General features: G+C 43.4%; 1 protein-coding gene across 1 annotated transcript; it reads left to right on the top strand.

Moving 5' to 3' along the window:
* Window positions 1-31973: 31973 nt before the first annotated feature.
* ELOVL2 (ELOVL fatty acid elongase 2) lies at window positions 31974-116180 on the top strand. The gene is made up of 8 exons (XM_075532367.1): window positions 31974-32071; window positions 94631-94694; window positions 99229-99416; window positions 103015-103092; window positions 105616-105787; window positions 108124-108248; window positions 109635-109769; window positions 113240-116180. Exons 1-8 carry the CDS (start codon window positions 31985-31987, stop codon window positions 113369-113371), a joined length of 981 nt encoding a protein of 326 aa, XP_075388482.1. The 5' UTR covers window positions 31974-31984; the 3' UTR covers window positions 113372-116180.
* Window positions 116181-144179: the final 27999 nt, after the last annotated feature.

Below are 144179 nucleotides of genomic sequence, written 5' to 3'. Positions count from 1 at the left end.
TTAACACAAGACTTCCAAGACCTAGAAAAAGGGCAACAACATAAACCTTCCAGCAACACAGGAAAAGAAATCATAAAGATTAAAGCAGAAGTAAGCACACTGGAAAATCGAAAAACAATGGGAAAAAATCAACAAGATAAGAAGTGGTTACTTGAAATGATTAACAAAATTAACACACCACTGGAACACTCAACTAATGAAAAGGAAGAGAAGACGCAAACGCCTAGAAGTAGAGCTGAAGAGGGTGACTTCACAATAGACCAAATGAAATAGAAAGAATAACAAAACATTACTATGTTTGGTAACAAGTTTGATAATTTAGAAGAAATGGACAAATACCCGAAAATACACTATCTACCCAAATTAGCAGATTGATGTAGAAAACTTGAATAAACCCATAAAAAAGAAATAGAGAATCTCATCAAGAAACTTCCAACCGAAAAAAGCCCTGGGCCAGATGGCTTATCAGGGAAATGGTACCAGGGAAGAACTGTCACCAACACTACACAGACTCTTTTATAATATATAAAGGGATAGAAAATTCCCAAATGAAGTCTATGAAAACACCACACAGACAGAAAGCTACAGTTCAATCTGTCCCTCATCAACATAGATGCAAAAAGTTCCCCAAAAATAGTGGCCAATACAGTCCAACAACATAAAAAAAAATTCATCATGACCAAATAAAAAAACAGAATCATCCATCACACAAACAAGACAAAGAACAAAACCATATGACCATATGAATAGATGCAGAAAAGACATTTGACAATATCCAGCACCCATTTCTGATAAAAAGACTAAATAAAATACATATAGAAGGGAAATTCCTCAATATAGTAAAGGCCATATGTGAAAATCTAAAGGTCATTATCATGCTCAATGGGGAAAAACTGAAAATATTTCCCCTGAAAATGGGAACTAGACAAGGGTACTCCTTTTGACCATTCTTATTCAATATACTGGACATCTTAGCTTTCTGGCTAACCATTCAGTAACAGGAAGAAATCGAGGAAATAAAATTGGGCAAAAAAGAAGTGAAACTCTCACTATTTGCAGATGACACGATTTTATATATAGAGAAACTATAGGACTCCACAAAAAGACTGGTGGAAACAGTTGAGGGATCTGGTAAAACAGCAGAATACAAGATTAACACGCAGAAATTAATCATATTCCTATATACCAGGGAAGAGCACTCTGAAAAAGACATCAAGAAAGCAATAGCATTTACAATAGCCACGCAAAAGATGAAATACCTAGGGATAAATCTAACCAAAGAAACAAAAGACCAGTACAAAGAACACTACAGACATGATTACAACAAACCAAAAGTGGAAGAATATCCTGTGTTGATGGATAGGAAGGCTTAATATTGTGAAACTGTCAACATTAGCTAAAGCCATCTATAAAACATATCCCAACTGAATGCGTTAAAGATATGGTAAAACTTCATATGGAGAGGGAAAAAGCCCAGGATAGGCAAAGAGCTTCTCTAGTAGAATTAGGTAGGTAGCTTTGCACTACCTAACCTCAAAACCTACTACACAGCCACAGCAGTCAAAACAACCTGGTACAGGTACAATGCTAGATACATAGAACAACAGAACAGGATAGAAGACCTAGAAATAAAAGCATCCATCTGCAGGCAATTGACTTTTGACAAAAGAAAAAAAATCATTAAATGGGAAAGGGATATTATTTTCAATGAATGGTGCTTAAAAAAATGGATCTTGTCTTGTTTCATTCTTCATGTGCTGAAGAATGAAACAAGACACATACCTTTTCTCATGCACAGGAACAGATTCAAGGTGGATTAAAGATCTAAATGTATCCCCCAGATCCTGGATGCTTCCTCCCCCCCAACTACCATGATCTGAATTCTACCTTGCAAGTCTGGATAGAGCAGAGGTTGTACATTGGTGCATACAGGAGCTGGAGGCACAGGGAATCCAGGGTGGATGATACCTTCAGAACCGGGGGTGAGGGGTGATACTGGGAGAGTGGAGGGTGAGTGGTTTGGAAAGGGGGAACTGATTACAAGGATCTACATGTGACCTCTTCCCTGGGGGATGGACAAACAGAGAAGGGGGTGAAGGGAGACGCCGGATAGGGCAAGATATGACAAAATAATAATCTATAAATTATCAAGGGCTCATGAGGGAAGGGGGAGCGGGGAGGGAGGGAGGGGAAAAAGAGGACCTGATGCAAAGGGCTTAAGTGGAGAGCAAATGCTTTGAAAATGATTAGGGCAAAGAATGTACTGATGTGCTTTATACAATTGATGTATGTATATGTATGGATTGTGATAAGAGTTGTATGAGCCCCTGATAAAATGTTTAAAAAAAGATCTAAATGTAAACCTCCGAGATACATGGATCATCTACGAGAAAATTGGGCCAAACTGAAGGACCTTAATGGAGGCATACACATACTACCAAATATAATAAAGGAAACACAAGTGGAAAACAAGGTAGATGGCTGAGCCCTACTAAAAATCATAAAATACTTATGTACCTCAAAAGAATTTATCCAAAAAGTAAAAGAAAATCCCACAGATTGTGAAAAAAAAATCTTTAGTAATGACACAACAGACAAGGAATGGATTACTAAAATCTATAAAATTCTGTGGCATCTCACAAAGAAAAACAAACAAATAATACAATGCAAAGGAAGGCAAAGGACATAAATAGACAATCAATAAAGGATCAAATGGCTAACAAAACATGAAGAAATGTTCATGATCACAACAATGAGATATTCTTTTATATCCATGATATCCAGTTAAAAAAAAAAAAGACCAACAAATGCCAGCAAGGGTGCTGAGAGACTGGAGCTCATATACACTGCTGGTGGGCTTGTAAACATGTGCAACCATTGTGGAAAACAATATATCACTATCTAAAACAATTGGGAATAGAATTACCATATGAATCAACAACACCTTTGGTGGGCATATACCCCCCCACCCCCCCCAAAAGAGGCAGAACGTGGGCAGAGGCAGAATAGAATCTGCTCCTATGCTCACTGAAGTGCAGTTCACAATAGCAAGAAGCTAGAAACAACGCCAATGTCTATCATTAGAAGAATGGATAAAGAAACTATGGTACATACATGGAATACTATATATTCCTAAAAAAAGCACTTATAGAGGTATAAATATAGGCATGTATACATGCACACATATTAATATTTAATCATAGAGATATAAGTCTATGTACATATATTTATATATTAAGTATCAAGGTAGCAGACAGACATTGGGCCTCTATTAAAGTTGTTGGCAGTTATGTAATCATGTAATTTAGCAATTGGGTTAAAATAGGGTCATCCTCTCTCCATGCAAGGACACTTTGTTCTAATAACGTGGCATTCTGTGATGCTCACCTTCCTGACATGATTGCTGAAGACATAATGAGTGCATAAGCAAATGTAATGAAGAAAGTTAATGGTGCTCAGCTATTAGAAGATGCACCATAAACAAGTTGCCATCTAGCAGGGAAGCAACAAAGCCCACACAGAAGAAGCATACCAGCCTGTGTGATCATGAGGTGTCGATGGGATCAGGTAACAGGCATCAGCACCATCCAAAACTATCATATTGATGCAAACAAGGATGGCTGGTCAGAGTGGAGACCCAAAGCCTATCTGTCGACAACTGGACATCTCCTCACAGAAGGGTCACCAGGAAGGGATGAGCCAGCCAGAGTGAAGTACAGCACTGATGAAACACACATTCCTCTAGTTCTTTAATTTTCCCCCACACACTCTCCCTCCACTATCCTGATCCCAGTTCTACCTTACAAAACTGACTAGATCAGAGCATGTACACTGGTACAGACAAGAGCTCTTAATACATGGAACCCAAGACAGATAAACCCCTCAGGAATAATAATGGGAATAGGGATACCATGAGATAGATGGAAGGTGAGGGGAAAGGGAGAGAAAGAGGGAGCCAATTGCAATGATCAACATATAAACACCCCCCACCCCCAGGGGCCAAACAACAGACACATGGGTGAAGGGAGACAGCGGACAGTGTAAGCTATGAAACAAATGTACAAATGTGCTTGACACAATGGATGGATGTATATATTGTGAGGAGTTGTATGAGCCCCCAATAAAATGATTAAAAAATATATATTCTGGAAGTTAAATACCCTCTTTCTGCATGTTTTAACATTAATTAAAACATTAAATAATTAATTATCAATGTTAAAATATTTTCTTTTTTGGTTTGTTTTATTTTAAATTTTATTTTGTTGAAATATTTTCTTCAAGTTCCCTAATAATAGTAGTTCTCTTCAAAATACAGCAGCCCCCCCTATCAGTGGAGGTTATGTTCCAAGACCCCAGTAGATGCCTGCAACCCTATATATACTATGTTTTTCCTATACGTATTGTGGTAGTTACATAATATCAGACCAACTTGATAAATAAGTATAAAGGTGGAGTCTAGTCTGTCAACCAGGCCACAGCCTGATGATGCCTCCTTGTGGGTGTGGCCTTCTCATGACGTTTCTGGGAACTTCCTCTCTTTCTTCCTGGAGGTGGGCCCCACTCTCTCTACTTCACCTTCCTGTTGAGGAGCCATACTTAGAGAGCTGGAGGATCCACATGAAGATCCACGGCAGCGCTGAGATGCTTCCACCACCACTGGATCCACAAGACTTTTCACCCACTGGCCTGTGATTTTCTTGCATTCGGCATCATTGCATGTGCTGCATGATTCTGAAGAAGGATTTATGGACTAGTATCAGACCTTTTCTCAATATACAATTGCTCTTTGATATAAAGTTCTCTTTTACACACATGTGAGTGTCTCTGGATTTGTTTCTCTAGTCAACCTGAGCGAACACAATATATATCTTTGATTAACTTACAAATGAGCACAGTAAGAGATTCACATTTGTTATGGTGCTGTATCTTAGGTAAGCCTGCCGCAGAAGACTGGTTAGATTATTGAAGAGTAAAGATGTTACCTTGAGGAATAAGGTGGGCCTGACCCAAGCCAAGGAATTTTCAATTGCTTCATATGCATGTGAAAGTGGGACATTGAAGACCAAAGAAGAACTGATGCATTTTAACTTTGGGGTCAGAGAATCTTGAAAGTACCATGGACTGCAAAAGGGACAAACAGATCTGACTTGGAAGTAGTATGGCCAAGTTGCTGCTTAAAGGTAAAGACTTCATCTTACATATTGGTACATGTGGACAGGTGAAATTAGCTCCTGGAGAAGAACATCAGGCTTGGTAAAGTAAGAGGACAGCAAAGGAGAGGAAGGCTCTCAAGGAGATAGGCTGACTCCATGGCTGCAGCAATGGGCTCAGGCATAATGGTGAGGATGGCTCAGGACTGGGCAGTATTTCATTTTGTTTTGTGAGCAAGGCCGTTTTGGGTCAGAACCTAATTGATGGTACCTAATAAGAAAAACAATAACGAGTTTAACAACAATGATTAATAATAAAATAGAACAAGTATAACAACATACTGTAACAAAAGCTATGTAAATATGATTTTAGAAATCTCAGGATATCTTTTTTTTCTTTATTTATCAAGTCAAGAACTTTTACTTTTTAACTTACAGGAAGCACTTTATAGCTTCTCCTTAGTATATCTAAATTGACGGTATCATTACTCTGTGGCCTTGGGGCCATTATTGAATAAGATCAAGGTTACGTGAATACCAATACTACAAATATCCCATCAGTCAACCTGATTATTGAGATAGCCACTAAGAGACTAAATAGGGAGGGAGAGTATAAAAAGTGAATATGCTAGACAAAGGTTGATCCATCACAGTATTCAGACTGGCACACAATTTAAAGCTTATGAATTGTTTACTTCTGGAATTTTCCATTTAATATTTGTAGACTAAAGGCACAGATAAGGGAGCTACATAACACATCCATCTACTATTCATAACATAACATGTTGCACATGCAACAATAGTAAACAATATTCTATTTTGTTCATTAAATGACATGTCTGGTAGTAACACGTGCCAAGATTCAAGGAGAAAAATACTGTTGACTATGATGGTAAAGTTATGGGCTAGGTTGGCTGGGTCATGATTCTTAGTGGCTTGGTATGTAAGTTGGCAGTTATGTAATCATGTAATTTAGCAATTGGGTTAAAATAGGGTCATCCTCTGTTTTGTGGCCTGACGTAATAACCATTTCTGCATAAGGAACTGGTCTCTGGAACCAAACCATGCTGATAAGGAAGGAGGAAGCATACATTAATCAGTAATTTCATCCTTAAATTTACCACACTGATAAAAGAAATGGAGTTTTTTTTAAATGTTCCCATTCAACATAATCTAACTTAGATATAGAAATTATTTTGGAGGTTTTCCGTAATACAAAACCAAAAATCTCAGATATAAAAACCTGATGCCTCTGTGTGTGCTTATAATAGGCTTTCTTCTATACTAAATTTGAATTTCTTGTAGCATCGTTAAGAAAACTGGAAATAAGGTTTGTCATGTCCTATTAAAACAAAATGTGACTTCGTGCTTCTGCTGAGAATGCGTTAAATTGGGAAAGAGTGTCACTCCAAAGCAAACGATAATAAAAGCCAGAGAGCCTACAAATCATAGCACTGCAGTAATCTCTTAGTAATCGTCAAAGAATGTTTCTTTTTCTATATGAAAACATTTTCTTGACCTTTTGTAGTCGTGTAATTTTGTCCTTTTGTGGTTGATTGATTTCACTCAGCATAATAGTCTCCGTGTTCATCCATGGTCAGAGGTGTTTTGTACATACATCCTTATTCTTTAATGCTGAGTGTTATTTGATTGCATGTATGTTCCATACTTGAAAACTGAAATATTTCTTGAACACATAAGATATTTGAAATTGTAGGCCAACTAACTACTTTGAAATCTAAAGAAAAACAGGCAACTTTAAGGGGAGATTGGAGAAAAGTCCTGGCTTAACTTATGATCAGAGAATAAGAGGAAGACAAGATCACCATTCAAGAAGGTAGGCAGGATTTAATTACTTTTAAAAATTAATTTCTAAAGGAAGCATAGAATCCTTAGGAACCACAGACACTTGTGTTTACAACCACACATTGGGTCTTCTCCATGGACCTCCGTTGGGAACCCAACACCCACTCCCAGACAAATATTCTGGATAAAGATGAGGCTGTCTGCTACCATGGAGATTTATAGTCTCAGAACTCCAAAGGTACCTTTCAACTTTGTCCTTTGGCATTGGTATGAGTTGGACTTGGCTCAATGTCAGTGGGTTTTGGTTTGGGTTATTATGACTGCATTAAAATCTTTAGAAAATGAAAATAAAATAATGAAGAACTTTAGCAATGACATTGCACCTATAAGAAAGTACCGATGCCTCCCCCCAACTACCACGATCTGAATTCTACCTTGCAGGGCTGGATAGGGCAGAGGTTGTACACTGGTACATATGGGGGCTGGAGGCACAGGGAATCCAGGGTGGATGATACCTTCAGGACCAAGGGTGTGAGGGGCGATGCTGGGAGAGTGGAGGGTGAGTGGGTTGGAAAGGGGGAACTGATTACAAGGATCCACATGTGACCTCCTCCCTGGGAGATGGAGGGCAGAGAAGGGGGGAAGAGAGACTCCGGATAGGGCAAGATATGACAAAATAACAATGTATAAATTACCAAGGGCACATGAGGGAGGGGGGAGCGGGGAGGGAGGGGAAAAAAAGAGGACCTGATGCAAAGGGCTTAAGTGGAGAGCAAATGCCTTGAGAATGATTGGGGCAGGGATTGTGCGGATGTGCTTTATACAATTGATGTATGTATATGTATGGATTGTGATAAGAGTTGTATGAGCCACTAATAAAATGTTTAAAAAAAGAAAGTACCGATGCTTGGGCTATACCCTACAGAAATAAGGAAGACATAGGCACATGCTCATCACAGCACTAGTCACAGGAGCAAGGAGATGGGGGAAAGCCTAACTGCCCTTTGGTGGAAGAATGGATAAATAAACTTTGGTACATACACAAAGGTTGCATCATGAAAGAATAAAGATGACACTGTGAACCAGCTCGGGACATGGATGGATTTGGGGGATATTATGCTGAGTAAAGTTAGCCAATCACAAAAGACAAATATTGTATGAGACTATCATTATAAAATAAGTCATGAAAACCTTTTTCATACCAAAAGAAATAGACTTTGATGGTTACTAGAGGCTGGAAGGGGGAGGGGAAGTAATAGGCTAGAGCATGGGTCAGGAAACTGCAGCTAGAGAGCCACATGTGGTTCTTTCAGTACAGACATGTGGCTCTGACGTAAAATTGGAAAAAAATTAAAGGGTACTTTTCAGATGATTGTGATTTTGTTTGCAAAAAATATATTTATGGTGTTTGAATAATTTTTAAATTGTTGTGAGGGACAAGACTGGCTCCTCAATCTCAAAAGTTTACCAAGCCCCGGGCTGAGGATAGATGGGTGTTAAGTTGGGTGAAGGGTAAGATACTATCCAACAAGAAGGAATTGGGGGGAGATAGGGGAGGGCAAGGAAAGTCATTGGGATATTTGATAAGTAGTCAAAGTTGTTGGATGAAAAAATGATCTGCTATGCAAATTCCCACTTAATTCACAAGAAAAGGCTGGTGGTTTTTTAAGTACTGGGTGGAAATTCTGGAAATAAAACACAACAACAGAATTGAAGAATGCCTTTGCCACACCCTATAGTATACTTGGCAGAAGTAAGAAAGGAATCAGTGAACTTGAAGATAAGTAGAAATTATTTAAATTGAAATACAGAAAAAAGGCTGAAGTGGCTGAGCTTTCTAAATATAATGGATGCATCTAATCACAGATTCAAGAAGCTCCGACGAGCCCAAGTATACCAACAAAAGTAGTCAATATAGCATAATATTGGTGAAAAGATATTTTCAACAAACGGTGCTGAACAATTGGGCATGGAGATGTTTCCCCATATCATATCCAATATAAACATTCACTGGGGGGAAAAGAGTAACATATGGACCTGAAGGTAAAACCTTAAATTATAAATTACTAAAAGAAAGCATAAGAAAAAAACCATTGTCATCTTGAGAAGGCAAATATTGCTTATATTCAACACTGCGTCAGTCTGGATAAACTAGAGAAGCAAATCCAGGGGACTCATATGTGTATAAAAAAGGAATCATCCCAGCCCAGTCCACATCAAGTCCATAAATTCTATATTACCCCATAGGTCCGATACTAATCTATAAAATCCTCTTCTGACTCACAAAACACATGTAATTATGCCAAATGCAGGAAGATCGCAGGTCAGTGGGTGGGAAGTTCTGTGGATTCAGTGGTGTTGTAAGCATCTCAGCACTGGCAGGAGTCTCCTCCCGACTGCTCCAGCACCCAGGGCTGCATTAGGGTAGGTCCAGGTGGCTTCCCCTTGGGGATGTCTTACAGGGAGTCAGCCTCCTCAATCAAGAGTCTCCAAGGGAGTGAGCAGAGACAAGTGTCTCCCTCCTCCAAGGAGGAAAACACCAGATTCCCCAGACTTCTCATGGGAAGGTCTTTCCAACACAGAGGCCTCATTGGCTATATCTTAATTGACAGCCTAGACTTGACCCCTACACTCTTACTCCGTCAGGGGAGCCAGCCCCTAACAAATCATCACAGGCCTAGCAGGCGCAATTGTACAGTGATAACAAATTAAGATTATAGTAAAGTCATAGAAAATAAGAGAGCTAGCAGAGAAAGTGAAATGAAGGAGTCAGACAGTTCATAGTAGCCTGCTCACCTTAGCCCCGCTAGGTGGTCCACGTGAGGATGTGGAAGGTGGAGATTGCAGGAGAGGGAGAGGGAGAGGGAGAACGAGAGCTTTTTTTACTAACCAAGGCTTATATATCTTTTGGGGGTGTTCAAGCCCCCTAATTGCAGGAAATGACATACATCACAGGAAGGGGTTGTACTATAAGTAATACAATAATGAGAGGGGGGCGATCTAAGCGTATACATGCAATAGGAAGGGGAGGGATAGGGGGCGCACACGTGATAAGATGGGTGGATCCTGGATTCAGGAAGGCCACCTAACTTTGGATGTCACTGATCAGGTTGACCACTTCTCTGGCCCTCCATGGAAACAATTACTATCCTTATCAGTAGGGTATAAGCCCCACCTACAGTGGACCAGACTGATAGCTGAGTGCCTTCAGGGAGAAAATCTCTTAAGCATCTGACCTCCCACCATGTGCTGGCAAACAGCCTTTAATGTTTGGCATATCTATGGGGAAAAGTCTTTTTATATCCCACATTGACCCTCAAATTGACACCAGAATATGTAACAACCACAAACACCAAAAGCACAATTTAAAAATTATAAGTTAAACTTAATCACAATTAAGAACTTGTCTTTGAAAGGCACGATTAAAAGAAAAATCAAGCTATAAACAAGGATCAAATATTTGCAACAGATGCCTTAATATAGGACTTGTAACCGTATCAATGACTTCAGCCGGGAATTGATGAAACTTGCAATCAAGTTGGAAACAAAGGACTTGTATCCATAAAGCTTAAAAATAATAAACAGCCCCCTGGATGCTTCCTCCCCCCAGCTACCATGATCCGAATTCTACCTTGCAGGGCTGGATAGGGCAGAGGTTGTACACTGGTACATATGGGGGCTGGAGGCACAGGGAATCCAGGGTGGATGATACCTTCAGGACCAAGGGTGTGAGGGGCGATGCTGGGAGAGTGGAGGGTGAGTGGGTTGGAAAGGGGGACCTGATTACAAGGATCCACATGTGACCTCCTCCCTGGAAGATGGAGGGCAGAGAAGGGGGGGGAAGGGAGACTCCGGATAGGGCAAGATATGACAAAATAACAATGTATAAATTACCAAGGGCACATGAGGGAGGGGGGAGCGGGGAGGGAGGGAAAAAAAAAAGAGGACCTGATGCAAAGGGCTTAAGTGGAGAGCAAATGCTTTGAGAATGATTGGGGCAGGGAATGTGTGGATGTGCTTTATACAATTGATGTATGTATATGTGTGGATTGTGTTAAGAGTTGTAGGAGCCCCTAATAAAATGTAAAAAAAGAAAAAAAAAGAAAATGATTAGGGAAAAGAATGTACAGATTTGCTTTATACAATTGATGTATGTATATGTATATGTATGGATTGTGATAAGAGTTGTATGAGCCCCTAATAAAATGTTTTAAAAAATAATAATAATAAACAGCCCAATCACAATGGAAAAAAGATTTCAAGAGATTCCTTCCCAAAGAAGACGCACTAATAGGAAATAAACACATGAAAAATGCTGAATGAAGTTGGACATTTCCCAAAGTATTTGCCGCTTGGATAAAGCTTTAAATTTTACCTGGAGGCTTATACTAGAAATCAGAGAAAGTGGAAATTATTTAGCACATTTAGTAAAAAGTGCTAAAGTCAGCTTTAAAAGAGTTTTAAAGTGTCTCTTATGTCCCTTTTGGTGGGGAGGGAAAAAAGATATCTGTATTAAAATAAGCATGATAAGACATTTTTTATTCCATCATTTTATTGGGGGCTCTTACAGGACTTATAACATTCCATACATCAATTGTATGAAGCATATTTGGACATATGTGGCCGTCATCATTTCCAAAACATTTTCGGCTTGAGTCAATATAAACTTCTCTTTTTCCTCTTCCTTTCCCACTCTCATGAATCATGGATCAATTATATGTTATTATTTCATACATTACACCGTATGTTGTCTCTCTTCACCACATTTCTGTTACTCGTCCCCTTCAGGGTGGGGTGCTATATATCCAATCTTGTGATGGGGTCCCCCTTTCTCATCTTTCCGCCACCCTGGCCATCTCCCTACCTTCATGATATCACTACCCCCATTACTGTTCCTGAGGGTTTTATCTTTCCTGAATTCCCTTTGTTGAGAGCTCTTATCTGTACCAATATATGTTCTCCGGTTTAGCCAAATGTGTAAGTTAGAACTGGGTCCTGGTAGCAGGGGGGAAGGAAGCATTCAGGAACTAGAGGAATACTGTGTGATTCGTCGATGCTATACTGCACCTTGGTTGAATCCTTCCTTCCTTATACCACTTCTGTAGCGGGATATCTAACTATCTACAGATGGGCTTTGGGGCTCCACTCCAATCCCCTCCTTTGCATCGATATAGTTGTTTGGAATTTCTGATACCTGTTGCCTGATCCCGTAGACACCTCATGATCACACAGGCTGGTATGCTTCTTCCATGTGGGCTTATTTATGATAAGAAATTTCATAGGGCTGTTTCTTTGTTATTTTTAGGTGCCATCAAGTTGCTTATGACCCACAGTGACCCTGTGCACAACAGAAGGAAACAATCCTCAGTCTTGCATCTCCTTACAACGATTCTTCTGCCTGAGCTCCTTGTTGCAGCCACTGTGTCAACCCATCTTGTAGAGGTCCCTCCTCTTTTCCACTGGCCCTCTGCTTTGGCAGGCATGACATCCTTCTCCAGGGCTGTTTATATAGGTGGTCCTTCATATAACACAATGGAATTGTGTAACCACTCATCGCTACTTGCCTATACTAGGAGTTGCTGCATGGTTTAAGTGCTAACAGTTTATTTCTTCATCTCTGCTTATTTGTAGAAAACACCCAAGTATTAAAAATTGTTCTTCCCCTCTCCCTTAAAGATTTTATTAGATAACCTGTAGAATCTTTTGGGATTATAAGCTTTTTTTTTCTTAGTCTTTATTAATTCATAGTCTTAAATCTTTCACTTGCAAGGTACCTTTGGGCAAAATAAAGTTTCTTAACTCATATTAAAGTGTGTTTCCTGCTTGTTTTTCCTGAAATTGAGCAAAGGCTATTGACCTGTTACCCAGTCAGTTCCAGAGCATATCAGTTGGTTTAAGGGATTACATCTGCAGTCAAGTCTTCTGTTGTGTTTTTTTTTGTGCTTGTTTGTTTGTTTTTTAAGTAGGCTCTGAGTACTTTTATGGGAGCCAATGGAAAAGGCCCAAGAGAAAGCATGGCTATGAATACAGCTTCATCTACATGATAAAGTTGTGCAGAGTCAGTAGCAAGGGTTCATCTAGCAAGGTCCGAGTTTTGCAATACTCACTAAAGAACTGGATTGGGGTGACTTGAGGTGAGGGTTAGGGAAGCAGAATGAGTTCAGATCTGTGTGTAAAAGAGGCTTTCTTCTAGTGTGAGGCTCTCAATGACTGGTTGGTATAAAAGTTCAGGAATTCAATGCCTTAGCTACTTTGGAAAGTAAACTATAGCTTAGTGGCACCACTAATTCTTCAAGCTTGTGTGCTGGCTCCCCTCCCTGCCAGTGAGCCTCAGGCCGAAGGTCCTCATCTCTCTCTCTCTCTCTCTCTCTCTCTCTCTCTCTCTCTCTCTCTCTCTCTCTCTCTCTGGATTAGCTCTCATGCTGTCTTGGCTCAGTTTCCTGGTTCTGCTTTTACCCTTTCTCTGTCTGTTGGTTCTGGTGTTGTAGCGCTCCTCACTTCCTTTTGGGCCCTCACCACAATCATTTTTGATGTTCATGATTCCACCAACAGTCTCTTCCAGGCCACCTAGACTTTACTAGGAGGTACCTACAAGCTCTTTTAGTTGCTATTCATTACATACGTCCAAAACCACTTGCGCATTTAAGACATGTTAGAGCAGCACCCCACTCCCAGTCCTAAATTCTGCTTTAGTTATTTAGTGCTGGGATGACAACAGGCATGCATTCTTTCATAGTTAAGGAAGCCAGAAACTTTGTCCTAAGGGAAGGCTTTCTGGATGTGTTGGCACTGGAGGAAGGTCCTTGTTTCCTGTGGGCTCAGCATTTCTAGGAGATCTAAACATGTGAGCAAGGGTGTTGCATCCTACCCTAACATCCTACCCTACACCTAACTGGCCAATCCCATCACGGAGGTGTTTCTATCATTTCATAACTGACACACCATAGTCTAGGCAGATTGACACATATTTGTGGGGCAAGGGGAACACAAACTTCAAACCAAGACAGTTAACTTGTCATTGTGGATATTGTCAGCTAGTATGAATATTTACAAATGCTATTTATTTTTAACTTGTGTCTATCTAAAAAATTTACACTTATGGTCTGCATTTATAATTGTTAATGAGTCAACTAATTTTAAAACTGCCAAACATCCTGTCTCTCCTATCTATACAAGTTATACTATTTATATAGTCAGTTCATGGATAGAGAAGTTTCTCTTTAAATGTCTTAGCTAATAAATGAAGAAGTAAGAATAGGACTACAATATCACAATTTTGTACTCTTTGATGAGCCAATAAATTTAATCACTTACTCATTCAAAGGAGTCACTGCCATTGAGTCAATTGTGACTAATAGTGACCTTACAGGCTTGAAAGGCTTTAATTTCTTTTTAAAATAATTTTATTGGGGGCTCATACAATCTATCCATCCATCCACTGTGTCAAGCTTATTTGTACATTTGTTGCCATCATCATTCTCAAAACATTTGCTTTCTACTTGAGCCCTTGATATCAGCTTCCCATTTCCCCCCTCCCTTACTGCCCCCTCCCTCATGAACCCTTGATAATTTATAAATTATTTTTTCATGTCTTACACTGTCCAATGTCTCCCTTCACCCACTTTTCTGTTGTCCATCCCCCAGGGAGGGGTTATATGTAGATCCTTGTGATTGGCACCCCCTTCCTACCCCACCTTCCCTCCACCCTCCCAGAATCGCCACTCTCACCACTGGTCCTGAGGGGTTCATCTGTCCTGGATTCCCTGTGTTTCCATTTCCTATCTGTACCAGTGTACATCCTCTGGTCTAGCTGGATTTATAAGGTAGTATTGGGATCATGAGAGTGGTGGGGAGGAAGAATTAAAGAACTAGAGATAAGTTGTGTGTTTCATCACTGCTACCTTGCACCCTGACTGGCTCGTCTCCTCCCCGCAACCCTTCTGTAAGGGGATGTCCAGTTGCCTACAGATGGGCTTTGGGTCTCCACTCTGCACTCTCCCTCATTCATAATGTTTTTGTTCTTTTATGCCTGATACCTGATCCCTTCAACACGTTGTGATCACACAGGCTGGTGTGCTTCTTCCATGTGGGCTTTGTTGCTTCTCAGCTAGATGGCTGCTGGTTTATCTTCAAGGCAAGGCTTTAATTTTTATGGGAGTAGAAAGCCTCATCTTTGTCCCACAGAGCAACTGATGGGTTACAACTGCTGATCTGGAATTTAGCAGCCCAACTTATGGTCATTATCTATGCTTCACAAACAAACAAACCCAAACTCACTGCCATCAAGTCGAGGATGACTCCAGGACAGGGCACAACCGTCCATGTGGATTTCTGAGACTGTACCTCTTTAAAAGAGTAGAAAACTTCATCTTTCTCTCAAGAAGCAACTGCTGGTTTCGAACAGCTGATCTTGCAGTGAGCAGCCAAATGCGTAATCACTACTCCACTATGCTAGTAGGGCTCCTTAATTTAATCACTAACATCACAAAATGATTAATAATCATGGGTGCCTCCTAATGGAAAAGCACGTGTGAGGGCTGATGCTGGGAGAATGGAGGGCGAGTGGGTTGGAAAGGGGGAACTGATTACAAGGATCCACATGTGACCTCCTCCCTGGGAGAGGGACGGCAGGGAAGGGGGGGAAGGGAGACTCCGGATAGGGCAAGATATGACAAAATAACGATGTATAAATTACCAAGGGCACATGAGGGAGGGGGGAGTGGGGAGGGAGGGGAAAAAAAAAGGACCTGATGCAAAGGGCTTAAGTGGAGAGCAAATGCTTTGAGAATGATTGGGGCAGGGAATGTGTGGATGTGCTTTATACAATTGATGTATGCATATGTATGGATTGTGATAAGAGTTGTATGAGTCCCTTAAAAAATGTAAAAAAAGAAAAGAGGAGAAAAAAAAAGAAAATGATTAGGGCAAAGAATGTACAGATGTGCTTTATACAATTGATATATGTATATGTATGGACTGTGATAAGAGTTGTATGAGCCCCTAATAAATTGTTTTAAAAAAAAACAAGAAAAAGTTAGAATTCTCAAACATGAAAAGGTTAGAAAACCAATAGAGAAAACATTCAATGGTGAATCAGAAGTAAAAATATTCCTGTAAGTCTTAGCTACCAAATAGTTCATTTGACTTTGGTACTTAGTTTTCTCATTTTTATAATGAATAGTTGAGATCTGTTGACTTCTTAGGCCATTTCAGCAATAAAAATCATTCTTGGAAAATAAAATAACATATAAATAAATAAAAATGTTACCTGAATCAAATCAAGCCTCTAGAACAAATTACAATAGCACACAAAGTCAGCACACAGGTTAAACTACACTGCAGGGGGTCCTCCACAAAACCTCAGCTGTGGGGGTGGGGGATGTTGTGTGAAAGACATATCAATTGATTACATTGTTAAAAAATTTTTCAGTCAGGCTATTGTGCATTCAATATAATGAATGATAGTAAGAAATTATTGTTAATTTAAAGTGTGATAATGCTATTGTAATTATTTTTTTAAGTTCTTTAGAGATACACACTAAATATTTATAGATAAAATATTATAGTTGATATTTGCTTCAAAATAAATAATGGAGTAAAGTGGGTAGGAATACAGATAAAACAGGATTGACCATCAGCTATTAATCATCGTTGCAGATGAGTGATAGATACATAGGTGTGCATTGTTATTCATTTTCCTCAAATCAAATTCATAGCCATTCAGTCAATTATGACTCATGGTGACCTAGGAGACAGAGTAGAACTGACTCTGTGGGTTCCCAAGACTGACATTTTATTAGAGTGGAAAGAAAGCCTCTTCTTTCTCCTGTGGAGTGTCTGGTGGTTTTGAAGTGCCAACCTTGGAGTGTGCAGGCCAATGTGTCATCACTACGCTACCAGGGCTTCTATCCAACTAGCTGCTTGAAAAAAAAGATTTTTTAATAAATCATTTTACTGGGGGCTCTTACATAGATTACAACAAAAATAAAATATATCCATTATCTCAAGTGGACATGTACAATTATTGGCATGAACAATTTCTAAACATTATATTTCTTCTTAAGCCCTTTGATATCTGCTCCTCCTTTTCTCCCTCCCTCCCCTCCCCTGCCACCCTTGTGAATATATGAAGACACCTTATATATTGTCATTATTATTTATATATATCTTACACCACCCATTCTATCCCTTCACCTGCTATCATGTTGGTGGTCCTGATGCCCTTGCTATCCAGTCCAGTTTCCCTCCCTTCCTCCACCTTCCCTTCTCTTAGCCTCCTGGAATCATTGCTCCCCATACTGTTTCTGAGCGGGGTTGCCTTAAAAAAAAAAAGTCAAACCACTATAATGCTCATACCTTATTTGCTCCTTATTTGCATACAGATCACTGACGAAAGATGAGTGTGACACAGGTTTAAATACTGGATCCCTCAGAAGATTTCTGAAGTCAACTTTTGGTCTTTAACTTCTAAATTAACCTACACCTTTTTTCAAACGTTTTATTAGGGGCTCATACAACTCTTATCACAATTCATACATACATCCATTGTGTAAAGCACATCTGTACATTCTTTGCCCTCATCAATTTCAAAGCATTTGCTCTCCACTTAAGCCCTTGGCATCAGGTCCTCTTTTCTTTTCCCTCCCTCCCCGCACCCCCGTCCATCATGAGCTCTTGATAATTTATAAATTATTATTTTGTCATATCTTGCCCTGTCCGAAGTCTCCCTTCACCCCTTTCCTGTCCGCCCCCAGGGAGGAGGTCACGTGTAGATCCTTGTAATCGGTTCCCTCTTTCCAACCCACCCTCCCTCTACCCTCCCAGTATCGCCACTCACACCCCTGGTCCTGAAGGTATCATCTGCCCTGGATTCCCTGTGCCCCCAGCTCCTATCTGCACCTTCTTTAGACGTTATTTAAGCGAACGGGATGGAGCTGTCCATTGTCCATTGTGCCAATACTATGTGTCTCTCTTGTAGTCACTGTAGACCCGAGCCAAAGAACCAATTGACCCGCAATCAGTGAGTCGGTGACCTTCTGTGGGAAACTGAGGACTGGGAAGAGAGTGTGCACAGACAAATTCTTTATTCTCACATTTAAAATGCCTGGGAGGCCAGGGTTCTGGGTGGAGGGAGATCTTCACACTTGTGGGCTAGAGATAAGTCTCAATCACATTCTCATAATTAAGACTAATCCCCACAATATCCTCCCATAATAGTGCTACCTTAAAATCCCTTCTTAAAAGCGCTTGCTATCTGTCGGCAGCTTTATTTATTGAAGCAGATATGTTGCTATTGTTCTCCTTGCTCAAGGGACAGTCACTCCCCCTTACCTGCCCCCAGCACTGGTGTCAGGTTACTCCTCCAATGAACTTAGGGACCCCTAGGGTTAGGTCCAGCCCATTTTGTTATGTATTTGGTTACCTGCACTTAAGAATATATAAGATGATGTAAGAATACTCTTGGACCTGGCTCCTGATGCCATGGTGGAGGTGAGTACCCCCAAATTTTTGTCTGTCTCTTCATTGCTTCCCTTCAATTACACAACTATCTCTTAGGACCCTTCTGGATGTGGGGCTGGACCTCACGACCTTCAGAAAACAAGGTTTTCTGGCAAGTTTATAAGGATTCTTAAGACGGGCCTAACGTAAACAGAGTTTCACTTATTATGCACTAACAACCTAAAGTGACTCAATAGGACAGGGCAGAACTTCCCTTTGTGAGTTTTGGAGACCATAACTCTTTAAAAAGAGGGTAGCAAGCTCAATTTTTCTCCTGCAGAACAACTGGTGGTTTTAAATTGCTGACCTTGAAGTTAGCACCTCAACAAGTACAGCGTTGTGGAGAGAATCTAATAGACTTCAGACTGCATTTCTGTCCCCCCACTTCTCAAATAAATGCCCGTGAGACAGGTTACTTAGACTCTCTGAGCCTCAGGTTCCTCATCTGTGCTGTCAGGCGAGGATTAACTGTTGTAAGCCATCTACTGTGGTTTTCAGCTTATATTAGCTATCAAATAATCGCTCATAAATACCATATTTAAGAGGATGAAGAGGTCCTGAGATAAGGCTGTCTGCTATGCATTCTAGATTAATCGTAAGATCCTCTTAGTCTCTTTCCCAGATGTTGAAGGTTCCTTGGATTTTAATAATGCACATCATTAAAGCTAGGGCCCAGTAGAAGTCCTCAAACTCAAGCTTCATAGGAGTTTGTCATCTCTGTGCCCTCCGGGAGGCTTCATTTACCAATTCACAGGTAAACTAAAAGTGTTACATCCATTAGGACTGTGCTGACGTCTGCATTCTGACTGAACACCGTGGGGAAATGTAAGAGAACAATGCATTAGCTTTTTTTAAAAAATGAAACTTTACTCCTCCAGCAATTTTAAAAGTAAGCTTATCATCTTCTTAAATCGTCAAATATCTTCATTTTGATGAAATTCACAAATTTTCTGAGCAGAATTTCTTGTTGGCCTCTATCTTCGTTTCTTGGTGCTACAGTAACAGAAATAGCCCAGGGGGATGTTTTTGGTTTTGGTTTTAACAATTTGTTTGGACGGTTTTATTGTCTCTTCATCCACATATTATACAATCCACTAGTTCTATCGTTTAAGAAGAGTTGTATCATCAGGACCTCAATCAATTTTAGAACATTTTCTCCTTCCTTGTACTCCTTGTTATTCATGTCATCATTTTTTTCCAGTTGTGGCAAAAATATACACAACAAACTCTTCTCCCATCCAAACACTTCTCACCAGTGCCATTGATGAGACTCTCATGTTGTACCACCATTATTTATATCCCTCTCCAAAGTTCCTCCACCATTAACATAAACTCAATGCCCCCTAAGCAACAACTCTTCCCCTTCACCCATGGCAATCATAGGTCAAGTTTGGTTTCTTTTTTTTCTTTTAGTAGTTTTCTTGATATAATATTCGCATATCATACACTTCCATAGTTAAACCACTTTTTAAAAAGAGTTGTGTATTGTGGAGGTTACATAATCTCCCGTCCATTTGCAAAGGGAGAGAGCTTAACCTATCAATCAGATCGCAGGTTGATGACCTCATATGAAGGTGCAACGGAGATAAATAGCTCCCTGAAGGCAAGACACACGCTCTCCCTGTGAGACATTCCTGTTGATAAGCCACATGGAGTAATGCTGATGGCAGACTCAGCCTTGGAGCTGGAGGAGCCACGTGGAGACCCACACCAGCGCTCAGAAGCTTCCATCGCCACTGGCTCCACAAGAGTTTCACCCACAGGCCTGTGATCTTCTTGCACTTGGCTTTGTTGTATGTGTTGCTTGAGTCTGAAGGGGAACTTACAGACTGGGATGAGACATATGGGCTAATATTGGATTTATGGACTTGATCTGGACTGGGCTGGGATGTTTTCTCAATATACAATTGCTCTTTTATATAAAGCTTTTGCTTATACACATATTAGTCTTCCTGTTTGGTTTCTATAGTTAACCTGGACTAACACATATATACCTATCATTACAGTCTGTTCTAACGCTCTCTCCCTCCTCTTGCATTCATTGTCTCCCAATTCCACTCACCCTCCTTACCCCACCCGGTTCCTGATAAACCATTGCATCGGTTATTGTCTCTCTGCATCCATCCCTACTGTGCTTCATAAACTGGGAAAACTAACAGAAAAAATGAAACAGAAAGAAGAAAACAATAATAATAATAATCTAAAGATAAAAATAAAGAGTAAGAAAGAAAAGACCACCAACACTATTTTAAAAAGCCAGAGAAGAAATTTCTATCATAAAACAGCGAGAAATATTTGAGCCTAAAATAAAATTCAGGTGGGATCAATATTATATCATGATTGGATCCACCACAATCAAGTGTACAATAATCTCTGTGGACTAGTATCTCCCTCAGCTTTAATATCATTAGACACTCTGCAGATGAATTTTGGGATCCCACTGTCCTCCACAGCTTTCTATAAGTAGAGCATTCACAATTTAAGCTCTCAGACTTTTCCCTTCATCATATTTGGATTTTGTTATTGTCATTTTTGGATTACACAGGCTGGTGAGCTTCTTTCGTGTGGACTTAATTGATGCCTCACTTAGATGGCTGTTTGTTTGAATACAAGCCTTAAAGACCTCAAACGCTATTCCAGTTGATAGACAGGCACCATCTGCTTTCTTCACCCTACTTTTAAAAAAATAATTAAACATTTTATTGGGGGCTTGTACAACTCTTATCACAATCCACGCATACATCCATTGTGTCAAGTACTTTTGTACCTTTGTTTCCCTCATAATTCTCAAAACATTTGCTTTCTACTTGAACTCTTGGTATGAGCTTCTCATTTTTCCCATCCCTCCCCACCCTCTCCTCCCCCATGAATCCTTGATAATTTATAAATTATTATTATTTTTTCATATCTCATACCATCTGACATCTCCCTTCACCCACTTCTCCGTTGTCCGTCCCCCAGGGAGGAGGTTATATGTAGATCCTTGTAATCTATTCCCCCTTTCTCCCTCACCTTCCCTCCATGCGCCTGATATTGCCACTCTCACCACTGGTTCTGAGGGGTTTATTCTGTCCTGGATTCCCTGTGTTTCCAGCTCCCATCGGTACCAGTCTGCACCCTACTTTACTTATCTTCAGTGAGCTCTTCATGAAGGCAAAAATTGCGGTGGGGCTCAGTTTGCCCAGCCAGCTTCTACATCGAGTCCTTCTGGTGTGGCCCTTGGGGGAATACTACCAGCGCCTAAGGTCATTAGAGTGCTTAGTCCATGGCCCCGTTTACTGAGGGTTGGTAGAAACATATTTGAAGTGTTTACCCAGGAACATAGAACCAGTTTGATCCTCCCCTTAGGTTTCTTACAATTATTGTTTAGCATCCTGTAAGGTTGCTCCTCCTTGTTAACCCAGCATACCCACCAACAGAAACATCAGTGCCTCCTTTGAAATGTAGATGCACCCCTCCCCTGGTCTGCACTTGATGTTCCAGTAAGGTCCTCCTCTCCTTCTGTGGAGGGCCCGTTGACTTGTCACAGCTTTGTCTCAATGTGTAATAGCATCAAGTGGATGGCCTGCTCCCTTTTTGAAGACGTGACCCCAGTGAGTGTGAGGTCTCATTTTTTTAGGTGATTCTTATGAAGTGCACATAAGGGAAGTGATGTATGATTCAGGGCCGGGAGGCAGACATTCTAACCTTGTTTGGGAATTGGTCTCTTAAGATTTGTTTAATTGATATTTTTCCTTATAGTAGTGGACTCATACGACATTTGTCCTTTTGTGATTGACTAACTTCAACCAACATAATGATGTTACAGGTCCTTCTACGTTATGTGGTGTTTTGTGCTTTCCTTACTGTTTTATGTGGATGCACACTATTCTATTGTGCGTATGTACCATAGTTTCATTATCCATTCTTCCATTGTTGGGCATTTGGGCTGCTTCCAGTTTCTTGCTAGTGTGAACTGTGCTGCTGTAAGCATGGGAGAGCAGACATCCACTCATGTCGTGTCTCATTTCTTTGGGGTATGTGCCTCACAGTGGCACTGCTGGATCATATGGGAGTTCAATTCCCAGCTGCTTTTGGTAGTGCCATGTTGTCCCACAGTGGTTGTGTGTATTTACAAGTCCACCAACATTGTATCTGATTTCTGGTCTCTCCACATCCTTTCCAGCATTTGTGGTTTTCTGTTGTTGTTTTTTAATTGGCCTAATATTAAAGATGTAAAGTGTTATTCCATTGCGGTTTTAATGACCATCTCCCCGATAGCTAGTGATCATGAGCATTTTTTCATGTGTTAGTCATTTGTACTTTATTTTCGGCGAACTGTCTGTTCATGTCTTTCTCCCATTTCTTAATTGGGTCATTTGTTATATTCTTATTGAGCTGCTTTAGCGTTCTGTATATTTTTGTAATTAGACCCTTGTTCAATGTGTTGTTGGTAAAATTCCCGCCCCAGCCCCCCAATATATGGGTTTTTCTCTCCTGAGGAAGTCTTGTGGTGTGCATAAGTGAGATAATGTCCTCATGTCCCAGTCACTTATCTTGTCTTCTCCTGTGTGTTCCTTCTTCCTTATACTTGGCAGTCTGTGTGCCCTGCAATAGGGCCCTTAAGTTTGTTCCAGATTTCTTTGGGGTTTAGATCTTTGTCTTTAATCCATCTTGAGTTCGTTTTTGTGCATGGGGAGAGACATGGGTCTTGTTTCATTCTTCTGCACATGGAAATCCAGTTTGTCTAACACCATTTATTGAAGTATCTATCTCTGTTCCATTGGATATTTCTAGGTCCTTTGTTGAAGATTAATTGCCTGTAGGCTGATGCATTTATGTCTGGACTTTCTGTGCTGATCCATTGGTCTATATCTCTCTCATTGAACCAGTAACAGGCTGTTTTGACTACTGAGACTACATAGCAGGTTTTTAGGTCAGGTAGTGTGAGACCTACTACTTACTTCTTTTTAAGAAGTTCTTTGCTCATCCTGAATCTTTCGCCTGCCCATAATAAGAATGGTAACTGGTTTTTCCATTTCTTTAAAGAATGTATTTGGGATTTGCTTTGGGATTTCATTGTATCTGTAGATTGTTTTAGGTAGTATTACCATTTTCACAAAATAAAATCTGCCTATCCATGAGCAGGGGATATTCTTTGATTTATGTAGATCTTTTTTGGTTTCTTGTAGTCATGTTCTGTAGATTTCTCTGTATAGGTCTTTTGTTTATCTAGTTAGGTTTATTCCTAAGTGCTTTATCTTTAGTCTGGTTATTGTAATGGTATTGTAGCTCACTTCACTGGTGTACAGCAATTTCATTGTTTTCTGGTTGTTCATTTCAGATCCTGCTACCTGGCTGAATCCCTTGATTTTTTCTAGTCGGCTCTTTGTGGAGACTTTTGGATTCCCTATATATAAAATCATATCACCTGCAAATAGCAAGAGTTTCCACTTCTTTGCCAATTTGTATTCCCTTGACTTCTTTCTGTTGTCTGATGGCTCTAGCTAAGACCTCCAACATGATGTTAAATAAAAGTTGTGATGGGGACTGTTTTCAGTGGAAATGGTTCTATTTTTTCCCCGTTGAGCATGATGTTGGCTGTTGGTTTTTCATATGTGACTTTTATTATGTTGAAGAATTTCCCTTCTATTCCTATTTTGTTGACTGTCTTGATCAAAAATGGTTCTTGGGTATTGTGAAATGTCCTTTGTGCATCTATTAATATGACATGTGGTTTTTATTCCATACCTTGTTTGTGTGGTGGGTTACATGGATTGTTTTACAAAGACTGAACCATCCCTGCATCCCTGGAATGAATCCCGCTTGCTCATGGTAGATTATTATTATTTTAAATTATTTTTAATATGATGTTGGATTCTATTGGCCATAATTTTGAGGATTTTAGCATCTATGTTCATGAAGGACATTGGTCCAAAATTTTCTATCTTTGTGGGGTATTTGCCTGGTCTGGGTATCAGTGTTATGCTGGCTTCATAGAATGAGTTTGTTGTCTTTTTCTATGTTCTGGCATAGTTTGTGTAGGATTGGTGTCAGATCTTCTCTGAATACTTGGTAGAATTCTCCTGTGAGACCATATCGCCCTGGACTTTTCTTGGTTAGTAGTTTCTTCATGACCGGCTGGCTATATATCTCCTTTTTGATAAATCTGTTGAGTTTTTCAATATCTGTCTGCATTAGTTTGAGTGGGTAGCATATTTCTAGGGATCTGTCCATTTCCTTTAGACTGTGAATTTGTTTGAATAGTTTTTCATGATAATGTGGATCTGTTGTAATGTCACTCTTTTCATGTCTTATTCTGGGTATTTGCATCTTTTTTCTCTCTCTCTCTTTTTCTTTTCTTTTTTTAAAAATCATTTTATTAGGGGCTCATACAACTCTTATCACAATCCATACATACATCAATTGTATCAAGCACAATTTTACATTCTTTTTTTTCTTTAAGTTTGCCAGTAGTGTGTCTATTTTGTTACTCCTTTCAAAGAACATTTTATGTTGTTGATTTTTTTTCCTTTTCCCCTGTATTTTCCATATCATTTTCCTCTGCTTTGATCCTTATGATTTCTTTCCCTTTTTTATTGGGGGGTTTATGTTGTTATCCTTGTTCCAATTCTTGAAGGTGTTGTGTTAGAGTGTTGCTATTGGATTTTTATTTTTTCAATGTGTGTGTAGATTGCGATAAATTGACCTATGATTACTGCTTTTGCTGTGATCCCAAGGTTTTGATATGCTGTGTTATCATTCTCACTTTTCTCAAGGATTTAAAAAATTTCATCCTTTATTTGCTTTATTACTCAATCATTTTTAAGTACTGTGTTGTTCAATCTCCATGTGTTTGTCTTTATGTTTCTGTTCATTTTATTGATGATTTCTGATTTTATGCTGTGGTGGTCTGATAAAATAGGTTGTAGGACCTCAATATTTCGGAATTTGGTGAGCCATGCTTTGTGGCCCAATATGTGGTCTATTTTTTTTTAATGTTCTTTGTGTGTTGGAGAAGAAAGTATACTTTGGTTTCGTTAGATGCAGTGCTCTGTATATGTCTGTGAGGTCTATTTTATTGATTGTATTGCTGTAGGGTTTTTTTTTTTTGGTCTTTAATGAGTTTTTTCTTGATGTTCTGTCTTCCCCTAAGAATGGCGAAGTCTCCTATTATTGTTGCTGAGGTGTCTATATCCTTTTTCAAATCTATGAGGATCTGATTGATGTATTTTAAGGGTCTTTCATTGGGTACATATAGGTTTATTATAGTTATGTCTTCTTGGGCTATTGTTTCCTTGATCATTATGCAGTGTCTATTCTTGTCTCTTATTAAATTGTTTGCCTGGAACTCCATTTTCTCATAGATTAATATTGCTACCCTGCTTTCTTTTGGTTGTTGTTGGCTTGGTATGTGTTTGACTAGCCTCTGGTTCTAAGTTTGTTCATGTCTGTGTTTGTGAGATGTGTTTTCCTGTTGATGGATTTTGTTTTCTTATGCATTCTGCTACTGTCTCTCTTGACTAGTATATATGTATGTGTTAGTCACTTTGCTGACATTTGTGCATGTGCTGTCTTTAGTTTCTTTGTTCTCCCTATATTACTTCATTTTTTTTGGATGTTGCTCTGTATATGTTGGTTTGTGAGGATTGTCCTGTACATTGGTTTCCGGCTTCAGAGCTGTTGGTTGTGGTATCCCACTGTTATCTAATGCTTCTGCCCTTGGGGTTGTGGAGAGTGAGGCACACGTGCTCTATTCGACTACTGTTGCCATGTGTCTTTGACTTTCTCTCCCCTCTTCTTTACTCCAAATGAGGAGAGATCACGGGTTGTACTGCGCATGCCCCTCACAAACTTTTAAAACCAAAACCACTATTCAGCAAAGTAGGATGTTGAGCATTATCTTTGTGTACTGTCATACCATTTGACCTGGCCAAAAGGTGAGTTTGTTTGGGTAATATTTCCATCCTTGAGACCTGAAGGGTTGGGTGTAATGATCAATTTCTCTTTCCTAACTTAATTTCTAGACGTTAAGCTTGGTGTCAAGTGGCTTATCAACAAAAATAAGTACCACTCACCTGTCCGTTTGTCATACTGCGATAGTGTGTAGTTGCTATAATGCCTGAAGCTATGTCCTCAGTATTTTAAATACTAGCAGGGTGGCCAATGTGAACTGTTTTCAGTGGAGAGGCTGGACTAACACTGACTAGGAAGATAAAGAGCTGGTGGTTTACTTCCAAATATCTGATATTAAATCATAGTCACAACAGAATATTGATCAATATAGTGCTGGAAGATGAGCTGCAACAATAAAGTCAAACGCATCAACAATCATGAAGGTGGTTCAGGACCAGGCAACATTTCACTCTGTTGTATTGGGGATTGCCATGGTCAGAGTCAACTTCATGACCACGAACCACAAAAATGTTTCAGAGGATGCATCTACCTGAGCAAGTTACATCGATATATAGTGTGGGTGGAGAAAGCTATGGCTGGTTGCTTGGAAGGATCTGGCACCTGAGATTCCTTATGTAATAGGTTTTTCTACTTTATACCTATGTTGCTTGACACATATAAAAGATTAAAATAAAACTGATAAATGAAATTTAGCATATATTAAAGATAAAATAGTGAAGAGAATGAAAGCTGAAATACCACAACTCACTGCCATTGAGTCTACGCCTAGGCGCCGAGTCAAATGTTCCAGTGTTGCCTCTACCAGTTACCACAATTCCATGTGAACTGTTGAATAACTTACTTACATTTTCTAACTTTCAATGTCTTCATCTGTAAGTTGAAAAAGACAATACATGTGAAGATTACTTATATAATCTTTTCTAAGACTAGAATAAAACAAGGTTACCATATATGCTTGTATATAAGCTGAGTTTTTTCAGCACATTTTTAATACAGTTTTTGTGGTAAAATCAGGTGCCTCGGCTGATATCCGGGTCGGCTTATACGTGAGTGTATAGGCACTCCTTCTGCCCCAATGTCGCTTCCTCTTCATTACCCAAGGTAAAAATGCAGCAGTACTGATTAGATTTTTCTTTCCCTTCTTTTTTTTGGTGTGTCGTGTTTAGTACAAAAATATATTCTCTATTTGACTCATCTGCCCCTTCAATTTAGAGCAGACCAATAGGTTGTCATTGGATCTGAAACACACTAGTCTTTAAAAAACCTTAAAGTCTAAATGTGCAAGAACACTGGGTTAGGCTAGGTTTTCTAGAGATCCCAAACCAGTGGCACTCATACATATATAATAAAGACGTTATAGCAAGGAAGTAATTTACACCAAGGAAACTGCGTGGCCCAGTCTAACTCAAGACCATGAGTCCGGTGCTAGCTGTGGACCCCTCCAGACTCACCCAGCTGCCAGCCAATGAAGCAGGAGCGCAAAGACGGAAGCTGGGAGATTACAGGCTGGTGGGTCATGTGGATCCAGGGTCTGCAGGAGCCCAACAATTCCCAGGGTCAGTCACATGAACTGCCAACCCCAGACCCAGACAGAGGGTCCAATCAAGCAAGAGAAGAGGGGCAACATAGAGGCTAGTTTTCTAACAGCACCACAAGGTTATCATCCGGCTGTGACCTGATTGATAGGTTGGACTCCACCTATATCTTGCTAGGTGTGGCCAAGTTGGCACAAAACCTAACCATCATAGATACTAGCACAAATCAATAAAAACTTAAAGGATCCTTCTTTGCTACTATTTTTCTTTTTAAAAAAAAACATTTTATTAGGGGCTCATACAACTCTTATCACAATCCATACATATACATACATCAATTGTATAAAGCACATCTGTACTTTCTTTGCCCTAATCATTTTCTTTTTTTCTTTTCTTATACAATGACTTTTTCCAGGAAGACTAAAATCATATTCACAATAATAACAACAACTGTGTTAGGCTGGGTTGACTAGAGAAACAAATCCAGTGACATATATCTGTATAAGAGCTTTATATCAAGAAGTAATTATACATTAAGAAAACATCCCAGCCCAGTCCAACTCAAGTACATAAGCCCAATACTAGTCCCTAAGTCCCTCTTCAGACTCAAGCAGTGATGCAGAATGAAGGAACATCATAGGTTGCCGGGTGCAGTCATGTGGATTCCATGGCGGTGGTAACGTGGCAGGGCTCTGGCTGTAATCAGGACATGCCAGCAGAAAGGTGAAGGCAGAGAGAGAAGGGGAGGTTCCCAGGATTCTCCTTAGGAGAAGGCCACACCCACAAGGAGGCACCAACAGGCTGTGACCTGATTGACAGGTGGAATACCACCCCTACACTTTTAGATATCTTCAAGTGGACATGAAACTACCACAACTAACATGTAACTAACATGTGCAACTACCACAACAACTAACATGTATTGAGTGCTTGCTGTATTCTAGATGCTTTAAATGAATAGCTCATCCAATCTATTATACAATCCACATACATGCAGACATATTGGCCACCTTCCTTTCTTCCCAGAAGCTCCCCTTTTCTATCCCAGCAAATTTTCAGTTACTGTTTCCTCTGTCTGAAGGACTTCCTGTAGATCTTCTCAGGGCTTGGTGAATGGCTGTCTTCGCAATTCATCTATCAGCTGCTGAAAAAAGGCTGTCCCTGACCAGCCTCTTTAACATGCTCCACAATATAGTTTTATTTCTTCATAGCACTTCTCTATCTAAAATGGTTTTATTGTCTTCTACCAATTCATCAAAGTATATGTGTCATACAAGAAGAGAATCTAGCTATTGTTCAAGACCCATCATCATTTCCTGCCAGTGAGTGGACGCCCACTCACAGTGACCCCACAGGGTAGAATGGCCTCTGGGTGTCTCTGAGATGGTAACTCTCCAGCTGACTCACGGTAATCTCATGTAAAACAAAAGACACAGCGTCCAGCCCTCTTGGCCAACCTGTGATCACTGAAATGTTTGTGGCGTAGCCGTCCTGTAGAGCAGTGGTTCTCAACCTTCCTCATGCCACGACCCTCTCATACAGTTCCTGATGTGCTGGTGACTCCCAACCATAACATTATTTTCATTGCTACTTCATCACTGTAATTTTAGTATTGTGATGAATTGGGTGACCCCTGTGAAAGGGTCACTCGACCCCTCAAGGGGTCGTGACCCCACAGGCTACGAACCGCTGCTGTAGAGTCTTTCTCAGACTGTTGTCTGTCGTGACCCGCAGGGCTTCCTGTTTTAGAAAGAGGTTGCCACGTCTCCCTTTCAGTCTGTCTCAGTACACTGAGATTTCATGCGACAGCATCTCTGAATGCTTAGAAACGAACCCGGTTCTGTGTTCACAAAGGTAGAACTGCTTCCTTTTCCCCCCCCACTACTTAATGAAATATTAGTGGAAAAACATGCCCTTGGGCAGTGGCTGCCTCCTTTGCACCTTTATTGCAGTGACAAGGAAAGCCAGAAACACATCCTTTACCCAATAGATAAGCTATAGGTAAGGTGGTGTTAAGGCTTCCTCCTGGGCTTGCAGGCTGATATGTGGTTTTAGATAATACACATAAAACAATGATTATAATTAAATAGTAGTATGGAAGGATAGAGACAAAGTTTACTAAGCCCTTCCACATGTTAACTAGTGTACTTGTAGGTGACAGCGATGATACGATTCCTACACTCAAGCAGCAGCAGCAGCAAACTTGGAAGGCTGCCTGTCCCACGTATTTTTGTAACCCCCTTAATGTCATGACAAAAGTAATCTGGAGCTTCCCTTGGATAGGCAATGTGCTTGCGTTTCTCAAAATGTGGTACTGGTTAAAACTTCAACTTGCTGGTCTGCATACCTGAGACCACTTGGATGGGTCACAAGGAACTGGATATATTTTACTAAATCTGCAAATGAGAGTAATATGCATTCATTCTGAGAATCATATCTGGATTAAGAATCCACATTCTATCACATCAGATTCCTAGTACTACAGAGAAATTCAGATCCAGAGTGTTCGTATCGGAAGCCAAAGAATATTGAAGCCACTTTATAGCTTTAAAAATAAGAGTATTTAAAAATCTAGAAAATGTTAAGTAAAAAGAAAAAAACTCACCCCATGGTACTGCTATCCTGAAAAAAATGCTGTTAATATTTGGTGGCCATTTGTGTGAATTTCCTTCCAGCCTCTAATGTCATATGTTCTGAAAGCTGCATCAGAGGCTGTGTTCGTGTGTTTTCTCATAAAATTATCCACAACGCCTGGCCTATAGTAAGCACGGAGGAGTCAGTCAGCCCTGGGACATTTTTTAACGTCAGAATTAAATTATTTTCTGATTTCCATAGACTACAATAACTAGTACTTTTGTGTCATTGTTTTGATGGTTTTTGTCATATTGATTAGACTGAAATCAATCTATTTTAAATAGATAAAACTAAATATCAGTGGTGTGAGTGCTATTTTTATCCCTGTTAGGTCAGGAAAATGGGGCAAAGAGATGTACAAGTAACTCAGTATCACACAGCATGTATCAGAATTGATTCCTGAGCCTACTGATAGTGAGATTTTATGAAACGTGGTTAACAAATATCTATCTGTTAATGGCCATAAAATTATCCACCCTCACAAACAAATATATGGTTAGCTGACAGAAAACTCAAAATATGTGATTATATGATAGTAGATTTAGTCCTGGTGTCTATGGCTGCTAACTGTTTTGTTACAAAACTCTGAAAACAGGTGTGCATATTCTCAGCCGTGGAACGCTAAGTGTCGTGCTGGTATCTCTTTGTCATTCCAACCGGAAAAGGCGTAAATATTTATTTTTATATTTCATTTCACCCCATCAGACACGTAAAAAACAAACCAACAAAAAGGCAAGCGTTCACTCTTAGTGCTAAAAACGAGTAAAGTCCCAGCAACACTCAAGAGTCTGCCTTTTGTCGAGGTATTTCGCTTGGGCTACCCAGGCCACGGGATCTCTGCCACATCACACTCCCCGATGCAGACTCACGGCGACCCTCGGGGACAGGGTCGAACTGCCCCAGTGAGTTCCGGAGTAGAGCTCCGGCTTCCTCTGGCAGAGGGCACCTGGCGATTTCGAACTGATGACCTTGCAGGTACCAGCCCAATGCGCAAGGATCCTTCAAATCCAAAAGGCAGGTGTATGGAAGAGTCATCCTCCTTTTAAGCGCCTGAAAATCGCCCACGCTTTGAATCCCCAATTGCAAGCAGACCAGACACCCTCGGATCCCCTTCTCCCAGCACAGCGGCAGGTGGGCGCTCGCTCGATCGCCGCCCGCGAACGTTGGTGGACGGCGGGCGCGAGCTGTGCCTGCAATTCGCCGCCGGCCCTCGAGGGGGCGCCGCGGCCCCGCCCCGCCCCGCGGCCCCGCCCCACGGCCCCGCCCCGCCCCCGCGGCCGTGCAAGCCCCGCGCAGGCTCGGGCGCTTGGGAGGAGCGCGGGGGCCGAAACGGCCTGGAGGGTGTCGCGCGCGGCGCGCGGGCAGCTGCGCGTCAGCTGCGGGGGGCGCTCCCGCGAGGGGCGGAGAGGCGGGGATGCAGGTGGGCGGGAGGGCGCGCGCGCGCGCGGGGGCGGGGTGGGTGTAATGAGAGCGGGCGCCGGGCAGTGTGGGCAGAGGGCCGCTCGCTACCCTGGACAGCGCACCGTCGCCGGCGGCTGGCCGCGCACCATGGTGAGTGGGCGCCGCGCGCGCCGCCGCCGCCGCGCCTTTCTTCCCGGACCAACGCTCTCGGCGGGAAAGGCCGGCGGGCGGCGGCGCGGGCGCCGCGGGTTCGACCGCTGGAACCCGCCTCGGGCGTGAGGCCGTCTCCCGGCCGGGCCCGCGCGGCCTGGGGCAGGGCGGGTGGTCCTTTGGGCGGGAGTTGCCGGCAGCGCTCGGCCGGGCCCGGACCACCTGGCTCTCGGGAACTTTGTCCGGTCCTCGGTCTTCGGTCCCGCCCCAAAGCCCCGGGCCGCCCGGCGCGCTGGCCGCCACTCCCTGTTGCATGCACTCGGGACTCGGGGTGCTGGCGAAACCGCCCCTCCTCGCCCGGCCGCCATCACACCGCAGGCCCTTCGCCTGGGGTCCACACGTCCTCCCCCCGCCCCCCAATACTTTGGCCCCGCCGAGGAGGGGCTTTGGTGGCCGAGAACCGCGTTTCCCCGGCGCAGCGGTGGCGCGACCATGAGAAATTCGATTTCTCTTTTACACCCGCCCCCTCCCCCGGCCCTAACGGTTGTTTTCACGCCTCCATCTCTCCCCTATGGGGAGCCCGCACCCCTCCAGCGGGGGCGTGTCTGTTTGCCTGTGCCTACCTGAGCTGGCCGGTGGGTGTAGGGCCTTTGGGGGGTTCTTTCCAAGTACTCCCAGGCCGGTCCCGACTGCCAATTCCCAATGCTTCCTACTCGACCTGAGGGGCTCCGTTCCTGGGGAGGGTGTTTGTGGGGTGGCCCTTGGCCGTCGGAGAGTTTCAGCAGCGGTTCTGCAACTGCAAACCAGTGGCTTGTGCCCCGCGGACAGGACCAGACCAAGGCAAAATGTGACGCCCAGCCTGCTTTTGTCTTCAGAGGGCCGGATTTGTATGCCCGCGCCCTCCCTGTTGCTTTGACGCTTCTAGGTTGGTTCAAGTGTGCGGATCTCCTTTGTTTCCCCTGCCACGTCTGACACCAGCGGCCTCTTCTCTGACCCTGTGGGCTAAGCTAACAGCAAGGTTGGGGGCCGTGCAGCCCCACTAGCCTGTCTGTGGAGATAAGCGCAGGCTGTCTGGTAAACCGTACGGAGAAGTTCTCTGTATCCCTGCAGGATCACTGGGAATTGCAAACACTGGATTGCCGTTTTCAGGTGCACACTTGAGAGCTGTCTCATTGGTGACTCAGAACGACCTCAGAGGTGCAGACTCGCATTGTGCTCCATACGGGTTTTTAAGACGGGCTCTTGGATGCAGCTCCTCGGGCCTTACTTGCAGGGCACTTTGGGCTGAGCAGGAAGTACCACGTTTTCTGCATCTCTGAGTCATTTGTACCTGATCCCACGGGAAGCTCTTTTAGCCACTTAATTTACAGTTTGAATATTTGCCCCCACGTTATTCATCCCCACTCACCCACCCCTCATTTCACACTTACGATTCAACATAGTGCGTGTTTTATTTACTTATCCTGTTTATTGAACGTCTCTATCAAAAGGTCCATTTCACTAAGGCAGAGATTGTCGTCATTGTGGTGCTCGCTCCAGTTCTGACAGCCGTTCTTGGCATGTATGAGGGGGCTTCACCAAATTCCTAGAAAACTCCCATTTTCTCTTGACTTCCTTTTTCCAGAAATCTTTTGAAATCCTTCCATCGTAGGTGGTAAATACCCAGTGCCATCAGCTCCATTCTGATTCTTAGCAACCCTACAGGCCAGAGTAGAAACTGTGCGCCACGGACTGACTGACCGTGCTGCACACAGCTTCATCTTTCTTCCTCGGAGCAGCTGCACCTTTGCAGGTAGCCGTGGGATGCTTAAGCCATTTCGCCACCAGGGTTCTTTAAATACTCCATAAACTCAAACTCACTGCCATCAGGCCATTGCTGACTCATAGCTACACTGTAGGACAGAACACAACTGCTCTTTGAGTTTCCAGGACTGTAACGGAACTCTCCAGCGGAGCAGCGGTAGTTTTGAACTGCTGACCTTGCAGATTGCAACCCGACTTGGACTTGGAATCCCTAGAGTTTAAAAGGAACTCAGTTAAGCAGCATGCTTTACACTATCATGCAAATAGGAAGTAGCAAAGTAACTGCCAGGATTACCCAAGTGAAGGATGAGTCTCCAGCAAAGTGTGAGGAGAGAGACTGACAAGAGGACTCTACTGAGCAGCTGTCTTTCATGGGCTGTTCTCACGTCAGGCTTTTGGTGCGTTGGCATCTGGGTGGACAGACATTTTTAGGTTGCCTCTATAAGGAGCCCTAGTGACTAGCCATTTTATTTCAAAACACATATTTTTCTTGAGATTTCCTTTTGATTTTCATTCCCAAACTGTAAATTTATGGCTATGTTTAGTATTAGCCTTTTAGTATAATTAGACCAAACCATAATATGCTTGAAGCTCAATAAGTAAAGTAAGCTTAATACAACTTAACGGGAGCAAGTTTTTACAAAGTGTGTAAACATGCCTGTGACCAAACATGTTACGTGGCTCTATGGTTACCCTTGTGCAAATAGGTAGTAGAAATTAAAGGTAAAACAAACCGAATATTTTCAATGAAAGACACCATTATTCTTTGACCCTAATTTATATATGTAGGAGATTTTGCTCTGTTGATTTGTCAAAATATCTAGCCCTGTTTTCTTTCGATTCCCCCAAGTATAGCATTTCCCAGGCTGCAAAACCTAAAGATCCAGTTGGTTAAGCTTAACTTTGGGTTCTAATCTAATGCTTCCTTTGTTTTAGTCAGTTTGGTGTGTTCAAGAGCTAGAAGAGATAGTTTATATTTCAGTGGGATTCACATCCCTTATCTTGGTATTTGAGGAAACCAGGGCCGGCTTCCGTACCCCCCCCCCCCCATTTTTAAGGTTCTGTCCACAACCATCTCTACTGAGGTAATCAGATAAGTACTATCTAACATGAAAGGCTCTAGCCTTTAGGACTAGACATTGGTAAAGAGGAAGGATAAGTTACTTAATGTGAAAATATGCCACTATCACTGTTGGGGTTGATAAGTAGCTTTGAGGCAATTCTGACACCCAGTGTCCCCATGTGACAGAGCAGAACTGCCCCTATAGGGTTTTCTAGGTCAAGATCTTTACAAGAACAGGTCATCAGGCCACCCTCCCACGGAGATGCGGGTTGAGTTGAATTGCCAACCTCTGGGTTAGCAGCTGATCACGTAACCATTAGGCATCACCTGGGCTCCTTGCCGGTATAACTCAACAACAAAATCAACTCGCTGCCCCCAGGCCCTTCCAACGCAGCGCCAACACCACTAGCTCACCTTAACTCTAAAGTGATGACTTTTTATGTATTGGCATTTTTCCTTCAAGGAGCCCGGTGGCACACTGGGTTATGAGTTGGCTGCCAACCACAAGGTCAGCAGTTTGAAACCACCTTACTACTTCTGTGAAGATCGCCTTGGAAACTCACAAGGGTGGTTCTCTCTGTCCTATAGAGCCACTGTAAGTTGGAATGAAATTGATGGCAATGAGTTTAGCTGGCATATCACTGGGTCTGGAAATGGAGCATTGTAATATTGGCAGTTAAATCTAACATTTGAAATCCAGTAATTAGAAAATTACTGTGTAAATTGTTATAGGATTGCAGTGTAGATTGTCCTAGGTGGTGCGACCATTTAGAATTGAGATTTGCAGTCGGTCACACGTGTGAACCCTAACACTTACCTATGTGTTATTGGGCAGATTCATATTTTTAGGTCATTCATTCATATTCTATAAATGAAAATATTGCTTCATGAGGTTTCTTGGAAAAATGAATATGTGCTTGGTGTGTCAAATCTAGTGATGTTTGAGTGTTTGGTAAATAGTTACTGTCAGAATGGATCAGTGTTTCCCAAAGTGGACGAGACACTGGAACAATAAGGAGGGGCCTTAAAAGCAGATATTCACACTTTATCCTGGATTCTGAGCTACAGTACAAAGGTTTTTAATTGCTGAGTAATTTCTTTTTTTCTGAAAAAAGGACTGCGGGTCAAATAGGTTTGGGAGCCTGTGGGATAAAGGGGTTTCCTTTCTTTCATAGCCAAGGATTTAGAGCTGAGATACCTCTGATTCACTTCATTTGGTCACCCCTCTTAAGGCTGTATTTTTTCTAGATCTGCATATTCAATAGACATATAATTGAACATTTTCTACTAGTCACATTAAAAAAGAGAGATGGGTTAAGTTTTAATAGTGTATTTTTTAGCCCAACCCATCCAAATATTTTAGCATGTAATCAGTGTCAGTTCTTAAAGTATTCTGTAATATTTTTGGAAATCTTCACAATCTGGTGTGTATTTCATACTTCCAGCATGTCTCCGCAAGGCCTAGGCTCATTTCAGATGCTCAAGGGCTGCATGCGGCTAGAGGCTACTGTATTGGACAGGACAGGTCTAGGTGACACCCTCTTCCAGATGCATACTTCTTGCCTGCCAGCTCCTTTCCACTCCTGAGCCCCTGCCTGCCACCTTAAACCTAGCATTACAAAAAGAAAATCTACTCATCTTTCACACGCTCCGCTGGCTTCTCTATCACTGCTAGTAATTCCACCAGCTCGGCAGGCTACTGTGTCGGAAATCGGATTCTTCCTGTTTTCTCTTCTATTGTGTATTGCCCAATTTTGTCATATTTTGACCTGGAAAGTTCCTTAAGTGTCTTCTCCCCGTCTCTGCACCCCTCTTCCCACCATCCTGTCCTCTCATTCTCCCACAAAGTTTTCTCTTTTGTGGTCTCTTAGTTTTTAACTTTTTTAAAACTTGAATTTCCTTATTTCTTCAAGACTAGAATCATATCTTTCATTTAGCATTTTAACTGTATGGGGCTTAATTCAAATATATATTTCAAAGACTCCCTCCCATTTCCTACCCCCCTCCTTTTATTTATTTTTTTAACTTTCTGCTCTTCTCTCCTGAAAGCTAGACTTACCCACTTCAGCCACCCTTTTTTCTTTTTAGTTATGTCATAAGTACTTCTTCACTCATGGCCTGGTCCTGTGATTAACACCTTTCCTTGATCAAATATGCAAAGATACACTTTTAGCTGATAAGTCTGACATTAAAATCATCCACTCAAGGGGGAAAACACAGGTGAAGAAGGGAGAAACATAGAACCCAGGAAGGAAAATGAAATTATTCTGAGATTATCTTTCAAGCATTAGCAGCGTACCTGATTTTAATAGCAGCACAAACCACATCTGTGATGACCCTTTTCCTTTCCCTAGTATCAGTCACTACAGAAGACAGGCCACGGACAAGAAAGCTGATTTCTAATCCTGGCTTGTTATTCAGCAGAACTGAATTGCTCATCTGCAAAATGGAGGCAGTAGTACCTTTTCCACACGGTGGTTTTGTCAATCGCATGAGTACCTAGGCCTTTCCTCTGGCCGTTCCCTCTGCCTGGATTGCTCTTCCCTATAAGAGTGTCCGCATTATACCTTAACACCTCCTGGAACCTGCCCTGCCACACTCTCTTGCCCGACCCTTGACATTGCAGGTTCTTTCTCCCAGCACTTGGACCTTTCTGATCATGACTTGTTGTTGTGTTACGTGTTTTTGTGCTTGTCCCTTCCGGCCTGAGTGTGTGCTTCATAAGGACAGAGATTTTGGTCTACTGTTCAGTAATGTTTCTGGGTACCTAAGATGATGCCTGGCATGTATCTCTCTCCCTGCCATTGAGTCAATTCTAACTCAGAGCAACCCTGTAGGACAGGGTTGAACTGCCCCTGTGGGTGTCTGAGACTGTAACTACCTCTTTATGGAAGTAGAAAGCCTCACCTTTCTGTGGCAGAGCAGCTGGTGGTTTTGTACTGCTGATCTTGAGATCCGCAGCCCATTGTGTAGCCCACTGCGCCATCCGGGCCGCTCTCTGGGGATGGACAGTAAGTGCTAAACGAACACGGGCTCATAGTTGCCTGGTGCAGCAGAGCAGTACTGGCCCATAGAGAGAAAATGAGCATGCAAGATGAAGTGCTGTTTAAAATGGATTTGCTCGTCAGACATGGGCCATGTTAAGCTTAATGCACTTACTCATGTGCTGTATAGGGGAATGGCTATGCAATAGACAACTGAATAACTTACCAGGGAAGTTAAGTAGTCACAGCGGCTGAGTAGAATGATTGCAGCAGTAAGATATCGATCAGACTGACCAGTAGTAACTTTGCATATGAATTTTTATTTCATAATGAAAGTTTATCATTTGGTTGTGTTGCCAATACTTTAGGCCTTTTCATGTATTGATTTTTTTGTGTGATTAAGCAGAATTCAGTTAATCCTCAAACTTCAACCTCAAGTTGATCTTTGAAGAGGTGAAAGCAGAATTTGATTAATGGGATTTTTAATTTAACAGAAGGCTCCCCAGTGGCATAGTGGGTAATGTGTGTTGGGCTGCTAATCACAAGGGCAGCAGTTCGAAATCACCAGCTGCTCCTTGAAAAAAGCATGAGGCTTTCTACTTCCAGAAAGAGCTTCAGTCTCAGAGACCCCCTACAGGGAAGTTCTACCCCAGGGCCACTGTGAGTTGGCAGTGACTCGAAGGCAGTGAGGTTGGATGGTTTGGCATGTCTATCTAGGGGCACCCTCCTACCTTCCTTTTTGTTTTTTGGGTTTTTTTCCTCTTTTTGCGGTGTCAAAAATTGATGGACCGTTAATTCATTACACTAGAGTTACAAATTAAGCTAAGGCTTTAGGGAAGATAGAATGTGTCCATAATGCAAACATAAAAATCAAGCTATTTTTACTTTTTCTGAAAAATTAGATTCTCATTTACTGATCTTCTCCCTGTATAAAGCATTCCCCAAGGCATGGTGAGAAGACAGAAGAAGCCTGTACACCAACCCTCTTTGCTTCTATTCTAGAGGATTTTCTTTCCTTTTTTTTTTTTTTACATTTTATTAGGGGCTCATGCAACTCTTACCACAATCCATACATATACATACATCAATCATATAAAGCACATCCGCACATTCCTTGCCCCAATCATTCTCAAAGCATTTGCTCTCCACTTAAGCCCTTTGCATCAGGTCCTCTTTTTTTCCCCTCCCTCCCTGCTCCCCCCTCCCTCATGAGCCCTTGATAATCCACAGATTGTTATTTTGTCATACCTTGCCCTATCCGGAATCTCCCTCCCCCCCCCCACTTCTCTGTCCATCTCCCAGGGAGGAGGTCACATGTGGATCCTTGTAATCAGTTCCCCCTTTCCAACCCACTCACCCTCCACTCTCCCAGCATCGCCCCTCACACCCTTGGTCCTGAAGGTATCATCCACCCTGGATTCCCTGTGCCTCCAGCTCCCATATGCACCAGTGTACAACCTCTGCCCTATCCAGTCCTGCAAGGTAGAATTCGGATCATGGTAGTTGGGGGGAGGAAGCATCCAGGATCTGGGGGAAAGCTGTGTTCTTCATCGGTACTACCTCGCACCCTGACTGACCCATCTCCTTTAGAGAATTTTCTTAAGGGAAAACCATATTCCTATACCAATGACTTCCTCGACTATTGGCAATATTAATGTCATGACTGTTTTAATGTCAACAGTGAAGCTGTGCTTCAGTGGGAGAAGGATTTGGGCTGTCAGAAAAATCCTCTGGTGTATACACTCTACTTTTACTTTCCCCAAGGGCATCCAACTCAGATTTGCACTTTGCAGCTATTTCATTTATCACTGTCCATATCCATTGTTATCCAGTCAGTTCTGACGTAACTCTCTGGGAGTAGAGAGCCTCATCTTTTTCCCACAGAGCAGCTAGTGCTGACTTTGAGGATCACAGCCCACCAAGTAATCATTGTGCCAACAGGGCTGAGAGAGAGAGAGAAAGAGAGAGGAGAGGAGAGGAGAGGAGAAGAGAGGAGAGGAGAGAAGGGGGAGGGAGAGAGAGAAAGAAAAAGAGAGTGAGAGAAAAAGAGAGTGTTAGACTTAAAGGAACAGATTTCCGCCCCCTTTTTCTGCCCCGTCTATCCTAGTACAAGTCAGCAGCTGAACCCTCGCATTGTTCAGGTGACTGGGACATTTCTTTCCCTAACTCTGTGCCATTTCACCCAATAGAAAAGGTTTCATTTAATAAGCCGACTAGCCATGTTATGAGAAAACTAAGTTAATCAATTCAATAGCTCTGAACCCTGCAGCAAGGGTCACTTTTACTTGTTTATCTTTCAAGGATGTGGTCAGGCTAGGAGGTAGGAGGTAGTGGGTAACTGAGGAGCCAGAATCATCAAGATTGATAGGACAGATCTGAGAACAAGATTTAAGTCCTCAGCAGACTAGTCCATTCGGTGGAAGGAGAAAAAGCGAGCCAGCTCTCTGAGCAGTAGTACAAGACAGTAGGAGACTGGACGGCAAGTCTGGCCTCCCCCAGGAGTGTGCATGTCAACACACCTGCCAGATTCCTCAGCAGACGCCAACTCTGGAGGAGGGGCATGCTAGGAATCAGATATACTTCAGTTTGAAATCTCATGCGCTTGGGCAGAGGTTCTCAACCTGTGGGTCACGACCCCTTTGGAGGTTGGACAACCCTTTCACAGGGGTCTCCCGATTCACAACAGTAGCAAAAGTACAGTTATGGCATAGCAATGAAAATAATTTTATGGTTGGGGGGTCACCACAACATGAGGAGCTGTATTAAAGGGTCAAGGCATTAGGAAGGTTGAGAACCACTGCTCTAGGGGCTGGAAGGAATGAGGGGCCACTGTCTTAACAAAGGCTTATTGTATGCTTTATTAAGGAGTTAGGATCACTGCTGGGCCTTGAAGAATGGGTTGGATTCTGATATCTGGGAAAAGAGGTGTGCAGGATCAGGCAGTACATTCCATTCGGGGAAAATAACTTGGTAAGACCCCTAGAACAGATAATGTTTAGAAACAATGCACTGGGCAACTTCTGGGTAGGGCCTGTTTGTTTACAGGTTGTAGTACAGCCTGGGGACTCATGTTCTTGGCGTGGGAAGGCTGTGAAGCAAGGCTATGGTATTCCTTCCTGGGAGATGGATCCAATCTAATTTTGAAGGGCCTGGAATTTGAAGCTCAGAAGGGTCTGCTAGCTTTTGTAGTTAGAGAACAATCATGTTCTTGTTCACCTGACAAAAGCAGCGTTGTTTTCAGATTAGTCTGCTTCCATGATGTAGGTGGGTCTGGGAGAGTCCAGATAAGGAGGGACTGACCTAATGTACCAGTATTTAAAATTTTATTTTGTATTGTCAGCTTGTAAGAAGTGAATCTCTCCAAGCATACCCTCCTGGGTTCAATTCCTTATCCTGTTTATTACTGCCTTCGTCAGGCATCCGTATTTTCAAATACAAAGCAAGTATGGCGACCTACGGTGAGGACTGAGTCAGTGAGATACGGTATATAAAGTGCGTCCTAATAAACTGGTAGTGGGCTCTGAAAACTGGAGCCTGTGACCCACCAAAACGTTAATGTCAAGCTCTTTTCATCAGGCTTGGTAATAATAGCTATATTTTCTTCACTGTCTTGAAAATCTACGTGTACTTCTGTTTTCAAAAGCCATATTCCTGGGATAATGAGTTTTTTCTTAACATTGGAGTTTGTTTTTTCCTAGAGAGAATGAAAAGGTGTTAAGGATGTCACTCTCCAAGCTTTTGTGTCTTTAGGCTGCAAGAATTTTGTTAATTGGTGAAAAATGGGAAACGGAACTGTTTCTAAACAATTGTTTTTACTGAAAAGTTCTCACCGTTAGATAATATATTATAAAACTAAATGTGTTTTGGAAGTTGAAATTCCAAGAGCTTCACAGAATCAGATGAAGCGTTATCAGTTTTCCAGTACCTATATCATATTGCCTGTGTCTTGAGCTTCTTAATAGCATTTAAGGAGCCCTGGTGGTGTAGTGATTACCCATTGGGCTTCAGTCTGCATGGTCAGCAGTTCAAAACCACCAGCCATTCCTCTGGAGAAAGGCTGGGCTAGTTACAGTCTCGGAAACCACAGTGGGGGGCGAGTCAACATTGACTTGATGGCAGTGAGTTTTTTTTTTAAATAGCATTTAACCTAATATATTAACTCCTCAAAATTCACTGTACAGGAAAATGTATCTCCATCCTCTGCCTCTCCCACTGGGTCTTCATCATTTCAATCATGAAAACCCCCAATTTGGCCGGTCATAGGGTTTGTGTACTATATGGAAAAGAAAGAGGGAAGAATAGATATGCATACATACAGATGTGGCTGCGTTTTTCTACTTCCCTCAGTGTGGAAACAATAGACGTAGAAGTTTGTGTGTCAGAACAGACTAAGTATGCATCGGGGACTTGCGTTGAGTGACCGAGGGGGATGCTGTGCCCCGACGTTAAGATTAGGTGGGTAAAGAGGAAGACATGCTGTATATGTCAGACAGTGTATAGGGGACTGGCCAAAGGCGAGACTGGACCAAATTGAACAAAGTTATTTTCCAGCTGTCTGTCGTAGCTCAGCATAAACTTCTTTCCTTCCTGGCGTACTTGTTTTGTTCTGGATGGCCTGACTCCTCAGCAGCTTCTTTTTAAAATAGAATCTTCACTCTTCAATTTGTGGGCAACTTTAGAGGCACTTTCTATACAGTCCTGCAAAGCTCAACTGCCGCCAAGTAGATTCCAACTCATAGCAACCCTGTAGCACAAGGTAGAACTGCCCCTGTGGGCTTCTGAGACTAGAACTCTCACCTTTCTCCAGAGCAGCAGCTGGTGGTTTCGAACTCCTGACCTTGTGTTACCAGCCCAGCATGTAAACAGTACACCACCAGGGCTCCCTTACATTGTTTCTAAAGGGAAATATTATTTTGTCTCTGAATCATTTTATTTTGTGATGCTTCTGCACAAGAACATGCTTGTAAGTTACTTTTTGGCAACTGAAAGTAAGTGTAAATTACCTTAAGGAAAGCTCCCAAGTAAGATATAAAGATCTGTGTGTCTATGTTAAGCGCCTCTAGATTTCCTGTCTCTAGCAACCCTTTCTTACTTTAATGAATGATTCCTCAGTCCAGTCACTAGAATAGAACCTGTATTAACGTTGGGGAAGAGTGGTAGAAATAACAACCATAATGACAATTTAGTGGCATTTTTGCCCATTTGAGAATACTCAAGAATTTAATGCAGTTAAAAACAAAACAACTGCAGCAACAACAAAAGCTATAAAGGTTTTACTTGAGGTCTTAGCATGTTAAATAAGGTTTTACTAGAATGGAATGGGTATCTATCCCCCTTTCTAGAAATCAGTCTGAATGATACTGACCATAAGCTTCCAGATTACTCTTCGCGAACAGTATGCTAAAGGGGACTGCCAGCGGTGCTGTTAAGTGAGTTGCCTTGGACCCTGGGTGCTTAGTAATCATTTGAGGAATATTTGGCTCTTGTGTTTCATTGTGAAAATAAATTTGGCATCTACAATTACTTTCCAGGATTAATTCATGATCTTGTCTGTAGAGTAAAAAAAGTCAGGGGTTTAATCCTAGAATTTATGGCCGTATAGAGCTGCTAGATGTTTGGGTAACACAATTGACCGTGCTTAGTTCTTAATCTAAAGGTTGGAGGCTTGAAACTACCCCATGGTGACATGGAATAATATGGCAATCTGCTTCCAGACGGATTACTGCCAAGAGCCCCCTGGGTGGTCAAGTCCAATCTGTAACATATGAGGTCGCCACGAGTTGGCACTGAGTGATGGCAATGAGTTTGGTTTTGGGTTTGGGTCTAGAATCTTTACTTCAAGCTCCTACCCTGGTTAATTTAAAAAAAAATCATTTTATTTGGGGCTCGTACAACTCTTATCACAATCCATACATATATCCATTGTGTCAAGCACATTTGTACATTTGTTGCCATCATCATTCTCAAATCATTTGGTTTCTACTTGAGCCCTTGGTATCAGCTCCTCATTTTCCCCTCCCTCCCCGCCCCCATCCCTCATGAGCCCTTGATAATTTATAAATTATTATTATTTTGCCATGTCTTATACTGTCTGGTGTCTCCTTTCACCCACTTTTCTGTTGTTTGTCCCCCAGGGAGGGGGTTATATGGAGATCCTTGTGATCGATTCCCCCTTTCTACTCCACCCTCCCAATATCACCACTCTCACCACTGGTCCTGAGGAGTTCATCTGTCCTGGATTTGTAAGGTAGATTGGGATCAGGATAGTTAAGTGGAAGAGGCATTAAAGAACTAGAGGAAAGTTGTATGTTTCATCAGTGCTACTCTGCAGCCTGACAGGCTCGTCTCCTCACCATGACCCTTCTGTAAGTGGATGTCCAGTTGCCTAAAGATGGGCTTTGGGTCTCCACTCCACACTCCCACTCATTCACAATGATATGATTTTTTTGTCGTTTCATGCCTGATACCTGATCCTGTCGACACCTCGTGGTCATGCAGGCTGGTGTGCTTCTTCTATGTGGGCTTTGTTGCTTCTGAGCTGGATGGCTGCTTGTTTACCTTCAAGATTTTAAGACCCCAGACACTATGTCTTTTGATATCAGCTTTCTTTGCCACATTTGCTTATGTACCCGTTTTGTCTTCAGTGATTGTGTTGGGAAGGTGAGCATCATGGGATGCCAGTTTAATAGAACAAAGTGTTCTTGCATTGAGGGAGTACTTGAGTGGGAGGCCCAATGTGCATCTGCTACCTTACTAGTAAACCTATAAATATATGCACATAGATCTATTTCACCATCATTGTATATAAATATATTTACCTATGCATATGCCTATATTTAGACTGGTTTTCAAAGAAAACTTTTATGCAAACTATATAAAAATAACTTTTTACCAAGGGCTCAAGTAGAAAGAAAATGTTTTGAAAATGATGATGGCAACATATGTACAAATGTGCTTGACACAATGGGTATATGTATGGATTGTGATAAGAGCTGTACGAGCCCCCAGTAAAATTATTTTTTAAAATCTCCTTAACTTTGATAAAATTAATTTGGACAGCTATTAGAATTAAGCAGGTAATTCAATAATAGGATGAGAGCACCATTCTCCTGACCTTGAAGTGCTTTTATACATAAAACCTCAACTCTGTGGCAAATGCACAGGTAGAGCCAGGCTGCTGACTTCTAGTTCATTGATCTTCATGAGGGAACAACATCCCTGGTGATGTGGAAAGAGTTCTAACTAAATAACAAAATCAATGGGGCAAAAGGAGAAAGTCCAGGTGCAGGTCCTGCACATATAGATGGCCTCTGGCGATAAGACCAGGTACCTCATTCCAAATCACTGGAAAGGACTGGTTAGAAACGGTCTGGACTAATGGCCTGCCATGTGAAAAAATGAATTATATCATATATTGAAAGGTAGTTTATTTTTATACAGTTAATACTTAAATAATAATAAAAGAGGTACACCAAACTGGATTATGTCATGAAACTTTAAAAATACTAATGAAAAATATTAATACCTAGCAAAAGCAGTAAAACTGTTATTTTAAAGATATTTCCATATTGTGTCTTGATTGGCATCTTCACTTACAATATTCTTTGCTTTTATCCAAGCATCATAGGCTGTGTGATTAATCCTTAGCCTTTTCACTGTAGCAGGATCCCATTCCTTTAGAGGTAGGCCAATAGCCATTGTGTTTGCTATATTAGGAACGTGACTTCTCCTCTATGAATATATTATATGTCTGCATCTGCTGAACTTACAGTAATTGTTCTGACAATATTTTTAGCTCTTTGAACACTTTCAAGAATTGCGTAATTTACTCAAAAAAAAAAAGATCTTGTGGGAATTTGGGGCATAACACAAAGTTGAAATAAGTGAGAGAATTACAAATGCCATGTTAACCAGTTTGCTGAACACAACAACAGCAAAAGTATCGGTAGACTATGAAATGATATGATAGCTGTATTAATTCCCAATAAAATAGTTTTGAAAAAAAATTAGGTATTGGTTCTGCCAAACTGGTGCCAACCAACTGAATCCCAACCCAGACCAAACAAGTTTGCCGTGAAGTCATTCTAGCTCACAGCTGCTCTGTAGGACAAAGCAGAACTGCCATGGGGTCTCTGCAGCCGTCACCTTTATTCAAGCAGACTGCACATCTGCCTCCATGGGGCAGCTAGTGGGTCAAAACCCACTCACTGTTTGCATAACAAGCCCTGAGCCACTAGGGCTCTTGAGAAACACAAGTAAATCCACTGCCATCAAGTTGTTTCTGACTCAGTGATCACTTACAGGGCTTCCAAGCCTCTAACTCCTTACCAGAACACCCAGCTTCATCTTTCTGCTCAACTCCTGGCTTTACTCTTAGCAGCCTAATACCCACCTCTCAGTGCCAACACCGCTCCCTCCCACCACCAGCAAAGAGTATTAAATGGCACCTCACTGAAGAAGAACCAGTGTAGCCAAGCGACATTGAAAATCATATACAACTGCAGCAGCAATATGGAAAAGTAAATTAAACCACGACTTGCCGATCAGCTTTCCCCAAATTAAAATGTCTGGCATTATTAAAGCCCATACATTTTATAAATAGGGCAGTTTTAACTTAAAATTTAAAATATATTCCCCCAAACAGCCTAGCAATTCCACAACTAGATTTATTCCCAAAGAACTTTTTACTCATAAGCATAAGGAGATTTGTATAAAGTAGTATTCTTTGTAATAAAAAATAAGAGTAACCTAACATTGCAGAAATATGTTAAATGAAAAAATTTACTTGCAGAATGGTAAGTATGATATAGTATATAGTATGATATAGTATAATCTAGGTAAATCCTTTAAATTTCAAGATGATGTCTATTTTTTTATTTATGTCTTAAAAATATAAAACCATAGACCAGAAAAATCATATCAAATTTATCCCCGCAGTTGTGTTTAAGGAAGCAGCAAGGGACAAAGGACTAGGCAAAGGGGATTACAACTACGTGGGTTGTGTTTGCACTCTCATTCTCCAGCACAACACTCAGTAATGCTGCTTGAGTTAACAGCTTTTAAAGGCAAACAAGATACAGTTTACACACTCATGTGGCATGTCACCTTTACTCTGTACATTGTTCTGCTTGGATAGTCTACTCCGGATTGAAAACAGGTTTGGATTTGGGATTTGCATTGGAGTCGCAGGTGGGTGGTTTGTTACGAGCAGCAAGTAGAAGTGCAAAGATGAACCAGAGGGTCGGAGTCTTCTCTTGTTTCCTTTGACCACAATCCTTTGCGTCTGCCTTTAAGGCTGTGCTGTTTTACAGAACCAAAGACATTTTATAGGAGGACATGCCCTTGTCAGCCATTTGAATTTCTTTGGTGACATTTCTAGTCAAGTCCTTTGCCGAGGATTTGATTAGATGATCCTTTTTGTTAATCCCTCTCCGTCATTTTTTAAAATGCTACTTTTGGGGGACAACTGTCTTAAGTGACCTTCTCACATACACACGAGTCAAAGGAACAAAACTGCAGTTGTCCTGTAGATTCTGACTCACCGTGCTTGGAGGAAAGAGTAGAACTGTCCCTTCGGGTTCCTTCCAGAGACTATTCATTTTTATAAGTCATTTTATTAGAGGCTCTTACAGCTCTTATAAAAATCCATACATCAGTTGTATCAAGCACATTTGTACATATGCTGCCATCATCATTTTCAAAATATTTTCTTTCTACTTGAGCCCTTGGTATCAGCTCCTCTTTTTTCCCCCTCCCTACCCCCCTTTCCCACCCTCATGAACCCTTGATAAGTTATATATTATTATTATTGTTTCCATATCTTATACCATGCACTGTTTCCCGTCACCCACTTTTGTTCATCTCCCTTGGGTCTGGGTAGGAACAGGAGTTATCCGTTGATCCTTGTGACTGGTTACCCCTTTCTGCCCTTCTCCCCACCCCTTCCCCCTATCCTCATAGTATTGTTACTCCCATTACTGTTCCTGGGGGGCTTAATCTGTCTGAGATTCGTATATTGAGAGCTCTTACCTGTATCCGTGTACATTATCCAGTCTAGCCAGGTTTGTAAGGTAGAATTGGGGTCATGATAGCAGGGGTGGTGGTGGTGGTGGTGGTGTGTGTGAAGACGCTTTAACGAATTAGAGGAATGTCCTGTGTTTCTTCTTCCTTGTGATCCTTCTGTGAGGGGAGGTCTAATTGTCTACAGATGGGTTTTGGGTCTCCACTTGGACCCCACTCATTCACATTGGTAGAGACTGAATCTTTATGGAAAAAGACTGCATCATCTTTCTCTCCCAAATGGGTTCCAACTACACGCTTTTCAATTAGCAGCCCAGAGCTCCACTCACCACAGGACTAGCTAAGAATAATCCCGTGTGAGTGAATGCAAGTATATGCTTCATCATGCTGCTGGTGTGTACATCGCTTGAGCTTTTCTGGTGGATTCTGTCGCCTTGCAATGCTTGAGTTTGTAATCCAATCCAGACCTGCTTCACTACGCTTCTGAGCTGCTGACTGTTGGTGACCAATCCTGCTGTTTGCTGCCTGTGGGCAGACTGCCTGCATTGCCTGAGGGAAGACTCAGCTGTCTGCTTCCTTGACCTTGCATCTAGCATCTCTGTGAGTTGAAGGACGTCTAGTATATTAACTGTTCCACAGGAATGAGTTGAACTGAACCCTCTGTACTGCTGTGTGGACTAATTAGCTGTTATTCCTCAGTGCTGTACAAATATATATATATATATCCTAAGTGTCCTGGTTTTGTTTCCCTAGAGAACCCTGCCTAACACAAGGGACAATTGAAAAGACCATGACTTACTACCTTAGCCCTCAGTGTCATCTTTGTTCTTCGACATGTTGAAAGAGATGCAGCAGGTCGTCCTAATCTTCCTTTGAGCTCTTGACTTCAGCTTTCATGAGCATTGATTGTGGATCCAAGTAAGATGAAAGCCTTGTCAACGTCAATCTTCTCTGTTACCACAGTGGTACCTAGTAGTCGTGAGGATTTTCATTTTCTTTACACTGAATTGTAATCTATACTGAAGGCTGCAGTCCTTGATCTTCATCAGCAAGTGCATCAAGTCCTCCTCACTTTCAGCAAGCAAGGTTGTGTCACCTGCATTTCAAAGGTTGTTCCTAGACCTTCCTCCAATCCTAATCCCAAATTTCCTCTCACATAGTCTAGCTTCTTGTATTGGCTGCACAGCATACACATTAAATAGGTAAAAGGAAAGCCCTACTAAACACCTTTCCTGATTTTAAGCCATGCAACATACCCTTACTCTGCCCCAATGACTGCCTCCTGGTCCCTGTACAGGTTCTGCAAGAGCACAATGAAATGCTGTGGAGTTCTCACTCTTCTCAAGGCTGTCCACAGTTTATTAACAATTCCACAGTCGAATGCCTTTGTATAGTCAATAAAAACAAATATCTGTCTGGAATTCTCTGCTTTGACCCAAGAGCCATCTGGCATCAGGAATGATATCATGTCTGCTTCTGAATCCAGCTTGAATTTCTGGCAGCTTCTTGTCAATGTACTGCTGTAGAATAATCTTCAGCAAAACTTCACTTGCATGTGATATTAATGATATATTGCATAATGTCCACATTCTGTTGGGTCACCTTTCTTTGCCATGGGTACACATATGAATCTCTTCTAGTCAGATGGCCAAGAAATCTTCTGCATTTCTTGTCATAGACAAATGAGGAATCCCAGTGCTTCATTAGCCCATCGTAATGCAATCACACCAATAACAACATCCAGATGTGCTTTTCTTACTGATCCTAAAGTGTAATTGGACATCTTGAAGCATGCCAGTGTTCCATGAATACTTGTGAGGTTTACATTAACTTTACCCAAAGAATTTAGTCTTTGCCCTTGCTTTCTGAAAATAATCACTTGGAATCCTTTAGAATGGAAATGTCCTTGATAAAGATTCAGAATGTGCCTAAGTGACACGTTAGGTGCGGTGATGGTGGTGGTTCTAGGATGGGAGGAGCTCTACGCTGTGCTCCCAACCTCTGTGGAGAGGGGCAGGCGTTCTCATTATGAATGGGGCGCCAGTAAAAGCTCTGTACATGGAAGCTCAGGAACGTCCTGGTTGGTAAGCGACATCTATGCCCATGCAAGAGTAGCAAGTCCTTTGGAGTTTGGAATCTCCACTTTGGGAATCTTCCCAGAGCTTGCTCTGTGCATCCATCCTTTGAATCTTTTTTTTGCCCCTGCTGTAATAAAACCGTAATTGCAAAAGTTGAGCTTTTCTTGAGTTTTGTGAGTTGTTCCAGTGAATGATTGAACTCAGAGCATAGGAGCCAGCAGATTAGAAGGGAGGGGGTCAGGAAACCACTGAAGTTATGGCTGCTATCCTGAGGAGGTAGAAGGGACCACCTGAACTGATAGCCAGCAGCTCAGACGTGAGGTATCAAAGTCTTAGGCCTACTTGGCAGTCTGGAGAACTCTGTCCCTGAATTTGAGAGTGCTGACCTAGCTCCAGGTGGCTAGGGTTCGAAGAAGTGCTGTAAGGGACAGCTGATGTCTCAGGACCCCTTCACAGGCTCACTGTGTGCTGGAATCGACTCGTTGGCAGTGGGTTGGACTGTGGATTTTGACTGTGGTTAACTCGGATGTCGGTGTTGGGGAAGCATTGGACTGCTAACCAGCTGCTGCCCTGGTGAGGCAGCCCTGCTCTCGTACAGGTTCCATCCTGGAACCACGGATAGGGTCTCTGTGCATCAGAATCGACTGGATGGCTATTAAAAAGCCAGACTTGACCGCCATGTGGTCGGTTCTCACGCACACTGACCCTGTGCAGGGTTTCTGGGAGCATCCAGCCTCATCTTTCTCCTGCAAACCAATTACACTGCTGACCTTGAGTTAGTGGTCCAGCGCCCCGGGCTCCCCATTCTTGATTCCAGTATCATTCCGCTGCATGCTTGCAAGCTGTTCTTATCATGGATTTGACAGGAATCTGGGGTTTTTTCCTAAAAATTTTATACTAAGCTGAAGTCATTAACCATCACAGCGTGGAGTTAAATAGCTTTCTGTTTAAATATATTTAAGTGACTTCTATATGAGAGAATCCTCAGGATTGAAAGACTAGCCAGCTACAGTGAAACAATTAGGTGAAAAGCAGAGGACTCCTCTCTCCAGCTTCTCCAAGGGGCGAGTCAGAGCAGCCGTGATGGAGACGCCACGGAGAGCGCATTGTAAGTGCAATCATGAAGGCTTCCCTTTCTGATCGCCACCAGCTGCTGCCTCGCAGGAAGTCTGTAGACTTCAGACTCTCCCAATGAGACAATGGACATGACAAAAATGACTGGTACACTGCTCCGGTATAGTACCAGATTGTCACGTGAAACAAAGGAGGCCCTTTCTGCAAGAGCTGCCTCAGCTGTCTGTAATATAACGCTTCATCTCTGAGTTTAGGACTAATGCATGCGAGAGTAGGTTTGCCCCTCTTGTTACACCAAGGAGGATCACAAAGGATTTCCTACTCAGGCTGCCCAAAATGTCTTGGCAGCCCAGCCTAACAGGGCCTGACCTTTTATCCAGCTTGATAGTTAATAGGGACCCTTTAAATTGTCAATCTTCCAGGGCTGTTTTCAGTGAGATAAAGCAAATTTACAAAAACGTAGAGAAATTTAAGAAGTGGAAGAAATATTTACACCACAACTTTGCAAATGCGTTTCCCAGACTTTCTTAATTAAAAAAAGAAACAAAATAAGAAAACACATAGTCCCACATCTCTCTCTTTAACTCTTTTCTAATATATCTCAATCCAGCCCTCATTTCTCTGTACACAGCCAGACCAAATAGTCTTTACTTCTCTGGGAACTCAGCACCCCTTGAGAACCAGCTAGGGCCCACCAATCAGGCTGAGATCCCTAGCAAAGTGGGAACCACGCTGCAGTGAGCTAGCTACTGCAACTGCTGCCCGCATTGTAATGTTCTGGAAACAGGACTGTATCCATTGTCTTCCTAAAGGAAACTCAGGAATGTTTCTGCCCACTATTCTTAGGACTTTTATCCTTTTAACCTCTTTTACAGGCTGGGAGGGGAAATACTCTTAAGTTCTTGGTAATTGCATTCCCTATGGTAGTTGCCATTTCCATAATAATCAGTTCCAAAAGCTTTATCTAAAAAGAAAAAATCAGTTCAGAGGCTACATACTTAGGTGAGGACTTCTGCCAAGGGAACATTTTAAAAATCACAAAATTATAAAAATAACTATGAATGTATTGTGTTAATGTTATAGACTTCTAGCAGCCTCTAGTAGGCCAGGGAGCAGACTGATGCATATAATTTCTAAAGAGATTTTGGTAATATTCTCTGAAATTATGTATGAAACCTAGAATGGCTGTGAATCTCTCCTTTTTAATTTTGAAATATATTTATTGTTGTTTCAAATAAGCATTGTATAAGGCTTCAAAAAGTTTGTGGAGAACTGGATAAAAGATTAGGAAATTGTTCAACAAACTTTTGGAAGCCCCCCTCACACACAATTAAAACCTTCCTTCTTCTGCCCTCCAAAAAGATACCCCAAAGATACATTTTCTGAAGAGGACTTTGCATTTGCAAAGTTGGCCTAAAACTCTGTTGAAGGAGTGAAATCAATGAACGCACCTCCGGTGGGTGACCCAACAGCAGTCACTGTGTCTACTTTGAAAGCTCCAGCTCGCCGGGTCCCAACTGCGCCTCAGGCCTTCATATATTGGACATTCCAAAATGCACATTTAATGATCATTGTGTTTTATATCCTTATTTCCAATGGAAGCTTCGCATTTTTTTTACATACGTAAAGGGTGGGAGAGGGCCATTTGACTGGAAGCAAACGTGGAAGCCTAGAGTCGGAGATAAGGCTCGAAGCTATATTATTTAGCACTTTAAAGAAAATTGGGGAAATAGAGATGCTCCTTTTCCAGAAACTGCTGGAAGTGATTGGAGGAATGCTCAAGCTCCTCTAAAACTATTTCTCTGGGCTCCCAGTGCGTACTGCCACGTGTGCTTGGCTGTACAAAGCCAATCTTGGCTTTGTAAGAGGGAAAATGTCCGAGATACAGATACGGAAGAAGGTATGTCGAACATGTTGTTCATCTCAAATGTGCAGGCAGGGAACCAAAGCCTCTTTCAGGAACAAAGCCGTCCCTTTTCTTCTCTCAACCGACTAATGTTTATTCTTTGCTCAACTCAGTCTCCAGCAAGAAATTTTGGGCCAAGGTCACTTTAGTGAATTTTGTACTGTTTGCTCCAAAGCCCATGAGAATGTCGTGCAGTTTGGTCTTCAATGTTTTAGAACGGATTCTTCCTCCCCCGCCCCCCCTCTTTTGTATGAATCTGGCACTCTGCCTACTGGCTTTGAAATTGTAGAAGGGAGGAGAGGAGAGGAAAGATTGGACAACAAAGAGATTCATTATTGTTTGTTCAGAACTCTCAAACTAGAACAGGCTTTGGGGATCATTTTATTCAATATTACTAAGCAATTAGAGATATATGTGCATATTGGTGTACCGTATCACAAAATGTAGTGGTGTTAGGAAGCCTAATAGGAGAAATCATCTTTTCTTAAAGAATATTTTACGTTACAAAACGCTTTTAGCTATTCTTTAATGAACAGAAATGATCATCGCTATAAGGAGAAAGGTAATATTTTACAAAGATGTCGATTCAAAATGATAACTCAAGAAGAAGCAGAGGGAAGATTGTGCTGCTGGAAAAAAGGTGGGGTGGGAGATGGACTGGAATGATCAAGGCTTGCTCTTCTTGTAGGTGTAATCAACACAGGTTTTGGCTTACAGCAGCCCGTGGGTCAGCGGAGAACTGCCAGAGGGTTTCCTGGCTGGGTGACCATCTTTCCCCGAGCAGAAGGCCAGGTGTGGCTTCCACAGAGCTGCTTGGTGGGCTGGAGCAAACGTTTCTCTCTTTTGACACAAGATCTTGGCAAGGGCAATGGGGTTTAGCTACATATATATATAGCCTATAGTATCACCTATGTTTGCCCCTCTCTCTCCCCTTACATCATAGAATTGCCTCTCTTTACTTATCAGTTCCATGTTCCAGGGGATTCATAGGGCTGATGAATGAATGCTGACTTAACAGGGATTAAAGTAAGGTGATGTTTGACCCAGAAGGTGCACAACATAGCATGAGATTCAGATGTCTAAATTACAGCCTAGGGAATCCTATGGGGCAGTTTATAAAAATGCTCAAGACTCGCCAAGACAAAGTGGGGCACCCTTCCCATTTTTTTCATAGGCAACCCAGGCTGCGTTTGCCTTTCGATGCTACCCTGCCTTCCCAGACGCTAATGATGCTTCCTTTGACGCGGCACTGTCTGGGCTCCACTCCACTCCTGAGGGGAAGGCGTGCTTGTCTTTCACCTCCTAGAAAGGACTTTGTGCGCGAAGTGGGATCAGTTGTCACTTTGGCGTGGTAATTACTTCTGCACCAAAAGGAGAAGGAGGGAAAAGTTCTGTTCCACAGCTGGAGAAGAAGTGGCACGAATCAACACATCTCCAGAGTAAGTTAGGGTTATAGCCTGAAAGAAGGAAACTATAAACTGATCTATGCATATTGCTCGTAAATCTTTTTGCTCAGTATTAGTGGTCAGAGACTACATCTTTTAGAAAATACTGTAGGCGTGAATGTTGCTTAGAAATCTATAAATAAATCTGGCCCTTCCCCTCTACCCTTTCCCCCACAAAATCATTAAAAGCTCTCTTTTGTTTTCGAATTCTAAAGGATACCACTTGGACATGCAGAATAGCCAACCTGGTTCCCCGCTGTTCCAGTACTTGATAAGCAGAGCACATTCAAACAGAATCTCCTTTCATTGCTGCTGTCAACTGTGAAAGAGTTTTATTCTCCCCCATGTCCCCACACTCAGAAGCTGGTGCAGTTCCAAGGTGTCCTGGAAAAGGATAGCTTTGGATGAAACCTCCAAGGAGTTTTATGTTCACTCCGCACTTCCTGTGAAAGCAGAAATTATAATGAGCTTCACCGACATCTTGAATTGTGACTGTTAGCTGTTGCATCTCTCACACACTCAGTATTAAGCCACTGACTTTATTTTCTAATTGTGAAATTGGAGCTTTTCCTGTATAGTGTGTTTTATTTTCTTCCCTTGAAATCAAGGCAAATTGTTTTATATTTCCCATCTGGACATCATTTTATTTCAGTACACAAGATTCAGATGCATTTAAACATCAAAGAACATTATGAATGGGCAGGGAGGGGAAAAAAGAGGGCTCAATCGAAAGTAAATGTTTAGAAAATAATGATGGCAACATAAGGAGAAATATCCTTGATACAACTGATGTATGGATTGTTGTAAGAACACCCAGCAAAATGATCTTTTAATAATTAAAAAAGAATATTAACAATATAACAAATATTTAAAAAGAGGAAACCAACAAGCAGAGGAATAAACAAATGCTTGCCAAATGTCAACTCCCACTCCCCAAGATTAATCAACGAATTCAGGGATAAACCAGTGAAAACACAAATAAGCCCAGCATGGAATGTGTGATTGTCATTGGTGGTTTTGTTTTTTTAATCATTTTATTGGGGGCTCATACGACTCTTATCACAATCCATACATCCATCCAGTGTGTCAAGCATTTGTGTACATTTGTTGCCATCATCATTCTCAAAGCATCTTCTTTCTACTTGAGCCCTTGGTATCAGCTCCTCATTTTTTTGCCCTCCCTCCCTCCCCCACCCTCCGTCTCTCCCTCCCTCATGAACCCTTGATAATTTATGAATGATTATTTTTTCATGTCTTACATTGACCAATGTTTCCCTTCACCCACTTATCTGTTATCCATCCCCCTGGGAATGGGTTATAGTTAGGTCATTGTGATTGGTTCCCCCTACCTTCCCCAACCTTCCCCTTATCCTCCTGGTATGGCTACTCTCAATATTGGTCCTGAGGGATTTATCTGTCCTGGGTTCCCTGTGTTTCCAGCTCTTAGCTGTACCTGTGTACATGCTCTGGTCTAGCCAGATTTGTAAAGTAGAATTGGGGTCATGATAGTGGAGGGGGGGGGAGCATTAAAGACCTAGAAGAAAGTTGTATGTTTTATTGGTGCTATACTGCACCCTGACTGGCTCATCTCCTCCCCACGACCCTTCTGTAAGGGGGTGTCTAGTTGCCTACAGATGGGCTGTGGGTCTCCACGCCACTCTCTTACTCATTCACAATGATATGATTTTTTTGTTCTGCGTCTTTGATGTCTGATACCTGATCCTATTGACACCTCATAATCACACAGGCTGGTGTGCTTCTTCCATGTGGGCTTTGTTGCTTCTCAGCTAGATGGCCGTTTATTTATCTTCAAGCCTTTAGGACCCCAGACACTCTGTCTTTTGATAACCGGGTACTATCAGCTTTCTTCACCACGTTTGCTTATGCACTCATTTGTCTTCAGTGATCATGTCAGGAAGGTGAGCATCATGGAATTCCAGGTTAATAGAGCAAAGTGTTCTTGCATTGAGGGAGTACTTGAGTAGAGACCCAATGTCCATCTGCAACCCTAACTAAACCTAAAACTATATGTATATAGATCTATTTCACCATTGTCATATATAAATATATTTACCGTTTATGCTCATGTATAAACTGAAATTTTCAGCACATTTTTTAACACAGTGTTTGTGGTAAAATCAGGTGCCTTGACTGGTATTTGGGTCTGCTTATACTCGGGTATATATAATTACGGTGCATATGCACTTCTATAAATGCCCTTTGCCTCCTAGTTCTTTCCTCTTGTCCCACTGTCATGTTCAGCCTTCATTTGGGGTCAGTAATTCTTCTCAGTTACATTGCCCTTGATCAAGCCCTATCAGACCTCCTACACTGTCTTCGCCTTTAGTTTTCAATCACTTGTTCCCTTGCCCCTGGGTTTAACACCCACTTCCTTTCCCCTGCCTCCTCCTCACCTATGTCCCCCCCAGAACTGTAGGTCCCATTGTTTTCCCCTCCAGATTGTTTATCTCGCCTATCTTATCTAGGTAGACATGCAGAAATAATAATATGCACAAAAACAAAGTAACAAAAGAAAATAACAATGACAAGAAAAGAAAAGCCTATAAATAGTTCAAAGTCTGTTTGGAGTGTTTTCCCGTGGAGTCTGATGGGGTGCCATGCCCTGGCCCCAAAGTCTATGGTATTCCCTGGGGACTTCATTGCTCTGTTCCCCTTGCTGTTCTGTTGCATGCCTTTAGTGTTTCGCCTCCATACTGTGCCTCTAGTGTTGTCCCCTGTAGCTCTAAGGGTCAGTGAGGAATGCCATGTCTTGTAGTGGGGCCGGCCTATGGTTCTCTCTGTGCACTGGCTGCTCTGAGCAGGAATATTTGTCCTCAGGGCTTGGTGCACTGTTGGTAGTTTTTTTTTTTTTTTGCATTGTTGTCGTTAAAACCAATCAACTTTTGAGGTAAATTTGAAGTTACGTGTATAGATTTCTTAACATACCGCATAGTCTATAGGCATGGACTTTCAGGTTTCTGGTCCCGTCAGACTTTATATATTATTTAAGTACTAGTATGATTAAATTAAATAGTATTTATTAAATAATTTATTAATAATTATTATTTTAAATAATTTATTAAATAATAGTATGATCATTAAAAGGAATGATTCATCAAATTTAAATATAACACAGTCTAATTCTGTAGGTTCAATGAAATAGAAATATATGTTAAGAATTATATCATCTATACAGGAATTATACTTATATAAAACATATTCAACCAAAGCTATAACCTACTGCCATCATGTTGCTTCCAATGCATAACAACCCAGAGGGTTTTGAAAACTATAAAACTTTATGGGAGCAGACATTTCCCTAGGAGCAACTGGTAGGGTTGAACTGCCAACCTTGCAGCGATTGTACTAGCATCATTAAGAATTTATGTAAGGAGAAAAACAATGCTAGAAGAGACTGTGTTCTACTGGTTGACTGCTGTAAGCCTGGATCAGACCTGGGCTCCTGTGTCCTCACAGCAAATCCCTCCTGCTCTTCTGGGCACCTAAGGATGTGCACATGCTTGGACCCTCTCATCCTCTGCCCGGGCTGTATGTGGCGTACTCGGAAAAACCTCAATTCCAAATCCTAGTTCTGCCAGAAATTGCCTGTTGGTGACCAGTTTTCTTAGACCACGGAACGTTCTCTGAGGATACAGCTGTCAGAGGTGCTTCCTAGCTGCTCTTCAGACTGGAACACCGTCTGTAAGAGCCAAGGTGCTGATGTATAAGGCCGATATTGGGGAAACTGTGCCACCCCCACCCCAGTTGATTTTCTGTGCAGTTACATTTTCTATTGCCCGTGTTGTTTGGCGGGCAGGATCTGGAGTTTCTGTGGACGCTTTTGAATGTCCTTCTCAAAGTGTGTGCATCGTCACTGGTTGGACAGTGGTTGGAGACTTTTGAACTTTGTAAGCTCTTTGGCCATTTTACTTTCTTCATGTAAATGTGTAAGCATTTCTTTGATTCTCTTTTCTCAAGGTTTTTAAGGGCACGTTTCAATTAGCAGCATCACTAAGTTTCTTCAAATTGACTTATAAAGAGTAGAAAAGGTTATATTTCACATACACTGGGGAAAATAGAGAAAGGTGATACAGAAGAGAGTGACCTATGTACTGTGACCCATCTAGGCCACACTGGCCCTACAGCAACCTAGTCAATCTAAGAATGCCAGACCTTGACCATTCCCAAAGCACTGAGAGTGAATAAGCCTAGAATTCCAGTTCTGGTCTGACTCTTCAATAACTTCATGACCTGGGCCTTCGAAATGATGACCAGTATTCAAGGAGGGCAATATTGGAAGTCATCTTCCTACAAAGTACTTAAGCCTTACTGTCCTATGATGCTACAGTACGTTTCTTTTAATGGATAAGTTTGTCCAACAATGCAAACTATTAATTTTTAGGGTTGAACTTCAAATCAAAATCCATTCCCTATAAATATCCGTTGACTTTTTGTTTGGTTTTTAAAAGAATTTTGATATTCCTTAAAGTGTACAACATAGATTAAGCCTCAGGTGAATCCCCTCCGACCATAGTCAAATGAATGTAAAATACCCTTGCTGTCAAGAAAAAGAGCATTTAAAAGTCAATTATGGCAGATATAGTTAGGTTAAGGTGTAATATAACTTGACCTTCCTTTTGACACATTTAAAAGTTATTTCAGTTTTTTTTTTAAAAGTGACGGGGAAATGCATGTGGATTAAACTTCTGTGAATTCCCTTCTGAACATTGACCAGGGGTCGGAATAACCTTGCTATCATGCAGAGTGCATTGGGAGGGAATTATTGCAGATGCAGTTTGGCTAAGATGTAACATCTCATCATTTGATCTCCATTTTGACCTATTTTACATTTGCTCTCATTTTTATTTTTTTGAGGGTTTTTTTGGTTTTACTTTATCATTATTTTTTTCTCTTAAAAAATTTTTTTCTATATATGAAATCCAAGATAGATAAATCTATAGAGCCATTAACTGGATTAAAGATTCCTTTGGAGTATGGCAGAGTCCTGGTGACTTAATGGGCTGCTAACCGCAAGGTTAGCCATTTGAAACACTAGCTGATCCACAGGAGTAACAAGGGCAGATACGAGTGGGCATCGACTTGATGGTAGTGAGTTTGGATTTTGGTTTTGAGGGGTATGGCAGGAGAAGGTGGGGATAACAATGATTATAAGAAAGAAACATATTATAAAATTGATTGTGTTAAAGATGGTACAACCCTTCTTGATATGATTGAATTATTGTATGATATGTGAATTACATGCTAATAAAACTGTTAACTTTTAAAAATATATTTTAAATATGTATAAGTGAACAACACTTCTCCTGCCTTCCCCCCCCCCTCCAAAAAGAGTTGATGAAGCACAGGAGCAGATTTACCCCATTCTGTTGGGTCACTATGAGTTGAAATCCACTTAATGGCAGTGAGTTTGTGTATGTTTTTATCACTACTATCACAAGTAAAATTTTGCCAAAGATCATTCAATAACAGTTGCAGCTAAAGTACATTGAGAGGGAGCTGCCAGAGGTTTAGACTGGATTCAGAAGAGGACATAGAACAAGAAATATTATTGTTGATGCCAGATGGTCTTTGCTGAAAGTGAGAAGACCAGAAAGGCATTCAGCCGTGTAGCTCATAACAAATTGTGGATAGCTTCGTGAAGAATGAGAATCCTTAAGCACTGCATTGTGCTCACGTGGAACCTGCACATGGATCAAGAGGCAGCCGTGGGAACAGAACGAGGGAATCCTGCATGGTTCAAAATCAGGAAAGGTGTGTGTCAGGGATGTAACCATTCACCATACTTAGGCACTCTGTATGCTGAACAAATAACCACAGTAGTTGTATTATATTTAAAAGAATGTGGCATCAGGATTGGAGGAAGGCTTATTAAAACCTTTGACATTCAGATGACACAACCTGGCTTGTTGAAAGTGAGGACGACTTGAAGCACTTGCTGATGAAGATCAAAGATTGTAACCTTCAATGTGGATTACAATTCTTTGTAAAGAAAACTAAAAATCCTCTCAATTGGACCAGTGGTTGACATCATGGTAAACTGAGAAAGGATTGAAGGAGTTTGTCTTTTGGATCCACAGTCAATGCTCACGGAAGCAGCAGTCAAGAGATCAAACGCCACAATGCATTGGGTAAACCTGCTGCATACGTCCTATTTAAAGTGTTGAAAGCAAGAATGTTACTCTGAAGACTACGGTGTGCCTGACCTAAGTCATGGCATTTTCTTTTTAAACATTTTATTAGGGGCTCATACAACTCTTATCACAATCCATACATATACATACATCAATTGTATAAAGCACATCTGTACACTCTTTGCCCTAATCATTTTCTTTTTTTCCCCTTTTCTTTTTTTTCATTTTATTAGGGGCTCATACAACTCTTATCTCAATCAACACATATACATACATCAATTGTATAAAACACATCCGCACATTCCCTGCCCCAATCATTCTCAAAACATTTGCTCTCCACTTAAGCCCTTTGCATCAGGTCCTCTTTTTTTTTTCCCTCCCTCCCTGCTTCCCCCTCCCTCATGTGCCCTTGGTAATTTATACATTGTTATTTTATCATATCTAGCCCTATCCAGAGTCTCCCCCCCCCCTTCTCTGCCGTCCATCTCCCAGGGAGGAGGTCACATGTGGATCCTTGTAATCAGTTCCCCCTTTCCAACCCACTCACCCTACACTCTGCGCCATGGCATTTTCAATTGTCACGTATGCATGTGAAAATCGGACATTAAGGAAGACCATAAAGGAGTCGAAGCATTTAATTATGTTGCTGGCCAAGATTATTGGAAGTATCATGGACTTCCAAAAGAACAAACATATGTCTGTCTTGGAAGGATCATAGCCAGAATGCTCCTTAGAGGCAAGGATGAAGAGGCTTCATCTCACATACTTCCTTTTTTTGTTTGTTTCTCTATTGTCTTTATTGATCGCCTAGTTTCTAAGAGGTTGAAATGTAAAGTCATTGGTAGGAAGTCTCCTGAAGAAATCTCATGAGGTGCGAGATCTGGGAGGAGTCCTGGAGCAATGTAAAGTGTACGGTTTGGAACCAAACACCCTGGGTTTGTATCTTGATGTTGTCATTTACGAGAGAGGTGGTTTGAGATCATCCATTTTCTGAACTTGTTTGTTCAGCTGTAGCTGTAAGGATTAAAGGTACTAAATGATGGTGAATTATGATTCAAATTTCACTATATAGGAAATAGTGTGATAGTAATATTCCAGCATCTTTTGAAAGTTCCCTCTTGCCATCCTAATTGAGCATATTGCCAAATTAATCTGACCTTCTTCCTGGCAGGACAGATATCTGATATGTTTTGTAGACTGATCATCTCACATACTTTCGACATGTTGTCAGGAGAGACCAATCCCTGGGAGGAAATCATGCTTGGAAAAGTAGAGGGACTGCAAAAAAAAGGAAGGCCCTTGACAAGATGGATTGACACGGTGGCAGAAACAATGGGCTCAGATATAAGCACAATTGTAAGAATGGTGCAGGACAGGACAATGTTTCATTCTGTTGTGCATAGGGTTGATAAGAACCGGATGGCATCTGACAACAACAATGTGTTACTTTTTGAGGAACCACCAAACTATTTTACTGTTACACATCACCCATCTGCCAGTTTGTTGAGACTTGGGTATTGTTGTGATGCCGGAAACTATGCCACTGGTATTTCAAAAACCTACTTCTCACTTACATGAGTAAGTTCCAAAGACCTGGCGGTGAAATGAAATTAATATTATGTGAGAGTTGGAGCTGTGCCCTGCCTTCTGAGCCTGCGCCGCTGTCCCTGCCCCAGGAATTCACTGTTTCTCAGGCACCCCTGGTACATTATGAGATGCCAGCAGTGCGATGGACCCCCTTCCTTAACACACCTTCTCCACAGTTGTGGAGAGTGCCAGGTGGGGTACGGGTGGTCCAGGTTGTTGACTACCAGCTGCCCTGGGTAGAGACTTAGCTGTACAACTGTCTTAGCCCCCTAATCACTACCCTATCCCACCTCCTCCAACAGAACTCCCTGCTTCTTCGAACCTTTAACCATCCTCCTTTACCCATCAGAGACCTTGAATCATTCCACATGATTCCACATCTTCTGTGGACAGACCAACAAACACAAGATGTCCCTTGGCTAGTCAACCACTGTCCCTCATGGTGCCCAGTCATTGCCAGCCCTCCAATATGTCATTCAGGGTGGTCTACGGAGGGCACCTCAAGACACACCCACAGCCCTGGTGTGGGGCCTGGGCCATCAAAGACATTGCCTAAGGATTTTTTTCTAAGTTGTCATGAATGCAAGATGTCAGATCTTGAGCTAGTTAAAAGTGAGGAGTGGGTATTACTACCAGAGCCAACCATCGTAGGCGGGCTTCCCCTTCAGATTGAGGCAGGTTGCAAAAGAAGACCTGATGATCTGCTTCTGAAACGCAGATAAAAATATCCCCAAGCACATAATCGTACTCACCAGCCGCCCAGCCGGCCGTGGATCAGGAGGACATATTCAAAGAGATGCCGCGTGGTTCTTAGTTGAAAAGGTGCGCGGCAGGGGTGTGTGCTTTCAGCTCCTTCCGCCTATATGCTGAACAGATGGTCTCAGGAGGCAGGCTCTTTGAAGAAGAATGCCGCCTCAAGGCTGCAGGGAGACGCTGTAACAATTTACAGTATGCCAATGATACAACCTTGCGTGCCAGTAAGGAAGACAAATTGAAGCACTTTCTGATGAAGGTCAAGGACTACATTATGGCTTTTAGTCTGGAGTACACCTGAGCAAGAAGAAAAACTCACAACTCTGAGCCTATAAATAGAATCATGAAGTTATTGTCAGATGCTTTCTAGTTGAAGTTATACAGAAGGTTTTCTTTGGACATACTGTCAGAAGAGACTAGTCCCTGGAGAAAGACATCATGTTTGGTCAAGTGGAGGGGCAGCAAAAAGAGGAAGCCCCTCGGCCAGATGGATTGATACCGTGGTTACAACATTGGGCTCAAGCACAGGAACAATTGTGAGGATGGGGCAGTGTTTTGCTCTATTGCGTATTAGCTCTCTGTGGGTTGGAACTGACTAGATGGCACCTAACAACAACAATCAAGTTGAAGTTCTTAGCAATTTCATTCTACTTGGATCAATAATCAATATCCTTGGAAGCCAAAGTCAAAAAACCAAATGATACATTTAAAACCTTAAAAATTTTGAAAAGCAAATATGTCACTTGATACCTAAGGTATTGTGGATCCAAGTTATAGTCTTTTTCAACAGGCTTACGTGGTGGTTGAAATGGGAAGGCTGAAGAATTGATGCATTTAAACTGTGGTGTTGGGGGTGAACAATATTGAATATGCCGTGGGCTGCCTGAAGAATGGATGAATACATCAGTCCTATAAGAAATGTAATCAGAATACTCTTTCGAAGTGAGGGTGTCAAGATCTTGCCTCACCTTGACCACATCATCAGGGATATTAAATCATCAGGGATATTAAATCACTATTACCTCCTGTTTGGTAAAGTTAGAGACTCAGTGAGACTAATATTCGATGAGATAGATTGACGAAGTAATGGACTCAAACACCACAATTTTGTGTGTGTGTGAAGATACCACAAAACTGGAAACATTCCTTCTATTAGATGGTTGCTATTAGTTGGAGCCAACTCTGCAGCAATTAACTACCAATCTATGTCTTTTGGTTGGAAATTTTAATCTATTTACATTTAAAGTCATTGCTAAAAAGGAAATACTTTTGCTACTTTTCAACTTGTTTTGTGTATGTATGTGTCTTATAACTTCTTTAAAACCTTTATTTCCTTCAAAATGCCATGCTTGTGTCATTTAATTTTTTAGTTAGTGAGTCATTTTTATTCCTTTCTCTTCCTTTTGTATGTAGATAAGGTCATGAGATGAAGTCAACTTGATGGGAACTTACAGAAACCAGTATTTTAAAAAGATACTAGCTTTGTTGTTATGATCATCTGCCACAATCTAAATTTATAACAACCTAGTTTGAATGGATTCTAACTTAACTTCATTCAGTAGCATATGATGCCACTGTGTCTATAAGGCCGGTGGTTCAAACCTAGCAAGAGAAAAATGAAGCTGTCTGCTCTTGTCAGCATTTACAGCCTCCGAGACCTTACATAGGAGTCAGATTCTGTGAGCTTGGTGTGGTTTGATCTGGGTCTTTTACAACTCCATTTCCTCCTTCATATTGTCCCAAATTACATCCTTATGCATTGACTACCAATTACTTAAATCTTAAAAATTATCTTTTATACATACGAGCTTTTCAAGTCATAGAGGACATATTGGATAGTTACTAAACAAAAACATCCACTAGAGTTAAAGGCTTTAATATTTTCCAATGATGTTACCCATAGCAGAGATCTTTATTTTTTTAATGCGCTTTTAATGCTTAATGTCTTTTCCCCGCCTCCAAACTGAAGGGCTCCTTGTAGCATTTCTTGAAGAGGATAGGAGCAAACCTAGTGGTCACAAACTCCCTCAGCTTTTCCTTAGCTGGGACTGCCCCAATTTAAAAAATCATTTTATTGGGGGCTCATACAACTCTTATCACAATTCATACATACATCCATTGTATAAAGCACATTTGTACATTCATTGCCCTCATCATTCTCAAAACATTTGCTCTCCACCTAAGTCCCTGGCTTCAGCTCCTCATTTTCCGCCTCCCTGCTCCCTCCTTCGTCATGAACCCTTGATAATTTATAAATTATTATTTTGTCATATCTTGCACTGTCTGACGTCTCCTTTCACCCACTTTACTGTTGTCCGTCCCCAGGGAGGAGGTTATATGTGGATCCTTGTAATCTGTTCCCCCTTTCCACCCCACCTTCCTTCCATCCTCCAGGTATCACCACTCTCAGCACTGGTCGTGAAGGGATCATCTGTCCTGGAGTCCCTGTGTTTCCAGTTCCTATCTGTACCAGTGCACATCCTCTGGTCTAGTCAGATTTGTAAGGTAGAATTGAGATCATGATAGTGGTCGGGAGTGGAGGGGAAGGAAACATTTAGGAACTAGAGGAAAGTTGTATGTTTCGCCGTTGCTACACTGCACCCTGACTGGCTCATCTCCTCCCTGTGACCCTTCTGTAAGGGGATTTCCAGTTGCCTACAGATGACTGCCTTAATTTTGTTCTGTTTTGAAGGAAAGTTTTGCTAGCTATTGAATTCCTGGTTGACAGTCTCTTTTGGGTTTATTTTTCTCTTTTTACATTGAATAGGTCTTCCCTCTGACTTCTGGCCTCCATGAGTTCTGATGAGAAATCAACTGTCAAATTTACAAAAGATTTTCCTGTATGTGATGATTCACTTCTCTCAAGCTGTTCTCAAGAGTTTCTCTTCAGGTTTGTCTGTTTGTTGACAGATTAATTATAATCTGTCTTAGTACTGTTCTCTTTTGGTTTATTCTACTCAGAGTTTATTGAGCGTCTTGGGTTTATAGCGTCATGTCTTTTCTCAGATTTTGGTCAAAATTCACATATTTTGTCTGCCTCTTACACACTTTTCCTGCTGGGATGCTTGTTGTACACGTGTTGGTTTACTTGATAGTGTCCAAATGGTCCTTTAGATTCTTTTCCATTTTTATCATTCTTTTTCCTATCTAACCTAAAAATTTGTTATATTCTCAGCACACTCTTTTTTGTGTGCTGCCTTCTCAAATATGCTGTTGAACTCCTGAGTGACTTGTTTTCAGTCTGTATACTCTTTAGCTCTGGTATCTCTGCTTGGCTCATTTTATAGTTTTTTTTTTCTTATTAGTATTTATATTTTGTTCCCTGAGAGCCTTCGGGGTTTTTTGTCTGTGCTTTTCTTTTAGTGCTTTGAGCACATTTACTACTATTGCTTTAAAATCTTCCTTTATCTGGGCCTCCTCAAGGATGATTTCTGTCACTTTATATTGTTCACCATCCACCCCAGGGGCCAGCCTTTACGAGTTCTTAGTGTCTCTTGACCTTTTCTATAGAAACCTGAGCATTTCCATATTAAAATGTGGTAACCTGGAAATCACATTCTGTACTTTCTCCTTCTCTAAGAGTTGCTTGCTTCCTTTCTTTACTCTTGGTGCTTTCCTGAAGGCTGCCATGGTTCCTTTGCTTGTTAGGGGCACAGATTGCCTTCTTGGTCATGGGTAAGAGTCTGTTCCATACCTTGTTTTTTGAGAGAGATTTTCTCAAAAGCTGTGCTATCCGTTTATGCTTGAGAGGGAACGCCTCTCGCAGGCTAGTAATCAGCCCACGGTGAGCCTTAGGGTCTTCTAAAATGTTTTTAGAATATGCTTCTTTCCCTGAAAGCATGTGACTTTCTGAATTCCCGCATACACACAGGTGCCTTTGGATATCATAATTTCCCAGAAATACTCCTCAGCTTCGCCTTCTGGTCCTTTGCAAACCAAACTCATTGCCACTGAGTCAATGCTGACTCATAGCCACCCCTCTGTGGTTTCTGAGACTGTAACTGTTCACGGGAGTAGAAAGCCCAGCCTTTATTCCTTGGAGCCGTTGGTGGTTGCGAACTACGAACCATTTGGATCACAGTCCAATGCTTAGCCACTACACCACCAGGGCTCTATCATAGTCCACTCTTTTTAGCCCCTTGAGGTTACAGGCAATGACAATTTTCAGGAAATGCTTGCTACGTGTGACTGTCTTCCAACAGCTCCTAGACAGGATAGAAATGACACAGTAATTTGTGAGGGGGGTCCGCTCCCCCTCTACATGGACCGCTACAGCTTTCATACTGCCACCAGACAGGAAGGTGGGGGATCATCAGACAGGTGAGGTGGGGGGCCATCAGACAGGGGAGGTGGGGAGCCATCAGACAGGGGAGGTGATGGGCCATCAGACGAGAGAGGTGGAGGGCCATCAGATGGAGGAGGTGGTGGGCCATCAGACAGGGGAGGTGGAGGGCCATCAGATGAGGGAGGTGGTGGGTCATCAGACAGGGGAGGTGGGGGCCCATCAGATGAGGGAGGTGGTGGGCCATCAGATGGAGGAGGTGGGGGGCCATCAGATGGAGGAGGTGATGGGCCATCAGATGGAGGAGGTGATGGGCCATCAGACGGGGGAGGTGGCGGCCATCAGATGAGGGAGGTGGGGGAGCCATCAGATGGAGGTGGTGGGGGCCATCAGATAGAGGAGGTGGGGGGCCATCAGATGAGGGAGGTGGGGGGGTCAGGGCACATGCAAAACCAAAGCTCTCCTGTCATTTTGAATTGATCTTTTTCTTGATTGAGCGTTCACTTTACTCCTGAAAAATAACAGGAGATGCTCAGTGCTGGAGACTATAGACTCACACATGTATTTGGCCTACCATTCCTGTTTAAGAAAATTACTCGGTACCCTCCTGGCAAATAAAAACTTTTGGAATAAAGCCCATAATCTAGGATCTAGTATAGGTGTCTGTTTTTGCAACCCCCGGGTAGTTCCAGCACCTCCAGGGCGGAAAATACCCACTTTAAGAAGCACTGCTATAAACTTTTTTAGGGTTTCGAGAAAGTTCCTGAATTCTCTCAGTTTGTGCTTGAGTTTTATTGTTCTTCGTGGGGACACAGGAGTGTGAAGGTGCTTACAGTGATATTTTACCGATGCCACTTTCTGCAAAGTCCAGTATCTTGTACTGGACTATAGGAAATCAGTGTGCTTACATCTCCTTAAAGAGAGAGTCATAAGACTGGAAACAAGCAGCGGCATTATTTTGTGCATTATTAAGACTAAAGGGCCCCTGTTGGCACAGTAGTTAAGTGTTCAGCTGTTAATCAAAAGTCAGAGGTGTGAACCCACCGGCCTATCCAGAGGAAGTAGATGGACAGCCAGCTTCTGTCAAGAGTATAGCATTGGAAACCCTGTGGGCCAGTTCTGCAGGGTCACTGAGTCGAAATCACCTCAATGGCCATGGGTTTAGTAAGACTGTGTTTTATAAATATCCACCAAAGTAATTCACAAATCATTAAGCCCTTGTGAGTGTATTTTAAAGCGGTTTAGACCTCTTTTTGAAGTTTAGCCAATAAGATACACTTAGCTCATGTCCTGCCTTTGCTTCTTTGATGACCATGGATCATTCTGTGCTCCGGCGATGCAAACCTGGGCATTAACTCACATTACTTTGTGAATAAGCCAAACATGTCTCAGCAGTTCTTACTCCAGTGTCTCAGGAGGTCTGTGCACTAGCTGCCACCCGAACGTGTGCACATTGGTTCCCAGGCTGCTATTTCAAGATCTGTCCTCAGCTGCATTTCATGGTTAATTCTGCTCAGTTATTTCATCACATCTGTGCACATAGCCCTTTCTTGCTTAGATCACCTTCTGCAGTGCAGTGCAGTACTTCCTGTGGGCTACACTCAGTTGCCACATTCATCGAGCGTCTGTGGACTGATGGTTGTGTGCTGGGCACTGCAGCTGGCATGATTTGCATTGTACTTACATACTGATAATCACAGAAACGACAGCATGTGTTATGACAAAAAGTAAAGAGATATTGTCATTAGACCAAGTTTACTTTGAAGCTTTGGTTTTCTGCCCATGGCCGTTGAATCAGAATGCTGGCTCATGGCTCCCACGTGTTAGAGTGGAACTGAGCTCCATGGGGTTCTCCAGGCTGTAATTTTCAAGGAAGCAGACTGCCAGACTTTGCTCCCATTGGACAGCAGGAAGGGTTCCAACTGCCAGTGTAAACCATTTGTGGCACTGTAGGGTGAATTTTCCCATGCTGTGGGGAAAAGGGATTCCTGGTGGCATAGTATAAGGCATTGGGCTGCTAACTGCAAGGTCAGCTATTCAAAACCAGCAGCCTCTCTATGGGAGAAAGAGTTACAGTCTCAGAAACCCACAGGGGCAGTTCAACTCAGTTTTATAAGGTCACTATGAGTCAAAATGGATTCAATATATCAAGGGCTCAAGTAGAAAGAAAATGTTTTGAAAATGATGATGGCAACATATGCACAAATGTGCTTGACACAATAGATATATGTATGGATTGTGATAAGAGCTGTAAGAAACTCCAATAAAATGATTTTTAAAACTAAAATAAAATCACACCTGGGGGGCAGAAAATGGACTTGATGGCAGTTAGTTTGGTTTTTGAAAAAATCCTAGTTTTACTTGTAAATATGTGTGTGTGTGTGTGTGGTGTGTTGTGTTAGTCTGGGTAGATTAGATAAACAAATCCAAAGAAATTCATGTGTATAAGAGAGAGTTTTTATAAAGGGTAAGTGCAATTAAGAAAGCATCCCAACCCAGTCCAGTCCAAGCCAATAATCCAACATTAGCCTACATGTCCGACACCGATCTACAAAGTCGTCCTCAAACTCACAAAGCGCACACAATGACACCAAATACAGAAGGAAAGCCAAATCAGTGCGCATGTAAGCATCTCAGCACTGGCAGGAGTCTCCATGCGGTTTCTCTAGCACCCAGGGCTGCATCAGGGTAGATCCATGTGGCTTCTCCTCAGGGATGTCTCAGGGGTGGTGAGGCTTGCCAGCTGAGGCAGAGAATTAGTCCGACCATCAGAGAGCAAGAGACAAGAAAGGCAAGGCTTGCTGAGCCATTTTTCTCTCCACCCTTCAATTAAACTGCCTTTTACTTAATCCCATGTGTTCATCGGCCAGGTTGGCAAAATAAACCAAACTATCACACATATATGTACATATATAACCTGACTAGTACTCTGGGAACAGACAGCTACAAATTTACAGAGGGAAGCTCTACCTGAGTTTGTTTTGATTAAAGAAACATTTTTTATCAGTATAAGAATAGAGTTCTTTCAGTTGCAGATATGCTGAGTGTGTTCTCTTTTGTTTTTTTAATTCTTGGTCCTTGCACATTTTGTTACAATGTTTGACTATCTTCTTGAATTTTTTTTGAAAAATTCTTTAAATTTTTTAAAATTAAAAATAATCATTTTATTGGGGACTCATACAACTCTTATCATAATCCTTCCATTCATCCATTGTGTCAAGCATATGTGTACATTTGTTGCCATCATCATTCTCAAAACATTTTCTTTCTACTTGAGCCCTTGGTATCAGCTCATTTTCCCCTCCCTCCCATGCCCTCCCTCCTCATGAACCCTTGATAATTTATTTTTTAAAATTTTCATGTCTTACACTGTCTGATGTTTCCCTTCACCCACTTTTCTGTTGTCCGCCCCCCAGGGAGGGAATTATATGCGGATCATTGTGATTGGTTCCCCCTTTCTCCCCCACCTTCTCATTACCTTCCTGCTATCTATCACTACTCTCATTAGTGGTCCTGAGGGGTTTATCGGTCCTGGATTCCCTAAATTTTTTGAAATTTCTTAACCAACTCCTTGACTTCATCTTTTCTTCCATTTGTTTTAGTTACTCTGAGCAAGTGTCTGAGTCTCTCCTGGTACCCACTTTGATCTTTTCTTTCCTGTTTTGCTTTCTGCGTGAATGATGCTTCTGATGCCCCACCCCAGCTCATCAGGTCTCCTGTCATTAGTGTACAATGTATCAAATCTGTTCCTGAAATGTTCTCAGAATTCAGATGGGATAGACCCAAGGTCATACTTTGGCTCCTGTGGGCTTGTTTTCATTTTCTTCACCTCTATCCTGAACTTAAATACAAAAGAGTACCCCCCAAAAACAGATGTGATGTGAGGGAGATAGTGCGTTTAGAGTTCATTCCACCAGGTCAGACTGCTAATCAAGCTTTCTATTTAGAGGTTCTGAAAAGATAGTGTAACAATGTGCTACCAAAAAGGCCTGATTTGTGGCAGACGGGACTGGTTTTGCCACCACAACAATGTACCTGTGAATGCAGCCATCTCAGTGTGCCAGTTTGGGGCAAAAAACCAGCATGCCTCTCTTTTTTTTTTTTTTTTTAATTTTAACAATTTATTAGGGGCTCATACAATTCTTATCACAGTTCATACATATACATACATCAATTGTATAAAGCACATCTGTACAGTCCCTGCCCTAATCATTTTTTTCTCCTCTTTTCTTTTTTTACATTTTATTAGGGACCCATACAACTCTTATCACCATCCATACATATACATACATCAATTGTATAAAGCACATCCATACATTCCCTGCCCCAATCATTCTCAAAGCATTTGCTCTCCACTTAAGCCCCTTGCATCAGGTCCTCTTTTTTTTTCCCCTCCCTCCCCTTTTCCCCCTCCCTCATGTGCCCTTGGTAATTTATACCTCGTTATTTTGTCATATCTTGCCCTATCCGGAGTCTCCCTTCTCCCCTTCTCTGCTGTCCCTCTCCCAGGGAAGAGGTCACATGTGGATCCTTGTAATCAGTTCCCCCTTCCAACCCACTCACCCTCTACTCTCTCAGCATCGCCCCTCACACCCTTGGTCCTGAAGGTATCATCCACCCTGGATTCCCTGTACCTCCAGCCCTCATATGTACCAGTGTACAGCCTCTGCCCTATCCAGTCCTGTAAGGTAGAATTCGGATCATGGTAGTTGGGGGGAGGAAGCATCCAGGATCTGGGGGAAAGCTGTGTTCTTCATCGGTACTACCTCACACCCTAATTAACCCATCTCCTCTCCTAAACCCCTCTATGAGGGGATCTCCATTGGCCGACACTTGGGCCTTGGGTCTCCACTCTGCACTTCCCCCTTCATTTAATATGGTATATATATACATATACATATACACATATATACACATATATACACACACTTATATCGTTGTTGTTTTTTTTGCATGATGCCTTATACCTGGTCCCTTGGCACCTCGTGATTGCACTGGCCGGTGTGCTACTTCCATGTGGGCTTTTTTGCTTCTGAGCTAGATGGCCGCTTGTTCACCTTCAAGCCTTTAAGACCCCAGACACTATCTCTTTTGATAGCCGGGCACCATCAGCTTTCTTCACCACATTTGCTTATGCACCCATTTGTCTTCAGCGATCATATCATGGAGGTGTGCAGTCAATGATATGATTTTTTGTTCTTTGATGCCTGGTAACTGATCCCTTTGGGACCACTCGATCACACAGGCTGGTGTGTTCTTCCATGTGGACTTTGTTGCTTCTGAGCTAGATGGCCGCTTGTTTATCTTCAAGCCTTTAAGACCCCAGTCACTATCTCTTTTGATAGCCGGGCACCATCAGCTTTCTTCACCACATTTACTTGTTCACCCACTTTGGCTCCAGCCGTTGTGTCGGGAGAGTGAGCATCATAGAGTTCCAATTTAATAAAAGAAGGTATTCATGCATCGAGGGAGTGTTTGAGTAGAGGCCCAAGGTCCTTCCGCCACCTTAATACTTGACCTATAAATATAGACACATAGATCTATTTCCCCATCTTCCTATATATATTTGCATGTACATGTCTTTGTCTAGACCTCCATGAATGCCCTTTGACTCCTAGCTCTTTCCTCCATCTCCCTTGACTTTCCTCCCGCCCTACTACTACAGCATGCCTCTCTTGCCTCACATACCTTAATAACTGACTCCTCTCTGCAACTTCTTTGTGTTTCCATGAATGCAGAGGGACATGAAAGGACAGGAATTTTACAATATAGAAGAGGTGAAGGCAAAAACGAGGGAAGTACTGTCGGCCATCCAAACAGATGAGTTTGAAAAATGTTTCCAAGAATGGAACTGCAGATTTGACAAATGCATTAAGAGTAATAGAGAGTACTTTGCAGGTGATAAGGTGGTTTTGTAAAATAATAATAATAATAATTAAATACATACCTTTAAAAAATCCATTTTTGGGACAGAGTAACCCCTCAAATGAGCAATTGATTGCTCCACAGTCAGCCCCTGGTCTGGTTTTAGCTGCTGTTATTGAGCTTCTCCATCCCGTCTTCCCACAAATGTAGTTAATTTGATTTCTGTGTATTTCATCTGGGGAAGTCCATGCGTTGTTGAAAAAGGTATATGCTATGAACAAGTCATTGGTTTTGCAAAATTCTATCATGCAGTCGCTCGCTGCGTTTCTGTCACCAAGTCCATATTTTCCAACTACTGTTCCTGCCTCGTTGTTTCTAACTCTTGCATTCCAATCACCAATAACCAACAGTGCCATTTGATTGCATGTTTAATCAATTCCAACTGAAGTCCTTGGTAGAATTCATCAGCTTTTCCTCGCTAGCTCTTGTGGTTGCTGCATACATTTGAATAATAGTTGCGTCGATTGGATTTCCTTGAAAGTGGACCATATAATCCTATCACAAATAGCATAATGGATTTAGCAAGATCACTTCCTACCATAAATGCCACGCCATTCCTCTTGATTGTATCATTCCCAGCATAGTAGATCATATGGCTTTCTGATTCAAGGTGGCCAATAACCAATCCATTTCAGCTCACTAATGCCTAGGAAATTGATCTTCATGCATTCCATTTCATTTTTTATCATTTCTAAGTTTCCTAAATTCATGCTTTGCACATTCCAAATTCCAGTCATTAGAAGAGTTTTGAAACTCATTCCCTTTACCTTGAGTCCTGCCCCATCAGCAATTGAAGACCCCAAAGGCTCCACTCCTACAGGCTTTACCCGACTCGCTTCAGCAGGGTCAGCTCCCCTCCAAGAAGTCAGCTCCTCTCCAGTCACATTTCGAGTGCCCTTGGGCCCGGGGCCCATCTTCTGCCATTATCTCTGACGATGTTTGCTTCCTTTGTTGAGCCTTTCAGTGTCTGAAGATGCCTCGAAGCTGCGCACAAGTTTCTCAGCAGCTCCTTTCTCCAGAGCGGGTCACCGAGCCTTCCGTTGTCTGTTCTTAGGCGGGAAGGTCACTTTGCGTGACCCTGCTGGTGTTTGAAATGCCAGTGACAGCTTCCAGCATCACAGCAACAAAAAAGCCAACACAGAGCGACAAACTGACAGACACACATTAGAAAACCAGACCTAGAATTCAAAAGACAAAAGGGAAGAACAAGCTAAGCATATCTGAAACTTGAAAGGACTCAAGAAAAAATTCAAGTCTTGAGTTGTAATTTTGAGGATTCTATAGGCAAAATATTGAGTGATGCAGGAATCATCGAGAGAAGATGGAGAGAATAGAGTCACTGTATCAAAAGAACAAGTCAGCAGTCCACCATTTCAGGAAGTAGCATAAGAGCAAGAACCAATGGTGCTGGAGGAAGAAGTTCAAACTGCACTGAATGCTTTTGCCACAAAGAAGGCTAGGAATCGATAGACTGCCTATTGAATGTTTCAGAAAACTGAAGAGCGACGCACTCATCGTCTATGCCAGAAAATTTGGAAGACAGCTCCTTGGCCAACTTGACTGAAAGAGATCCACCATATTTACGCCCATTCCAAACAAAAGGGACCCCACAGAATGCTCAAACAATTGAATGATATCCTTGACATCACGTGCAAGTAAAGGTTTGCCTTGAGATCATCCAACAACAGCTATAGCACTTCGTTGATGGGGAAGTCCAGGCCAGACTCAGAAAAGGATGTGGATGATGTTGCTCATGTCAGAGGGTCTTGGCTCAAATCGGAATTACCAGGAAGGTGTTTACTTGTGTTTCATTGACTATGCAAAGGCGCTCAATTTTGTGGACCATAATTAACTGTGGATAACCTTGTGAAGAATGGTAATTCTGGAACAACACATTGTGCTCATTTGGAACTTGTACAAACAGAAGAAGGAAATGCTGCCCGATTTAAAATCAGGAAAGGTGTGTGTCCATCCGGACTGTATCCTCTCGCCATATTTGTCCAATCTGTATGATAAGCAAATAATTAGAGAAGCTGAATTATATGCAGCGTATGGAATCAGGATTAGAGGAAGGCTTATTAACCTGTGGTATGCAGATAACACAACCTTGCATTGAAGCACTTGCTGATGAAGATCAAAGATTGTAGCCTTTCGTATAGATTACACAACTCAGTTTAAGGAAGACCAAAATCCTCACAACTGAACCAATAAGTGACATCATGATCTATGGATAAAAGGTTGAAGTTGTCAAGGATTCTTGCCTTACATGGATCCACAATCAGTGCTCATGGAAGCAGCAGTCAAGAGATCAAAAGACGCTTTGCGTTGTTAATCTGCGCAATGCAGAGCAAAGACGTCACTGAGGAGTGAAGTGCGCCTGCCCCACGCCACGGTGTTCTCCATTGCGCCTTCTGTATGTCTCTATAAGGGACACCACAAAGAATCGATGCATTTGAGTTGTGGTGCTGGAGAAGAATATGGAAAGTGCCATCGACTGCTAAAAGGACAACCCAGTCTGTATGGGAAGTGATACGGCCAGAGTGCTTCTCATTGGCAGTGACTGCGAGCTTTTGACTTATTTTCAGGAGAGACTCGTCCCTGGAGAAGGACATAGTTTTGGAAAAGTAGAGGGGCAGTGAGAAAGGAAGAAGGCCCTTGACACAATGGCTGCACCAGTGGACTCAGGAGTAGCAACAGTTAAGTGCAGGACCACGCAGTGAATCGTTCTGTGGTGCATAGGGGGCTGTGGGTTGGAGCCAACTTGATGGCCCCTAACAACAAAAGAATTCTTCATCCAAACACCTGGTCCATGTGGTGTGTCTTATCACAAAAGCAGAGTGGAATAAGATATAAAACATCTTCTTGTAGCTTTCCTGGACACGTCTGAAAGATCCATCGAGAAATCTTAGGAGTAGACAGCTGCTGACTTGACTGATCTTTTGAAGGTAGTTGGATTTTGGTAGCTTCACATATATAATGTGAGCTTCAAGATTTAATGAGTGTTTAATGCTTATAGACAGCTGAGCTGATTACTATTCTCATGAATCTTTTTAATCACTATGAAGTAATAAGACACATTTTTAATGAAAACTTAAGTTCCTTGCACTACATCTATTATGTATTTGTCTAGAATTTCTCAAAGGCCACATTTTGGGAGGGTCGTTTGAGAGCATGATAACATCTCTTTCATGTCTCTTATTTTAGATGGAAAGACAGACTCTAATTCACCAACAACTTTTTTCCCAAGACTCCTGCAGGAAATTGCACAACTTGCCTTTATAGCCTATCTTAGTTAAAAGCTTTCCCCTTAGTTTTTGATTGTATCATAGAAGGGGCTTGCAAAAGTTTGTGGCAAAATTCAATTATCTTTAATTCCATTTTCCCATGAATTTTGAAGCCCTTCATACTATACAGCTAACAGACTGATAACGATTCTAAAGCAATGAAACCGTGTACATAATTCACCTGTCCCTGCCTTTCCTTTTCTTCCTCATAAGCCCGTCATTTTCCTTCCCTCCAAGGAGTAACCATTGTTAACAGCTTAATGTATGCCCTTCTAAAACGTTACCTGCCCCTGTGTTACACGTGTGTGTTCTACCTGTGTAGACAAGTAATTTGTATAAATGACGGACTTAACCCAAAAAAAGTTTTCATCATTTTAATAATCCATACATCAATTGTATCAAACACATATGTATATGTTGCCATCATCTTTTTCAAAACATTTTCTTTCTACTTGAGCCCTTGGTATCAGCTCCTCATTTTTTCCCTCCCTCCCTCATGAACTGTTGGTAATTTATAAATTATCATTATTTTCATATCTTACTTACACCAATCGCTGTCTCCCTTCATTCATGTTTCTATTGTTCATTCTCCAGGAGGTGGGGCCAGGAGGTTATACATCGATCATTGTGATCATCAACCACATTTTTTACCATAACGCTTGTGCTTTATGTTAGCTGATTTCAAGACATGCCTTCCTTTCTGTAAGGCTTATAAAAAGGCATTTTTCAAAGATTTTTTTTTACCCAGTCTGTTTAACTTCTTCTTGTTATAATTTGAATAGAAGCATCAAAAATATTTTAAATGAGCAGCAGATATTAAGGGCTCAAGTAGAAGGCAAATGTTTTGAGAATGATGATGGCAACAAATGTACATATGTTCTTGACACATGGATGTATGTATGGATTGTGATAAGAATTGTATGAGCCCCCAATAAAATGATTTTAAAAGAAGATCAAAATGTCCCAAACTAGACCAATATGTAGCATTATGATAAATGGAGAAAAAATTATAGTTTTAAAAGATTGCAGTTGGATTTTGTAAACAAGGTTACTTTGAAAATTAAGGTGCACCTGACTCAAGCCATGATATTTTCAATCTTCTCTTCTGGGTGTGAAAGTTGGATATTGAATAAAGAAGACGGAATAGAAATCTGTGTATTTGAATATATATATATATTAAAATATACTAACTTATAAAAGGAAAACAAGTGCATATTTAGAGAGTTGGGTTTCCCAGGATGCAGGTAATGAACAAGATAAATGAACTTGTCCTGAAACAAACAAGATAAAATTCAAAAGGACAAAGGTTTGAAAGTGCATTTAAATTTTTTTTTAAATCAGCTATATAACCATTGCCTGGGTAAGGCCCGAACTTGACATCAACTAACATGAAGAAGACCTGGTAATGCTTGTTGACAAGGACCAATGCAGCAAAAGTAGTGTAAGCCTTTTTGCCAATGATTAGGCCTCTTTCAGAATGTTATATTCAGATACAGAAAATTAAGGAAAAATAAAACCTAAACAGTGATTTTCGTTCTGTTAGGAGCAACGTGGATACTAACTGGGTTTGCATGACCAGTTAATTGCTAGACATCTGTGATATGAATGGTATTGTAAAAGTAGATCATAGAACATACCATAACGAGGTTGGTAGACGTGTAAGAAGTAAGCTAGCACTTGGTCATTTCTTAGTAATAAATGATCAAAAAGTGACCTCCGTGATTATAATGCAAACAAATCTCCGCACACCAGGGTCTAAGTTGTTGCTACTCACTGTGGTCTGTAAACCAGGAGCATTAGCATCACCTGGGAACTTATTAGCAGGGCCGATGCCATCCCACGTGTGTGCACGCCACTCCTCTCCCCACCTCAAACCACTGAACGAGAAATCCCAGGTGACTCATCTGAGCACTAAGATTTGAGAAGCCCCGACTTAGCAATGGTCTGAACTTATTACATAGTAAACTACGGCATCACATGTAAAGTTGGCACATTCCCATAACCAAGCTAAGGTTAATTAAGAGTAATCTAGCAATCTCTTCACATCTCTCTCGTATTTTTTGTTTCCCCAAAAGCCGTCGAGACGTCTTCCATGCAGAGTTGCTGGGTGTGTTACAGTGCACGGGGGCAGTGTGGGTTTCTAAGGCAGAAGCTAACCTAACAGCCCCTTCTTCATTCGTGTGCCGCTCTCCAGAGCGTCACCGCTTCCTTCATGGCCCCCAAGCACTCAGAGCACTGTGGTGGTCCAGAAAGGGATGCGTAGGTGTGAGAGGTGTTCTCCAGCTCCGCCCTGTGAGGCTGCACGGCATTAACTCACAGTGCTCCTGGTTGCTTGCTTTCTGGTGACCATAGGTGCAGAAGTACTAACGAGTAGTAAGCCAGATATCTCTGTACTACTGGCACTGTGATAACTTAAGAAGCCCCAACTAAACAGTGAAGCTTGGAGATAAGAGCACTGGGCTCGCCATACTTAATTCAGGAGCCGTGGTTTTGTAATCTTTGTTGAAAGACAATTCCAAAGACTGAATGATTCCAGAGAAGCTATTTGAATAAGTTTTGCTCTGTAGGTCAGTGAAGCTCTTTAATCCCTCTACTTCCCTTTATAATACAATTATGTCATTAGCAGATCTTTTTGAACTCTCATTACGTGAAAAGAATTGCTTGGGGGTACAGAGAAACAGGCGATGAAATTGTATGCTTTAAATCTCAGTATGCCAGGAAAATAGTTATATCATTCGCTTTCTGTGGGGTCAGTAGACACTTATTATTTTTCATATTTTCAAGTTGGTTTATTAGTAATTGACAGAAAGTAGAATAAAGGGATAGTGAAAAACAACTTTAACAATAGCATATATAAGATTCAAATGTCACCGAGGACATGAAGATCTATGGTGCTACCATTCTGAGAGCCGGTCTTCTGCCAAGTAAAGTACCTTTATGGCTCTGAAAAACGACAATAATAATTTAAACAGCAAGCCCACATAGTTATTGCATATCTTCTAGATTTTAAAGTATATATTTGAAATATGCAACATCTTCTGAGTACAACTAACAGTCTGTCACCACTCAGATGTGGCCTGGAATATGTCCATCTAAAGATTAAGTCCAGATTTCAAGTACATTTTAATAGGTTCTAACTTATCAGTAACAATATTTGAAGGTTATGGTTTTTAAAATCTTTGATTGTTCATCATTTTTGTTGAAGAAAAATAGCCCATTTTTCTCCATAATCACAAAGCACTTACATTTTTAGATATATGAGCATCAAGTAGAATGAACAATCAATTGTAGGTTTGCATTTCTTTTATTTTCTTCCAGTCATTTTTGTATACTACACTTGCTTTCAGCATTTGTGTACTTCACTATACTAAGATGTTGATGCCCTGACACTGTGAAATGTAAGTTGCTGTTATGCATATACTTTAACATATTTTAGCAAAACAGGATGGTCTAGAACCTTACCACAGAATATTTATATGATAAAACGCTTCCTGTGGAATAATTAACTGAATGAAAGTAGTCTTTTAATAGAAATGTTTTAAGAAAATTTATCTAGAGTTTCATCATCTGAAAACTCACACATTGAAGTGGTGCTTCTGTTACCATTTCCTCCTCGTTATTAGAGACTGTCATGTTCATCTGCTGCTGTGCTTACATCATCTAATAACTGAGATGCCTCTGGAATTCCTATTCGACCTTTGTGAAGAGAGGCAATTCTTCTGAACTCTTAACTGTATTCGATCAAAGTTTTAGATCTGTATAGCGATATCTCCATGTTTCCTTTCTGTCTCCTTGAAGCGTGATATGATATTTTGTGTAGAGCAGTAAGAAATGTAAAGGCAGATGCAATAACCAAACACCGCAGCCAGGTGCTAGGAAGTCCACGCTCATGAGGACTCCACGTGTGTCGGAGCAGAAGGCCCTAGGGTTTCCATGGCTGAGAGCTTGCGGTTCGTCGCCGAGTGAGTGCATGACCTCGTGAGCCACCAGGGTGTGGATCATTTGGTAGTGGCGGCCTGTGGCGGCCTGTTTGACCGTTGTCTTGCTCTTCTAGGCGGTTCTGTAAGTTTGAAGCTTGCTTTCTCTTCTCGTTTGAAGCATCGACTGAAATGATCGGTGAGGAATAATGAAATCATTTCTAGGGATGATGAAATAGTAAAATATTTTAAGGTGCAGGAAAAGTGAGATATGATTTCATAATGTGTCTTTGATTTATAAAATATGCCATTCGGCCCATATTAGTTACGGTAAAATGGATTTTGTTCACTTTCTTTTAAAAATAAAATGTTTCATTGTGCTTTGAAAGGCACCTAGTGCTGCAGTGATTAAAACACTTAGCTGTTAACCTAAAAGTTGGCGGTTCAAACCCACTAGCCGCCACTCCACCGAAAAAAGATGTGGCAGTCTGTCTTTGTAAAAATCTTGTATACATACGTGTTTTCCACATTGGTCTATTTCACCACGGTAAATACGGTTCAGAAACTGGTGGAGCAGTTCTTCCTGTTATCTAGGGTCTCTGAATCTGAACTGACTTGACAGCAATGGGGTTTGTTTGGTTGGTTGTTAGATAGAAACTTCCAGAGTTTCTCCTTTGAGATCAATGAAGAACTCAAAAACTAAAATTGGATCCAGTGGACCCCCCCCCCTTCCCACCCAATGATACATAAGTTTAAGGATATTTCAAAATATTTACAAAACAAAACTTATCAAACTATATTTGAAATGCAAAACAGTATGAAATAATCAAGTGGATATTGTTAAAGCTTATAAGAATGGGCGTTTCATTAATTCATTCAACAGAAATTAAGCATCCCTTCTGTGTTAGGCAGGGTTCGTGGGATTGGAGATAGAATGGCCCATCAAGGCATACATTTTAGTGGAGGACCCACATGATAAATCGCCAGTGAGTATTCAAGTAATGGTAGGTTCTATGAGAAAAAAAAACCGTAGGCAGGGGGATAGAGAATACCCAGGAGACCAAGAAAGCACAAAGCAGAAATGTTCCAGCTCCTTCGTAATTAAGCTCATGAGAGACGGACTCCGGAAGCGTGTGAGGAGCTGCCATTGCCCAGATACCGACTGAGATGAGGGAGGTAGCGGCCATCTGGGGGAAGTGGAAGGTAAAAAGCACATGCAATCATCTTTTCTGGTCCGGATGTTGTTTTCTAAGCCCCTTGGTCGAGTGGGACTGTCAGATGGCCGCAGGGTTACCCAGAATGCAAATAAAATCAACCTTCCAGGGTTTTGTGCAGCTCGGGATCCTAAGATGAACTCAAACCAAAAAAAAAAAAAAAAACCCAACCAAGCTCACTGCCATCGAGCTGATGTCAATTCATAGCAACCCGGTAGGACAGGATAGAATTATTCCTGTGAGTTTCCGAGGATAAGACTCTTTACGGGAATGGAAAACCCAGTCTTTCTCGCTCCAAGCGCCAGGTTGTTTCAAACTGCTGATCTTGCAGTTTGCAGCCCAGTGTGTAATCCCAGTGCCCCTGCGATTCAAGGTGAACTCCAACACAAGAAGTGTGGGCAGGAGCTTTACAGAGACCTCTGCTCTCCCACCGCTGAAGCTTTTCTTTCCGTCTGAATGTATAAAGCCGTGATTGTGATTCGAATTTGACTCTCCTGCCACTCATGACTGACAGCCTCAACCTTTGCATCTATCAATTGGGAATAATGCCCAACCTGCATTATTTCTGAAAATCATAGATAGTATACATCCAATGTCTAGCACACATTAAGCATTTGGTGAATAGTAGCTCTTATTACTTACCATTATGGTTCATTTATGACTCTAAAGATGTGATAACCAAGTAGAGATGTTCCCTAGATTCTTCAAGACAGTTTCCGTCTTGTGAAAAGTATCTCCTAGTGGACATGAACACTTTAGCGTCCCCATGCGCAGATAGGAATTCCCGTTACTTGGTGCCATTGACTCAGCGGCAGGGAGTCTGGTTCGGGTTGGTTCACCTGCAGCCCAACTTTGTGCCTTCTGGTCGAGTGCAGTGGTGGGGAGTGCGGTGCGCCCAGAGGGTCATTGCAAAATGTGCACAGTGCACCTGTGTGAGATCAGCTGCAGGCAAGCCCAGGGCAGTTAGGGAAGGGAGGCTGCACAAAGTTTGTGGGGGGGGTATTCGTTTCTATTTTTTTAATCATTTTATTGGGGGCTCTTACAGCTCTTATCACAATCCATACATATATCCATGTGTCAAGCACTTTTGTACATATATTGCCATCATTTTCAAAAGATTTTCTTTCTACTTGAGCCCTTGGTTTGATTCTATTTTCATTCCATTTTTCCATAAACTTTTTGGAGACCCCCTCCTTTATATATTTTTCTGTCCACTTTCAGCCACATTCCAAACCTAATTCCATTCGCTAAAGTGAACACCTTGCGTTTCTTCAGATACATGTGTCCTTGGCAGGGAGCAGTCGTGCAGGAGTTGACCAAAAGCGGGCTCACTATTTGTCCACCACCCTGAGCTCTGGGAACAGCACAGAGAACTCATTGTGTGCTGGACCTTCACCTCTGATGGGGAGATGGTGCCTCTACGCCTCTCAGTACTATCCTGAGGGCCCTGGGAAGTCGTTGGAGTGGCAGCTGGTCAATTTGAAATAACGAGCTCTTTCTCAGTCAGCCATGTTCGCCTCCTTGACTGGCTTTCACGAAGCACTCCAGATCAAGTTTGTTCTGAAGTAGATGAAAAAAGGGGAGAAATGTAGACGTTTCTTTCTTTGAAACTTGGTCTGTGTTGAGGTCTTAATGCATTTGGTTCATTTTTAAAATCAACAAGGAAAGGAGCTAGCAGTGGGAAATAACTTCTGATTTGAATATGTATCTTTTAAATGTTCTTTAAAGTTGTATCAGCAACACAGGATTGGATTTTTATCTGATACAAGCAAGGGAGCTTCAAAAAGTTGTGCAGCATTGAATTAAAGATAATGAACATTTTCTTTGAACTTTCTTGGTGTAATAGTCACGGTAGACAGATCGTAAAACTACAAAATGTCTACATAAACGAAGGAAGGAGAAAGGGGAGAAAGAAAGGACGGGGAGGGAGGGAGAGGGAAGGAAAGGCAGAACAGAAGACGTATGTGGACACAAGAAAAAGAGAACAGGAAAATTACGAGGGAAAGAAGGGCCCTGTGCTCCCGGGTCCTCAGAGGTCCCAGCAAGCACAGAGGAGAACAGGCAGTGCCTGTGTCCTTTCCCAGCTTCTATTAGCGAGCCCTTAAAGCTAGTGGTAACTATTCTGGTGGCAAAGCCACCAAACCGACCAGGGGGAAGTACCAGAGTCACACCTTCCATAGGAGACTAATGAGTAGCCCCACTTCTGAGGTGCGTCCCTGGTTTTATGTTGAGCTCCAAAGGATGCAGTTTGGGCTGCTGGGCATGCCAGTAAGCATCATAGTGGCCAAGAATCCCGCCCTCATGCCCTTCTCGTTTCCCCAGTACCCCCAGCACCTGGCATCTGAGGTACATGGTGATCCGACCCATGTTCCATGGGCAGGAAGATTATCTTGGTTCTCTGTGGGCTGTCAGTTCAGTGCTTCTACTTCAGAAAAGTCACCATCACCACCAGGTGGCTCTCCTACTGGCAGAACAGGGTGCAGGTGCAGGACCTTAACCTTGGGTAACAGGATGGGCATCGTGTTAGAGGGGATGCTGGTGGTAATGGAGATTACTTGCTGCAGGGTGTGCAACGCAATACAGGCATTTCTGGCTCATTTGACTCTTTTCTGTAAATTCCACTTTACATCTGAAATCTTTTCCCTTGATGTGGAAAATATCCATCAGCATATGTTGTGATATTCTGCTGGCTACAGATTCTCTCCCTGATGCTCACAGAAAAAGTCCTTATCTCACCCCCAGTTTTAAAGATATTTTCACTGTGTATAGAATTTTGCATTTGGAGAGCTTAGAATTTTTTTCTTTCTTTCATCACATTTTGCCACTGTTTGTGATGGGAAGTCAGCAGTTACGTTCTCTCCCACTGCCCCTCTCCTCCTACAAAATGGGTCTCTACTCCCCCTCCCCCTCCCAAACCTGGCTGCTGTATATAATTATCTTTGGATTTCAGAAGTTTGCCAATGACCGAGCTAACTGTATATATTTAAAGTGTACAATTGGTTAAGTTTTGATCCATAAGTACACCTGTGAAACCATCACCACATCAAAACAGTCCGCAGATGCCTCATGCTCCACAACTTTCTGTGCACCTTTGTGAGTCTCCTTCCTCTGCTCTGGTCCTCCGTGATGTGTCTGCCTTTCTATCGCATGCCTTCTCTCTACTGTATATAGAGTATGTAGGTTCATGTTCCTAAACTTTTATGTGAATGTTATCGTATACTGTATGTACTCTTTGAGGATCTAGCTTCTTTCATGCATCACAATAACTTTGAGGTTCATGCATCTCGTGGTGTGTTATCAGTAATCCATTTCTTAATCATGCCGAGAACTCAGATTTCATGATTTGGCTCACCACAGTCTATGTATCCTTTCACATGTTGTCAGGCACTTGGGTTGCTGCCAGTTTTCAGCTATTGAAAACAAAAGTCCCGTGAACACTTGTGTCCAAGTCCATGTATAAGCATACCCTTTCTTTTCTTTTGGATGACTGTACAGATGTGGTATGGCTGAATCACCTGGTAGGTTTCTGTGTATATTTTTGTCAAACCACGTTCTTCCACAGTGGTTGTACCAGTTATAGTAGACAATCAGGGATACACAATTAATTGGTCCCCCTCAGCTTCTAATGTTCCTATCCAAGATCAGTTGCTAGCCATCATATCGAATCCCCAGCCGGGAAGTATGGAGAAGTCACTGAAGTTGTTCTGGAATGGGGTTCAGACTGCCAACTTCTGCTCCCTGAGCAACCTGGGGCATAATCTGGGAGGGGAAGTTGTAGTCATGGGTGGACAATACTCCGTTAGCTGGAAGAATTGGGTTGTCCCCTCTGTGGAGGACATATGGAGTCCTCTGAAGTATGGCGTTCTGGACAGCAGCCTCTCTTGTCAGATCTCAGGACGGGACTGTGCCTCTATAAATATCTAATGTATGGACATTCCAACCTTCTTTCAAAATTCATCTATCTCATCACTCACCTATGTTACCATACCTCATTGTGGCAGTTTGGGGGATCTCCTTCCTCTCAATGATATGCTATTTCTCTTATTTACATGCCTCAGTTTCCTAATTTGTCTACATGTTTTGTTTCATTTTTTATTGTAACTTAGATAGGAATTTATATTTGACATCATCAACTTTGCATTCAATAGACCAAACCACAAATCCAGTAGTCCACCCCTTCCCTGTTCCACTCCCGACCTCCCCGTGGACCCGAATCCTCCATTAGATCCAAGCCAACACCTCGACAGCAGCCCCCTCTTCTCCCTGAACCTGTTGGCAACCTCCAAAGCCTGTTCAATTTGGCACGAGAGTCTCTTGAATCTCACACTGCCACTCTTTCCTCGATACATACAAAAAGCATGTACAATGTTCACAACAGCTGCTAAAACACTAAAGTGGCTGCATGATGCTGGAGAACATCCCTAGCATTCTTTGACGTGTGCACACACAGATCCTCTTCATCCCTGTGACTCCATTCTGTCCTTCAGTGCTAAGTGTTTGCGCTAGTTATTGTGCCAGCAGAACCCTGCCCAACACAGTGTTCGTGTCACTTGGGAAAAGCCCATTATGGCCTCCGCTCTGTCTGTGCTTACATTTCCGTTCATGACTCCACTAGACCTCTTGGCTTGTGCCTCCGAGTGCAACTCTCTTAAGTAAATGTAAGCAACACAGGAGAAAGAGGAGGCTCGCTGCTCCCATAAAGATGTGCAGCGTTGGCAGCCCCAAAGGCCAGTCTGTCCTGCCCCGCAGAGCTGCTGTGAGGCAGAACGGACTCGATGGCGAGAGGTTGGGGGTTTGAGACCTAGGGAGCGATGTACTCTCGTGGTGGTGTTGCCATTTTCCCAGGCTTGCCTTGTCTCTTAGAAGTGACTGCAGACCCTGGCCAGAAATGTTCCCCGAGGGAGCCAGGCCTTGATGTATTTGTATATGCTGATCCTTCCTGGAATGCTCTTTCTTTGCCATCTGGACAGCATCTTAGCCTCTTTTTCAAAACTCAACAGCAGTATCATACTTTCCTAGAAACCTTCCTTTCTCCTAAGTTAAAATTCCTTCCTTTATACTCTGTAAACCTCTCTTATGATACGCAAGAGCCTATTGCCACAGTCATTTATTGTCTGTTATGCTCTTTGATGTCCCTGGGTGGGGCAAACAGTGGACACAACCAGCTGCTAGCTGAAGCCCACCCATAGGTGCCTTGAAAGAAAAGCCTGTCAGTCTCCTTCTGAAAAATCAGCCGGTAAGAGCCCCAGGGAGCCCAGTTCTGCTCTGACGTTTCCTGGGCTGGCATGAGTCAAAATGGGCTTGGCAGCATTCGGCCTGGGTATGCTCTTGAGACTGTCCACTGTGAAAAGGATGGCTTTGTGTTTTAGTATCCAACACAGTGCTGGCCCAAGGCAATGCTGAAATAGAATTGCCAGGGAAGCAAATTATTGAATGAGTGGACCGCCCCTTCAGACGAGGGGGTACACCCCCCAAAAATGGAACGTTCTTTCAAAGTTGTGTATTTAATTTTTTTATTTTTTACAAAACAACCTTATCACCTTCAAAGTACTCTCCATTACACTGAATACGTTTGTCAAATCTGTGATTCCATTCTTGGAAACATTCTTCAAACTCATCCGTGTGGACGGCTGACAGCACCTCCTTCACATTTTTCTTCGCCTCTTCTGTGTTGTCAAATCGCTGTCCTTTCATGCCCCTCTGCATTCTAGAAAACAATAAGAAGTTGCACAGTGCCAGGTCAGGTGAGTAAGGTGGGTAAAACAAGAGTGGCATGTTGTTTTTGGCCAAAATTGGCACTCTGAGATAACTGTGTGAGTAGGTGCATTGTCGTGGTAGCAACCCCAGGCTCCTGTCTACCACAAATCAGGCCTTTTTTGTCATGCACTATTACACAATCTTCTCAGAACCTCCAAGTAGAAAGCTCGATTAGTAGTCTGACCTGGTGGAACAAACCCCAAATGCACTACAAGTTGACATTTTCATCCGTTCAGGAAGTTGACGGATGTCCAGGCGAAATTTGCCATCAATTGACATTTCAACTTTTTTGAAATGAGAAAGCCACTCATACACTTGAGTTTTTCCCTTCGGGCTATCTTTGAAAGCTGTGTTCAACATCTTAACATTTTCCGAGGCATTTTCCCTGAGCAGGAAACATAATTTCACAGCCACATGCTGTTCTCTTAAATTGACCATCACAAAAATGCGGTTCAAGCAAAACTGCTTTTACAAAGAAAATCACTGTGACCAGAGAGCACCTTCTTAGGCTACGCCACTGGGTGCGCTAACTCAGAGCGAATTGCTTAATGCTCACCAAGCTGGGGAAATGTGCACTGTGAAGGCTCCACCCAGCAGAACTTTTCCCCCGTTTTTTGGGGGGTACCTACCCCCTCATATTTCCCAATTCTTGTTCTAAACTCTGTCTTAATATTTTCCTCCCTCTTAAATATCTTCTGCTCTTTTACTTTTGTTTATACACTTCTTCCACTGTTACTAAATTGAAAGATTATGGAAATAATGGAAGTTTTTTGGCCTTCGATTCGATGTTGAACAGTGGCTTTTGAGCTTTAACAAACAACCTAAGACAGCTCAAACATTTGTGAGTAGGGGTGGCAATGCAAGAAAGATGGCATTGGTTATGAGAGTAAGCACATCGATGAGGGCAGCTTTCTTTGTGCAGGCAACACACCATATTCTGTCGCACTGAGATGTTAGAGGCCTCCTGAGAAGGAGACCAGGATAAAAGCACCGTTTAAGCACTTCTAAGTTTGCTTTAGCTTAGCTACTTTAGAGAGGCATGATGAAATAAGAAGAAAAGCCCTGGTGTGCTGGCCAGAAATCGGCTCCTCAGCCTCATCAGCAGCTCGCGGGCAGAAAAGCTGTCTGCTCCCATAAAGACTTAGAGTTGGGAACCCTATGCAGGGTCACGGGGAGTCAGAATCAACTTGATGGCAGTGGGTTTGGTTTGGTTTAATTAATAGAAGTCTCTCATCCCAATCCTTCTTTTCAAGCAAAGTGTCCAAAGACCTTTGCTTCCTAGGAATTAAGGAGTAGAACCAGATGGTCTGTTCCCATCACCAGCTGTGCAGATCCTCCCTTCAGATCCCAGTACGTTCCTTGCCACTTACCTTTGCAATGACAGTGAGAAGCTGGTGGTGCCTTGACCGGACCCCAGGTCTTCAATATCAAGCATCTCTTTTATGAACGTCCTGAGGACCATTGTGCTCAGCTAACCTTGTAGCCAGGGACCCCACACCTCAGGCCCAAAGAGCCGCATCAGAATCCTTTCCTGGGAACACAGGCCTGTTCTGACTTCATTTCCTCTGCTGGAGAAGGTGCCCCAGGCCTGGATCACACAGAGCTCTTTGTGGCAGGAGTGCAGCTCACCGCAGCAGGTGTTTCTGAGCAACATCATAAGAGACCAGCATGAGTAGGAGCTGAAGCAAGAGGAAGCAGCCACGTTACTGACTTGTAAACCTCTTAACAATTTCCCAGCCTGAATTAAAATGACATTAATTAATCTAGCACATCCATGTGACATTATTTCTTATAATATCAAATCATTGTTAATGTATAAAAATGTTTAGAAAACAAAACAAAGGTAATAGGGAAAAATTAATGCAGTGTGATCAATTTACTTACTTGAAAACTCCAAAGTCTGAACGTATTGCCTCGGAGTTGATTCCGACTCCCGACAACCTGTGAGGACCGGGTAGAAATGCCCCTGTGGGTTTCTGAGACTGGGAATCTTAACAGGAATAGAAAACCTTATGTTTTCCCCTCTGTTTCCTCGAAGTCCTCTTTAAAGCTTCAGATTGAGCTTTACAAGATGCCAGCTGCTGAATTGTCATTTGAAAATTGTATTTACATCCTAAAGATATAGACTTTCCCTAGTGCATTTACGTCCCAATGACAATTTTTTTTCCCTCTCTGTTTTCTTGAGATATTAGTATGTGCTGGCCTCCACAGGGAAGTGTATACTATTTATTTGTGAAGAAATGGTCGTTGAAGCCAGATCACCGTGTTTAAGGATTATTGTATGAAGTAGTGCATCCCAGAGGTGTGACTGTGTAAAAGGGTTGTCTCTTTTGTACAGAGATGCTAAGCCTTGTCAGCATATTTGGGGTTTCCCATTGTTGTGTTTGGAAGTTGAGGTTTCCGTGACAAGTTAACTTCCAAGAGGACAGCCCGTCTCGGGCACCATGCATTATAAGCTCAGGTTGCAGCACCCTTGACAAACTCGGTACACTCTGCAGCACGCGAGGACTTCTCTTCTGGCTTCCAAGCTGTCGGGGGTTCTTTTGCGAGAAAAACAGACTCTTTACAGTAGTAGTTTTCCCAGGACACCGGATCCATTGGTTGTTTGCATGTGTACACGAGGTGTACAGTCTCCCTTTGTGTCGTCTCACATCGGCATGGAGATACGATATCCTGGTTAAGTAGAACCTAGAGTCCTTTTTTTCCTGGAAAATCTCTCATTAGAAAAGGACTCTTTGATGGCTGGCCCTACTGTGAGACATGATGCCCCTCAGTGACTAAGGGCAATACAGGGGACGGCACCGGAGACACAGTGTGGGAATTGCACCTGACCTGATCCCACCACACCGAGGCAAAGCACTGGGGGAATGCAGTGGAACAGCAGGGGAATGGAGTGGCAAGGTCCCCAGGGAATGCTGAAAGTGGACTTTGGGTCCAGGGCGTTGTGCCCCAACAGACTGGACTGGAAAACGCTCGTAAGGGCCAGCAAACGATCCTTGAACGAACTACAAGCCTTTCTTTTGTGAAGTGTTTTGTTTTGTTCTTTGTCAGTGGTTTGTTTATGTTGTTTTATTCTCTGGTTGTATACTGTTGCTTTGTTTTCCTCTGTCTTGTTTTCGTGCATGTTAGTGTCTCCACAGGTCTGTCTGAATAGGACTGGCTGGATGAACTATCTGGAGGAAAAACAATAGGACAGACAGTTCCTGGGGGACAGACACATCCGGGTGGGGGAGGGGGAGGAGGGTAAGGAGGTGGTGTTAATAAACACAGGGACAAGGTAACAACATGGGACCCAAAATGGTAGTGAGGGGGGAGTGACAGGCCTGATGGGGAACGATCAAGGGTAAGGTTGCGTAGAGAAGAGGTATAGCTGTAGCCCAGGTGGGGACGGAGCATGGTGGTGGGGCAGGAGGAAAGTCAACGGAGAGGGAGGAAGGAGCTGGGAGTCAAGGGGCATTTATGGAGGTCTAGACAAAGACGTGTAGATGCAAACATATATATGAGGATGGGGAAATAGATCTAATTATCTACATTTATAGGTTTGATATTAAGGTGGCGGAAGGACCTTGGGCCTCTACTCAAGCACTCCCTCAATGCATGAATACTTTCGTTTATTAAATTGGTACTCTATGATGCTCACTCTACCGACACAACTGCTGAAGCCAAAGTAGGTGAACAAGTAAATGTGGTGAAGAAAGCTGATGGTGCCCGGCTATCAAAAGAGATAGTGACTGGGGTCTTAAAGGCTTGAAGATAAACAAGCGGCCATCTAGCTCAGAAGCAACAAAGCCCACATGGAAGAACACACCAGCCTGAGTGAGCGAGTGATCCCAAAGGGATCAGTTATCAGGCATCAAAGAACAAAAAATCATCATATCATTGACTGCACACCTCCATGATAGGATCGCTGAAGACAAATGGGTGCATAAGCAAATGTGGCGAGGAAAGCTGATGGTGCCCGGCTATCAAAAGAGATAGTGTCTGGGGTCTTAAAGGCTTGAAGATAAACAAGCGGCCATCTAGCTCAGAAGCAAAAAAGCCCACATGGAAGAAGCACACCAGCCAGTGCGATCACGAGGTGCCAAAGGGACCAGGTATAAGGCATCATGCAAAAAAAAAAAAAAAGAATATGTGTGTGTGTATATATATGTATGTATATATTTATATATATACCACATTGAATGAAGGGGGAAGTGCAGAGTGGAGACCCAAGTGTCGGCCACTGGAGATCCCCTCATAGAGGGGCTTAGGAGAGGAGATGGGTCAGTCAGGGTGCAAGGTAGTACCGACGAAGAGCACAGCTTTCCCCCAGATCCTGGATGCTTCCTCCCCACAACTACCATGATCCGAATTCTACCTTGCAGGGCTGGATAGGGCAGAGGTTGTACACTGGTACATATGAGGGCTGAAGGCACAGGGAATCCAGGGTGGACGATACCTTCAAGACCAGGGGTGTGAGGGGCGATGCTGGGAGAGCGTAGGGTGAGTGGGTTGGAAAGGGGGAACTGATTACAGGGATCCACATGTGACCTCCTCCCTGGGAGAGGGACGACAGAGAAGGGGGGGAAGGGAGACTCCGGCTAGAGCAAGATATGACAAAATAACGATGTATAAATTACAAAGGGCACATGAGGGAGGGGGGAGCGGGGAGGGAGGAGAAAAAAAAAGAGGACCTGATGCAAAGGGCTTAAGTGGAGAGCAAATGCTTTGAGAATGATTGGGGCGGGGAATGTATGGATGTGCTTTATACAATTGATGTATGTATATGTATGGATTGTGATAAGAGTTGTATGAGTCCCTAATAAAATGTAAAAAAAGAAAAGGGAAGAAAAAAAAAGAAAGAAAAGAAAATAATTAGGGCAAAGAATGTACAGATGTGCTTTATACAATTGATGTATGTATATGTATGGACTGTGATAAGAGTATGAGCCCCTAATAAAACGTTTAAAAAAAAAAAGAAAAGAAAAGGGCTCTTTGATGGGCAAGGACATTCTAGATTACTTCTTTCCTCTCTTGGAGAGGACGCAATGAGGAAGGGTGAGACGCAGCTTCCACCCGACGTGTGGAATCGGAAGCTCGTTTTGATGGAAACAACAAGCCTCCTTACATGGGAGTAGAAGTTGATAAAACGGTCGTGTTGCAGAAGAAAGGGTCGATCCAGGTGATGATGTCTGTGAACGAAGCAAAGATGTCTCCTAGTTGGGAACTATGATGAACTTGCTTCAGCAAGATGCCAGAGTTTACCCTGGCTTGACTCACGATGATACCTCGGACACAGCTTAGTGTTCATCTCTGTTCACAGAAGAAATTTTGGAAATTTTAAGGACTACCCTAACCTTGTGTCACCCTGGAGTGCACAAGACAATGTAGAGGGTGCGAGATTCAGATGCCCAGTAAAGCCTGGCCACCTGTCACCCGGAGGAGGCAGAGGCATCTCTGCTGTACATATACTGCTGGATGTTGTTGGAGCTCAGACATTTTTGGTCCAGGGAATGCACCCTCTCAGGTGACATTTCTATTGCAGAACTTATGACTAAGATAAGATTCAAGACACTGTCGAAAAATTTATACTGCAATGACAATTCACAAGTCACATACAAAGAGGAGCCTGGCTATGACCAGCTTCACAATTGCACCCCATTACCAGTGCTCCCACTAGCCGGTGCAGACAGTCACATGCATGTCTGCTAAGCGTCATGACAGTCCATGAGCCCATCGGAGGGCTGCTAATGAGGAAAACAACATATGCCAATGAAGGGCACCAAGTGTAGGTCAAAGGTTTGGTACCTGGCCAGCTCACAGGTGGATTCTGTAAGTCAGGATCTCTAATCCAGGAAAAGAATAAAAATAAAAAAGCAGATGACTCACTGCCTTCCCTCCGTGAACTGGCGTCCCTGCAGTCATTCTTCTCATGGATACATTGCCTTCGGCACCTTTTTCTCCTGGACCGCCTGATGGAAAGCATGAATGAGAGGGCACTGTGTGCTATCGGTGTAATGCAAGCAAATAGACAGGATGAAGAAAACAGAATAAGCCCCTTGGCACTGAGTCCATTCTGACTCGCAAGGTAAATTACAGCAGGGAGGCTTTGTGTTTCCTGGGCAGGATGTGTGTCGGCAGCACAGTGACAGGACAGTCAACTTTTGACAGCTCTGTCAGCGTTCCGCAATCCAGAGGACATACTGGTGTCCAAAGAGAGGAGATGCTTCCTGGCCGGTAATCTGTGGGCCAAGGGCAACAGCCAAATGCGAGCAGTCTGTATGTGGTGGGGAGTGGACTTCTTTGACCAGAGGTGAGATCCGTACAAAACTGAAACCGGACAGTGCTTTCTCAAATGGGGGCATCCAATGCTGTGTTTCCTTATTGACCTTGGCATTGTAAATTGTTCATGAACTAACGGGCAGATGTGTCCAGCTTCCCGGTAGCTTGCTCTCATTCTGCAGCCGGCTGTGGGCCAAGAAATGCAAACAATAGCAAGCCCCTCCTTACTTGCGAGAAACAAGCCAGGAGTAAGTAGCGAGGCAAGTGACATCCGGCTGCTATAGGCTGGAAAACATTTACCTGTCCAGAGATCTAGTTGGTGTTGCAGAGAATGCAGCACTAGGGAGAGTCCAGCAGTTATGTGCCACCATCACAGGTGCCTTTATGTATGACCCCATTATTTCCACAAGTTTCACACTATAAAATATGAAAAGTTGCTTTTTCCTCCCTCATTCCCTCTACTCTGTCTACAGAGTCTAGTGGTACACAGATGTCCCATGTGTTTTTTTTTTAATTTATCTCATCTAACAAAATCTTAGCATGGCTTAATGATTCAGCATGCATTCTAGTACTGAAAAACCTCACACCACCCAAATCTAACCAACATAAGTTGGTCATTGGAGGGATAAAAATCACACACACACAAAATTTATGTCCTGAGGATAGAAACTTTTTCTGTTGCTTCCACAAAGCTGCTGTTAATTGGAGGATTAGAAGTTGCTTATAGAACCAGGCTTTCCTCTAAGTATTTTAGAGGTTTATGGAATTGGGTCAATAACCCTTCGATGTTTAAATGCATTCAGTCAGTTTTCCAGGACTCTTCTTGTGTACGGAAATGAAAGAGGGATTGTTTCTTTCCAAATCCTCCCAAGCTTGTGAATCGTGAGGCTGTGTATTTGCTGTCAGAGTCCTTGGAAGCGGGGGCTTTGGAAGAGCCGTGGAAGCTGTTTCTTGCTGTTGTTGCTTCCTTTTGAGAGTTTTCACACACACACACACACACACACACACACACACACACAGTCGCTACAATAATTTTTTCCTTTTGTCTTTCAAGGAGCATCTAAAGACTATTGATGAGGAAACCAATGCTTTTCTGGACTATATGTTTGGACCTCGAGGTGAGTAAGCTACTTGACGCCGTCGGGTGGAGCAAACACGAGGAGGAATGCCACTTGATTATAGAAAAGCCTTCTGTAAGCTCCGAGGTCTTGGAGATGACATTGGTGCTTTAGCACCTTGAAGGCTAGGTTCCCGCCCCTGTGGGGTACTTCTCCCAGAACACACAGAAGCCCCCGTTTCTCCCACTCAGGCTCCTCTTGGATTTAGGGAGTCTGCCCCAGGAAGTAGGAGCAGAGTAAAATACAGTCCCTCTGGTGTGTCTCTGGCTCCCAAAGGCAAAACTCTAGCTCTCCTTCTAAACCAGTGGTTCTCAACCTTCCTAATGCCATGAGTCTTTCATACAGTTCCTCATGTGGTGGTGACCCCCGCAACCATAAAATTAGTTTTGTTGCTACTTCATAACTGCAATTTTGCTACTGTTATGAATCGGGCAACCCCTGTGAAAGGGTCGTTGGACCACCCCCAAAGGGGTCGTGACCCAAAGGTTGAGAACCGCTGTTGTAAACTCATCTACTCCTTTCTCTCCACTACCGTTCACCTGCCTTCCTCGCCACCATGGTCACATACATGCCCTTCCTTATACAGATAAAAGCCCATTACAGATGGGCGAGCCTTCGCACCCGGGGGCCATGAGGCTGGCTTAGGAGCTGCTCAGTGACTCTTCCATCCCCAGTCCCAAGACTACGGCAGATGCCTCCTCACGGCTCATCTCTCTTCTCATCATGTAGCCACTGTCAGGCAAAATAGCATCCTAGGACCTAGCTCTGTGTGGCCATCTGCTTCCTTTTTTTCTCTCGCTTTTTTTCCCCCAAATAATATTTTTGACATATCTTGCTCATTCTGGTACATCCCTTCCCTTCCCATACAGTTCTGTTGTTCGTTCCCATTGGGTGGGGCTGTACAATCAACAGTGCTAGCAACTCCCCTCTCCCCACCTTCCTTCCCTGGAAGTCTGCTTTAAAACTCGCCTGTGCTGTCCCCCCCCCATGCCCCCCCTTGTGATTCCCTGCATGATACAGTACAGGTATCAGCATAAACCTTACCTTCTGAGATAGGATGTCCCCGGTATCCTATCTACAGTAGGACCCCCTTTTTCTATTTCATTTTCTATTTACTTTTTTCATATATTTTATTGTTGTTATTAGCTCTTCTAAGAGGGCAAGAGCAATGACTATTATGCTCATCAGCTCATCATTTTTATCTGGTCATCATTTTATCACAGTTCTAGGAACATATTACATTTTAAATTTTTTTCATTTAAAAGCCAGTTGCCCATAATTTGACCCTGCTTCCTGTCCACCTCCTGTGTGGTAGAGTAGAATGGTGTACCATATTTTCAAATGGCTTGGTTTGGGGGTCTGGATAGCCAGGTCTTTCTTCAGAGGCCCCCATGGGTGGACTCTCACTTCCAACTTTTAGTTAGCAGCCAAGGTTTTAACCATCTGTACCACCCAGGCACTCCAGGGACATATTAAGCACCATGTATTGTACAAATGAATGAATGAATTCTGAACAGCATGTCTCATTTTCCTTGAGCCTCGCTAGTCCACTCACTCACAGTCACTTCTGTGGAGTTGATTCCAACCTCTAGTAACCCTATAGGCCAGGGTAGAGCTGCCCCCTATGGCTTTCTAAGACTCTAACTCTTTACAGGAGTAGAAAGCCTCAACTTTCTCCTGCAGAGTAGCTGGCGGTTTTGAACTGCTGACCTTGTGGTTAGCAGTCCAACTTGTAACCACTAGGCCACCAGTGTTCCTCATTGTTCACAACACTGGAAAGTTCATAATTATCTTCAGGTTATTTCTTCAGCACTATCGGGTGGCGGGTAAATAGTAGTGCTGCTTCTTTCTCAGAATCATTCAGCAGAATCACTTAGAGACTTAGGGATCATTTAAACCATTCTCCAGTTTCTATTTTAAGGGAATGACTTTTTTATATAGTTCAGTGTGATGTGATGATTCTCAGTAAATATAGAGTTCTTCATTCTTCCTTTTAAAAAATTCCTTCACGTGGTTTATTGTCTTTTATTTTATCTTCGTGCTAATTCTGGAAAGTAGACTGGGCACGGTCTCTTTAATATTTACTCTGCGGTTGTAGTGGGTAGGCAGGAGGTCGGCTCGGGTTGGAGGGCGTCCCCCGACTTAGGCATGCAGAACGCAGGCAGGAACTGACGAGTCTGTGAGTGCAGCTGTGCAGTTGACACTTACACGGTCCACAGTTACACGATCAGCTCTCGGAGCCAGTTCCAGTGGGACTTTGCCGTTGGAAAGCGCATGCAGGGTCTGCAATCAACAACTTTGGGGTAGGGATAGGGTTGCCATTGTTTAGTCAGCTGGCCGTTTGTTGCAGAGATTTCCTTGTAGCAAAAAGATTGTAAAGTTGACCATTAACCAAGTCAGATGACCTCCTCGGTGACAGGATGTCTGATATCCAGGCCACCAAGAATCCCTTTCCTAAAGCTGACAAGGGGGCACGTAGGCTGACAAGCTCCCTACCACATTTCTAGTTGTTCCCTGGTGTTTGCAGACTTTTCCTGTGTGATACTTGAACCATCAAGGGATAGTGTCCTGGGCACATAGAGAGCTGACCGTTTTCCAGTCTCAAAGATAACCAGTGTCGGTGCCAGTACTTATCCCCACAGTTTGGTTGGGACAATCCCGGTGGTCTCTGCCAACTATAACAAGCACTTACAGGCCATCGGCAAAGGAAGAAGCGCAGGCGCTGTGTTCATCTTGCAATACGCCCTTGACGTGGAGGCCCGCGGGTATGTGTTTGATGAGCGTCTTCTTCACTCAGCACTACCTGGCTGTTCGCTAGAATGGAGAGAGGAGATGTGTGGGGTCCAACCTCTGCCTCGTGGGGCTGAGAGTCTGGATGAGAGGGTAAAACTAACACATCTAAAACTGTTAGAAGCCAAGTAAGTACTAAACCCCGTTATGGGTTTGGGAAGCCTATTGTAACAAAGTGGCATAAAATGGGTAGCTCAGACAACAGAGACGCATTGTCTCACAGCTCTGGAGGTGCTGCGAGGGCATCTGTGCTGTGCCTCTCCCTCCTAGCGCTGAGTAGGTGCTTGCAATTCACGGCATTCCTCGGCTTGTGGAACCAACACTCACCCCCTGTGCCTCTCCTTAGGGTGTGCTAGGACTCTGTGTCCCCCTGTGCCTAAATCTCCCTTTAAAAGGACAGCAGTCGTGGAATTTGGGGCTCACCCCACTCTAGTATGGCCTCCTCTTAACTTGATTACATCTGCAAAGACCCTGTTTCCAAACAAGGTCACATTTGCAGGTGACCTGGGGGTTACCTCAATCCTGTCTTTGGGGCGTGGGGGCACAATTTAACCCACACCATGGAAATAGCAGGAGGTCGGGTGACAATCTACTGAAAGTTCTTAATTTGTATTCTCTGTAGCTCAGTGTTTCTCAAATGTAAACTGGGAAAAGTAATGTAACTTATGTAATAGGGTGATTTTTGAGGATTAAATACCATATATACTCCTGTAGAAGCTGAGTTTTTCAGCACATGTTTAATGCAGTTTTTGTAGTAAAATTAGGTACCTCAGCTGATATTAGGGTTGGCTTATACTCGAGTACATGTGATAAGTGAAACCATGTAAAAGCCCCTAGAACAGTTCCTGGCACTGAACTAGTGTTCAACAAATATTCGCTATAATGCGTACAGTGCAAAATGACCCGTTTCACTGTGCTGGGCACCGCAGTGCTGTGGTGCTCAAAGCACAGTTGGTAGCAGCTCCCCTCGCGAGGCGGACCTTGCTCCCGGGCGTAAAGGATGAGCAGGGCTTTCATCTGACACAGAAGATGAGGCCGGCCACTCCCACCGGTACAGGTTCAGAAACGTCAGTAGAGGTGCTGTGAGCTGGAGTTCACTCGGTGGCAGTGAGTTGGTCACATCTGTCTGGGGATTGGCAGGTGGAGATGGCTATCAGGAGGTGGCACATGCTTGAATTTATGACAAGTGCAGGTCCTGAGGAGCTCACTGTGCGAGCGGCGCTGAGTCACATGAATGAAGAAGACACGGGCCCCTTCCCCACTGCCTCATCTCTATCACAAATCGCAGCACTTTGTAAGTGATGCTTCAGCTAGAACTTGCGGAGACACTCCCCTGGTAGAAATGGGAGTCCTTCTGTGGAGGCACAGCTTACAGAGAGCCTGGTGAGAGACAGTGGGATAGACCAAGAAGCTGGCCTCTGACTAGGAGAGCCCGAGAGATGGAGACGTGGGCGCAGGCAACCACCTCCTTCCTAGTCATCGGTTTAGAAGAAATGAACACAGTGGCTATTCCAAAGTTGACATTCAAGAACCCTGCCTTCCTGCCTGGTGTGGCTTCCCTGTTAGCTTCATAAAACCTTCCTTAATTATCTCCAACCACTGCTTCTTCCTCTGAACTCCTGTAACCCAATTAAGTTTACTTAATGATCGATTTTATTTTTTCTTGCTGTCTTTGGCATGAACCAATAAAATACATGTGGCAATACTTGATCAAATGAAGAGACTTGTGTGTGTTTCTTTTCAGATTCTCGGGTCAGAGGATGGCTCATGTTGGACTCCTACCTGCCTACCTTTTTCCTTACCGTCATCTACCTGCTTTCAATATGGTTGGGTAACAAGTACATGAAGAATAGACCTGCGCTCTCTCTCCGGGGTATCCTCACCTTGTATAACCTTGGAATCACACTTCTCTCTGGGTACATGCTGGTAGAGGTGAGTGTTCCCATCGCGAGAGCTGCCCTCCACTAACTGAGCAAAGGTTAGGAGCAGTTGAACTGAGCATTCTAGAACTCTCCAAGATTGCTATCAAAACCAGCCTTCAAGACCCCGGAACTTCAAGGAGAGTAGAGACTCCAGGAGGGTTAGGGGAGGGGATGGGAGGGGGAGAAAGGGGAATCGATCACAAGGATCAACTTATACCCCCTCCCGGGGAGACGAACAATGGAAAAGTGGGTGAGGGGCGTTGGAAGACGATGTAAGATATGAAAATAATAATCTATAACTTATCAAGGGTTCATGAGGGAGGGCGGGTGGGGGGGAGGGGGAAAATGGGGAGCTGATATCAGGGAAGTGGGAAGAGAATGCTTTGAAAATGATGATGGCGGCATTTGTACAAATGTGCCTGACACACTGGATGAATGTGTGGATTGTGGTAAGAGATGTAAGAGCCCCCAATACAAGTTTGTTGTTTTTGTTTTTTTTTTTTTAAAAGAACTATTTACATGCTTTATTTTATTCCTCCAGGAAGCTCTGGAATCACGATTTAGATCTGTCAGAGCCTTTAAAGACCATGTGTTACCATTGTCTCCTTTTACAGGCGATAATAATGAACCTTAGAATGGCTACATGGCTGGTCTGAGAACAGACAGCTGTTGAGTAACACTAATTTTAAAGTTGATTGCAATATGCAGTTTGTTTGACAAAAATGCTAATGTATTAAAGCATTACAGGGGGGGTGTCAAAAATTAGTGGACAAGCGGCATTAAAAGGTAATGGAAATTGTTCATGAGCTTTTTGAAGCCTCCTTGCATACTACCCCCATCACTGTGGCAATGGTTTAGCGAGCCAGCTGTTTCTCTACTCTCACCTCCTAGGTCTGAGTGGCATTCCAGCTCAGCTAAGGCTGCCCTACAAGAGAAAAAACAAGTAGCCACAGACCTGTCTAGAAAGCCAAAGATTATTTTACTGTCATATCAGGGAAAAATCTAAACATGTTAAATGAGTCTTCTCCAGTACACACACACACACACACACACACACACAGAGAAGGAACAAAAAAAAATGTATGATCTTTTTTAGGGAAGAGTTCAAATAAAATTCTTCCTACAAGGGCTTACTTTTAGTGGGACAAGTAATGACTTCTTCCTAGTAGATGTTAAGTCTAAAAGGAAACAAGTCCTTGCTTTGAAATATCAGCTTATTTAATATAGATTTTATTTTGTGAGTTGTTCTAACACTTGTGCCGTTCTGATGACAGTCACTAGACATCGCCTTGAATGAGCAGGCACCATTCTAACCCTGGAATGTGGGCTTTGTCAGAGCTGGGAGCTGGGGTCCGGAAGCCACATGGGCAACCTTAGGTTTCTGACACTGGAGGAGGATTTCAATGTTAACTTTCTCAAGGTGAACTTTCCTTTGGTCCCCTCTAAGTCCTTGCAAGATAGACAGTGATGGATGTGGTCAATTTCTCAGGATAGCAAATGGAACAGTACTATTCCTTGGCTTGTTTAAAGAAGTAGCCACACCAGAAGGGCCCGCCGGAAAGGGAAGCCTCATCAGCAGCTCTAGTGCCCCCGAGGGGAGCGAGTTTGAGTGTAGTGGATGCAGAATTCAAGACTCAGCTCTGTCACTCCTTGTCAATTAAGGTTTGAATGGGTCACTCAGGCCACTACACACCCTGTTGAGGATGAGCTAGGGGCAAGAATGGAAGCAAGAGTCCTGCGTGAAGGAGCCCAGTTCCACGAGCACTGATGTTAATGGCTTGGAGTACGCTGGGGGCGGCAGGGAGAGGCTGGTGGAGTCTACATGTTTTTCAGTGCTTGAGGCCACGTCTCCTTAAGGCCCTTTGTTTTGTGTTCTTCCACATATAGATGGGATGGCAAGTGCACACCAACCCAGCTGTGGAATTAGGATTGGCCCAGGATGAGACAGGCAGAGGCCCCTGTAGCTTTACTGCTCAATTCTGCTGTTCAGTTGTTAAAACTGTCTCATCAAGTAGCTCTCCCAGATGCCACAGAAATGGGGACTGCTGGGATAAATCTCCAGACAGGAGGGAATGTCACAGGGAGCCAAGGACGTGCTCTGCCCTCTCCACATTCAAGGGTGACCCTGCCTCTGTAGTTTTCGCACACAACATTAACCGCGTTAAACAGAGCCCTGGCGGCTTACTGAGTTACGAGTTGAGCTGCTAACTGCAAGGTCAGCAGTTCAGAACCACCAGCCACTATGGGAGAAAGATGAGGCTCAGAGTCTTGGAAACCCACAGGAGCAGTTCTACTTTGCCCTGTGGGGTCACTGTGAGTCGGCATCGACTCAATGCCAGTGAGTTTGGTTTTGTGTCACTGTTCCATGCATGTCCTTGAACAGAACTGTACTGTTACACATCTGAGAGCAGAAACCTGGCGGCTGTTCGCACACAGTACCTAATGTCAATCGAAGCCCTATGCCTTGGTCTCTAGAAGTTTAAGCTTCTACAATTGTGGCTTAGAGGGTTATGCTTCCGGATGCTAACCCCAAGTCAGCAATGTTTACCCACCAGCAGCTTCATGGAAGAAAGCCGAGACTGACTGCTCCAGATGTATGGAGCATATTTACAGCCTCGGAAACCCAAACAAGCCCTTCTACCCAGTCCTAAAAGGGTCACTGAGGGTCAGGCTCAACTTGATAGCAGTGGGTAGGTTACCAGAACCGTAACAAGGAGAAAGAAGGGAGGAGGATTCTTTTGTAGAATTAGCAAATGTCATCTTCTCATGGCACTGTGCATAGAATACTAGACTGGAACGGAGGTCCAGATTGTAATCCTTGCCCTACCGTCCTCCAGCCATCTTGTGCAGACCATTAGCTCTCTGATATTTACTGCGGGCTCACCGCGTGCCAGTCCTTGGTCGGAGAGCTGGAGATGAAGACATGAGGGAAGATGCACAGACTCTAGAGAAGCTCTTGGGTTCTGAGAGGAAGGAGGAAGGTCCACATTCATCAACTGATCCCATACAGGATTGTTGGGCTGCCACGTAACAAACACAGTGGAGAGATGTGATTTAGGAGCCTGTTAGAGCTCTGAGTCTCATTTCTAGAAAATGGCAATAAATATCTGTTTCACAAACTTGGGATGATCAGATAGTATATTTACACGTAAGTCAGTAAAATAGTACTAAAATGTTGGTGCCATTTCTGCACCTTTTTGACATTCAATTATTTTTATGTTATCCTTATGTAAACATAGGGCTAGACAACTCATTACATAAAATATTTAGTTATGCAAATGATACCTAAATTCTGTTACTTTTGACTAATGTAAAAAGCGAGAAGCAGAAAACTGTATTACTTCAGAAGAACTCCTAATTTCAGTTCGGCACCAAGAATTGGATCCTTGGGTAATACAGAAAGTTCATGGGAAAAAATGTCATGATCTTTTAATTTCATTTTCCTTGAGCCTTTTGAAGCTCACTCATAAGAATTTGAGGACAGGGTCAAGTCAAATTCTGAGCAGTCTCCATTCAACCCCTGACTAGAGGTCAGTCCGGACCATGAACGGGCGGGCTTGCGTCCAAATGCTCGTGGTGACATTCTCATTTCGCTCTTTCCTGGGCAGCTCATTGGCTCCAGTTGGGCAGGCGGCTACAGTCTGCAGTGCCAGGATCTCACCAGTGCAGGCGAAGCTGATGTCCGGGTGAGCCATTAGCTGCACATGGATACCTGATTCTCACTGAGCTGTGAACAAGGGGCTGGCATTGGATAAGACATGCCCATCTCTGTGGGACCGGCTGCGTCAGCGGTGGCACCGCACACACAAAGGATGCCTTAGAGAGCAGAATGAGGAAGAGCTCCACGGAGATTTAGAAGCATTGTTTCAAGTGACTCTCTAACAGAATTCTGACTGGACACCCCTAGTGGATTATGTCCAAGCAGCATTCAGTGATTTTTTTTTTTGCTGTTAATAATAAAAGGAGGCGTGGTGGCACTGTGAGTTGGGCATTGGGCTTCTGACCACACAGCGGGTAGTTCAATCTCACCAGCCACTTCGTGGAAGAAAGATGAGACCGTCTGCTCCCATGAAAATTTCCAGTCTTGGAAACCCTAAATAGAGCTGATATAAGTTGGAATTTACTTACTGGGAGTGGGTTTGGTTATTTTGGTGTTTATTGTTACTAATATGTGCGTATTACTTTTTGAGACTTAATAATACATGATAGGGCAGCGTTAAGTACATGAATGGCCTTCAAAAGTTTATTGAAAAATTCCATTATCATTTAATTCCATTTTTCCACAAAACCTCTTGAAGTTTTTCTTGTGAATTGGGTGAAGGTATACAGAGCAGATCATCAATTTTACACTCAACAATTCATACATATTTTGTTTCATTTCACTGACGACAATCCCTCCGTGTAACCCATTGACCCCATGTCCTCTCTGTGCTTCCTGTTGGCATTCCTCCTCCTTGCGATACTGGGTCCTGGGGTCAATGCTGCCCTTTGGGTCTCACACGGTTGATGACTCTCTGGTGTGCCTGTGTCCCTCTATTATTGTTCCCCTTTGGTTGAAATTGGGATTAGTTCATTTCCAGATCCAAAGAGTGACTAAGGACCATGTTCTCGAGGAATCTGTAGCTAATCAGTAAGCTCTGCCTTTTTTTTATTTGGGGTCTTGTTACACTTTTCTCCCACTCTGCCCAGGTCCTTCTAATCTGACCCCTTTCCAAGCAGTTGGTAGCCGGGCACCATTTAGGTCTTCTGGTCTCAGCCAACGTTGTTTCCACAAACTTTTAAGGCCCCTTGCATTCTTATATTAAGACCATTGGGAATTAATGCTTAAAACACAGAAGAAAAATGATACCAATTAAAAATGAAGTTAGAGATCAAAGCCAGTGATCCAAAATTCAAATAGGAAATAACTAGAATTAACTTTATTCTTTCTTAACAAAACAAAATTCCAAACCTACTACCACCAAATGGATTCTAACTCGTTACCCTATGTGACAGGGTAGGGCCATCCCAAGGTGTCCAAGCCTGTAATCTTTACAGAAGAGACTGCCCATCTTTCTTCACTCAAAGTGGCTGGTGCATTTGAACCCCTGACCTTTTGGTTAACAGCTGAGCACTTTAACCACCTCACCACCAGGACCCCTGAATTTAACAGCTAATTACAGACGATATGGAAGAGAAACAACTGAAATGTTGTCGTAAAGAACCAGGTATCCATATATTTCACCAAAACAAAATTAAAAAGACAAATAAACAAATGAATGCTGGACCTTGTTTGGATCCTTATTTGAACAGGTCAATTATAAAAGACATTCCCTGGGGCCCATTGCCCCTCCTTCCAACCCTCCCACCCCACCCCTCCAGCCAGCCTCCTAACCCCCTCCATCCCCCATACATACTTTTAAAAACATTTTTCTTAGCTAATGAAATATTGAAGTAAAAATAAACAAAAGACATTTCCAAGATAGTTGGGGAAATGTGATGTGGCCTGGGTAATTAGATATTAATAAATCACTAATTTTATTAAGCAAGATGATGACATTTTAGGCAAAAAAAATAACAAACAGAAAATGTCTCCCCCTGTGTTAGGGATAATTGCATGTGAAATATAATCAATAGGACAAAATGAGTTTGCCTAGCAGTCACCCTGTTTTACCCTTTTCTCTGGAGCTTCACCTCACGAGTTCCTTAACTCTCTCAAGCTGAATCAACTACCCTGGTGGTGTAATGGAGTTGGTAGCTGGCTACTAACCTTAAGGTCAGTGGTTCAAACCCACCAGCTACTCCATGGGCTAAAGATGAGGCTATCTGCTTTTCTAAGGATTTGCAGTGTCAGAAACCCAGAGGCACAGTTCTGCTGCGATGAATGGGGCCTCTTCTAGGTAGAATTGTCTCTGGGGAAGTGGCCTAGGGCACTCTGGCAGGCATGAAATGGGAAAGGACTGTTGGATGCAGAGAGTGGAGGGCCGGTGCATGAGCAAGCACAAACGGGGTGTGCAGAAGGCTAAGCTGATCAGAAGCCTCCCCCTTCCTTCCAGCAGGGTAGGTGGTTGTGGGTAAAGAGGATGGCGGGCAAGTTGACAGGCTTTCGGGCGTCTGGGAGCGAGTGCGGCTCAAGCAAGGCGCAGGCGGCATTCGGATGGCTGAGGGACGGGACACTTGCAACATCTTTATTTATCAACTTTTTTTTTTCCTTTTAAAAATTCTTACAGGTAGCTAAAGTGTTATGGTGGTACTACTTCTCCAAATTAATAGAGTTCCTGGACACAATTTTCTTTGTTTTGCGGAAGAAAACCAGTCAGATTACTTTCCTCCACGTGTATCACCATGCCTCTATGTTCAACATCTGGTGGTGCGTTCTGAACTGGATACCCTGTGGGCAAAGTAAGTGATCCTGTTACTGTTTCAGGCTCCTATCAGCGACCCTGTGGGGGGCATGAGGGAGCGAGGAAGGGATGCCCTGGCAGGGCCCACAGTGAAGGGCCTGCTGCCAGTGGGCTAGTTTCCAGCCTTTGATAACGGGCCAAACCTGAGAATACATGAAATGGTTAAAATACTTTCTTTGCCTCATGGCAGATGGTCAGATGCTGAGAACACAGACCCCCCACAGAGTGCCCCCGGCCAGCAGCTGTCGTGCTGCTGTGGACAGATGGAACCTTCTTCCACAGTCACCACGTCACTGGCCACAGACTGGGGGGCCTCCATCTTTAGGGCCTGAGAAAATTTTGATTTTGAAAAATTAAGGTTACACCTCTCTGTGATCCATTACATCAGTGGCTTTCTCTTTAGTGTTTATTTTTAAGAGAGCTCTAAAAGGAATGCATTGCCTATCACGACCCACGTGCCTCTGTGTGTACGAAGCAATTAAGGAATGTGCTTTCCTACATAACAAAACTTCTGCACATCGAGATATCTTACAAATAGGAGACAAGGGAGAGCTTCAGGAATATCAACTGTCATTAGTATTTTTCATAAGGACCTCTTATATATTAGTAATTAAGTGACTGGTCAAACACTAGGAAAATGTTTCTGTAGAGAGTAACTTATAGAGAAATTCCTTCAATGGTGAATAAACATGTAAAGAAACTCACTTCTTCAGTAATCATCAAGTAAATGTAATTTAAAACATGACCCCCAAGAAATGTTCCTGAAAGAGTACTATTTGCTGCTGCTGGTTTTGTTGTTGTTTGGCTTTGTTTATTGGTTAATTCTGTTCCATTTGTTCTAAAAACTGATGACAACATTCACCACATTATATTCCCCGGTGCACTAATCCATCAGCTACAAACTGGAGTTTGAGCAACGCTAAACCAGGGAGAGAAACTCTTTGTGATGTATCCAATAATTTTAGAATGTCCTGAATTTGGAATAATGGAAAAAAGTCACAGCAGGTCAAATCAAAGTGAGTTTCTTGTAGCGATGAAGCAATAAGGAAGCAAAGGAGATTTGGCTGTCAGTGACTGGGAGGGCACAGTCAGAACCACCGCGTGAGGGGGCAATGGGCAGAGAGACGCTTGTTATAGCTCTCTGAAGCTGCTTCTGCAGTTCACGTCTAAGGAAGACTATCAGCAGTAGTCCACAGCAAAGGAAAACACATAGTACATGTTTATGTCAGTAGTTACAGATCATTAAGTATCTGAAAATTAATTTTTGTTTTGTTTTACTGTATTTGGTATCACTTTTTAAAATCATTTCATTGGGGGCTCATACAACCCTTATCACAATGCATACATACATTTGGAGATTTTTTACAGACTCAAAGTAATGTATCCAAGACAGGTGTTCTAACTCCATGCTCTCCTCTGCCTTATGAGGCAGCGTACCGCCCAAGCGAACATTTGGTACCACCCCTGAGCCAGGCTGTTCCAAGAACTACACACTATCCTGATTTCATCCTCACAACACCGAGTTCTCTACTGGCAACAAATAACACTTCTCTCACATCTCACCACACCGTCACTTGACCCAACAAGGGACATGGCCCTTGTTTGAGCCGCCCGTGGGCCCCATTCACTCACAGTGGCCGCAGTGATGAGAGTCTTTTTCGGAGGGTTGGTGGCAGGAACAGGGGAAGCCCAGCTTGGCCCAGCAAGGATCCTAATATTAGCTGTTTGATCTCTTCTGCCAAAAATCATGAAATGAACCGGCCACTGGGAAGGCCTCACTGGCCAGTTCGCCACAGGCCAGCTTCCCCCGTCTTTGTGGACCTTCTTGCTCGCCCATCTGCTCTCCCTCTGCCCAGCATCTCCTGGTCCCCAGGTCCCTGTAGGTAGAATGACTTAATTAGGAGGAGGAATAACGTGCTTTCTCGCTAGCCCCCTGTTCAGCCAAGGACTGAAGGATGGATGTCTTCACAGTTAGAATCAGTAACGGCTCTGTTAAAGAAGCCACTACCCATCTTCTTTAATCATTTCTTTCCCCCCTTTCTCGCACTCACTGAGGGTAAGAGACAGCTAGAGTCCCAACCTGTTTGATTGGCATTCTGACTGAACAGGTTGGCCCGGTGACTGAAAACTATCTCCCATTCACCCTTCTCTCTGGGGGTTTTGCCAAATCTTACAGTAGCAGCACAGTCGTCCAGGAGATGTCTCCGTGTGGCTTTTGTGATGTTTGTTCATTCATGTTCCGCCTCGCTGCACAGGGATCATCTCATTTGGCAAAGAAAAGTGAACAGCCTCACTTTCTAGAGTACTAGTAATTTTCACACTGTATTTTTATAGGTTTCTTTGGACCAACGCTGAACAGCTTTATCCACATTCTTATGTACTCCTACTATGGGCTTTCTGTGTTTCCATCTATGCACAAGTACCTTTGGTGGAAGAAATACCTCACACAGGCTCAACTGGTATGTTAACCTTACTTTAAATTCTTCGTGTGGAAACATCGGAACATGCTCAAGGATGGGGGCGGAGAGCAGAAATCAGTCTTCTTAGAAATCCGAGTTTTCGTATAGGTGATGAAGCTGCCTGGTGTTTTTCTATTTCCTTTTCCTAAAAATGGCCTTTCAAAAATTACACTTGTGTTAAAATGCTCTTTGTGTATCCACTTTGGTTATTTTTAGAAAATGCCTTATTTTGAAATGTAGATAAAATGTTTTTATCTATTTAAATCTTTTTCATCTAAGATTGAGTAACTGCCACTTTCCCATCAGAAAATTAATGAGAAATCCTATGAAATGGTGGGAGCAAAACAGTTAATGTCTGGTTAACATGAAAAGTAACAAACTTTTATTGAGAGACAAGAAAATTTGCAAATTGCAAATCAGAAGGACCAGAAGATTCTAAACGAAATAACCCAAGGAGAGGAAAGTTCAGGGAATTTATACAAGAAAATACAGAAAAAAATCCACAAAAACCCAGCCACTGGTTGATATTTTAGGTAATGGCTACAAAATTGGATGAGTACTGACTGGTAGGGTAGTGCGCACACTTCTAAACTGGAGTTTGTTGTCTTTTTTAATTGTGTAGATGAAAGTTTACAGAGCAAGAGTTTCCACTGAGCAATTTAGTTACAAAGTAGTCATTAAATTGAGTGCATCTGGCCAATGAGCCCCTTCTGCAAGACTACAGGAAGGACAGGCATAATTTTAGACTGTCTTGAGTAAGTGCTTGCCCTGAGAATTATTTTGGACAGTTTTCCTGAACATTGCGTATTCAGGGGGCAAAACCACATTGTTCTCTGAAATTGTTTACAAGTAATTTTCTCAGGATGCGGGTTGAGGTACAGGAAACACAGGCTACATTCACTATCCAGAAGTTACTTCTGTGTCAGACCTTAGCATAACCGCCATCTCATGTGGCCAGACCTATGTTAATTTATGTTAATTTGGGGTACTCTTACTCAGTTATGCACTCCCTGCCGCTGAGTCAATGCTGGCACATAGCAACACCCTGTGGATAGCTGAGACTGAAACGGTTTAAAAAGTAGAAAAGCCCAGTCTTTCTCCCTTGGAGCTGCCTGATGGTTTTGAACTGCCAAACCTGAGTATCGCAGCCCATAGCCTAACCGCTATACCATACCAACCAGGGCTCCTACTCTGACTCAATACTCACTAGTAAAATTTCAAGTAAGTTGTATAGAACCATAGGCTTCACTGTTTTCTTACTGGTTTTATTCATGTCAAATGTAGGTTGTTGATTTCTAATTGTTTTAAGAGTTCATAGTGGCTTTGTGACTGTGAGCCCTGGTCCGAGGGTCCCCGCCCACTAACGCCTTCCCGCCGCCCTCACAGATCCAGTTTGTGCTCACCATCACGCACACCATGAGCGCCGTCGTCAAGCCCTGCGGCTTCCCCTTTGGGTGTCTCCTCTTCCAGTCTTCCTACATGCTTACCTTAGTCTTTCTGTTCCTGAATTTCTATGTCCAGGTGAGTGAGGGTAACTTCCTGTCCTCAAACCCAATTGAGTGTGTGCTTCTACATGCTGTCCTTTAATTTTATTGATTAAAAATTTGAGGTTTTCAAATGAAGACTGAACATGATAGTAGGACAAGAGGAAAGTTAAAGGAAATAGAGGAAAGAGCTATGAGGCAAAAGGCATTTATAGAGATCTAAACACAGGCATATACATATATAAATATATTTTATATGATGATGGGGAAATAGATCTATGTACATATATTTATAGGTTTAATATTAAGGAAGCAGGTGGACATTGGGCCTCTACTCAAGTACTCCCTCGACACAAGAACACTTTGTTATAATAATCCAGCAGTCTGAGATGCTTATCTTCCTGACACAATCGCTGAAGACAAAGCGGGTGCATAAGCAAATGTGGTGAAGAAAGCTGATGGTGCCCAGTTATCCAAAGATATAGCATCTGGGGTCTTAAAGGCTTGAAGATAAACAAGTGGCCATCTAGCTGAGAAACAGCAAAGCCCACATGGAAGAAGCACACCAGCCTGTGTGATCATTAGGTGTCGATAGGATCAGGCATCAAAGACCCAAAGCAAAATATAATGTGAATGAGTGGGGAGGGCGGAGTGGAGGCCCAAAGTCAATCTGTAAGCAATTGGACATTCCCTTACAGAAGGGTCGTTGAGAGAAGACGGGCCAGTCGGTACAGTGTAGAGCCTATGAAACATACAACTTTCCTCTGGCTTTTTAATGCTTCCTCGCCCCTACTATCATGAACCTAATTCTACCTTACACATTTGGCTAGACCAGAGCATGTACATGGGGAAAGATAAGAGCTGGAAACACAGGGAAAACAAGACATTTAAACTCCTTGGCACCAATATTGAGAGTAGCCACACCAGGAGGGGAAAGGGAAGATGGGGGGAGAAAAGGATACCGATCACAATGACCTACATATAACCCTCTCCCAGGGGGATGGACACCAGGCAAAAGGGGGTAAAGGGAGACATCGGACAGTGCAAGGCATGAAAAAATACTTTATAAACTGCCAAGGGTTCATGAGGGCGGGAGGGGAAAAAAGGAGGAGCTGCTATGAAGGGCTCAAGTAGAAAGAAAAGGTTTTGAAAACGATGATGGCAACAAATGTACAAATGTGCTTGACACAGGGATGTATGTATGGTTTGTGATGAGTTGTACGAGCCCCCAATAAAATGATTTTTTTTAAATAGCAAAAAAATAAATAAAAATGTGAGGTTTTGTTAGGTGCGCTGAGTCAGCTCTGGCTCCTGGCGATCGGTGGCCTGCCCCACCTTTGCTAGAGATACACGGACGGCGGAGGTGCACAGGGTAGAGAGTGAAACTTGCCTTTCTAACTCTTTTCCCCACAGTCCTCCTCAAAGGCTAACCGCCACCGTTCATATTCAGTGGGCATTTTACTAAACATTTTTCAGGGCTTGCATATAAACATTTCTCAAATAGTTCTTGATTTCCATGCAACCGTAGTGTAATACCTAAGAGTTAAACACTGTGTCCAGTCAGACAGAGCCGTGAACCTCAGGTGAATGGAGACAAACGTGGGCTTCAGTAACTGGAGGAAACTTTTATTCCCATTGTAGCAACTGTGTTATGCTGAAGACTCTGCTTACTGGGGCCTGGGCCATAGGGCGTGGGGAGGGGGCTGCTGTCAGAGAAGCCAGTGGGCAAAAGGCACGTTCCCTTATCGAGTCTCATTTCCTTTTAATTGACAACGTAAATGAGGACAGTGTCATGACGCGCTCCTCAATGGGCTCTCTTGTACAAGGACCGAAAGCGCAGCAGAACACAGGCCTCAGGTGGCTGTAGATTTTAAATTGCTCCCCTGCGTTGACTGGGGAAAGCAACGCTCTTGGGGGGGGGGGGGAGGAATGAGAGTATGAATTCAAAACAGGACTTTCAACAGTGTATCCAACTGTATTTTTTTCTTCAGACAAACAAGGAATGCTTTCTTGTTCAGATTTCATTTGCTGAAAGTTAACCCCTGGTGTTTTTCTACCAAGTTCTGACCTTGGACTGGCTAGACCCGGTCTTGTATTCGAGATAAAAGTTACCTTCTAAGAAATAAGCACTTGCCGAAGCAAAGCCATAAGAGAATGAGTGCTAACAGGGGAAAGCGCTCATTTGTTCAGAGAGAGTTGTTTGGGGGTTAGTGGTACAACAGGGACCTGGCATGCAGCCCAGCACGGTAGACAGTGGCACTGGAAGCTTGGACCGCACGGCCCACGGGCTCCAGTGGAAACATCAAACCCCACCTAACCCAGTGCTCACCCACAGCGAGCCTGGAGATGGTTTCTAAGACTAGAAACCTTTAAGAGCAGAGCGCCTCGGCTTTCTTCCTCAGCTCGGTTGGTAGGTTTGACCCAAAACCTTGCAGTTAGCTGCCCAAGGCCCAGTCCTCCAGGGCTCTGAAATTAGAAATTGAATATATAGTTTCTGTCTTGACCTTTGCTTGACGCTATTGTGAAAATGTTTAAACTCTGGAATGAAGCAGAATAGAAATGAGGCTTCCTGCTCAGCTCCCAGAGTTAATGATTTCAGAAAACCAAACCAGTCCAGAACCCACCCACCTCTGGTCCCATCCCCCACCCCTCACCTCCGTGCTAAAAAAACGATCAAAACTCACCAAAATGGAAACATACTTTTTTTCTGAGCAATTATGCTCTGTGCATCTAGGGAGACCATTTTGAATGCAGAAGAAAAAACCACGAGGAGAAAAGCAGTCAGGAGAAGAAAACCAAGCTCATGGCCACTGAGTGGCCTTGACCCAGAGCAGCCCTGTTAGATCAGAGGGAGACGCGCAGGCAGGCGGCCGCCCTTGCGGAGAATCGGTGATTGATTGGACCCTGCCCCACCCCACTCTGGTAGCGCAGCTGTTTTGAGGCTCTTTCAACCCCACTGCTGCTCAGCTGGCGCTTGGTTTGGGGTTGAGATTTGAATTGGGAGGTAAAGGGTTCTCCACTCTCCCGCCTGATGAGGCACCGCAGCAGCGCTGGAGAGCAGTTTCTGGCAGGCACTGGCAGTCTGGGCCAGGCTTTTGATGGTGCCTTATAGCACGACATGTGTTACTAATTTTGTAAACTAACAGCAGTTTCCCACTGGAATGTTCTGCTTTGAATGGTTTATCTTTCCCAAGTACGCAACGAATGCAGGCGACTTCAAATGCTGGTTGGCTGATGCACCAAGGTGCGCCTAAGTAGACCAGGTGAAAGGAACAACCTGTCGATGAAGTCTGTGCCCGCCTCTCCTGAGTCTCAACCTGTTCTTATCTTTTTAAGCAGTGTTTGAAAAACGGTTATATCACCAAACAGGCACGATTTCTCATGAGAAAGGCCACCCACTAACCACCCCGCGAGATCATGTGTCATTTTACTGTATGCAACATTAGACATTAATTCTCATTAAAGAATTCTTTTCGTCCCCACCCCCATAATATCCACATCCAACAGACATACCGGAAAACGCCAGTGAAGAGAGTTGTGGAGGAGCCATCTGCAGCGAAAGAAACCAAAAACGGCTTTTCCAAGGCCCACGTCCCTGCGACTAATGGAGTGACGGCGAGGAACAAGAAAGTGCAGTGAAACGGACCAGCAGGAAATGCCCACGCAGGAGCCTCGTGGATTCGCTTGTTTTAAAGCAAAGACTGAATTGAAAGTTACACACATTTAGCATAAACTAATTTCGTTTGCGTTTCTAAATCATTTGTACCCAGAATGTATTAATATATGGCTGTTATGTTAGGGTAGCTCGTTAACCGCACGCTTTGGTCAGCACTGAGATGCCGCTGGGCTCCGTGGACCTCAGAACCGGTGCCGCTCCTCCCTCCCCTGCCCCCTCCCTCTCTCCCTGCACGTCCTCCCTCTAACAGCGCCCCCCCCCACCTAAAAAAAAAATGTTCTACACCGCCTTAGACACATGCAAAGCCAGTAACCTGGAGCTACTTCCCCCATCCCCCGACCCCCAACAGCAAGTCTTTAAATAAGGAGTTTTGTTCAGATTTAAAATGTTTACACCCAAATGTTAAAGTCTCCTCCTCCCAACACACAGGTGTGTTCTAATCTACATGGAGCATAGTTGCCAGTGCGGAGAGTACGCGCTCAGACCGCCTGCTTGACCCGAACCAAGCGAGGGACACCTGCACACGGAATCATAAATGGAAGACAGGAATCTAGCAAACCCACTCTCTTAAGCCAGAACCTGTCTATCAAATTCCCACGGCCACCGCTGATTCTAAACTTGGTGCTGTGGTGATGAAATGTGTATTTTTTATTCTGTGGGTTTCATTTTTCTAAAACGAACCAGAAAGCATTCCCTGACAAGCACTCCCAGCTCAGGGGCTCTGGGTAGAAACGGTGCCCAGTTTTGCTGTGGTTCGCTCAGCTAGGCGTCCGCCTCCTGTGGCGGTCAGCCGCTGCTGCTTCGCTGCGAACGCAGCCCTGCACCTGCCTTTCCACTGCCCGTCCAGGACTGCGTTCTGACATGCCCCTCCCTTAAAATGAACAGCGATGGGGACAAGAATCAATACGGAATTTGTCAGTTGTTTCTGACGAACCCACTTGTGAGTTCCCAAACAACTGCCCCAGCTCTTTGCAGGTTATGTAGATTTTGGGAAGCGGGAAGTGAAAGATGACGGTGTACTCTGGGCACATTCCACCCCCAGCCACCGTGAAAAGTGCCAACTTGGGGCACGCAGCCCACCCGCTCCCTGCTGATTCGGGGCACTGGGGAATACGGCCTCCCACCCCAGCTGTTGATGACTTGCTGTTATGGGAACAGTCTCTGCTGAGATAAGATGATGAACGTACACTCTGTAAAATGAGACTTGCCAACTTGGATCTTCTTAACCACCTCCTGTTGCAAGTAAAGTTTCCGGCCAGAATATAGATCCCACCCTGTCAACCCAGAAAGGGCATTTCCCACCCTCCCAACAGCCTGCAGTTGTTTCCTGATGCTTTTCTGCCTTTCTTGCCATTTTTTTTTTCTGAGCTGCAGCTACAAACTGGTAACTTTTAATTCACTGACATCTCCCTTCTCAGGATCCTGGCTGCCGTTCTGAAAGGTGACTCACTCTCCATGTAGTCTCAGGACCCCCTTCTCTGGTCCACTCCTTTCTACTGAGCAGACATCTCCCTGTCTGATGCCCCCTTACTCCTCTACGTCTTCTTCTAATCAAGTTTTCTAAAACTGGCTTGCTCACCACCTCCATCTGGTGTCACTTTGGTACTGCAGTCGGTGTACTCCGCTCTCCCAGCAGGTCTTGGAAAAACAAGGGCTCATGTCAATCTGGGCACATTGCAGGTTGGGCTAGGGGAGAAAGACCCTTGGGAAACCTAGACTCGAGTTCCCTTTGAGGTCCCAGGCTAAAGCATATGTATCTCCAAAGTGAATTCCAAGTGAAAACAAGATTTAAGAGAGGAGACAGACATCACTGGTCATTCACTCTGAGCCGCCACATGGCCCTAAAGTTCCGCCACTCCGCACTGGACCTGCCGTCTAAGGGGCTTTCATTTGCTCTGTATTTATTTAGCAAGGAGGGAAGGTCAGCATTTGAAGATGACAACATACCCCACAGCTTCAGAGCAAGGCAGCTTGAATCCTCTCGGATCAAAGCGAAATCAGGGGCAGTTGATCCCCTTAACTTACTGCCCCAGGTGGAGTTAGAGGCTTCAGGAGCTTATTTCCAAACTGGGCTTTCATTCTCATGAAGCTTAATTAAAAACTTACAACTTTAAATCATTCAAGGGCTGGTAAAAATACACACACACAGCTTTGAAATCTTAAGCTACAAAAAACCGGAATCAGGTAAATATTTAATCCCCCAGTAAGTGTTATAACTCTAAAAAGCAGTGTTTTATTTTAATGTGGTTTTCCTAAAATAGGACTATATAAAAATGACAGGTCTGTATATGGTAAAAGGAAATGATTTTCACAAATACATTTCCTCATATTCATGGGAATGAAAACACTTAGATAAATACTATAAGCTTATCTATCTATCCTCCCAAATTTTTAAACCAGCACATTAAAATGGAATATCTACTGAATGGAATCAAATAGGGTTTTCTAACCTATCAAGGAAGTATTTATTTCTACTTAGGGCAAAATGGCATTTGCGGTGATGGGCAGAGCAACATTTCGTGAGGAGGGAGATCGTTCTGGTACTTTTTGGTGTTCCTTGATCAGTTTACGAATGTTCTGGAGGCTTCCTTACTTGGACAAGGAGGAGGCCAGGGTTTTTGTTCTGCTTTGTTTACTTTGCGGGTACGTGTATCCTAAGAACATGGTATCATGATTGGGATGGGCAGGGAGACAAGAGAAGCCATTTTTCTTCATAGATAAAAAGCATTCTGTATAATTGTACAATAAATTGATTTTTACACTGAAGTAAAAGTATGTTATGGTTTTTCTTACTTCATTCCAAGAAGTTACAATGTGTGTTTGATTGATATTCCAAGTCACCTATCAAGGATTTTTTTTTTCATTTTTAACAATATAAGATTTTCATTTTAGATGTTGTGTTAGTCTGGGTAAACTAGGGAAACAAGTCCACAGAAACTCATATATGTATAAGAGACAGTTGTATATAAAAGGTAAGTGTACACTAAGAAAGCATCCCAACTCAGTGCTGTCCAAGCCCATAAGTTCAACACTAGCCCGTATGTCCAACAGTGATCTACGAAGTCCTCCCTCTCACAAAACACAGGCAGTGACACTGACTGCAGGAGGAAAGCTGAGTCAGTGAATGTGTAAGCATCTCAGCACTGGCAGGAGTCTCCACACGGCTGCTCCAGCACCCAGGGCTGCATCGGGGTAGGTCCATGAAGCTTCTCAGCGATGTCTTGCAGGAAGTGAGCCTTGCCAGCTGAAGCAGGGAATTGGCTAAGGCAGCTGCACCCTGGTCCGATCATCAGAGAGCAAGAGACTCGAGAACCAGAAAGGCAAGGCTCACCCAGCCATTTATCTCTCTATCCTTCAATTAACCCCACGTGTGTTTTTCAGCCAGCTTGGCACAATAAACCCTAACTCTCTGATGCTTGCTTTTCATTCAGTTCATTCAGAAATGGACTTTTATGTAGCATTATCAGTTTTAAATGATATTCCTAGACCAAGCTAAACTATTTCAGAAAACATTTATACACAAAACATTTAAGACCAATTAGGTAAACAGGTAAACAACTTCAACGTAGAGAAAACCAGAAGCTAAATTGGAGGGGAAACAGGCAGAAATAATATTGTGCAGGTCTAGCCTTTTACACTGTGCCTAGAAAGCTATGGGAGAGGTGGGGAACCTCCATATGCGTGCATGAAATCAAACCCTACTGCGTTGATCCCGACTCAGGACAGCATATGGTTTGCAAGACTGCATCAAGTCTGGAGACACTTGTCAAGCTTGTGGGGCAGGATCGCACAATCACGTCAGTGTAAACAGGTTTAAAAGTGATGTTACAGATGGCAACAACAGGTTTAAAATAGTCCTGAATGCAGGGTAGGGTACAGGAAAGGGAGAAAGAGAAGGGGCAAGGGCACAGTAGAGCATTGGCTTGATGGGGAAATATATTTTCCTGATGGGAACGGAGCTGGAGTTTGAGGGGCTGGGCATTTTAACGAGGAGCCCTAGTGGACTGAGCACGGGCTGCTCAGTAAAAAGTGGTTCGAACCCATCAGCAGCTCTACAAGGGAAAGGTGGTCTGAGCCGCCCATGATGATCTAGTCTCCGAAGCCCTACGGAGCATTTCTGCTGTCCTGGGATGCCACTTTGAGTGGGAATTGGTTTGCTTATACATTTAACCAAGGAGCATGGCGGTGCACTGGTTAAAGGTTTGGCTGACCGAAAGGTCGGGGTTTGAACCCATGCATAGTCCCCTGAGGGAAAGCGGAGGCCGGCTGCATCTTGGACTCCTCTGAGGCAGTCCGACTCGGTCCTGTGGGGTCGAGATGAATTTGGAAGTGAACCCAAGTCTCAGTTCCCTTACCTGTGTGTGCATCACAGTGACAGTCCTTCCGAATCAAATAGCCCTGTTGTATTTGACTCAAGACTTGCTGCTAGGTGCCACTGAGGCATTCAAATTGCCATCATTGGCCGTTTAAGCTGGCCACTTACTCTTGTCATGCTCTCTTTGCTCTCTTATGACTTGCATTAGTCCGGCAGGCAGTTCTGCCTTAGTGAATGAGCATTACTGAAAGCTTTGCCCCATCTTTAACTCATTGTTTGCGTATATAATGCCCAGTCATTAAATTTTGTAATCTGTACAAGTCAACAATCCACATATTTTAGTGTAAAAACCTGTCCTATACACGTATACTCTGCTTTTCTCAACATTGTTTTAAATTCTATGCCATTGCCTAGATTCACGATACTATCAATAAAATTACCATATGTCCTCAAGGGATCATTGATAGTATTCCCCAGTAAAATTATACCAATGTCTCTAAAATGGATCAGGGTAGATAGCTAGATGACAGAAAGATGTATTATATATGAATGAATATATAGATAACGTATTTTGAGTTTGCACTTTATCGTAAACTCTGTTCTAAGAACAATTTATTCTTATGACTTAGCCCTATTGAAGATAGGGGTGCCATAGCAAACTGTGGAGAAGAAATCAGATGGCGCCTCGCTATCACAATATTGTCTGGGGGCTTAAAGGCTTGTCTTAAAACAAGCAGCCATTTAAATAACATATCAGCTAAGTCCACCCGGAAGAAGCACACCAGCCTGTGCGATCTGAGGATTGTCAGTAATAAAATTCTGAGCGCTCAGTTGGCAGAAGGCTCTGGATGACAGTGCCAGCGCAGAATCCATGTGCAGAATCCCCATGTGGACTAAGCCTCCGACAAGTCCCCTCTGACCGGTCACTAGGGGTGTGAATTACCTTGCTCCTTGACAAGAGTACATTGAAAGTGGATTAAAACTGATGTAGCTAGATTCATACAGATAAAGTGAGGTGACCCCTTATGGTTTGTTCTCCCTTTTGATCTGTTTTAGATTTGTCCTAGTTCTTATTTCTGCTGCCTTTAGATTGAGGTTTCTTCCGATGCTATTTTTCTTGGGTTATTTGGGAGTGGGGTCCATATGATTAGCTTTATATGAGAATCCAGGGTAGGTAAATCTATAAAGACAGTAACTGGATTAGGAGTTTCTTAAGGATTGTTGCAGTGGGGATTAGAGGGAATGGGGAGCTAATAACTACAAGAATGAGGAAAATGTTCTAAAATTGATTATGGTGATAAGCCTACACCAAGAAAAATATTAATAACCCTCTGAGAAGGTGGGCAAAGGATCTGAACAGAAGATTCATAAAAGATGACACTCGAATGGCTAATAAACACATGAGGAAATGCTCCCAGTCACTGGCCATCAAGAAATGCAAGTCAAAACCACCATGAGATCCCATCTAATACTCATAATGGTAAAGCCCAATTTTTTAAAACTGAGAATGGCAAATGCTGGAGAGGCTGTGGTGAGAATGGAGCTCATCCACTGCTGGTGGGCTTGTCAATACACACAGCCACTGTGGAAGGTGACATGGCAATTCCTAAAGCAGATGGGAATTGAACTACCCTATGACCCAGCGATACCATTACTGGGCATATACCCAAAGGAAATAAGAAACATATCCCGAATACACGTTTGCTCCCCATGTTCATCGCAGCACAGTTCACAATAGCAAGTAGCTGCAAACAGCCTACATTCCCATCAGTGGAAGTTGGATTTAGAAAACATTGGTGTACACATACAGTGGAATACTAGGCATCCCTAAAAATAGCCATGAGACATCGCAAGACATTATGCTGAGTGAAGTTAGTCAATCACAAAAGGACAAACACTGTGTGAGTCCCGTGCCGTGGAAACAAGCAGCAGGATGGGCACAAGCTCAGGCTTGTAGGGCATCCAGCCTGCTGGCTGGTGGAGAGCCTGACTGGAGCCAATGGACCATCCACCATTTACTGCTCTAGGTAAGTATTCTGAAGGTTACTTGGCTGGAGGGCACCTCATAACGGGGTCAAATCATCAAGGGAGGGGGAGGGGTTGTTGTCCACTGAGTGGTTGAGCTGTTGGTCAGCGGACAAACATGGTCTTGCTCCATCAATGACCTACATGCTGTAGTATGACGTATATGATTCCGGAAACCCTGTGACTGACATTCTCAGTAATGATTATTATAAATCACTGACAATTATCCCCTATTGTGTGTGTAAATAGCACACAGCCACACAAGGACTGATTCTGTACAAGTGAATAATTCAGGTACCGCGACACAGTGTTAGCCTACATGGGCCCAGTATCCCTCTCAACTGGGCTTTAAAAATTAGTACCAGGGGCTAAAAAAGGCAGCAGTAAAGGAAGATCGTGGTGCCGCAGGGAGATGGTTATGAAAGGGAGCCAAAGACAGAAAACAAACAAACAAACAAAAACATAGGTCCAGGAATGGGTCTGAGGCTCACACTAAATCCTAGCTCCAACTTAAGAACACTTAGTTCTTACATCATGGCCCTGCTCAATACTCACCCTCAGGAAGGGAACACAGAAGATAGAGGTGCTGTAGAAAAATGTGGCGAAAAAATTAGATGGTGGCCCGCTATTGGATAAAATAGTGTCTGGGGTCTTGTTTTTTTAAATCATTTTATTGGGGGCTCATACAACTGTTATCACAATCCATCCATCCATCCATTGTGTCAAGCACATTTGTACATTTGTTGCCACCATCATTTTCAAAACATTTTCTTACTACTTGAGCCCGTGGTATCAGCTCCTCATTTTTCCCATCCCTCCTCCTCCCTCCCTCCCTCATGAACCTTGATAATTTATAAACTATTATTATTTTTCCATGTCTTGCACTGTCCGATGTCTCCCTTTATCCTCTTGTCTGTTGTCCATTCCCCTGGGAGGGGGTTATAAGTAGGTCACTGTGATCAGTTTCCCCTTTCTCCCCCCCCTCCTTCCCCCATTTTCCCTTGCCTCTTAAAGGCTTGTCTCCAAACAAGCAGCCATCTAAGTGAAAGGTCAACTAAGTCCACATGGGAGAAGCACACCATCATCAGTCACCAAAGGATTGGAATATAATATATAATATATTCTTATATATATTATAATAGATATAATATAAGATATAATATAATCTGAAGTGAAAGGAGGGATTGGTATCAGAGGCTAAATTGTGCGAATCCAGTGTGCAGAAGGCTATGGATGGCAGTGGGGGCCTTTGAGTCATTTGTGGGAACCAGATAAGAAACACGCCTCGGTGAACTCCCTCCATCCACAGTTGAGGGAGGGGAGGAGAGGGGTGACTAAACAGAGGGCCTTGGAGAGATGAGTGTAGAAGATCAAAGCCATACACCTGACTTGACCAGTTAAAACCTTGTCAGTTGATCCTCCCTCTGATCATGCTGGACCTGATGTGGTTTTCAACATTTTCTGTGTTTTTGTTGTGTTTTGTTTTGTTTGTGCACATCAGGGTGTTACGTCATCGGAGGTCATCCTCTTGAAGTTGTGTTGTATGTTTTCGTCTTTTGCAGTATATGAAACTCAGCACTGATGCCTCTATAGAGACAGCAAGTAGAATAAGGGTTTCGAGGCAGGGGACCCTGGGGTGGGGGTGGTCCTAAAGGGAGACATTGTCCAGGAGTCCAGGAAGAAAGAGAACGTTTGGAAACTGATTGTAGAAGCAATTGTACAAGTCTGCTTGATGTGATTGAACTATGGAATAATGTATGTATTAACTCCCAATTAATAATGCATTTTAAAATAATATTAATAAACTTGATTATGGCCATGATTGTACAACTCTACTTAAACCACTGAATTTTATAGTCTATGAAATTATATGGCAATAAAACAATTTAAAAACTGAGTCACCTTGTTAGCACAGTGGTTGAGTGCTTGACTGCTAGCCACAAGGTCAGCGGTTTGCACCAGCTGGTCTGCGGCAGAGGCACATGGCATCTGCTTCTGTTCGAGGAACAGCCTTGAAACACCTGGGGACAGTCTGCTCTCTCCCAGGGTCACTGTGAGTTCCACTTCACTCAATAACAAGTACCTAAAATAGTCCACGCACAACTTTTTAAAAAACTAGTTTAGTCCTATGAACTGTGATCAATCTCTGCAAGCATTAATAGCCATTTGAAAACGTCATCAAATCTGCCCTACCCAGCACTATATATTGCACTAGGGATACAAAAATAACTTAGGGGAAAAATCTGCCCCAAAAGTCCATAGTTGATAAACTTCCAGTTTTAAAACCTTGTGAGTACTGAAAGAAGTTGACAAAGGAAAGGGCCGGATGGTGGAGCATAGGTTTGATGGGGGAGGTGTGCTCTGGACAGACAAGGCAGGACCTTCACTCCAGGCAATTCCAAAGGTTAAACTCTTCAGTTCCAGTGGGAACCACCATTCCTTTAGCAAGTATTTGTTGAGTGCCTACCATTGGCCAAGAGTCCCTGGGTGACACGAATGGTTACCTTGCTTATCATCCAGAGACCCCAGAAAGAAAGGCCTGGTGATCCACTCCCAGGAAACCAGCCATTGGAACCCCATGGGTCCCAGTTCTCCTCTGTCACAAAGGCTCAACATAAGTCAGAGTCCATTCGGTGGCAACAGTTCCTTCACGACTATATTAGAACTGATCATGAAACTGAGATTCTGGCCAGGTACAGCTGAGCTTGCTACACACTCAGCCCCTGTCCGTGCAGAGACTAGTTAACTGTCCAGTGACTCTGGATCTCCTGTGAGGCTAAAGGGTTTCACGTCGGAGGTTTACTGTCTGACATGCTTTTAATAATTTCCGGAAAAGTACTAAAGTCCTCAACTCATTGGTCATATCTGCCACATAGTCTCCCCCTGGGTCCCCACCCTGCCCTTTTTCCTTTCCTGGTCACGGGAAGCAGGAGAGGACAGAGCGGGAAGGATGCACAGAAGGGGGGCGGGGACTGGAGCTGGGTGAAGAACTATGGGGTGGGAACAGGTGAGGATGGAAGTATCTGGAAGGGCAAGCTGTAGCCAGGGGAGGATGGAGGCGGGGCTGAAAGCCCAGGGGGAGTACAGGGCTCCTCTGGGGGGATGCTGGGCCTCTCTCCACTAGGAGTGAGTGAAAAGGAAGTCTGGACAGGGCCAGGAGTTGCTCAAAGTCAAGGGCGTCAGACAGAGGAGGTAGCTGATACTCTTGTTCTTTCTCCACCAACGGGCTTGAGTGTTAGGTTTCCCCAGATTTCCCTGGTCCCCAGCAGGGCTCCTCTATGTCCACGTCCTGCCAACCTGCCCAGTTCAGCCTGGCAGAGCACTGATCAGAGCTGCTTGGCTCTCCATCGCTGCCCCACCGGCGCTGTAGCTCCCAGCGGGCAGAGGCGACAGCAACATATCACGTCGGGCACCACGCTCAGCAATGGACAGGTGCTCAGAGAAAGAGTTCCTTGACTGGGAAACAAGGTTATACGAAGACTCGAAGACTCGCTGAGATGTCTCCAGGATCTCAAACTCTTTTTCTTTGTTGGTAACTTTTTAGCACTTTCAAATCCTGATGTTCGTTGCTGTCCGGTTGGCTCTGACTGATGGCACCCTTGCGTCTAACAGAATGACCGTGAACTGTCCTCGTCTCCCGGTCGCTCCCAGGACTCCTTTGCAAATCCACACGCCCTCCCACCCCCTGCCCCACAACTATCCAAGTGGAGGCCTTTCTTGTTACAAGTTCAACTTTCATACTGCTTACCAGAAGGAGCTCCCTAAATCACTGTGTTCAGCTCATCTTTCTCTAGTGTAATGGATTGAAAATTCCATTTCCCTGGGCACTCAGCATGTGACTTTCATTAGAAACAGGGTGGTGGGTTGAGAATCTGGCGGTGAAATAACCCAGGACTTAGGCTGGCCCTGAACCCAAAGGCTCGCGCCCTTTAAGAGGAGAGGGCACCCAGAGAAGAGGCTGGCAGAGAACAGAGTGAGACTGCAAAGGGGGCCAACGCGGGCCTTCCCCTCGGGGGTCTTCAGAGGGCGCTCGCCTGCAGACACCTTGGTTTGGGACATGTGTTCTCTAGGTCTTCGAGAGAATAAACTGTTTTGTCACCGAGTTTATGGTACTGTGAGTTTAACATTACAAACCTGAAAACTGACCGGAAATGACAAGATGTATACTGTGACACGATGTATACTGTGATACGAGATGAGAAATCCTTGCCTTGTTAATGACTCTGAAGTGCTGTGTCCATAAGCCTCGTGTTGCTTAAAGACCTTTGAAGATACCCTTCTTTTTCTCTAGGTTCATTGTTAATTGGTTGGGTTTAAATAAAAACTGGGCATTGCAAATGCTTTTTCTGAAGCTAGTAGGATGTTTTGTGGTTATTCTATCGATAATTAGGGCATCGATTTTGTCATGTTGATTCATCCTTGCATTTATCATAAACATCTACTAAGGTAGCAGGGCTTATGCATTGGGCTGCTAACCGCTAGGCCACGTTGAAACCACCAGCTGCTCCGCGCAAGAAAGACATGGCTTTCTACTCCATGAAGAGTTGTCGTCTTGAAAACTCATGCCGGGTCACTGTGGGGTCAGAACTGACTCAATGGCAGTGAGATACACACATAATATTGAAGATTAGCTTTACAATTTAGCAGTTTTCTATTTGTTAATTTGTGATGCGGATTCAAGTGTTTCTGACCTTCTCCAATATTGGTGATCATGGTTTTCGAAGCTTCATAAAAAGAACTGCCTGTGTGATCCAAAGATAGCTAAGAAGAAGATCTAAATCTGTAACAGGGCCAGTGCCCAGATCCTAAATTGCGCAGATTGGTGTGGATGATAGGGGTAGCTCACAATCCATTTACGGGGTTACTACACGGGATGAGCCTCCCCAAAGCACATTGTCCAGAAATAACAGTAGCCCCCAAATCAGGTGGTGAGCATTTTAAAGGGGGCTTTAGCTGCTGTACCCAGGCTGGAATGTAATGTCTTAAAATATGACCTCCAACGTGAATTTACTCTCAACTTCTAATATTCTCCGCCTTCTATTAGACTGCGATCTCTATGGGATTTGAATGGCCATTGTTGATGGAGCCTTGCCTGATGTATGCCCTGGTCTTCTATAGTTATCTGTATAGAGAAACTGGGGTTGATGGATAGACAAAGAGAATGATGGGACTGGTGATTACCTGGGGACATGGAGGGAATGGAACAGGGAATCAACATCACCCTGTAAAAAGGGGAAAAGCTACAAAATTGATGGTGACATGACTACACAGCTTTTTGCGATACAAGTCCTTAAATTGTATATGCTAATTATAATAATGTTTCATGTACTATAATTTTTTCAATATCTGGGAATGCTTAGCTTTTCTTTCTTGGAATAATGTGTATAAATATTTTCTACAAAATTTAAAAACATTAAAATAGTAATTTTTTAAGCTACCCATATATTAAAATTATTTAATTTGGGTAATGTTTATTCTTGCTGGAAGTTGTTCATTTCATCTAAGATGTTAACTAAAGACACCTAGGTTTTACAAGTTTTTAACCTCTATGGAGTTTATTGTTATTTCTATATTTTCATCTTCTCCCTTTTCTTGTTTAATCCTGGTTGGTAAAATAAGAAGGGCAGTTAGGAGGAAGGAAGGCCCTCAACAAGACAGATGGACACAGTAGCTGCAACATTGGGCTCAAACACAGAACAATTATGAAGATGGCCAGACAGTGGTTTTTTTTTCTGTTTTGCATAGCTAAAAGTTTACAGTAGTTATTTAAACTTATTTAAACTATGTTTGTACTCGACTGATCTTATTGTTTCCTAGTTTTTAATTCCACATATTTCAGATGTTAACTAGCAGTCCTTTAAGATTTGAGAGCTGCCAGTTGCCAGTCCCCTTCTGTAGAGAGCTGGGCTATATATACCCAGGCAGCAAACAGCAAGGCAGGTCCCCAACTGTCATCAACTGTCAGTCCCCAGCTCCAGAGACGAACATTCCAATCGTGTGGGTTTAAAGGGACCTCAACTTACAGCGACACAGTCCACATGCTAGGCATCCCACAGGTGGTGTACCCCTTTAAACTGAGGCACAGAACAAGCAAGGAGAGGCTCACCGAGCCATTTATCCCTCTGCCCTTTAGTTAATCCTACTTGTGTTTATCGGCCAGGCTGGCACAATAAACTATAGCACTACCCTTCTCCTTCCTTTGGAATTGTAGTTTTTGAACCCCTTCCCCACTTTGTTTTCAAACATGTATTTACTGTGTTGCTTTCTACTTGCTTTATACACTAGAAATTATTTGTCAACATTCAAAAGCATCCTTGCTGGACCTTTTCTGAATGGCGGATTGTATGTCTGGGCTCCAGAACCGACCTCTTGTCAGTGCACCTCCCTATCCATGAACTGCCCTGCTGCTCTTCGGTTACATAGCCCATCTTCCAATAGTTGCATGCTTTTCTTCACAATGATTTTCTGTATCCTTTCTAAGAGTGACTCCAAATACCTTCGGTTTATTGTTGCCATTACAACCAACATTCTATGCCTCCGTCTGGAAAAAGGCCTCAGATTGATTTTTACAGCTGAGACACTCTCTTTTTCATGGCAGCTAACTGGTTCTTTAATTCTTTTTATAGAACGCTGCTGTAACAAGTTACAAATTGATGTCATTAACGAATTTATCCTCACAGTTGAGACTAGAAGTCTGTGGTAGTTACATAACCTGGTGTCAATTTGAGAGGATTGTGAGTGAAGGGGGTGGAGTCTGGCCTGTCAATCAAGATAAAGCCAATGAGACCTCTGTGTGGGTGGGCCTGGCCTTCTCCTGAGAATTCTTGGAACTCCTGTATTTCATCCTTGGAGGCAGGAGACACCTTCCTCTCTCTGATCATTCCGAGAGATGCTCTACTGAAAAGACACATGGCACTATGCTGATAGACCCCATGCCCTGGGAACTGGAGGTGCCACGTGGAATCTCCTGCCAGCACTGAGATGCTTCCACTGCCACTGGAGCCATAAGATTTTTGCACCCACTAGCCTGTGATCTTCCTGCATTCGGCGTTATTGCATGTGTTTCGTGAGTCTGAAGAGGACTTTATAGGTTGGTATCGGACATATGAGCTAATATCGGACCTATGGACTTGATCTGGACTGGGCTGGGATGTTTTCTCAATATTCAACTGCTCTTGTATATAAAACCCTTTCCTATACACATGTCTATGAATATTTCTTTAGTCTACCCAGACTAGTACTAAGTCCAAATTAGGGTGACAGAAAGTCTTCTAAGGGCAGGCTTTCTCTTTCAGCTCCGTTGAAAAGTCCTTGTCTTCTTTCGACATCTGTGGGCCTGATTTTCCTTGGAGATTTGTTTTGGCATCAGTCTTCCCATGGATCTAGGAAGTTCACACTGCAGGGACCCTGGATCCGAAGAACATGCTCTGCTCCTCGCTCTGCTTTCCTGATGGTACTAAGACCTTTCTGACCTTTGCTTGTCTATTTCAGTCTCTTTTATTTATCAGAAGACATTGGCTCAAAATACAACCTAATCCTATAGATTGTATCCTACTTTACTACATCACAGAGATCAGGATTCCTAAGAGCATGGAATAATTGCACCAGATCATGAAATAAAGTCGTACATAATGCTAAAACTCATGGACTAGTTGACACACATTATAGATGGGCACAATTCAATCCATAAACTCATTTGCTGAATTTTCAAGTTAAGGCACTACATTTTATGTTCCATAACTCTATTTAGTGCTCATCTTCCTAGTCTTTCTCTTTTCATGTTTTTTGTTTTTATTTTTATAAGTTGTAATGGTACATAATTTACATATCATACAAATCCATAGTTCAATTGTTAAATCATATAGAGAACCGTACAATCACTATATCTTATTCTGTATCTTAATTCAGTCATCTGGAGTTTCATTTTCCATATAGATATATAGAGATAGTGATGTAGTGAAGTGCTTTAGCGTGAGTTCTTAGTCTTCTTTTTTTTTTCCCCATTTTTTTCTTTTAAGTTCATTTTACTGGGGCTCTCGTAGCTCTTTTTTTTTCCCCTTTGTTTTATTTCTTTTTTTTTTCTTTTTAATTTTAACAATTTATTGGGGCTCATACAATTCTCCTCACAGTTCATGCATATACATACATCAATTGTATAAAGCACATCTGTACAATCTTTGCCCTAATCATTTTTTTCTCTTTTCTTCTTTTACATTTTATTAGGGACTCATACAACTCCTACCACAATCCATACATATACATACATCAATTGTATAAAGCACATCCATACATTCCCTGCCCCAATCATTCTCAAGGCATTTGCTCTCCTCCCAAGCCCCCTGCATCAGGTCCTCTTTTTTTTGTCCCCCCCTCCCTCCCCATTCCCCTCCCCCTCATATGCCCCTGGTAATTTATACATCGTTATTTTGTCATATCTTGCCCTATCCGGAGTCTCCCTTCCCACCCCCTCTGCTGTCCCTCCCCCAGGGAAGAGGTCACACGCAGATCCCTGCAATCAGTTCCCCCTTTCCAACCCACTCGCCCTCCACTCTCCCAGCATCGTCCCTCACACCCTTGGTCCTGAAGGTATCATCCACCCTGGATTCCCTGTACCTCCAACCCTCATATGAACCAGTGTACAGCCTCTGTCCTATCCAGCCCTGCAAGGTAGAATTCGGATCATGGTAGTTGGGGGGAGGAAGCATCCAGGATCTGGGGGAAAGCTGTGTTCTTCATCGATACTACCTCACACCCTAATTAACCCATCTCCTCTCCTAAACCCCTCTATGAGGGGATCTCCACTGGTCGACACCTGGGCCTTGGGTCTCCACTCTGCACTTCCCCCTTCATTTAATATGATATATATACACATATATATACATACATATATACATATACACATATATACACATGCATACACACACTTATATCTTTTTTTTTTTTTGCATGATGCCTTATACCTGGTCCCTTGAGCACCTCGTGATCGCACTGGCCGGTGTGCTTCTTCCATGTGGGCTTATTTGCTTCTGAGCTAGATGGCCGCTTGTTCGCCTTCAAGCCTTTAAGACCCCAGACACTATCTCTTTTGATAGCCGGGCACCATCAGCTTTCTTCACCACATTTGCTTATGCACCCATTTGTCTTCAGCGATCCTATCATGGAGGTGTGCAGTCAATGATATGATTTTTTGTTCTTTGATGCCTGGTAACTGATCCCTTTGGGACCACTCGATCACACAGGCTGGTGTGTTCTTCCATGTGGACTTTGTTGCTTCTGAGCTAGATGGCCGCTTGTTTATCTTCAAGCCTTTAAGACCCCAGTCACTATCTCTTTTGATAGCCGGGCATCATCAGCTTTCTTCACCACATTTACTTGTTCACCCACTTTGGCTCCAGCTGTTGTGTCGGGAGAGTGAGCATCATAGAGTTCCAATTTAATAAAAGAAGGTATTCATGCATTGAGGGAGTGTTTGAGTAGAGGCCCAACATCCTTCCGCCACCTTAATACTTGACCTATAAATATAGACACATAGATCTATTTCCCCATCCTCCTATATATATTTGCATGTACATGTCTTTGTCTAGACCTCCATGAATGCCCTTTGACTCCTAGCTCTTTCCTCCATCTCCCTTGACTTTCCTCCTGCCCTACTACCATGCTTCATCGCCACCTGGGCTAGAGTATACCTCTTCTCTAAGCAACCTTACCCTTGATCGTTTCCCACCAGGCCTGCCACTCCCCCTTCTCTACCATTTGGGGTCCCATGTTTTTCCCTTGTCCCTGGGTTTGTTAACACCACTTCCTTACCTCCCCTACCCCCCACCCCAAGTCCCCCCAGAACTGTCGGTCCCGTTGTTTTTCCTCCAGATAGTTCATCCAGCCTGTCCTATTCAGACAGACCTGTGGAGTCACTAACATGCACGAAAACTAGACAGAGGAAAACAAAGCAACAGTATACAACCAGACAACAAAACAACAGAAACAAACCACTGACAAAGAACAGAATAAAACAGTTCACAAGAGAAAAGCTTGTAGTTAGTTCATGGATCGTTTGCTGGCCCTTAGGAGCGTTTTCCAGTCCAGTCTGTTGGGGCACCACGCCCTGGCCCCAAAGTCCACTTTCAGCATTCCCTGGGGACCTTGCCACTCCATTCCCTTGCTGTTCCGCTGCACTCCCCCAGTGATTTGCCTCGGTGTGGTGGGATCAGGTCAGGTGCAATTCCCACTCTGTGTCTCCGGTGCTGTCCCCTGTATCGCCCTTAGTCACTGAGGGGCATCATGTCTCATAGTGGGGCCAGCCATGGCTCTCGTAGCTCTTATAACAATCCACATATCAATTGTATCAAGCATATTTGTACATATGTTGCTATTATTTTCTAGACATTTACTTTCTATTGAACGCTTGGTATTGGCTTCTTTCCCTCCTTCCCCATGCCGACCCTTGATAAAGTATAAATTATTTTCATATATTACACCGACCGTTGTCTCCTTTGCCGAGGTTTCAGTTGTTTGTCCCCCTGGGGGTGGGGGTGTGGTTATGTGTTGATCATCAACTGAGAGAGTATTGATATCTTTATGGTAATAAGAATCTTTCCAGTATCCTCGTCCTACTTGTTCTCTTGGTTGCGATGGGTCAGAATTGATTTGATGGCACCTGACATCAACATCAACTTGTGCAAATTTTATTTTGATTCTTTTAAATGCATTTTATAAGATACCCTGCAGTTTTTCCACATTTATCAAGTTTAAATTAAGGTAGCTTATCTTTCCGTCTTACAAGAATGCATGTGGATCTTCAGTCACAATTTTTATGCCCATATGTGAGGGAAAGGCCAGCCCCCCACAACTAATCGTGGGTTCGATCGGCACAATTGTAAGGTTAAGATACATAAAGATTATAGCACAGTCATAGAGAGCATGAGAACGAGAAGAGAGATTGAAATAATGGAGTCAGACATTTCATGGTAGCATGCTCCCCTCAGCCCTGCTTGGTGGTCCACATGGAGATGGGAGAGGAGAGAGCAGGAGAGAGGGGGAGAGGAAGAGGACAAAGGGGAAAGGGAACAGAGGGGAGAGAGGACGGGGGAGAGCACCAGGATGAGGGAGGCAGGCGAGGGAGCGAAGAAGGGAATAGGGGAGAGAAGAGGCAGGGAGAAAGGCCCAGGGGAGAGAAGACAGGAAGAGCTGAGCTTTCGTTATTGCTAACCAAGGCTTATATATTTTGGGGGCATGCAAGCCCCTCATTCGAGGTAAAGACATATGTCACAGGAAGGGGCTACACTACAGGTAATATAGAAATGAGAGGGGGAGGATCTAGGGATAAGCACTCAATAGGAATAGGGTGGTATTGGGGGTACATATGTGACCAGATGGGCGGATCCTAGATTCAGGATGGCAGCCTAACTTTGGATGCCATTGAGCAGGTTTGACCTGTTCTCTGTCTCTCCATGGAAACCATTATCAGCAGGGTGTGAACCCCACCTACAGGGACCAGACTGATAGCCACAAGCCTTTAGGGAGAAGTAGCCCATGTCCTTAAACAGCAGGGAGTGGGCCCTACTTGTGGCGGGACCAGACAGTGATCTGGCAACTGAATGCCTTTAGGGAGGATCTGTAAGTGCCTGACCTCCCACCATGCGCTGGCAAACAGCCTCTAAAGTTTGGCATATCTTTGGGGGAGACAAAACTGGGGGGAAAGTTTCTTTATATCCCACACATATATCTGAAGATACTTATTTTTCATTGCAATTTTTGGTGCCTACTATCACTACCTGAACGGAAGACAAGTTAATTCAAATTATTATTCAAATTCATGTACCAATCACAAATGCCAAAGATGTGAATATTGAAGATTTTTAACTCCCACCACCTGAAATTGACCAAACACGCAATCAAGATAATTGCAAGTAATGTGAACATTAAAGATAGAAGCAAAGAAGAAGGATCAGTGGTTGGAAATATGGCTAACTGATAGAAAGAACGCAGGGGTACATTATGGAATTTTGCCAGACCAATGACTTATTGGATATACTTTTTGTCAACAACATAAATGGTGACTATTCTGGTGCCAAATGAACCTTGCCAAATGGAATATACAGAAAGAAAAGTGGACTATAACTCAAAATAATGAAAATAAGGCCAGGAGTCAACAGCACAATGAATTGTCAAGTGTTCATATGAAAGTTAAAGAAAATTAGAACAAATCCAGAAGACCCACAATGTGACATTCAATATGTCTCACCTGAATTTACAGACCTTCACAGGAACCAATCTGATGAGCTGAACACTAGTACAGAAGCCAGAGCAGATGTGGAATGTCACTGAGGATGGCATACATGTAGATGGCATATGTGTAGATGGCATACATGTAGAAGGCATACATGTGGATGGCATGCGTGTAGAAGGCATACGTGTATGTGGCATACGTGTAGGTGGCATACATGTAGAAGGCATATGTGTAGATGGCATACGTGTAGATGGCATACATGTAGAAGGCACATGGTCTTTAAAATAACAGGAAAGACCAAATCAAGTGCCTGAAGAGACTCTGAAACTTGCTCTTGAACATAGAAAAGCTAAAGCAGAAGGAAGAAATGATTAAGTCAGAGAGACACACAGAAATTTGTCAATGGTGGCTCAAGACAGTGAAATGTACAAAGACCTGGGGCTAGAAAATCAAAAGGGAAGAAGGCGCTTGGCATTTCTCAAGCTGAAGGAAATGAAGGGAAAACCAAGGCACAAGTTGAACTATTAAAGGATTCTGTGGGAAAAGGCTGAATGAGGCAGGGAGAAGCAAACGAAGATGGAAAGACTACAGAGTCACGGTACCAAAAAGAACTAGTGGACATGCAACCACTTCCATAGGTAAGCATAGGAGCATGAACCAGGGGGACTGAAGGAAGAAACTCAAGCTGCACTAAAAGCGTTAGCCAGAAACAAGGCTCCGGGGATGGATGGAACACCAACGGAAGTGTTCGACAAATAGGTCTATTCATCTATGCCGTGAAATTTGAAAGAGAGCTGTACCAGCCAACCAACTGCGTAGTGCCCACTCCAAACAAAGGTGATCCAACAGAACACAGAAATAAGCAATATTATACCCCAATAAAAATTTTGAAGATAACTCAAAAACGGCTGTTGCGGTACCTAAAGAGGAAACTGCAATCACGAGGTGCCAAAGGAACCAGGTATAAGGCATCACGCAAAAAAAAATTATATATATATATATATATACACACCATAGTGAATGAAGGGGGAAGTGCAGAGTGGAGACCCAAGGCCCATTTGTCGGCCACTGGAAATCCCCTCACAGAGGGGTCTAGGAGAGGAGATGGATCAGTCAGGGTGCGAGGTAGTACCGATGAAGAACACAGCTTTCCCCCAGATCCTGGATGCTTCCTCCCCACAACTACCATGATCCGAATTCTACCTTGCAGGACTGGATAGAGCAGAGGTTGTACACTGGTACATATGAGGGCTGGAGGCACAGGGAATCCAGGGTGGATGATACCTTCAGGACCAGGGGTGTGAGGGGCGAGGCTGGGAGAGTGGAGGGCGAGTGGGTTGGAAAGGGGGAGCTGATTACAAGGATCCACATGTGACCTCCTCCCTGGGAGATGGACGGCAGAGATGGGGGGGAAGGGAGACTCCGCATAGAGCAGGATATGACAAAATAACAATCTGTGGATTATCAAGGGCTCATGAGGGAGGGAGGAGCGGGGAGGGAGGGGGAAGAAAAGAGGACCTGATGCAGAGGGCTTAAGCGGAGAGCAAATGCTTTGAAAATGATTAGGGCAAAGAATGTATGGATGTGCTTTATACAATTGATGTATGTATATGTATGGATTGTGATAAGAGTTGTATGAACCCCTAATAAAATGTAAAAAAAAAAAAGAGGAAACTGCAGAAATTCCAGCTGATTTCAGAGAGGACTTGGAGTCAGGCATACCATTGCTGAGGTCAGAAGGTCTTGCAGCCCAATGCGCAGCCCAGCACACCACCAGGGCTCCTTCTAAAGCCATATCGTGCCCAGCTCCTCCAGGATGCCAATGTCTCTCTGACCAACAGTCTCTTTAAACCATGGCCAAGTGAAGCTGCTTCTTACGCTTCAGACCTCATCTTCCTCCCCAGAGGACCTTTAAAATCATCTTAAGCTGACAAGTGGCATCGTCGTTCAGTCCCATTGTTAGTATACCTGAAAGCAATGAGCAAATTTGCAATTATTTCATTTGCTCACCTATTTTCCAGTCTTCTTTCAAGAAACTTAGTTTTAATGGGGAAGGGAACATGTCTGCTGTTACCCACTATATCGCCATGCAGAACAATTCCAAACAGAACCTGAGTAATGCCCTACACTCAAAAGGATAATTATTGAGATGGGAAAGATTTTAAAAGCTCAGCTGCAGAAGGGTATTGTGGAATTCAGTGCATGCTTCCTCCCGCCCAAATTCACATCGCCGGAGCAAAGCAGCCCTTTGCACCTAGCCTAGTGGTGCAATGATGAAAGTGGGTGGTGGCTTTTCTCATGGAATCTGGATTAGATGAGGCCAAGAAAAACTATACCCGCCTCCTCTTTTTATATTCACATCCTGTAATTTAAAAACAAAGGCATATACATACATAGCCCACCGAGTTATTTCATAGATCATCTATCTCATTACTTGATGGTAGCTAAGAAGTGTCAGTGGCAAACTTAGGGTATCAATATTGAGGTCAATATTTTGACTTGATTAAAGTTAATGCACTGTCTCAGTCAATACTACAGATCAGCCCTATTAGCAGAGCGTCATTCAAAGCACGGATCTCCATCTCCCATAGCACTGTGCAAGGAACTAGACTCCCTAGCCTAAAGTCTCATTCTCACTTCCCCAGGCCAATAGAGCTGTGACTGACATGAAAGTATGACACAGAGACCTACACATGGGTAGCTATGTGACCTTGGTCACCCTCCTAATTGACATCCCTGAGCCTCAAAGAGATGCTTCGTATAAAGCCTTTGCTCACCTGGGACACTGTGACCACTCAGCCATTGGCAACGAACAGTGGTGGCCACCCCCCACGCCCATCTACAAGCCAGGGAGTGGTGCTCTTGGTGTGTCTGAAGTGAGAGCACACACAGAACCCTGACAGACAGACAACCAGATGACATGCTTGGTTGTGGGGTATTTTAAATTCACACAGAGGCTGCTATCAAGGGAGATGATTACAAAAAATAATACCCTACTGTGGTACTCTGCATGAACTGAACAAACAATTAAAATTTGAGGTCACATCAAAGAAAGTGCATTCTCTGGGTATCCAAAAAACAAGGAGGTACAATCTGCTCTCATGTGTCTTACACGATTACTTGGCATATCAGCATTTTTCAAAGTGTGGTCTGCGGACCCCTTAAAGAACCTTAAAGTGCTTCCAAAGTCTCTTAGAAGTCAACACTCTATTGGTAACACTGTCCTACGAAGACATAATCATGTGTTTGTTATTCTTATTCTCTCGTGAATATGATACCCCAGAAGATTAAACCCAAAAGCAGCTATAAGAATCCAGTTGTCTTTTACTAAGTCAGACATCAGAGATTTGATACAACATACAACACAGCTACTTTTCTCACATGCCTCTGGTTTGGGGTCTTAGTCCTATCAGTTAAAACAACTTCTAGCAATTTCCACCTCAATTTTAATTTGGAAAATATGAACAGATGCAGCCCACATAAGCAAAAGTTCTTTGGGAGTCTTCAAAAGATTTTTATAAATATATAAAAGCGTCTTGATTCCGTGAAGTTTGAGAACAACTCAAAATCAGCCCAGGGATGTCAGTGAAGACATTTCCAAAGGGTATCCCCTTGAGTCAAGTTTAAATGGTAGGAGACTGGTGTTAAAAATTCTGAGAACCCATGGATCCCTGTTGAGACTATTATTAATGTGCTAACTAGAATCAACTGAATAGCTAGCTCAAATTTACTTAAGACAGCCTTTCTTTTGGCTTTAAAATTTATGATGTGATCAGGACAGCACCCTCTTAAATTCACTTGACCAACATCTCTGCGACAGAAACTGCCTACCTGGAAACTTTAGAAATTACAAATCCACGAGGGCTTCCAAAGTTCATGTAAAATCTTCATGATCTTTTAGTTCCATTTTTCGATCCACTTTTTGAAACCCTTTCATGCATACAGGGTTTCGTGGACTCAAACAGAAGAACAATACTAGAAATTCCCCCAGGGCAAAAACACAGGCCTGAAGAGCTCTGGTCTCCTTTACCTGCTTCTTACCCAGAAGGGATGCTATTCCAAATGGATGGATGAGCCAGTGTTACTTTGGAATTGTTCTTGGGTGTTCTTTCTTTGTTGCTGTTGATTGGTTTGTCTTCTAATTTTTTCTGTAAATAACATCCAGGACAGGAAAATCTACAGAGACAATAACTGAGATAATGGTTTCTGGTGGGTCTGGCAGGGGAGGTTGGGGAGACATAGGGAGCCAACAACAAGGACAAGAAAGAAAGAAAAGCTCTAAAATGGATTGTGATAATGACTAGCACAGGGCTTCTTGATATGCCTGAACTATTGAATTATATGACACGTGGGTTAGGTGCCACTAAAACCGTTTTTTAAAGAATACATACTAAAGGGAATGTGTAAGCAGAATCCTATATAAATGTCTATGCATTTTATGAAAAAGTCCATTTTATGCATCTATGATAAATCTTTCCCGGAAGTTCATGGGGAAAAAATGGAATTAAAAGATAATGCAGTTTGGCCACACACTTTTTGAAGCCCTGCCATCAATGACTAACTTCAAATGGAAGAATCACCACAAAACCATTCTTATGAGGAGGGGGGCAGGTCTCTGCCGGATTCTCACACTCTCTATGCGGCTGCCCACCCGTGAGACCACTCCCCCTTTTCAGTTTGGGTTCAGTGAGTTCACTGCATCATGTCACACCACTCACAACTGCGCTTCCATGACGTGATTTATTCAGAAAATAATGGGGTACAAAACTCAATATGAAGATCAACAGGCTGTAACTCAGGATGAAGAGGCACGCAGTGGCAGAGCCTCACTTCTTCAATGTGGGGCAGCTCTCCCCTCCTCTTGCCCCTTCCTTCTGGGCCTGGCGCTGGCGGCTCTAACCCAGGGTGCCTTCTTGGCCCGCAGCCGCCGCCGCCTGCTCCTGCTCCGCTCCTCCTTCTGTTCTTGCTGCTTCGGTGTCTGAAAAATCTCTACAGGGCGGAAAGCTTAAATACCCAGACTTCTTGTTAATTTCAAGGCATGCCCCTCCCAGAGGAAGATTCCAATGGACCAATCCCCTTAGTAAATGAAATGCTTCATTTGCATAATCTAGACACACTGCAGGCTGCACTAGGGCTGGGGCAAGCGGTCAAGCTGTTCACATCTTGCCCAGAATGTCAGTCCACCTGGAGAAAAGTAAAAGTCCTGGCGAAGGGGGGGTGGGGAGGTGGGGGAGGTGGGGAGGTGGGGGAGTGGGGGGTGGGGGGGGGGGCAACAGGAAACCAGGGCAAAAGTCTTAAGAACTGAGGAGAAAACTCCCATCTGTTTTCCCAGAGAATCAAGACAGACCTGGGCCACATAAACTATCTCATTTTGCCACAGCCTCTGACACGGAAAATATATGTATATGTTCCCACATATATCTTTGGGAAAGAGGCATACCTTGTTTTCTTGCATTTTACTTTATGTGCTTCGCATCTAATTGTGGCAAGCGTTCATCAAGCAAGATTATTAGTGATCACTTCCCACCTGTGTCCCATTGTGGTCATTCTCCCACTCTTTCCAACGTTCTCATAATAATTGTATTGCACACGTATTAGCCCGCATATTGTGTAAACATCACTTTTATAGACACTGGGAAACTTACAAATACCTATGACTCACTTCATGGCGATATTCACTTTACTGCAGTAAAGTTGGGAATTGAACCTACACTATCTGAGGTCTCCCTGTTCATTTCTAGCATAGTCTAGCAGAACCACAATTTAGTTCATAACTGAGCATCAACTGTTGATTTAGAAAGTTGAATTTCCCCGCAATATCTCATCATTTCAATTTTTAAACATTCTATTGAAAAGTAAAATAATTTGAATCAAAAAAATGAAAATTGATGGTTATGTTCCTGGTTTTGTTGTTTGTTTTTAATTTACACTTCTAGGTCACACTTCCAGCCACACAAACTTCGGGGAGAGTCTTTGGGGTGGATGGTTTGAGAAGATGCAGCTGTGGTGTAGATAAACTGCATAAATTTTTACTAGAACCAACTACTCATTTTAACTAAAGAAAGAATCACCTCTTTCAAATTAGTTACCATACACTTCAAGAAAAAAAAATACCTCAGCGTGTGGGTATCACGGAATGATTGAGCATACTCTTTCCGCCAAACCTCCTAAAATGGAACAAAAGTTAGGAGTTTTTAAAGTAGTAGTTATCCTGTCCTGGATTAGGCCCTCCTGAATCCCGCTCCGACCAAACAAAACTGACCAGAATGTCGTCCTCAGTGTGTTTCAGAGCCCGCAGCTCCTCCCCAAGGCGGCTCAGGCCTTGATGAACCAACCGGTGGAATTGCTGTACTGTGTTCAGTCTGAGAAACGTGGAAGCAACAAACTTCATTAGAACTGCTTGGATGTGCCAACCGGCACAGCGCTGGCATCCGTGTGTGACAAGGAGACTTCGGGGGTCTTCCACAGATGCCTCTCATTTTAAGAACACGTTTCCCCTTTCTCTCCCCTCTGGCTCCCTCCCTGCTCCCCCACACCTTCCAGAAAGTTAACTCTTTAAACTTTCCTTTTGTCTGTCAATAGTCTTTTCCAAGGTGGCCAGAATGTCAAAGAGATTCCAAGGAGATGGATGTGGAACAGCCTCCTCCAGGCAAGAAGAGGCCAAGGCTGCCTGGGTCAGCGGCAGTCACTCCACTTGGCATGAGAACTTCTCATGACTTCCCGCCTTCTCCGTGCTTCCCTGGCTGTCCTTGGAAGCCAGTCCTGAAAGTTGGCCTGGAATTAGCTAATGATCTCTTTTCCCATCTCCACATTTCCGTATGAAAGTAAGCCTGCTGACTCCATTAAGCTAACTCTTCCAGGGAGCCCTGACACCCACATGGCTGCTCTCCAGGGGCCTGGGTGTTTCCCCAGGGTAGGCTTGTTGAGTGAGCAGGTAAACGGTGCACCTCCGGAAAAGGTAAGGGAAGTTCTGGGTGGTGCAAAGGGTTAAGACTCTCTACTAATAAAAGTTAGCTTGGCAAGGGGGCCGGGGGGAGGTGAGTGGTAGGGAGAGGAAGTCTGGTGATCTGCTTGTGACTAAGTCAGCGACAGAAGACCCCCTAGCAGAACTTTCCTAGGGCCCGCGTGGTATTCCCAGGAAGTGGAGTTCCCAGGAAGGTTTCTGAAGATTACGTGACATTCATATGTATAGAAGGGATTTTAAAAATTATACACCCCTATTAAAATCATGCACATGGCCCTGGGAAACTTTCCACTTCAGACAAGCCAACCTTCATCCTCTGTGGGCCAGGTCGCAGTCTCCAGCCTGGAGGAGGGCTCTCTGTGCGCTCTTTACACCCCTGCCCCTCCTGTCCCTAAATGCAGCCTCCCACCAGAACTCACTCCAGAGTAATGGTTCTCAACCATCCTCTGGGCCATGACCCTTTAATACCGTTCCTCATGTTGGGGTGACCCCAACCATAACATTGTTTTTGTGCTACTTCTTAACTATAATTTGGCTACTGTTATGAATTGTAATGTAAATATCTGATATGCAGGGTGTATTAGGTCACCCCTGTGAAAGGGGCATTCAACCCCCAAAGGGGTCGCAACCCACAGGTTGAGAACCGCTGCTCTAGAACCATCTAGCTTGTGATCCTGCTGGATGCTCTCTTATCACTGCAGACTCCAATAACTCGGGAACCTCGGCACCTTTGCACATGTGTGACACTGGTAGACACATCACATCCACACACAGGGAGTTGTGCCCCACCAAGTAGGTTCTGGCTCGTAGTGAGCATCCTCGTGGAACTGCCCTGTATCCTGGGCCTTCATCTGCACAAGAGTCATAGCTCGAGCTTGCCTCCCCTGCAGCCCGTTCATGGGTTCAAACCAACAACCTCTGGGTTAGCTGCTGAGTGCTGTGGGTTGAGATAAGAATCTTATCTCAGATGTGTTAATGGTAACTTGTTACCAAAAACTAAAACCAAAGCCACTCCACCCCCAGGCTCTTCATATACACCAACACGGCGCGTGGCACACTAATAGAGCTAGTAACTAACGACCAATGAGTCAATGCCTGCTCACGACAAGCCTGCATGCGTCAAAGTGCTCCTGCTGATCTTTACGGTTTCAGGGGTGGGTTTCCCTTAAGCAGGTCCTCAGGTCCTCGGTCTTAGTCAACCTTGTGGGCTCAAACATGCAAACTTTCACATAGTAGGCAAACATGTTGCCCATTTGCAAGGATCAGAATGGCAGATAGACATGTGGCAATCTCTTAGTCCAATGCCTCATTTTATGGCTAAAGGGCTACAAATGAGGATGGGGTTAGGGACGTATCAACCTCCACATCTCTTACAGGCGCTAGCCCTTCAGGGCCCCAGCCCTGTAGTCACTAGATAAACATTGCTTATAGACGATCACACCTACATGAACTGGGTTTGAAAACTATTCAATTACCTGCACTGATGGATATGCTTTAAAAGTTTTGTGAGGCAATCCGGTGCTCTGGCGCCACGTTTCAGACAAAGTTCACTCTTCCTGTGCCTCAGCTAAAGCACAACAACAATAACAAAAGGTCACATTGGGTTAAGTAGAAGCCACAAAAGGGAGTGCATGCTTTGCATGCCTAGTGAGGGCCTGCAGGGAAGGCCGCTCACAGCAAACAACTGACAGAGGACGGGGAGTGGAGGTAGGCTCAGGGTCTCTTCTCACATATTCAAGAGCAAGCTTTAATGTTAAAGAGCGTGCTTCTGGAGGCTCAGCCTTGCATACGCAGACCATGTCTGAATGGAGCTCTATTACAAACTGGCTCTCAACAAGAAAAGACTAAGGCTCTTCCCATTAAATTACATGAACGTTAGGTTCAGATGCTTATTTCAAATAAGGCCAACTCATTCCCCCAAACCCAAACCAACGCGCTGCCGGAAAGGCGACCCCCATCCACTGGGACCTTACAGGAGAGAGAAGGCCTGCCCCACAGGGCTGCCAAGCTTGTAAGGTTGTCTGCTCCCGTGAGCTGGCGGGGGGAGTGTGATCTGCTGCCCTTGCAGTTGGCGGTTGCGCGCCTCACCAGCGCACCAGCAGAGCTTCCTCACACAGGTTACATGGAGCTCTACTCAATAGCATCCTGCTCAAGGAGAAGAATGGATGCAGGTCTGGTTTTCGCCTTGGAACCCAGGTTCCGAGGCATGTACTAGGCATAGTTCTCTCAGAGTTGATGCCATTCCAGAGAAAGCCCCCACAGAGCCGCTCTGTCTTTGTCCCGGACACTTCTCTTGTCCACAGTTCCCTCTCTTCTCTCATCTTCCCCCTCGTTCTTGCTTACCATGTGACCAAGTCATTGCTTCTTGGTAGTTCAACTGCCAAAGAATATGACCAATAGGGCCCCCCTCCCCCATTGACTCCAACTCCCAGAGAGGTCCACTTGGCCAAGCTGTGGCAAACAGACACAGGCCACTGCTGCGAAAACCCAACTCCATCCAAGGGGACCACAAAAAGCTTGGGGGAAAGTAGAACCAAAAGATCATGGCTCTTTCTCATTCCATTGGGGACTATTGGAAGCCCCTCCTACGTTCCACAACTGTGACTTCCAGGGAATCCCGTGTGCTCCACAGAGCTGAGCTCCATCCTACCAAGCCTTTCCTCCATGGCACAAGTAGGTGGGTCTGAACACCCAACGCTTTGGTTGGTGGTCAAGTGCAAAGCATTTGAGTGAGCCAGGGATGGGCCTAAGACACAAAGGAACCGGAATTGCTGACCCAGCTCAGACAGACATGCATCCCAAGTGTGTCCAGCACCTTCACCTAGGAAAGGGGACAGGACTCATGACTACTATGAATCTGACACGAGAGAACCGCACAGAGCTGCTGTCCAGTGGGCATTACCTCGTATGTCTTCTTCAGCTCTTCAGTGAGGTTTTCAAAGGTGGACAGGAGAGCAGGGCTGGCTGAGTTCTTCAGCGTAACTTCTAAAGGTGGACTAGAAGCCCCTTCTCAACAATGAAAACAAGACAAGGTGTTCACACAGAGGTTTCCGCAGTCCTTCACGGGCCCAAAGGCTGGGCGAGTCAGTCAGTCACCCATAGCACACACACGTACCGCACAACCCCCATGCTGTGCTCCAGAAGGATGCCAGGAGGCCACCATCGACAAAAGGCCTGCTGCGGGGACCCAGGCCACCTCCCTCAGGTGAGTGCTCACCTGGCACTTCCAATCATGTCTGAGGCATGGAAGAGTTTTCCTTTTCACTTCTTCCATAATTATTTTTTTAAAAGGAACCAGGATAAGAAGTTTTCATTTTGTCAATATTTCTATATTACTTCTACTCTTTAAAAAGAATGGGTCGTGGGTCTTAGCCAGTGGAATGAAAGATTGTTCTTTTTAACTTTATAAGTACAGGCATTCCCCTGGTTTTGAACGAGATCCATTCCTGTTTTTAGGTGGAATTTTTAGGAGACTCGGGACAGGTGCGGCTGACTCTTGTGAAGCTGTACTTCAGCGCAAGGAAACATGGGATTCCGCGAGTCGATGATCTAAAAGCTTCGCCTGCATCAAGTGAAGGTGCCTGGGATGAAGGCATTTGAGTATTGGCAGGTTCACGCGCTTCCCAGTGGAAGCAAATTGTCGTTGTCCTAACATGGAAGCACGGCTTCCACACGGAGCCGTCTCAGCTCAGAAGTCTGAAGCCAAGGACACTGCTCTGTGTGGCTCTCCACACGACCACCACCAGGTGACTGCTCATCAGGCTCCAAAAGGTCTCACCACACCTCTTCAGTCGCCTACTCCGTGGCTTCAACCTCTAGGCTTCCTATTCAACTTAGTCTGACCCGTCACCCAAAATTTTAAAATTCAGATCTTCGTCAGTCATGAGAGAGATGATTTGAACAACTTTAAGGGACAAGTAGAAGTTTATAAATCAGACCTTGGTAAGCCAAGGGCTGTCTGCCTACTCTTGGCACACCAGACTCACGGCCCTCCAGTCCATGCTGACTCATAGTGGCCCTACACGCAGCTGGTAGACCTGCCCTGAGTTTCCAAGCCTGTAACTCTTCAATGAGGTAGAAAGCCTCATCTTTCTCCCTCAGAGCAGCTGGTGGTGTTGAACTGCTGACCTTGCTGTTAGCGGCTCAACCGGTAACCACTACACTTGCAGGGCTCCTGTGTGCTCATGCGCTCCGCATACACTACTGTTGTGAGGGGCTTGGAAGAGAGCATAAGGGGCACCTCCACAGGTAGGTACTTCCAGTGAGGGCAGCATGGCTGGGGGTCAAACATCCCTTGAACTGCTGGCTGGGGCCCCAGTGGTACCTGCCAAGTCGTTTTCCTCCCTCACTGATGATTGGAACTCCCCAGAGACACCATCTTCCCATCTTGGCTGCTTTGGTGTTACAAAGCCACCATCTGATAGGTCTAGAGGCAAACAGGCACATTGGTGAGCTCACACCCTTCCTTTCAGCCACACTGGCTTCCTGACAACTTCATGTCTACCCTTGACTAGCAGCAACTGAAACATGTCCCTGTCAGTCCTTCCTTCTCACTGGGCACCAGGACGAGGAGCAGCCCGAGGATCAAAGCACCGAGAGTGGGGATGGCACCCAGGAAGAGGCCCCCCGCTGAGGCGCAGTCACAGTCAGGAGCACTGTGCTGGCCAGGGACAGGCTCTGGTGAATGAACAGCAGGCACGCTGGCTTCCAAAACAACCTTCCCTTCCTGGGCCCTGTGTCAGCTGGCAGGGTGGCCATGTTTCCAGGCAGGTGGGCGGCCAGCAGCTCACTGAATCACACCAGTGCGCCACCTGCCGGCCGGCCCACATTCCTCACGGGATGCCACTGAGTGTCAGCTGTCTATCAAAGGCCACCTCAGACACAACAGCTTGGCTCCTCCCTCCCTAAAGTTATCTTAATAGTCTCAGCTTCTCAGGTTTACATACATAGTCCCGTTCCAATCTAGAGCATAACTACGTGTTTCCTTCAGGGGCTCATTTGCACCCCAAACTTACCCTCTGTCTCTCGGGACCTCTCTGATATTACTAATAAGTATAAACCAATATTACTTCTACTAAACTTGCTAAGTACAAACCAGTTGTTGCTTGAGTTGATTTCAACTCATGGCAAAGCAGAACTATACTGCATAGAGTTTGTTTAGATTTCTTATCAATCACTGTGTGTGTGAGAAAGAAAGACAGTGACAGAGACAGTGAGACAGAGAGGGAGAGAAGTGGTGGG

Source organism: Tenrec ecaudatus, chromosome 1, assembly GCF_050624435.1.
Source record: "Tenrec ecaudatus isolate mTenEca1 chromosome 1, mTenEca1.hap1, whole genome shotgun sequence".
Classification (NCBI taxonomy): domain Eukaryota; kingdom Metazoa; phylum Chordata; class Mammalia; order Afrosoricida; family Tenrecidae; genus Tenrec; species Tenrec ecaudatus.
Note: the sequence above shows the minus strand (reverse complement) of the source record. Positions and strands in the feature narration are given on the sequence as shown.

Coding starts and splice junctions, on each gene's coding strand:
- ELOVL2 (XM_075532367.1), top strand. CDS start 31,985: ATGAGAGCGGGCGCCGGGCAGTGTGGGCAGAGGGCCGCTCGCTACCCT. Junction 108,249..109,634: donor ACCTCACACAGGCTCAACTG/GTATGTTAACCT, acceptor CCGCCCTCACAG/ATCCAGTTTGTGCTCACCAT. Junction 109,770..113,239: donor TCCTGAATTTCTATGTCCAG/GTGAGTGAGGGT, acceptor CACATCCAACAG/ACATACCGGAAAACGCCAGT.